This window comes from Periophthalmus magnuspinnatus, chromosome 6 (assembly GCF_009829125.3).
Source record: "Periophthalmus magnuspinnatus isolate fPerMag1 chromosome 6, fPerMag1.2.pri, whole genome shotgun sequence".
NCBI lineage: Eukaryota > Metazoa > Chordata > Actinopteri > Gobiiformes > Gobiidae > Periophthalmus > Periophthalmus magnuspinnatus.
Window position 1 is genome coordinate 97,713 of NC_047131.1, and position 112,084 is coordinate 209,796.

Genomic DNA, 112,084 nt, shown 5'->3' on the forward strand with positions numbered 1-112,084 from the left:
GATGTTTTGTACTGTGATGCTTTGATACTGTAATGTTTTGTGATGTTTTGTACTCTGATGTCTTATATGTGATGTTTTGTACTCTGATGTTTTGTGATGTCTCGTACTATGACGTTTTGTACTGTGATGGTTCCTGGTTCCAGTGATGTACTGTGTTTTGTTTGGTTTTTATGTGATTTTTCATACTGTTATGTTATGTACTGCCATATTTTGTGTAGATTCGTATTGTGATGTTTCCTACAGTGATGCTTTGTATGTGATATTTCGTACTGTGATGTTTCTAATTGTTATTTTTCTATGAAATGTTTTGTACTGTAATATTTTGGAATGTTTTGTACAGTGATGTTTTGTACCATTATATTTATTGGTGTTTCGTACTGTAATGTTTTGTACGTGATGTTTTGTGATGATTTATTCTGTGATGTTTTGTGATAGTTCATACTGTGATGTTTTGTATGTGATTTGTCGTACTCTTTTGTGTTCTATGTGATGTTTTGTACTGTGATGTTTTGTACATGATGTTTTGTACTGTGATGTTTTGTATGTGATGTTTTGTGATGTTTCATACTGTGGTGTTTCTTACTGTGATGTTTTGTACTGTGATGTTTCATACTGTAATGTTTTGTGATGTTTTGTACTGTAATGTTTTGTATGTGATGTTTTGTACTGTGATGTTTACAATACAAAACATCACCAGGAGGAGGCCCCGGGGAAGACCCAGGACACTATGTCTCTCAGCTGGCCTAGGAATGCATCGGGATCCTCCCGGAAGAGCTGGAGGAAGTGTGTGTGAAGTGGAAAGTCTGGGCCTCCCTGCTGAAACTGCTGCCTCCACGACCCAGCCCCGGATAAAGCGAAAGAAAATGGATGGATGGATGTTTTGTGATTTTTCCTACTGTGATGTTTTGTATGTGATGTTTCTTATTGTTATTTTTTTCTATGTGATGTTTTCTACTGTAATGTTTTTAATGCAATATTTTGTGATGTTTTGTACTGTGATGTTTTTTATGTATTGTTTTGTACTATGATGTTTTGTATGTGATCTTTCATAATGTGATGTTTTGATCTGTAATGTTTTGTACAGTGATGTTTCATCTTGTGATGTTTGTGATATTTTGTACTGAAACATTTTGTGATGTGTCGTACTGTGATGTTTTGAACTGTGATGTTTTACTATGTGATGTTTCACACTTTTTAATATTACTTCTTGCATAGCTCATAAGAGGCCCACATTACAACATCTTCTGAAGTGGTTGGAATTTAGCCGTCAGAAGTCTTAAATTAAAAAGTATCTGGAATCATTCCAGAGCATTTAAACGTTTCTTCGTTATCAATGGTGCACATATGGCATTAGTGCATATACAGTGGGGCAAAAAAGTATTTAGTCAGTGACCAATTGTGCAAGTTCTCCCACTTAAAAAGATGAAAAAGGCCTGTACTTTTCATCATAGGTACACATCAACTATGAGAGAAAAAATTAGAAAAAAACAAAAACAGAAGATTGTCTGATTTTTTAAGAATGTATTTGCAAATTATGGCGGAAAATAAGTATTTGGTTAATAATAAAAGTTCTGGCAAATTACAGAGGTCAGACGGTTTCTGTAAGTCTTCACAAGTTCAGACACTGTTGCTGGTAGTTTGGCCCTTTCCCCCATGTAGATCTCCTCTAGTGCAGTTATGTTTTGGAGTTGTCGCTGGGCAACATTGACTTTTAACTCCCTCTAAAGATTTTCTATGGTATTGAAATCTGGAGGCTGGCTAGGCCACTCCAGGACCTTGAAATGCTTCTTACGAAGCCACTCCTTTGTTGCCCGAGTGGTGTGTTTGGGATCATTGTCATGCTGAAAGACCCAGCCATATTTCATCTTCAATGCCCTTACTTGAAGATGAGGTTTTCACTCAAAATCTCACGATACATGGCCCCATTCATTCTTTCCTTTACACAAATCAGTTATCCTGGTCCCACCCCCATGTTTCACAGTATGTATGGTGCTCTTTGGATGAAACTTCATTTTTTCTCCTCCAAAGATGACAAGGTGAGTTTTAACCAAAAAGTTCTATTTTGGTTTTACTTGACCATATGAAATTCTCCCAATCCTCTTCTGGATCACCCAAATGCTCTCTAGCAAACTTCAGACTGGCATGGACATGTACTGGCATAAGCACGTCTAGTACGTCAGGTACGTCTGGTACTGCAGGATTTGAGTCTCTGGCAGCGTAGTGTACTACTGATGGTAGCCTTTGTTACTTTGGTCCCAGCTTTCTGCAGGTCAGTCACCAGGTCCCTCCGTGTGGGTTTTGGGATTTTTGGTCACCATTATTGTGATAATTTTGACCCCATGAGGTGAAATCTTGCATGGAGCCCCAGATTGAGGGAGATTAGAGATCAATAGTCTTGTATGTCTTCCATTTTCTAATAATTGCTCCCACAGTTGATTTCTTCACACCAAGCTGCTTACCTATTGCAGATTCAGTCTTCCCAGCAGGTCTACACTTTTGTTTCTGGTGTCCTTTGACAGCTCTTTGGTCTTGGCCATCGTGGAGTTTGGAGTCTGACTGTTTGAGGTTGTGGACAGGTGTCTTTTATACTGATAACAAGTTCAAAAAGGTGCCATTAATACAGGCAACAAGTGGACGACAGAGGACCATCTTAAACAAAACGTTACAGGTCTGTGAGAGCCAGAAACCTTGCTTGTTTGTAGGTGACTAAATACTTATTTTACCAAGGAATTTACCAATTAATTCATTAAAAATGCTACAATGTGATTTCCTGGATTCTTTCCCCCTATTCTGTTTCTCATAGTTGATGTGTACCTGTGATGAAAATTAGAGGCCTCTCCCATCTTTTTAAATGGGAGAACTTGCACAATTGGTGACTGACTATAAACCTTTTTGCCCCATTGTAAATTGCTAACAGTCCATTATACGATGGCGCCATAAACGACACAAGCCAAAGGATGTAGCAAAGGTTAAAACAAGCTAAAATTAGAACTGGAGTAGCCTCCATGTGCAGGGGAGGGTCAGGAATAGCTGCAATGATTTCTTTAAAGGGGCATTATGTAACATTTACGCCACCTGTTGGTCTCTCTATAGATGTTACACCTTTCCCTATAATGCTCCAAAGTGTGTCATTAAATAGTCCTGCATTCAATCAATGGTTTATTTATTGCTCAAAACAATCTCTTAAAAAACATCCATTCTTCCTGTGACCTGGCTCACCTCTCCGCAGACCTGAGATGGAACTTGGCCTTGTAGTGTCTCACTGTCAGAAAACACTGTCAGAAAACACCAGAGATAGTTTTACAGCTTGACACTGTGGAAGTTTGATGTAAAGCACAAGACAAGACACTGAGCAAGTTCACACTAAAAACATGAAGCTCTGACAGCAGCAGTTACAGAGTGAGGAGCCACCGTTTTTCAATAGAAAGTGAATTTGAACCCCTCCCGAACCGCCACCTTAACGTGGTGGAGGGGTTTGAGCACCCGAATGATCCTGGGAGCTATGTTGTCGGGGGCTTCATGCCCCTGGTAGGGTCACCCATGGCAAACAGGTCCTCGGAGACGGGTCTGACTAAGAGCGGTTCAGAAGCCCTTCATGAAGAAAAATACAACAAGGCAGTTTACGTCGCCCGGACTGGCGTTACCGGGGCCCCACCCTGGAGCCAGGCCTGGGGTGGGTGCTCGGCAGCGAGCGCCTGGTGGCCGGGCCTTTCCCCACGGGGCCCGGTCGGGCCCAGCCCGAAGAAACGACGTGGGGCCGTCCTCCCGTGGACCCACCACCTGCGGGAGGAGCCATGAGGGGCGGGTGCGGAGAGATCCGGGTAGCAGTCGAAGGCGGGGACCTCGACGACCGGATCTCCGGACATGGAGACTAGCTCTGGGGACATGGAATGTCACCTCGCTGGGGGGGAAGGAGCCTGAGCTTGTGCGGGAGGTTGAGCGTTACCGGCTAGATATAGTCGGCCTCACCTCCACGCACAGCTTGGGCTCTGGAACCCATCTTCTTGAGAGGGGTTGGACTCTCCATTTCTCTGGCGTTGCCCGCGGGTGAGCGGCGGCGAGCTGGTGTGGGCTTGCTCATTGCCCCACAGCTCAGCCACTGCGTGTTGGGGTTCACTCCGGTGAACGAGAGGGTCGCGTCCCTGCGCCTTCGGGTCGGGGACAGGTCTCTCACTGTTGTGTCGGCCTACGGGCCAAACAGCAGTGCAGAGTACCCGGCCTTCTTGGAGTCCCTGGGAGGGGTACTAGACAGTGCACCAACCGGGGACTCCGTTGTTCTCCTGGGGGACTTCAACGCCCATGTGGGTAACGACAGTGACACTTGGAGGGGCGTGATTGGGAGGAACGGCCTCCCCGATCTGAACCCGAGCGGTGTTTTGTTATTGGACTTCTGTGCTAGTCACAGCTTGTCCATAACAAACACCATGTTCGAGCACAAGGGTGTCCATCGGTGCACATGGCACCAGGACACTCTAGGTCGGAGGTCGATGATCGACTTTGTTGTCGTGTCATCTGACCTCCGACCGCGTGTCTTGGACACTCGGGTGAAGAGAGGGGCTGAGCTGTCAACTGATCACCACCTGGTGGTGAGTTGGATCCGCTGGCGGAGGAGGAAGCCGGACAGACCTGGCAGGCCCCAAGCGTATTGTGAGGGTCTGCTGGGAACGTCTGGCGGGAGCCCTCTGTCAGGGGGGTCTTCACTCCCGCCTCCGGGAGAGCTTCTCCCTGATCCCGGGGGAGGTTGGAGACATGGACTCCGAGTGGGCCATGTTCTCCACCTCTATTGTTGATGCGGCTGCTCGTAGCTGTGGTCGTAAGGTCTGTGGTGCTTGTCGCGGCGGCAATCCCCGAACCCGGTGGTGGACACCGGAAGTAAGGGATGCCGTCAAGCTGAAGAAGGAGTCCTATCGAGCCTTGTTGGCTCGTGGGACTCCTGAGGCAGCTGATGAGTACCGGCAGGCCAAGCGTGCCGCGGCTCGGGCAGTCACAGAGGCAAAAACTCGGGGTTGGGGAGGAGGTTCGGGAGGCCATGGAGGAGGACTATCGGACGGCCTCAAAGAGATTCTGGCAAACCGTCCGACGCCTCAGGAGGGGAAAGCAGTGCTTCACCAACACTGTTTACAGTGCGGGTGGAGAGCTGCTGACCTCGACTGGGGATGTTGTCGGGCGGTGGAAGGAATACTTTGAGGATCTCCTCAATCCCACTGTCACGTCTTCCGAGGAGGAAGCAGAAACTGGGGGACCCAGAGGCGGACTCGTCCATCACCCTGGCTGAAGTCACTGAGGTGGTTGGCAAGCTCCTCGGTGGCAAGGCTCCGGGGGTGGATGAGATCCGTCATGAGTACCTCAAGTCTCTGGATGTTGTGGGACTGTCTTGGCTGACACGTCTCTGCAACATCGCGTGGCGGTCGGGGACAGTACCTGTGGAATGGCAGACCGGGGTGGTGGTCCCTCTGTATAAAAAGGGGGACCGGAGTGTGTGTTCCAATTACAGGGGAATCACACTCCTCAGCCTTCCCGGTAAGGTCTATTCCAGGGTGCTGGAGAGGAGAATCCGACCGATAGTCGAACCTCGGATTCAGGAAGAGCAGTGTGGTTTTCGTCCTGGTCGTGGAACACTGGACCAGCTCTATACTCTCCATCGGGTCCTCGAGGGCTCATGGGAGTATGCCCAACCAGTCCACATGTGTTTTGTGGATCTGGAGAAGGCATTCGACCGTGTCCCTCGTGGTGTCCTTTGGGGGGTGCTCTGGGAGTATGGGGTCCGGGGCTCTTTGCTAAGGGCTGTCCGGTCCCTGTATGACCGGAGCAGGAGCTGTGTTCGCATTGCCGGCAGTAAGTCAGACCTGTTCCCAGTGCATGTTGGACTCCGCCAGGGCTGCCCTTTGTCACGGTTCTGTTCATTATATTTATGGACAGAATTTCTAGGCGCAGTCAGGGGGCCGGAGGGGGCCTGGTTTGGGAACCACAGGATTTCATCTCTGCTGTTTGCAGATGATGTTGTCCTGATGCTTCTTCGAGCCAGGACCTGCAGCAGGCACTGGGGCGGTTTGCAGCCGAGTGTGAAGCGGCTGGGATGAGAATCAGCTCCTCCAAATCCGAGGCATGGTTCTCGACCGGAAAAGGTGGTTTGCTCTCTCCGGGTGGGTGGTGAGTCTCTGCCCCAAGTGGAGGAGTTCAAGTATCTCGGGGTCTTGTTCACGAGTGAGGGAAGGATGGAGCGTGAGATTGACAGGCGGATCGGTGCAGCGTCTGCAGTGATGCGGTCGCTGTATCGGTCCGTTGTGGTAAAGAAGGAGCTGAGCCGGAAGGCGAAGCTCTCGATTTACCGGTCAATCTACGTTCCTACCCTCACCTATGGTCATGAGCTTTGGGTAATGACCGAAAGGACAAGATCGCGGATACAAGCGGCTGAAATGGGCTTCCTCCGCAGAGTGGCCGGGCGCACCCTTAGGGATAGGGTGAGGAGCTCGGTCACACGGGAGGAGCTCGGAGTAGAGCCGCTGCTCCTACACGTTGAGAGGAACCAGCTGAGGTGGCTCGGGCATCTGCTCAGGATGCCTCCTGGACGCCTCCCTAGGGAGGTGTTCTGGGCATGTCCCACCGGGAGGAGGCCCCGGGGAAGACCCAGGACCACGCTGGAGGGACTATGTCTCTCGGCTGGCCTGGGAACGCCTTGGGGTCCCACCGGAGGAGCTGGAGGACGTGTCCGGGGTGAGGGAAGTCTGGGAGTCCCTGCTTAGACTGCTGCCCCCGCGACCCGGCCCCGGATAAGCGGAAGAAAATGGATGGATGGATGGATGGATGGAATTTGAAGCCAGTGTCGATGAAGCTGGAAGTGCACCCATGCTCACTTCCTATTTGGAATGTGGCGGCTATCAGGTTAGCTGTGTCCATGTCTATGGGCACAACAAAGAACGTGGGGACCAGACTGATATCAATCTGTATTAAAAAAAATTGCAAAGATCAGTCTAGATTTATGAAGCCAAACCTGGAACTGAGAAGAAAAATAATAATACTGGAATTTCCCCACTGTGGGACTAGTAAAGGCATATCTTATCTTATCTTAATCCAGCAGTTATTAAGCTGTAGTAAGAAGCAGCTGAAAATTGATGACTGAAATGGAAAAATGTATGTGCTGTAAGAAAGAAAGATGAAAACAGCTTCTTAAGAACATCTGACTCATGTGACCTTGAATCATGTGACCCTGAGTCAAGTGATCCTGACTTGCGTTAACCAAGAAGTCCCCACTGTTGACAGAAAGCCATTGTTCTGTGTAACTGCTGCAGAAAGATGCGTGGATACTGAGTGCTGCGTAATTTGATCACAACTGATATTTTACAGAGACATCACTCTGGGGGTGCTCTACAGGAATGTTCAGCAGTTACCACGGTGAGACAACGCACACATTTGCAAACACTGACAAATATGTTTTAAGATTGTCTGAAAACTCAAGAAAAATATCCTAAAGTGAAAAGAGCACATGTTCAGGACACATGCCTGTGATCAACCCGAGCGTTCATGGTTCTGATTAGGAGTTTGATTTTACCCAAAAAGGTGAGAGTGTGAATGTAATGTTATTTAAAGGGACTTGTTTAACAGCGCAAATCAGCTCACCTATTGTAATTCAGATAAGTCAGTTCTTTATGGTCAGACTTTGTTAAAACAAAACTCAGACGCTGCTGAATCCTACAAGTATCACTGAGATACTAAGAAAATAAAACTGGAGAAGGAAGTGCGTACATTACAGTGGGTGTGTACATCACAGTGGGCATAGTGGGGGTAGAATGGCAAAATGGCATCTTGAAAATAAGAGATTAAAGATTACTCAAACATGACTCACTCCAAATACAACTTCAGAGGCTCAATGAGAAGAAACAACAAGAGCTTGAACAGTTTGAACAGGTCTGATTTAAGTAAATAATCATAAAGAATGGACAGGTGTAATATGAGCCATGTTTTTGGAAACTTACTGAAATCACAACAGACGCTGATAAAACAGCTGACTAACATAATATCTAACATAAATATTTAAACTGTAACAGAGAGAGCAACATGCTGACCAAACAGAGCCTGAGTTGCTGACTGTGGCTGATCACAGCACTGTCATAAAGAACCCAACCAACAAGGGGCGTGTGGAGAGAGGCGGGTTATTGACGTTGGAAGATTGAGACCACAGATCAATGACAGGAGAGAACACAGAGATGAAGACTGAGAGGATGAGGAGTTTGAAAGTTCTGTTGCTCACGGAATATCTGATTTAAAATCAGATCGGTCATTTTGGTACAAATGAAAAAAAAAACAAAAAAAAAGGAAACTGGAATAGTCAATCTCTACTGAACTAAAGGCAAAAGGAGCTGTTAACTTGAAAACTACCACTTCAAGACATCACAAGGTGGAACAGAGCATGTTGTGCTTTGGAGATGTAGACAGACTAATAATAAAGTGTTACTCAAACATGTGTGAATGAAACAAAACACAACTCCAGGTCTGTTTTGAGGAGGGAAACACATTATAACATGACTTAAAGCTCTAAGGAGTCCATTTTGTGTGCTATAGGACCTTTAAATCCCAAATTTTGTCCTGTTTTGCTGTGGTCATAAACTGGTAGTTCCACATGTGGAAAATTTCAGGTTTCTGGTAAGTAGCAGTTCTGTTTATTTGCCCTCGTCTCCTGGGACGCAAAGTAGGTCACACACAAATTAATCTGCCAACAGCCTAAAGACACTGCTGATAGAGGGAAACGAGCACTGACCCCCTCCTTCCCACCCTCTATCTCTCTCTCACCTTTTCACTCTTCCTCCCTCTGTCTCACCCTCTCTCTCCCTTCCTCCTTCTCTACCACTTCATTCCTCCCTCTCTCACTCCCTCCCCCACACAGGCACCCTCCCTTCATCCTTGCTTCCATCTCTTCATCTCTCTCCCTCCCTCTCTGTCTCCCTCCCCCACACAGACACACTCCCTTTGTCCTTGTCCCCCTCCTTCTCTCTCTCTCCTTTCCTCCCTCTCTCCCTCCTTCTCTCTCCCTCCCTCTCTCTCTCCTTTACCCTGTTCTCTCTCTCTCCCTTCCTCTCTCCCTCCCTCTCTGTCTCCTTTACCCTCTTCTCCCTCCTTCGTTCTTGTAGAGCACACGTTGGTATAATGGTCCAGTCAGTGTAACCACAAACATGAGTCGTCTGAGGACACACCATGTTCTCATCCAAACACTGCTTCCAGTTCTTATATTTTATCAATAAACACCAGGACAGAAAGTACAGCAGAAATAACACACAAACAAAACATAAACACAACATAAACACAACACTAATGAGTGAATAAAAATGAATATAAATCATAAAAGTTTCATTAAATCAGACCTGTTCTTCAAACTGTTCTGTTCAGATCTTTAACCATGTTCTAGTCTTTTCTTCTCATTGTATTCGGAGTGATTCATGATTCATGTTTATCTCTTATTTTCAAGACGTATTTTGCCGATCTACCTCCGTTTCCACCTCCACCGGTACACACCCACTGTGACATACACGCCCACTGTGACGTACATGCCCATTGTGACGTACATGCCCCCTGTGACTTCCTTCTCCAGTTTTATTTTCTTAATCGGTGAAACTAGGATTCGGCAGCGTTGCGTAGTCATTACAAATGAAAAAACCTCTGCCGCTGTCACAGTCTTTATGTGGGAGAAGCATTTGCAGAGCTGTCGGAGCATGGACCTGTATAAGCGTGCAACATCAGTACTGCCCTCTGGCTCCTGTTCTGTGACACATGGATTAGTCGTACGGGGTGGTGAACCAGGAATTCAAGCTAGCTCAGCACTTGGAACATGCCATCCGACCCCAACCCACGGCGGTCAGACGGATGCCTTTGCCTAATATGTGGTTCTGTTTTACCCTGAGGTCACTAAGTTCACAGAGTCACAGATGACAGAGGAGATGGGATTTCTTCACTATTGGAGAGAAGGAGCTGGTTCGTTCGGGGGCCAGCAGGTCCTCTCAAAGTAAAAGGAGAATTATTATTATTTTATTTTTTTTTACTTTTTTTTTTTTTTTATTTTAGGACCCAGTGACACAGTGCTATAAGCTTTTCATTTGTCTAAAAAAAACACACAACACACAATCAGGCAAGACTTTGGACACGCCACCCTCTTATTCAAGGTGTCTGATTTATCTGTTATTAAAGTTCATATCTTGATTTACCAACACAATAGGATCATGTAGAACGGGTTAATATGAACATTTTAAGACGTAAAATACGAGCAGCAGTTACAGAAAGAGGAGCCACAGTTTTTAAATGGAAAGTTAACTGGAACCAGAGTTAGTGCAGCCGGAAGCAGGAAGTGGGCCCATGATCACTTCCTATTTGGTGGCCAGCAGGTTAGCTATGTCAATTTTAGCAGGGTAGCTATGTATATTTATATATACAGTCTATGTACAGAAAAGAAAAAAAAATTTGATAAGATCCACCTCTGTTCACATATAGAAGAGGCAGAAATCTAAGAGATGCCTTGGTACATTCAGACTTCTCTCATGGCAGAAATACACCAAACGCGCAAACTCTTATTGCCCCTCTTCCTAATGGTAATTATAGGTGTGGCAGTTGCGCACAGTGCCATAATACCATCAAGACCTCTCATTTCTGCCATCCTTGTACTGGAAAGAAGTTTCCCATCAAGAGTGTCATCACGACATAGTGAGACTTCCGGGCGGGTTACAGACATGGCGGCAAGCTAGGGAGAGTGCTCCCCGACTAAAGTTTAAAAAAAACCCTTGAGGACCGTTTTTTCTGATTTTACTAAACCAAATGTTGAATAGCACCAAAGGGGACATTACTATGACAAGAGGGAGATCAAAGAGGACTGAACATAACACAGGAGAAGACGTCGAAGAAGTTGCGAAGCCAGATAAGCTAGCAGCTGCAACGCTAACAGCGGAAACCATGTTAGCGGCCAAGGGACACATACTTGATAATATGTCAGATCTACAAACCATACTCAGTGAAATAAACTATTTTCGGCGTGAACACGCAGAAACATTCAAGGAGCTGAAAGATGACATCAAAAAGACAAACACTCGCATCGGAGAAGCAGAGGAACGCAAAATGGAGTCGGAGGAGCGTATTCAAAATATAGAGGACGCAACTCAGGAGCTGTTTAAAATACAGAAGCAGTTCATGGACAGGCTGACAGACCAAGAGGGACGCTCCAGAAGGGATAATATCAGAATTCACGGTGTGAAGGAAGGGTCAGAAGATGGAGCCCAGTCAATGATTTCCTTTATGGAGTCCCTCCTAAAAGAGAACCTGGGCTTTGAGCCATTACGTGAACTCAACATCGAAAGAGCCCACCGCGCGAGGGTCGCGAGACCACCTGAAGACGCCCCACCAAGATCGATAGTGGTAAAGCTGTTAAGTTACAGAAGCAAAGAAGCGATCATTACGGCAGCGTGGCAGAAACGGGGCTTCATGTATGAGGGGAGGAGAGTAATCATTGATCATGATTATGCACCGGAGATTTTGAGGCAGCGGAAAGAATATACGGAGGCAAAGAAAGTGCTCAAAGAAAGGAAACGCCATTTCCAGCAAGGCTCCGGGTGTTCTATGATGAGGGGACACAGACGTATGGCACAGCGGCGGAGGCGACCAAGGATATGGCAGCGAGGGGCTACCAGGTGACTGTGGTGACACCGGTGGAGGACGTGTTTGAGAGGATGAAGCGTTTAACGTGGCGAGTGGAGGACAACAGGTGGATGCAAGACAGAGGTTTAAACAAAAACTGGACGCTTTTAGGAGATCACCAACGGCCCTGGTAGAGTGAATGTTCTTATTGGCTCAAAACAAAGTGAATCAAGGTGAGATGTAAAATACATACATTGTTTTATTCATTATAAATCTCCATTGGTAAGATATAGTCGGGAGTTATTTTCTCTGACCTGTAAATAAATGTAAGTGGAATTTTATTTTTTTTACATCATGGGGGCCCTCTGGTGGTTTAGATCCAGAGGCTATTCCCCCGAGCCTTTGAAGGGCTCCTTTAGGGTCAAGGAAAAGACCTCATGGATGGAAGTTACTTTATTTTTGATTTATGCTTCAAAGCAAAGTTATGTTGAAGTTGATTTGGTTATGTTCTTTGTTCAGTGTTGTGGTTGTAGCATGGGGAATAACTGCAAATACACACATTTAAAATATGGCTTTACAGAAAAACCTGGTTAAAATCTCTTCATACAATGTGAATGGAATCCTCAACCCAATTAAAAGAAGTAAAATTCTAAGCAAGATGAAAAAGGAGGGGGTGGGAGTAGCTTTTCTACAGGAAACCCACTTGACAGAAAAAGAGCATGACAAATTAAAGAGAAGTGGATACTCTCAGGTATATGCTGCATCGTATAAATCAGGCCACAGGAGGGGGTTGCGATCCTGATATCTGGTAAGATCCCATTTAAAAAAATATCAGTGATAAGTGATAAAGAGGGACGATATGTAATGGTTAAAGGGAGATTAGAGGGGATATCAATTTGTTTTTTGAATATATATGCACATCCGGGGTCAGAATGGACATTCTACAGACATCTGTTTGATTTGATGACATCTGAGGGGGAGGATATATTGATTGTGGGAGGAGACCTAAACCAGAGGTTTGACCCACAACTAGATACGTCAACAGGAGGTCCACCAAAAAATGGAATAGCGAAGAAAATGAAGGACATGATGGAGGAAATGGGTATCATGGATGTTTGGAGAGAGTTACATCCCATGACTCGGGACTTTACATTTTACTCCTCTCTGCACAATACTTACTCAAGAATTGATTACCTCCTGATGTACAGCAAAGATAGATATAGAGTGGCAAGTTGTGAGATTGGGGTGATGGATCTGTCCGATCATTGTCCTGTATATATGAATCTGACTCTGTCACCTGAGAGAAAGAAGACACTCTGGAGGCTTAACCCCAATGTATTGAGGGGAGTACTAAAAGAGGAAATAAAAATTGACATTCAAAGATATTTGGACGAAAATGACAATGGGGAGGTGTCCCCATCGGTGCTATGGGATGCGTGCAAGGCAGTGTTAAGAGGGAAAATAATTGCCAAATCGGCATACTTGAAAAAACAAAGGCAAAAAAAACTCGAAGTATTGCAGTCAGAATAAAAAAAAAATAGAAAAAGAGCACAAACAAAATCTTACTGATGATCTGTACCAAGAATTACGGAAGAAGAAAGCGGAGATAAATGAGATCCTTTCTGAAGAAATACAGAAAAAAATGATGTTTACGAAACAAAGATATTATGAAATTGGAGGGAAATCAACAAAGTTACTAGCTTACAAGTTAAAAAAAGAAGAGGCAAAAAAAAGTATTTATGGGATGAGAGACCCGCAGACTAAAGAAGTAAAGTATAAAACTGAGGACATCCTAAGGTGTTTTGAATTATATTATACACATTTATATGCAAAATCAACAGTCGATAATATAATTGAAATTGACACATTCTTAGACAAATTGAGGTTACCAAAAGTGACCGATGAACAGAATCGATGTCTAGTCTCTGAGATTACGGAGAGAGAGATTGATTCTGCAATTTCAAAACTAAAGACGAACAAGTCCCCCGGTGCAGATGGGTATACCTCAGAGTGGTACAAAACCTTCAAAGAGCTATTAATTCCAATTCTACAAAAAACTTTTAACTGGGTACTACAGAAAGGAGAGATACCATATTCATGGCGAGAAGCAATAATATCAGTGATCCCAAAGGAAGGCAAGGATGAATTGGAGTGTTCCAACTATAGACCCATTAGTGTTCTCAATCAGGACTACAGATTATTTACTGTGATTTTGGCTAGGCGTTTGGAAAAGATTTTGCCTGGGATTATCCAGTTAGATCAGACAGGTTTTATAAAAGAAAGACAGACCCAAGATAATATCAGACGGACATTACACATAATGCAGCATATAACGGAAAGACAAACGGAAGCAGTTATTATGGGGATGGACGCCGAGAAAGCATTTGATTCAGTCAGTTGGGACTTTTTGTATCGGGTGTTGCAGAGGTTCAACTTCCATGAAACAATAATTAAGACAATACAAGCATTGTATGTTGCTCCAACTGCCAGAATTAGAGGCCTATCAGATAATATTGTACTAAAAAGAGGATGCAGACAGGGGTGCTCAGTAAGCCCACTTCTGTTTGCATTGTTTCTTGAACCCCTTAGTCTATCAATAAAACAAAATAAGAATATTCAGGGTATAGCTATGAAGGGTGGGATGCAAAACATTGCACTATTCGCAGATGATGTTTTGATATATGTGTCCAACCCCGATACTTCTTTAACAGCACTCATGTCAGAATTTAAAGTTTTTGAACAACTATCTGGCTACAAAATAAATGTACAAAAAACACAAGTCCTTACTTTTAACTACAACCCAGCGGACAATATTAAAAACTTATATGAAATTGATTGGGATCGGAAAGCAATAAAATATCTGGGTGTAAATTTGACAAAAGATTTGACTCAATTAATAACGGCAAATTATGACCCATTGATATCCAAAATAAAGGAAGATATAGAGAGGTGGAACTTAATTCCATATATGTCGATTGCATCGAGGGTGGAAGTAATCAAAATTAATATTCTCCCTCGTCTATTGTACTTGTTCCAGAATCTACCAGTGGAAATCCTGAATAGGGAATTCATAGAATGGGACAAATTTATTTCAAGATATATCTGGCAGGGGTGCAGGCCAAGAATCAAATATAGAACACTACAGTTGCCCAAAGGCAAGGGTGGGTTAGCTTTACCATGTTTAAGGAGTTATTATCAAGCAGCACAATTAAAAGTTTTGTTGAATTTATGTAACCCCTCATATTCTGCTAAGTGGAAGGAAATAGAAAACAGTAGAGTGCGAGGGATCCCAATCCAGGCATTAATTGGGGATGATACATTGTATAAACAATTAAGTGGGGAATTAAATCCATGGCTTAAAATCTCTCTGAAGGTATGGTTTGAAATTGTTGCAAAGAATAACCTGAAAATGTCATGTAAGCTGCTAAGATGGGTTGGATACGACACAGAGTTTATCCCCAATAGAAGTGACGGGCACTTTAAAATTTGGGAAGGTCCACGCATGTGGTGGGAAGTTTTGGAAAATAAAAAATGCAAAAGCTTTCAAATGATCAAAGAACAATTTGGTTTGGCAAACCAAGATTTCTATAGATTCTTACAGTTAAGACACTATTTAGAACATGACATTAAAAATAAAAACTATGTAGTTGATGTAGAAGTGACTAACTTGTTTATGCTTGCATACATGTCCAAATTAAATAAAAAACAGATTGCAAAGATATATATAGGGTTAGAAAGCTTAAAAAATGAAGACACACAATATATAAAAAGGAAATGGGAAGTTGAAGCACATATACATATGACAGAGGAGGAATGGAATGAGATTAATCAACATATATGGAAAACAACATCATCTTTGATGTGGAGAGAGCATGCCTGGAAAAATGTAGTAAGATTTTTTAGAGCTCCGGCTCAGATAAAGTATAGAGAGACAAGCTGTTGGAGAAAGTGCGGTGAAGAGGTGGCAAATCATGTACATATTTTTTGGGCATGTCCTTCGTTAAAGAATTACTGGTCAGATTTAAAGAAATGTATAGATAAAATACTCAATACTGATCTTCCTTACACTTTTGAAGTGTTCTATTTGGGCAAACTTGAGGCGAATTTGAAAAATAATTTAAATATTAAATTGTTTAGGATCCTGTTGGTCGCGGGGGAAAAAGGTATTACAAGGAAATGGTTAAGGGCAGAGGTACCAAAAATGGAAGACTGGGTTGATGTGATGCATGATGTTTATGTTATGGAGAAATTGACGTATACTTTAAGATTAGAAACAGAGACATTTGAAAATGAGTGGAAAGACTGGTTGGATTTTGTAAAACCACTAAGATCGGACTTTATTTAAAAAAAAAAAAAATAAAAAAAAAGCCGTTGTTCCCTGTTGTTCTGGTTCTGCTACTCAAATGTGTTAAATAAAATTAAAAAAAAAAATAAAAAAAATAAAAAAAGAGTGTCATCACGTGTGCGTCAACCCACGTGGTGTACCTGTTGCGTTGTCCGTGCGGTCTTGCGTATGTGGGAAAAACCACACGAAAACTAAAAACCCGCATCAGTGAACACAAAAGCGCGATAAGACGCCAAGATGCGGACTCTCCTGTAGCTGTCCATTTTAACCTGTTAAAACATGATGTGTCTTCTCTTCGCTTCTGCGGGATTGAACAGGTGCCTGCTCCGCAGAGGGGTGGAGACCATGACCGCGCGTTAAAGAGACGCAAAGCCTATTGGATTTTTACTTTACAAACTCTTAGTCCTAAGGGCTTAAATGATGAACTGTTGTTTAATGTAATGTTGTGATGTGGATATGTAGAACAGTTTTTTGCCCTCTCTCTGAGTTATGAGGGAGATGTAATGGAATCTTTTGGAGGGGTCAGTTATGTCATTTATGTCAATTATGCTGTTTTTTACGAAAATCCAAAGTATATAGTATATATCTGCTATTTTTTCTGATTGGTAATAATCATTATATTTTTCTGGTTATTATCCATGTATTTTAATTCACAAAAAACGTTTGTAAAGGAAATTATGCACAATCTTGCGGGTTTTTTTTGGCTTCTGATTGTGAATACATGTGTCTTACGACCATTGGTTGATTAAACTATAGGGGGCGGTCCCTTGATTTATATAAGGGGAGCGGAAGGGGCTGTCCTCATACCTGAAGAAGGTCAGAGCGACCGAAACGTTGTATGGAATAAAATTGCATTAAGAGTGAGACTGTGCGGGAGTTTTTCTTTAATTTTTAGACAAGTGCTTCACCTCCTACGCACCTGTCGCCCAGTCGGGTGTGCGGAGTTTACACAGAAACGAGCTCTGTTGTTTATCCACCACCACAACATCTGGTTGGTTCACCATTCTGTCAGTCTGTATCTGGAAGTCCCACAGGATCTTGCCTTGATTATTCTCCACTACCTTTGGAGGTGTTTCCCACCTTGATCTTGCGGTTTCCAGTACATACACAGTAGTATGTACTGGAAACCCCAAGATGTTTCTGTACACTATACCCGCCACTTATTGTTATGGACCATGGAGTGGTTATGCCACTCCATGTATACTTTCCCTGCCAGCATCTTATACCCTACAGTTATGTGCTGGATTGTCTCAGGGGCCTCTTTGCACAGCCTACATCTTGGGTCTTGTCTGGTGTGGTAGATCTGGGCCTCTATCACTTTGATGCTCAAGGCTTGCTCCTGTGCAGCCAGGATCAGTGCCATTGTGCTGTCCTTCAGTCCAGCTTTCTCTAGCCATTGGTAGGATTTCTTGATATCAGCCTCTTCAGTTATGTTCCGGTGGTACATCCCGTGCAGGGGCTTGTTCTTCCATGATGGTTCCTCCAGCACCTCTTCCTCTGCGCTCCACTGTCTGAGACATTCGCTGAGCACGTCATCTGTTGGGACCTTGTTCTTGATGTACTTATGGATCTTGGATGTTTCATCCTGGACTGTGGCTCTCACACCCACTTGTCCTCGACCTCCTTCCTTACGACTCGCGTACAGTCTCGGGGTGCTGGATTTGGGATGGAACCTGCCATGCATGGTCAGGAGCTTTCGGGTCTTAACATCTGTGGTCTATATCTCCTCCTTTGGCCAGCTTATGATTCCTGCTGGGTATCTGATTACTGGCAGGGCGTAGCTGTTTATTGCCTGGGTCTTGTTCTTGCCATTGAGCTGACTCATTAGGACTTGCCTTACTTGTCGGAGGTATTTGGCCGTGGCTGCTTTCTTTGTTTCCTCTTCAAGGTTGCCATTTGCTTGTAGGATACCAAGGTACTTGTAACTGTCCTCAATGTCTGCTATTGTCCCTTCTGGGAGGGAGACCCCTTCTGTGTCACCATCCAGCTACACTTCTCAAGCCCGAATGACATTCCAATGTCTGTGCTGTAGATCCTGGTGGTGTGGATCAGTGAGTCGATGTCTCGCTCATTCTTGACACAGCTTGATGTCGTCCATGTAGAGGAGGTGACTAGAGTCGGTATCCATAACCAGTGTTGCTGATGATTTGGCTGAGGGGATTCAGACATATGCAGAACAGAAGTGGGGACAGTGCGTCTCCTTGGTATATCCCACATTTGATGGTCACTTGTGCAAGTGGCTTGCCATTGACCTCAAGGGTTGTTTTCCACAACCTCATCAAGTTTGCAATGAAGGCTCTTAGAGTCCTGTTGAAGTTGTACAACCCCAGGCATTCAGTGTTCCATGTGTGTGGCATTGAGTCGTAGGCTTTCTTGTAATCAATCCAGGCTTTGTAGATTCTGCAGTCTCGGGCGACTGTCCGGTCTACCAGGAGCTGGTGTTTGGCTCCCCTGGTATCTTTGCCAATGCCCTTCTGCGCTGTGCTCATGTATTGGTCCATGTGCCCACTTATCTTACCTGACATGAGCTTCCATGTTGTGGAGAGACAGGTTATTGGCCGATAGTTGGATGGGGCTGTATCCTTCTGTTCAGGAAGGTTGTTGTGGACTTCTCTCAGAGCCACCAGCCACTGTGCATTGCTGTTTCCATGGTGGGTATCGTTTCTCATGGCTCCCACTCATTCGGGCCATTATCCTATCTTTCAGGTCAGGGCTTCGTACCCAATCTCCAATTGGGGAGTTAATGTTAATGATGACACCACCTGCGGAGGGTGAGGAGGATTTATATATATATATATATATATATATATATATATATATATATATATATATATATATATATATATATATATATATATATATATTCTATCCAGTGTTGCATTAATTTTTCACCAAGATCTTGCACTGATGATGGTAGAGTCTGACCGCTGCGCAAAGATTCTCCAGCACCATTCTCCAGCAGCCACCAATACATGTGTGAAAATGATGGCCGTGTCTGAATTCGCCAAAATGGCCTTAGAATCACCATTGGAAGTGTGCGTCGAAGGGCAGATATGAAATATCCGACGCGGCAAGGGCTGTCCCATTTCAATGCACCCTACTGAATGCGCCCGACAAACCTGCCCTGCCCTTTCCACCGTTTCCATGGAGATCGGACGTAACCGAAGTGTGCATCCATGCACACTTCACGCACTGCTATATCCCATCATGCACCGCGACTACACAAAAAAGAGAAGAAAATGGAGTCCGCTGCGCAATACACATTCAAATGTTCGTACTGGTTTAAATAATCTACAACAGTGCGACATGAAACTGTTAAATCTGAATAAAGATAAGTACAGGCCGTGTGTTTGATGATTAAAAAGGAGTTACATGAAATAAAGGAATGTGTAGCTATTGTTAGGCAATAAGAAGACATTATTATCATTAGAAATTATTATTGCAATAAGAATAATGTAAGAATGTTCGTTTCTATTGTAAGCGTCAAAGACCAAGAGACTGAAACATAAAGTCAGAAGAGTTTAATGAGTTCCACACAGGTAATGTGAACAATGAAGCAACAGACTCTCAGGAAATGATAGAAGAGAGTCCTGAGACGTGCACAAAATCTTCATGAGTTCCAGTACATTCCATAGGTCTGTGCCCCCTGGTGGCACGTTTTATTTACCTTCGTGTTAGTAAATCAAGATACTAGTTTGATGTAGCACTGCACTGCTAGAAAATACCTTACAATCATAAGATGAAAATAACTGGCACAGCATAGAAGGGAAACAGTGCCCTCTACTGTTATTAAAGTAGAGGGCACGATTAAAGTAGAGGGCACGATTCGGTATTTTGGCCACTGGTCAAAATACCGAATCGTTAAACTGCAATATCCCACTTTATGTACCGCTAATCAGTGTTCTCTGGTTTATAGACTATGAATCAAAAAATTATATTGTTACCTCTATCTCTGTTATTACGTTTTCACAAGGTATATTTTGTTAAAGTTGTGAAGTAGCTACAATTGAGAAAAAAATCACCTTGAACGTTATATTTGCCTATTGATATTCAATCTAAACAGAAAGAAACGGCTGTGACGACGACATCTTGACTTTTCTTCTATTAAATAATAAATAATAAAAAAATAACGTACGTAATGTACGTATCATACGCTCAAAGACAGCGGTGGAAGTGCAGTCCGTGGTGTGGGCCTGTCCCACTTCAGCAAGATGGCGGCTACACTGAGGAGGACACATTCTCGTCCGGAACCTTCAAACTATACTTTGAGGAGTACTTTGAAGGGTACCTTCAAAAGGTGCATTTGGCGAATTGAGACACGGCCCATGTCTCATGATTCCTGAACCACTCTTTCACAATTTGAGCTCGATGAATCCTGGCATTGTCATCTTGCAATATGCCCATACCATCAGGGAAGAAAAAAATCCCTTGATGGAATAACCTGGTCATTCAGTATATTCAGGTAGTCAGCTGACCTCATTCTTGGAGCACATACTGTTGCTGAACCTGACCAACTGGAGGAGCCTTTTACCTATTTTCTTAGTTAAATCCAGGTGGTGACTTTTTTTTTTTTTTTTGGCCAGGCAGTGTAAAAAAAAAAAAAAAAATATATAAATATATATATATATATATATATATATATATATATATATATTATATATATAAATATGGACATAGGTAACCTGCTAGCCGCTGCTTTCCAAATAGGAGGTAAGCATGGGCGTGCATCTGACTCCATCGACTGTGCCCCCTCTCTCTCATCATTTTGGTATTCGTATTAACCTGGTCTACATGATCCTGTTTTTGTTTTTTTTTATTTCACTATTGTGTCTGTAAATCAAGATGTGAACATTAATAACGGACAAATAAGCCACCTTCTTTTCCCAAGGTTGCTCCCGCTAGCGTTAGCAACAGGTTTAATTGATAGCGTTGGTAAGTGCCCACTCCCTTGTAAACCAGTGCTACAGGTGGGAAGGGGCATTACCTTGAACAGCCTCGCTCCAGATTGGCTCTTTGGTTGCTATGATACTCGTGGTCAGAATTCCAAATACAGAAGTTGACTCCACATTGGCACTTACAACTGCTAGCCTCGGGGCATTACCTTGAACAGCCTCGCTCCAGATTGGCTCTTTGGTTGCTATGATACTCGTGGTCAGAATTCCAAACACAGAAGTTGACTCCACATTGGCACTTACAACTGCTAGCCTCGATGAGCTTCATTTCGAGCCGTCATACTCACTCAGTCCACTTTTTACAGTGTATGTAATGTTCCTAGCTTTACATACATAGAGTTTAGTGTAGATAAGAGAAGTTAACCCATTTGCAAACAGTCAATTGGGTGGAAATTCTGTATTACAAAACTCGCTGGCCCATCTGTGATTGGCTCAGCTCTGGAGGAAAACAGGACTGAATGGAGTGATACACAACAGACAAGTCTTAATACAATTGCAGGGCTGTGTGCTTCACTAACACAACACCACTGTCCCAGTAAACACCCCCTCACTGCTTATCCCTGTGTCTGATGTAAAAATACGCTGTGTTTTGCAGAAATTTCAGCCCCAGGTCAGGATTAGTTACTGCTAGTTATGCAATACACTTCTGGTCACTGTTACGTGTACATCAGGCTGACAGCAGCTTATTAGTCAAGCCTGGAGTCATCAGAGAAATGTGAGTTCCTGATTAGAGATCAAGAGATATGGGTTTGTTCATGGCTGATATGATCAATTGTTTAGAATCCAGAGAAACCAATGGCTGAAAATGGCTGATGTCACAGCCTGTATAAAGTGAACTAAGTGAGTGAAGCTCATCAAGTCTAGCAGTTAGCGGTTCCTTGATGTAAGGAGCTTTGAGCTTTAAAGGTGGAAAAATGCTGTATAAAAATGTGACCATTTACTGTTCATAAGACCAACAACAGCCGATAAGCTACAAACATAACAGCTACAGAACATATATAAATAATATCTCTTTACATCTGATGCATTCAACTCACTATGCATCAAGAAAACTAATGATTGGCTCCTGGAGATTAGCAACATGTTTGCAGATAAGAGATTAGTATCTCTCATTTGTGCTCTTTGTGTCCTGTACTGATGTTCCCTGGCTCTGCAGGGAGGAAAGCCTGTCATTTAGTGGTGCTCATGGGCCAAGTATGAGTCACTCCAACCTCCCATTCCACTCTGCTCTCCACCCACTCCCCACCGCCCATTAGAATTGGACCTCCGCCTACACCATAGACTGTATATACTAATGGACATAGCTAACCTGCTAGCCGCTGCACTGCAAACAGAAAGTGATCATGGGCACACTTTCAGCTCCATTGACTCTGGCTCCAATTCACTTTCTACTGAAAAACTGTGGCCCCTCTCTCTGTAAATCCTGCTGTCAGACTCGTCATTTTGGTCTTGAAATGGTCATATTAACCCGCTTTACATGATCCCGTCATCATTTATTTCACTATTGTGTCTGTAAATTAAGATATGAACATTAATATCAGACAAATCAGGTGTTTTCTTTCCCAGTGTTTGCTCCTGCTAGGAAGGGGCATTACTTTCAACAGCCTCACTCCTGATTGGCTCTTTGGTTGCTATGATGCTCACTCCTATAATTTCTAGCCTCAATGAGCTTCATTTGGAGCCTATATTCCAACCTCCCACTCCACTCAAGCATCTATGTTCCACCTGCTCCCCAACTCCATGAGAGTCTACACGCTTTACCACCCACTGAGGACCGTTGGCATTGAGTCGCTCTGGTCTGGATATCTGCTGGCTGAGTCCCAGAATGCAACAGCGACAGCACATGGTGGACTTGGACTGTGACAGCCATAAGGTCCTGCTCCATCGTGTTTGCATTCATCCCCAAAGCTCTAGAGGATGGTTTAGTGTGAGTCCAGATCACTGCGGGAAACGTAAACAAAGACAAGCAGAAGACTTGAATCTGGAGTCAATACTTGAAAAGAGGAGCTTTTGTGATGTCATCAGAATCTCAGACAGAGGTTTACTCATATGCAAAATAAAGCAACAAGCAAGTGTAACTTCTTAAATGTAATATATAAATATAAATGTAATAGATATGCATAATAGTAATGCAGACGGCAATAGTAATTATTTGGCAACACGTAAACAAATTGCTTGGTTGTCAATCTAACAAAAATAACAAGACAATGGAACTACACGTAAATAACTCAAGTTTTAAAGAACCTATTTTCTTTAGATACTCATTTAAACACTTTTTCATAACCTCTGTAAAAGAGATCACTTAACACTTCTCCCCATCTGCTTGTGCTAAAAATATCAGTGACCCTGATCAGTCTATGTTCAGGATCACTGACATTTTAGACCATGAAGTTGCCAAAGTAATTACAGGCTTAAAGAAAGTCAAAAGTATTTGATGCAATTGGTCTAAATACATTTTTTTTGGAAGAATTTAAGGATCCTCTTGGACGACCAATCACCCATCTTCTCAATATGTCCTTCCAACATTCGGTTGTTCCAACTGATTGGAAAGTAGCTGTGGTAGCACCAGTTTTTAAATCAAGTGCTAAAACAGATAAGGCTAATTTTCACTGTTCATTTAGAAAATACCAAGCCATCACTACATCCACTACAGTTTGGCTTTCGTACCCATCACTCCACAGACACTGCACTGTGTGTGTTAACAGAAAACATAAAGAGCTTACTTGATAAGAGTCCCTATGCTGGGGCTGTCTTCTTAGACTTGAAGAAAGCCTTTGACTCCGTAAACCATCAGATCTTACTGTCCAGGTTGACATCCCCAGTCAAGTTCTTCAGTGGTTTACATCGTATCTGTCCCACAGGAAACAGTATTTGGTAGTTGATGAGGTAAATTCATTGTGTTAGGATAACTCCAAATACCTTGGAGTTATCCTAGATCCAACATTGTCCTTTAAAAGTCACGTAAAAAAAAGTGTCCCAGGTAATTCAGTTCAGTAATCAGAATTTTTGTCACATCCGGAATAACTAAAACGTGAGCTCTTCTAAAATTTACTCTATGATAATCTCTTATATAGACTATTTAACTACTTGGTCTCTTGCCTGCATCACAACACAAAACCATCTATAAAAGAGGCCTACAAGTACTTGATAAAAACCCATTTCCTGCCAGCACTGTCACATTCTGAAAAAGCATAGACTATTGGACTTTAACAACATGGTCAACTTTAAAAGAGCTTGATTTATAAGGTCCTACACTCCCTCGCACCACCACCATTTAAAGGAGTATATTAAATATAAAGACAATTTAGCCACAACCACCGAGCTACCACCAGAGGTGATTTGTGACCACCCACAGATCCACCACCTGAGTCATCACCAGAGCTGATCTGTTACCCCCACAAACCCACCATATGAACCACCACTAGAGGTGACCTGTGACCCCCCACAGACCCACCATACGAGCCACCAACAGAGGTGACCTGTGACCCCCCCACAGACCCACCACCCGAGCCACCACCAGAGGTGGCTTGTGACTCCCACAGATCCACCACCCGAGCCACCACCAGAGGTGACCTGTTACCCTCCCCACAGACCCACCACATGAGCCACCACGAGTGGTGGCCCATGAACCCCCACGGACCCACCACATGAGCCACAACCAGAGGCGACCTGTGACCCCCCACAGATGGAACACCTTTGGTCAGAATGTATTATCTGTCCATGGAATAGTCTGCCGGTAACCCTGAGAGAATGCCCCATGTATATTTCATTTAAAGCTCAAATGAAAAACTGGTTATGGTCAAAGCAAACATGCATCATCTATAGTGGCAATGTGATTTTATTTTTTTCTGTAGAAACATATGAAGGAGGTGGGTTTAAAATGTAATTGTCTTGAATGGGTGGTGTAGTTTAATTTACACACAGAGCAGCTCACCTGTAATAGTAGCCCGGTTTTGTCCGGAGTGGGATGTATTCAGGAAATGACCCAAAAGACAAGCTCTGATAGTGTAATGATATTTATTACAAATACAGAGTATATGCCAATTACAGACAGAGTCTGGGTATTCTCTGAGCCAATGTGAGAAAGACCACGAACAAAGAAACTCACCCATATTTATAGTCCACAGAACTATAAAACTGTAGGACAGCCCCTTAACCTATGTTGTTTGTTCAGGCGTTAGGTCCCAAGATTCAGCAATTCCCGTATCTTGCACCCATACCTGCTAGTATGACTTTATGACCTTTGTCCCCTCTGTGTCTTAACCCTTAAAAACCAGACAGGAAGGAACACATGGGCCTGGTAACAGATGGCAGGCCAGATACCACAGTGGACAAACTGACTGAAATAATGTGGACTGCGAAATGAATTAAATGTGCAATATTTTGTATGGTGCAATAATGGGAACTGTGCAATGAATGGAATGTGCAATATTTTGGATCATGCAATAATGGGAGCTGTGCAATGAGTGGAATGTGCATGCATTGTTCCAATGCATGACAGACATATTTATCTTGATATTTTTCTCACTGAAACAATATTTCACAATCTGTTAGAAATGTTTCATGTCTTGGTTGAGCTGCAAAAATGTGCCAAAAAAAAAGACAAGTTATTTGGAGCCAGATTACAGTTTTGATTTCATCACAATCCATATGCTTTTAGCTGGTTCATACTGCATTTTAGAGGAAGCATAAAAATATATTTAAAACTATTCACTTCTTCATGAAGGTCACACTTTACTGTAATTGGTTAAATCCAGCTGTCAATCACCCAGAGCCTTTGGGAGGTTGATCCATTAATTTATTTTGCCTCCTGTTATATGGCTCCCTAAATCCTGACAGATCAACAGAAAGTAAAAGAAAAGATATGTTTTTGTTATCATTTATAATTTTGAGTTAGTTTAAAAACACAATGCAGCACTTCCTGTATTACCACATGACATCACAAGGTGAAAGAGTTTCAGAGAACTCAAAATATGAAATATGCAGGTTTTGTGTGTTACACATGTGTGAATGAAACAAAAGACAACTCCAGGTATGTTTTTGATGAGGAAAAAACATTATGACAGTTCAGAGTGTGATACGGGCCCTTTAATAAACATATTTTCAAATGAGTATTTATAGAACAGACATGACCAACACAGACGATCTGTTTACTGCAGTTCTCGAATGCTCTACTTTCAGGATTTGTGAAATCGCTCGTTTTGAGATGGAGGTCACATGACTCTGAGTGACAGGAGCAGAGGGCATTTGTAGTATGTGTGAGGATAAGTTTTGACACTGTGAGGAAGAAGAGGGACAGATGGAGCCGAGCCGAAGAGGAGGTGTGAGACTCGTGACTCAAAGCTCCGTCTGCTGCTGCTCCTTTAAACAGACCACAACATACTGTCCTCTGTGTGTGCACCTATAGACACAAGACATACAGGTCTGCAGAGGGAGAGATGTTTATCAAACCAGTCCTACTGTGCTTGTGTCCCTATGGTTCTCATCTCTGACCCCTATGGATCATTATGTTATAATTTACACATTTTAAATCACAATATTCATCTAAAAGGACTTAATAAAAGAAACAAATCAGCTGACTTCCGTGTTAGAAAACTGCAGTGCCCAATGGGAGCTGATGTTGTCGTAAATGTCATCACAACAAGCTGTTGGCTCCCCCTATGGATAGTTGCACATCACACTAGAGCAGCGCATTTTTTTTCATTTGTACCAAAATGACTACCCAATGCTTCCAAATCTTATGAGTATCACCAATCAAGAAAATAAAACTGGAGAAGGAAGTGCGTACGTCACAGTGTGCGTGTACGTCACAGTGGGTGTGAACGTCACAATGGGCGTGTACGTCACAGCGTGCGTGTACGTCACAGTGGGTGTGTACGTCACAGTGGAGGTGGAGGTGAAAACAGGGGTACATTGACAAAATGGTGTCTTGAAAATAAGAGATTAACGAAACTAACAATTTCAGGCCATGAAATGAACCAAATTAATCTAATGAAAGTGTATAGAGTTTAAAAACACACTTCCTGTGTGACATCACATGACATCACAAGGTGGAACAGAGTGGTTTCAGTTTGAGAGAAGGACTCGGCCTAAATATGCAAGGTTTGTGTGTTAAACCTGTGAATGAAACAAAACACAACTCCAGGTCTGTTTGTGATGAGGAAACAATATTTGAACAATTCTATATTTGGAATTCAGATTGCGAGTATCATAGCAACCAAGGAGGCAATCTGGAGCGAAGCTCTTGAAGGTAACATCCCTGCACCTCTGGTTTAGTAGGAAGCAGGTGCTAAGTAACGATATCAATCAAACTTGTTGCTAATACTAGAGGGAGCAACCCCGGGGAAAGAAGGCGCCTGATTTGTCTGTTATTAATGTTCATATCTTGATTTACAGACATAATAGTGAAATTTTAAAAAAATATGAAGAGCAGGTTAATGCGAACATTTTAAGACAAAAATGACGAGAGATGGGTGACAGGTTTTCAGTAGAAGTGAATTGGAGCCAGAGTCGAGCGTGCCCATGATCACTTCCTATGTGGAATGGGCAGCTGGCAGGTTAGCTATGTCCATTTATATAAACAATCTACACTTTGGACACGTGTCTGCTCATGGAGAAAAAGTGCAGAAAAAATGTCCCCCCGAACAGCCTCACTCACTCAGGACCCAGTGACAGGAAGAGCCTTGAGCGTCGGCCATATAAGGCAAACAGGAAGTTGTTTGAAGTTTCAGATTTTCCTCAGATGCCCCGACACACAGGTTGGGACAGGCTTTGTGCTCTATGCATTATTCAGGGTTTATCGACTTTCAGACACCTGATACATGGGTCCCCACACTGTATCTTGAGACTGCATATAGGCTAAAACACACCTGCCTGTGGAAATGTTATTACTTTGGGTAGAATGGCCATATGGCATTAAATTTGTACATCTCCATTCAGACAAGGAGGTAGGTACTGGTCGGATCTGTGGAAAGGCGATCATTTTGAGCAGTAAAAAGACTGATAGATATGTTTAATGTCATACTGTTGAACATTCCAGGCATAGCAGACACGGGGTCCTCATCACAAGCAGACCTGGAGTTGTGTTTTGTTTCATTCACACATGTTTAACACACAAACCCTGCATATTTAGGCTGAGTTTTTCTCACACTGAAAACATTCTGTTTCACCTTGAGATATCATGTGGTGATACAGGAAATGCTCCACTGTGTTTTAAACTCCATAAAAAACACCTTCAAATCATTTGGATGATTTCAGTCCTGGAATTGCCAATGGCTACTGTGGACTGTGGACCTCACATGACCCTCATTATATAGTTCCTTCCTTGCTCTGTCTCATTGGCCTATCTGCCTTCAGTGAGCCTGCATCCTGTTGTTAGTGGCTTCAATTTCACTCCTGGGAACGACATTGTGAACTGTGTCCTTAACTACCATGCCATTCTCCACACCATTCTACAAGCCATTCTAGAGCCATGTAACTGTAAACTACAACTGCTGTTTAACCCTTTGTTAATCACAACTGCTAAAGATTAATGAGGCTCAATATGTTAACCTATCCTAGTTTTTTGGAATAAAGACTTAATATGTTTTTGTTGTTTTTTTAAAGCACACTATGTAAGAGAGGTCATCGCTTTGCCTGGATTGTTGTACATCATTTATACAACTTATTAGGCGTGTTCTATCAAAATGACGACTGGATTCGGTCAATTCAAATCTCAAAAGTTTATTTCCCTGACAGTTACAATCTAATACAGCACTTGGGGTCATATGATCTATCCCTTGAATGTGCAGCAGGCGGTCTGTCTGCCTTTCCCTGGCCCCAAAGAATAAAAATGTAACATGCAACATGAATATGCAAATATTATGTTGAGCAGTTCCGGCCTCGTTCACCTCTCTGGGCTGCACCGGTCTGTTTTTCGGCCTTGAGTCTACTCCAGCAGCCTTATCTCTGTAAAGGAGTGTCTACACAACCCCAACAGTTTCCCATAATTCATATCACACAATGTTGCCTTTAAAGAGAGACTGTTATAATGAGTGAATAGTTAGTGCTTGTTAAACAACCTTCAAAAGGATACAGCATTCAAAGAATATATGCATTCAGTATAAAAATGGTGCTTACATGACAATATTCAAAAGATATATGAATTCAGTATAAAAAGCTATATATGTATATTTAATGCACCTAAAAAGCTTTGTTACTTAGCATAGCCTTCAAACTACAAGGGATTTTATTGCTAAAAATATACATTGGAAAACTGGTGACATGACAACAGATTGATTTAATAATGCCATATCCTGGAACATTGTAATCATATTTACATTGAGAAGATGTGAATAAAAATGTAAAAATGTAACTGTGGCGTTGGGAGTGTGTTCAGTTTTCAAAGGATCATTGGCTCCATATATACATCGCTATGGTTCACATCAGGTCTCAGTCCCTCACTGTGAAGCAGATGTAACTACACACACACCCACACACACACATATACATACACACACGCACATACGCCACAGCCTGCCTCCATTTAACATTCCAGAGCACTATACGATGGGAGTGGAAAATCTCTCCCTGTTATAAACTCAATTGTGTAACGCTCCAGAGCTTTATGTGAGTCCAAAAACAGCTCTTACAGTCAGAGGTCATAAACTGGATTTTTACTATTCCATATATTTAATGTGGCAGAAATCGTTAGAGTTCATCACTGGCTCATTTTGGTCTCCTCTTCAGAGCAGCATCAGCAGCATAACCACCAACACATTTACATCAGGCCATAAAAATAACTGCCCTTAAAGGTCCTGTATTACCCAAATCTCTTGTGAGCTTTAAGCCATGTTCTAATGGTGTTACCTCCTAAAAACATAATTAGAGTTGTGTTTTGTTTCATTCACATATGTTTGAGTAACACTTTATTATTAGCCTGTCTATATCTCCAAAGCTCAAAAGGCTCTGTTCCACTTGTGATGTCATAAAGCGGTAGTTTTCTCCTTTTATTTTTAGTTCCGTAGAGAGTGGCAAATTCTTATTAAAACATTTTGCAAAATCTTGTTTTAAATTTGCTGACTACCTGAATATACTGAATGACCAGATTATTCCATCAATGATTTTTTTTCTTCCCTGATGGCACGGGCATGTTCCAAGATGACAAGGCCAAGATTCATCGGGCTCAAATTGTGAAAGAGTTGTTCAAGGAGCATGAGACATTTTCACACATGGATTGTCCCTCACACAGTCCAGATTGAGAATCTTTGGGATGTGCTGGAGAAGGCTTTGTACAGTGGTCAGACTCTACCATCATCAGTGCAAGATCTTGGTGAAACATTTATGAATAAATCTTGTGACATTGCTGAAGCTTATCAAAACAATGCCACAGCGAATGCATGCCGTGATCAAAGCTATATATATATATATATATATATATATATATATATATATATATATATATATATATATATATATATATATATATATATATATATATATATATATATATTCCAACGAAATATTAGTGTCTGACTTTTTTTTTTTTTTTGAGGGCAGGCAGTGTAGTTAGCATGTAGCTGGTTAGCACATAGCTTGTTAGACTCCATGATACCTTTGAAATCTTAATATTTGAATGTTTTAAATAGGTCAGTGGGCAGTCACTGTTGTGCTCCATACTTACAGTGTAATGTGCAACTGGGTCTAAAAAAAAAACCTCTAGATATTCTGACATGTTAAGAAAACTCATGGAAAAGGCATTTTTACTGCAAAAATACAAAACTGAAGAACACTGTATAAATGTATTTATTAAATGTATTTATGGGACAACGACGACAGACTGACTCAATATCTCACTTGTTGTCTAGAACTGAAATGGGGAAAAAAGCTTTTGGTTATTTTGCTTCCCAAAAATAGAATCCATTTGAAGAACATGTAAAACTGGACAGATTGGTGCCACTAATGCGCTTTAAAGGTCCTGTATTACACAAGATTGACTCTTGTACCTTTAAGCCATGTTCTAATGCTGTTACCTCCTCAAAAACATACCTGGAGTTGTGTTTTGTTTGTTTCTTTTTACCTTTGGTTCAATAGAGATTGGCAAATCCAGGGCTTAAATTATCCAAATGATTCCAGTGAAGGTGTATGGAGTTTAAAAAAACAGTGGAGCACTTCCTGTATTACCACATGACATCACAAGAGTGTTTTCTGTACGAGAGAAGAACTCGGCCTAAATTTGCAGGATTTGTGTGTTAAACATGCATGAATTTTACTTTTCTGAATATCTTTATAAGGATGTTGAGCTATATCTATAAGTATAAAACACATAGACTGGTATACACCCATGGACCACTATGGAACCTACCTGGACTATTGAGGGATTACACAGATATAAGGCCACAAAGTATTACCGTTTAATGTGGACAATCACAGTATATTGTCTAAAAAAAGAGTGTTTTTATTATCATCATGGAATCGGAATCAGTATCGCGTATTGAGTCATTTTAGTATTGTGACATCACTAGTATTAACCATAGACTGTATGTATAAATGGACATAGCTAACCTGCTAGCTGCCACATTTCAAACAGGAAGTGATCAGGGGCACATTTCGGGTTTCATTGACTCTGGCAACAATTCACTTTGTATGTAAAAACTGTGTCCCCTCTCACTGTAACTGCTGCTGTCAGACTCGCCATTTTGGTCTTAAAATGTTTGTATTAACCCTCTCTACATGATCCTGGGTTTTTTATTTCACCATTGTGTCTGTAAATCAAGATATGAACATTAGAAGATATAACAGACAAATTAGGTGCCTTCTTTCCAGAGGTCGCTCCTGCTAATGTTAGCAACAGGTTTGATTGACAAAGTTGTTCAGCGCCTGCTCCCTGCTAGACCAGTGGTGCAGCTGGATGGGGCGTTACCTTCAACAGCCTCACTCCAGATTGGCTCTTTGGCTGCTATTTAGAATTCCAAATATGGAACTGGGCTCCAAATTAGCCCCTATAACTGCTAGCCTCGATGAACTTCATTTGGAGCCGAATGCTGTGGGTGACGTCACACTCACTTGGCCCACTTTTTTATACAGTTTATGATATCAACATAAACAGAGAAATTTTTTGCAGGTTCTGTTTATAAATGTTGTATTTCCTATTGTCTGGGATAATGGGAACAAGATAACGGGAAAAGGATGGGATTATAGTGACTATAGTGACAGCTTTAACCTTGTCTATACGCCTGCCTCACACACAGAGCTATACATTTCACATGGTGGACACCAGATCTGGCCTTACCTCAGACAACTTTCTGTTCTCTCCATTGTTTTGTGTAGGTGAGGTCAGGCTGTAGTAACCACACAAATGACCATACAAAAGTGGAGTCTTTCCTGTGGTTGGGTCAGGCGTGGCCAGGGTCACACATTCCCTCCTCTGTTTACATCAGAGGGTTCATATCAGTCCAGGTCTCAGCCAATCACATCTTACGAAAACCTACAGCTAATTACTGACAGAAGGAAAAAAACAACCAGGTCCAATGCAAACATGACTATAAAGGGTCTGTATTACCTTATTCCTCTATTTTCTGATCTGTGTTCTAATATTGTTTCCTCATCACAAAAAGAGCTGGAGTTGGGTTTTGTTTCATTCACAAACCCCGCATATTTAGGTTGAGTTCTTCTCTCGAAAAGAAAACACTCTGTTCCATCTTGTGATGTCATGTGGTAATACAGGAAGCGCTCCACTGTTTTTTAAAATTCAATACACCTTCACTAGAATCATCTGGATGATTGCAGCCCTCGACCTCTACTGAGCTAAAGGCAAAATGACATCACAAAGTGGAACAGAGTGTTTTCAGTTTGAGAGAATAATAATAATAATTAAAACTGCAAGCAGTGATAAAGGCCCTCGCCACCCCTTGCGACCGCAGGGTACACACCACCGCGGAGATCCTGCCTTTCGTTCCCACTTACATCACCCCTCCCCCCAAAATCAGCGTCTTAGTAATACTACTCCATTCATTCCAATGAGACCATTTATCACATTGTCATGCCCGCACGGTTGGAAATAGAGGTATGTCTTCATTGGCTTTTTTGTTCAGTATGATGATGAGGAATATGTGTACCAAATTTCAATGGTCTATGACACAGTAATTATTTTTCATCCCTGTTAAACAAAACCCATGTATTTCAATGGGAAATGTCAGACATTGGCCATGGCAACACCTTTGAAAATAGAGGTATGTTCTCATTGGCTTTTTTTTCAGTATGGCAAGAGGGATGTCAATGCCAAATTTCAAATGTTTGTGAGAAATTAATTTGTTTGTGTACCATAAATAAGTTCAAGGGGGCGCTGTGGAGTAATGTAAAGTTTGACATATGTAAATTGCATATCTATGCACTCAGATCCAGATTTACGTATAAACAAACGTATATTAATTCCGGGAAATAGGACACTGCATGTTTGAGTTACGGGTCATTTAAAACTTCAAAAAACGTCTTTTTTCTTTGCAGGCTGGCCACACCCACATTTTATGACTTAAAAACATTCAGGAGAGTTGCTTATAATCCCACATGGGTTTAGTTCATTTTGACCAATTTGCAAGTTTCTTGAATGAAAATCCGAGGCGCAAAAAATTCAAATGTGAGAGGTAAAATTTTGAAAAAATGGGGTTCCACCCACAATGGCCGACTTCCTGTAGGGTTTAGGGTGGGGTCATAATATAATTTTTTACTTGTCTTGTTGTGTTCTATTTTTGTACCAAATTTCTATTGAGTCATTTTGAAACATAATTTTTTTTGCACATGAAATACAACATTTTTTGCCAGTCTTGAATTTTAGGCCATAGTTTGATGAGTGTAGAGCATCTATTTATTCTACAACAAAGTCCAGTACTCTGAACCCCATTCATTTCAATGACACATTTATTATGTTACCACGGTAACATGGTTGCAAATAGAGGTATGTTCTCATTGGCTTTTTTGATCAGTATGTCAACGGGGATGTATGTGCCAATTTTCAAATGTCTATGTCAAACTTTGTTTTTAAAAAATGCATTGGGGTTGTAGGGGGCGCTACCGAGTCATTTGTCAATATTTTTCAGTAGGAATATCAAAAACCTAAATTTTTCGCCAGTCTTGAATTTTAGATCCAATAAAATTGACTTTTCGTTAATGTTCAGGGGGTCAAAAGTGGCTTCAAAGTGGCATGTATAATAATAATAATGGAAAAAAAAATTCCACCCATTATTTTTTTCCTAGACCATAATAGCTACAGTCATGGGACTTTCTCCCATTGTGCCCCATCACAAATAAGGCCCCTGGGAATTTTTTCACAAGTCCACGACAAATCTATTGTATTCTATGAGTTTTTGAAAATGGAAATTGAAGAGGGCACTAGAGAGCCATTTTTTGAGAGAGCACATTGATTTGCACATCATTGTGTTCAGGTCACAAATGTGCATAAATGCTGTATTAGCTTTTTTCCCAACAAAAAATGTCTGAAAGAGAATTTTTTGTGTGAAATATTCAAAATATTGTGATTTTGTTGAAAATTCACCCTGACCACACCCAAAGTCATATTCAAAATGTAATTGATAATCATTAATCACACATGAGTTTAGTGGGATTTGGTTAAATTTGAAGTGTTTGTGATGAAAACTGTGCGAGGAGATGTCCTGAATGTGAGGGTGTGCACTTTTGTCATTCCCGGCTTTGATCCAATATGGCCGACTTCCTGTACATTTTAGGGCGGGGCAATAATATCATTTTTGTCATGTCTCGACATGTTCTATTTTTTTATATGAGTTTCGGATTTTTACGTTGACTTTTTTCTGAGTCCGTCTCCCATTGGCCCCATGAAAATCAAAGTTTGAGGTGGCACTACCGAGTCGTCTTTCGTTATTTTGTCTCAGGGTCTTTTGTGAAAATTAGAGCTTGTCGAGTTCTAATTTTTGACACCACTCACTGCCATGTCGGGGCGTGTTTACTACTTGATTTTTGCCATTTTCCGTGCTCCGGACGCGGTTTTAATGAGTCCCTCACTGGGACGTTGTCCCAGGCTCGGGCCTAATTATGTAGCATTTTGAGCTTTGGAAATGTAGACAGACTAATAATAAAGTATTCCCCAAACATGTGTGAATGAAACGAAACACAACTCCAGGTCTGTTTTTGAGGAGGTAACGGCATTAGAACATGACTTACAGCTCACAGCGTGATATAGAACCTTTAACACATGGATGAGGTATGTGTTGCCTTCTACTGGCAAAAATGGGAAGTGCACAGATGTTATGGATTTTCAGCGCTACAATTAGAAACTCGACGCTAACGTGTAGATGAATGACGTCATCAAAAAAATACGGAGGTGACAATGGACCTTTTGAAATAGGGTTACTCAAATCTCAAAATCCAAATTTGTATTTTATGATAACTAAACAAAAAATGTGACTAAAGTCTAGTTTTGTTTTTGTTTTTTTTGTTTGTTTTCTTTCTCCAATAATGTACAAGACAGTATTTTAATATTTAAATAAGGTTATTTCATTTGCTTTATTAATATTGAAAATTGGTTTAATATGTAATAAACATGAAAAAGCTGTTTACATTTGATAACATTTTGAATACTTTTATTAAACTAGTAGAAAATCATCTTCATTAGTCAAAAGCATCTTCATCAGTCACACAGACACTGGAAAAAGAACCAACGCTTTGTACAAAATAATAAATAGTTTCATCCAAACACTAAAACAGCAATATATATTTGTAAATGTGTGAATATGTGTGTATGTGTGTGTATATATATGTGTGTATGTGTATACGTGTTTATGTGTTTATATACCATAAAGAGCTGACTTATCTGAACTGCAAGAGGTGAGCTGATTCATGCTGTTAAACAAGTCCCTCTCAAATAACAAAACAGTCACAAGCTAGCTAGCAATTGCATTAGCCAACAGTTTTTCAGTGAGCCACTCTCACCTTTTTCTGTAAAATCAAACTCCTAAACAGAACGATGAACGCTTGGGTTGATCACAGGCACACAATGTGCTCTTTAAATCACTTGTATATATTTTTTTTAGTTTTCAGATAATCTTAAAACTTTTTTGACAGTGTTTGCTAATGTGTGCATTGTGTCACCATGGTAACTGATAAACATTCTGCCATAGACATTCCTGTAGAACACCCCCAGCATGACCTCACAGCAAAGTATCAATAGTTGGAATCACAGTCCATTGCTGTCTTCAGGAGAACAGCAGGACCTTCTGCAGAGTCCTCCGGATGTCCTCCCTGTCTGCGGGTTTACTGTCTGGGATCATACACCCGCTCCTCTCCGCTCTCAGCCTCAGTGCGGGCCGGCTCTGCCTCACTCGTTGCAGTGCACTCTGGGAGATGTTTCTGCAGAAGTCCACCCTGACCTCCTGCAGGCTGGTCCCGTAGGTCAGCAGACCCTCCAGAGCAGCATCTGTAATCCTCACACAATTCTCCAGATGAAGGCAGCGCAGTTTGGGACAGCTCTTGAGCACACACAGGACGTCTTGGTCAGAGATGTGGGCACAGCCCGACAGGCTCAGCTCAAGGAGGTGAGGACACCTGCAGGCGAGAGGGAGAACTGTCAGAGGAATATATGCTCCAGGGTTGTGACAAACACTACAACCACAACCAGAACAGACAGAAGCTGTGAAAGTGTGACAGGTTTGGATGATTGGATGAAGTCTTATTTGAACACTTCAGCTTGATGATGACATTCACAAAATGAGATTCCACAGCTGCATTGTGGGTCAGGAGTAAAATGGATGTTTCCTTCCATCCATCTATTTTCTTCCACTTATCCGGGCTGGGTCGCGGGAGCAGCAGTCTAAGCAGGGACTCCTAGACTTCTCTCACCCCAGACATGTCTTCCAGCTCGTTCCCAAGGCGTTCCCAGGCCAGAGACATAGTCCCTCCAGCGTGTCCTGGGTCTTCGCTGGGGCCTCCTCCCAGAGAGAGTTGAGAGTGAGAGTGAGTTGGAAGTTTGCCCAACCAGTCCACATTGTGCTTTGTGCATCTGGAGAAGACATTTGACTGTGTCCCTAGCGGTGTCCTTCGGGGGGTACACTGTGCAGCAGCGGCTGATGGGTTGTGGGGGCCGACCACACCTACTCCATGTCACAGGGGACTGCTTATTTAGTTAAAACTAGTCGACATTTTCTAAACTTAAGTTAAGTTCATTGTAAAACTGGCCCATATTTGGTGCTAATTTAAAGGGCCCAAACTACCTTAACACTACTCTCTGATCTCTGTTCTAATTTTGTTTCCTCATCACAAACAGACCTGGAGTTGTGTTTGTTTTTTTTTAAATAACTTGAAAACTACCACTTCATGACATCACAGGGTGGAACAGAGCATTTTGAGCTTTGGACATGTAGACAGACTTTTGAGGAGGTATTAGCATTAGAACATGGCGTAAAGTTCACCAGAGTCCATTTTTTGTAATATAGGCCCTTTAGTCTTCCTGCTTTTGTTTTGCAGGCTGTTGAGTCTGTGTTCCTAAATGTCCTCAAAGTCACACGAGCCAAGGCACAGTCAGTTCCAAAGCTGTGTGTTCCTGTACTTTCCAGCACATAGTGAAGTTGTTTAATATACCTGAGTGAGCCTCTGACCTCAGGATAATCAGCCTCACATTACCTCTTTAATGATGCATACAGAGAGCTCCCCTTACGTTACACTACAGCAGTTGGATCCAGTGTCTGCATTTGTCAGGACTGAACTAGAACACAACACCATCTGATCAGAGTGTATAAAGAAGTGGACTAAGTGAGTGTGACATCACCCACAGCGTTTGGTTCCAAATGAAGCTCATCGAGTCTAGCAGTTGTAGCGGCCAATTCAGTATCATAGCAACAAAAGAGCTAATCCGGAGGCTCTTGAGGGTAACGCCCCTTCTCACTCACATCATTCGTTTAGTAGGGAGAAGGCATTAGCAACACTGTCAATCAAACCTGTTGCTAAAGCTAGTAGGAGCGATCTCGGGGAAAGAAGGCTGTTCATATTTTGATTCATGAACAAAATAGCACCAGGAGTATGACAGTAGGTGTGATGCTAACTGTAGACAATGCTCTGTCTGAAGCTCTGTTACTGGAGTTAGACTTTAATCTAAGCTTTGTTGTAACCATAGGCTGCATATGTAAATGGACATAGCTAATCTGCTAGCCGGCGTGTTCCAAATAGGAGGTGATCATCAGTGCACTTCCAGCTCCATCGACTATGGCTCCAATTCACTTTACATTGAAAAACTGTCCCCTCTCTCTGTAACGGCTGCTCAGACTCGTCATTTTGGTCTTAAAATGTTCATATTAACCCACTCTACGTGATCCTGGGTTTTTTATCTCACTATTATACTTCAATAGCTTTGCTCCGGATTGGCTCTTTGGCTGCTATAATACTCACGGTCAGAATTCCAGAAATGGAACTTTGCCCCAAATTGCTATAACTGCTAGCCTTTATGAGCTTCATTTGACCAGAGCCGAATGCTGTGGGTTACGTCACACTCAGTCAATTCACTTCTTTATACAGTGGTTTTAACACAGTCTGACCATAAAGAGCTGACTTACATCAGGTGAGCTGATTTGTGCTGTTAAACAAGTCCCTCTTAAATAACATTACAGTCACAAGCTAGCTAGCATTAGCCAGCAGTTTTTCAGTAAGTCACTTTCACCTTTTTGTGTAAAACTCCTAAACAGGACCATGAACGCTCTGATTGATTGCAGGCTCTTGAAAATGTACTGTTTTTTCTTGACTTCTTCCTATTATGACAGTGTTTGCTAATGCTAATGTGTGCATTGTGTCTCCATGGAAGCCTGAGTTCTGAGAGCATAGGTCAGATCCCATGTGGAGCTAACAGAAAGGCCACTGTCCTCTGCAGGGGTCAGTGAGCATCACTGTCGTCTGCAGAGGTCAGCGAGCATCAAACACTCTATAACTGCATTAGTGAGCCGCATTACTCCCCTTAGAACTGACATTGTTACTGTGGTGAAACACTGTTAGCTTCATGAGAGCTAGCGAGTGTAATAGTCTGTGAGTTAAACTGAGGAGATGTTGCCAGTTATCAGGACTTTTTTCAATATTACATCATGATGACTGCTCCTATTGATCCTTTGTAGCTGCTGTCGGCAACATATCCTGGGAGTGTGATGCTAACTGGAGGCTCTACTCTACTGCTGAACATTACGCTATAGACATACATGTCCAACCAGGAAGTGCAATCGTAAACCTCTCCAATATACTCATACTTTGCAGTGACATCACACTGGGGGTGTTCTACATGTATGCCTATTGCTGGAATGTTCAGCAGTTACTATGTTAACACATTAGCATTAGCAAACACAGACAAAAAAGTTTAAAAATTGTCTGAAAACTCAAGAAAAAATACAAAAGTGATTTAAAGAGCACTTATCCAGGAGCCTGTGATCAATCCAAGCATTCATGGTCCTGTTTAGGAGCTTGATTTAACACAAAAAAGTGAGAGTGACTACCTGAAAAACTGTTGGCTAATGCTAGTGCTAGCTAGCTTGTGACTGTAATGTTGTTTGAGAGGGACTTGTTTAACAGCACAAATCAGCTCCCCTGCTGTAGTTTAGATAAATCAGCTCTTTCTGGTCAGATTGTGTTAAATTAAAATTCAGATTAAGTCTAACTTGAGTCACAGAGCTTCAGACAGAGCAGTGCTTACAGTTAGCATCACATCCCAAGGGAATGTTGATGACATCAGCTGCAAAGTATCAATTCAACAAACTTGTCCTATGAGATAAAAGTGAACTTACATTTGATAGACTCTCTGGAGAAAGTCCCTGACCAGTCCGTCGTGTTGGCTGCACATGTCCTTCTGGAAGGAGCTCTTGAGCCAGTCCTCAATGTTGCAAACCTGCTGGACCCTGATGGAGAACCAGCTGATGGTCAGAAACCTCAGCGACGGGCTTAGGATGAAGTCACCTCTTCTGAGCTGAGTTGGAGAGCTGAACTGGAGCCGAGTCCACAGACACGGCTCTTCAAACACCTTCTTAAGCCTCAGACAGGTTCGGGACAGGCGGCTTCGGCTCTCTTTGTCCAGAAAGGAGAAGAGGTGCACGAGGCAGTGCTGGTTGAGTTCAGTGAGGAGCATCGTGAGCCATGTGGGAGCTACAATGAGTCAGAGCTGGTGTTGTGTGGCATGGACACATGATTCCTCCTCAGACCTGCTCATATAAGGACACGCTCCAGCACTATTTCAGGAAGACAACTGTTGTCTGTCAGAGCCTCGGCCTCGGCATCTGTCAGACCTCAGCAGCAGCAGGCAGATGTCCTCAGGTGTTGTGCCTGTTATGTGTAAGACTTATCTCTGTGATAACACTTTGTCAAGAATTTCTACCACTAGACTGTATACAGAAGTTATTACAGTCTAGTGGTAGGAAGAACATTATTATTTTTGAAGAACATTAAGTAACCCACAGATTTTTTTTCTTTTTTTTTTTGGCTCTGCAGTTAATCTAATTAACTCAATTAATTAATGTTTTTAATAATTAAGATTCAGAAAATTGCAAAATGGTAAAATAGAGGATTATTAAAGTTTAGGTCTGACTTTCTCACTTGTAAAGTAGCTTCTTGTGCAGTTGGGACTGTAGTTAAGCTAGTGATGGGTCCAGCAACACTGACACGCCAGCGCATGTGTCGAACTTTTTTAGCGAAGCCCCGTATCGATGCGGGTATCACTTTAAGAAAAAGTCACGTGATATATAAATAAATAAATATATATATATATATATATATATATATATATATATATATATATATATATATATATATATATATATATATATATATATATATATATATATATATATATATATATATATTTATTTAATTTTTTTTTTTTTTTTTTAAACACGGCAATGTGACTCTCAGTATAAATTATTTATTTCATTTTATGCAGGTTAAATGCCGCATCTGTTCGACAGAGCTATCATATATCAATAAAAGCACCTCCTCAATGCTTAGGCATTACAGAGCAAAGCAAGAAAATTAGGAGGTGCCAAATACACCGAGAATGAACACAGGTATACAGACATTGAACAGCTTCTTCATGGTTGCTGAATTTTATTATAAAGGACTGCCAAACCCCTCAGCATTGTGGAGAGTGAGGGGTTCAGGGAGCTGATTCACCTCCTTGACCCATCCATTTTGCCAACCAGAAAGGTTTGTCTAGAAAATGTAGCTGATGTTACTCATCATGTAATATTTAACTGAAGTACAGTACTTAACAAATTTATTAGACCTGATTCAAGGTTTATGCCACAGCAACCATAGGTAAACAGCACTTGTGATCACCGAAATATTTTTTTTTGTTTCTGAAAAAGTTGATCCATTAGTATGTGCCTATCACTAAACTGACATGACATTTTTAATGCTAAAATATAACTAGTGTTCTAGTGTTTTTATATATATATATATATATATATATATATATATATATATATATATATATATATATATATATATATATATATATATATATATATATATATATATAATTCTGAATAGAGAGAGAACTTCATAATGCTGGATGTCTGTCAATGACAGGTGGTCTAATAACGTTGTTAAGCACTGTATATTGATTTGATTTTGTTTCATTTTCAGACTGTCAAAGAAATGGTGCACAAAAAACATGCAGAGGAACTTGAACGAGTGAATATGGAAGTACAGTACAGTACAAGCTGTGGCAGTGAGTATACCAGCTGACATGTGGACCTCTTTGAACATGGAAGCTTACTTGGCTTTTACCTGTCACTACATTAATGATAATATGAAGTTGTGTACATCTGTGTTGGGGGTGAAACACTTTCCACAAAGTCACACTGCAGACAATTTGGCCCAATTTTAAAGGGGCGTAATGGATGACTGGGCCATAACAAATAAGGTAAGGTGTCTTGTGACCGATGTAGCACCAAATATGATTGCAGCAACAAGAACTCTCCAAATTCGGCATTCAATTTGCATTGCACACAAACTAAATTCAATATCCCTAAGTAATCCCTGAACTTTCATCCATCAGACACAAATCTTGACAAATCGTATAATTTTTCAGATCCAGCACCACAGCCAAAGAAAAGCTTGCTCAAGTGCAGCAACAGATGGGACGGCCTGCCGTGAAACTTATCCGTGAGGTACCAACATGTTGGAACAGCACATATCAGATGCTGTCACGGCTACATGATGAGAAAGAACCAGCGTGGGTTCTTGCTTCTCTTCAAACACACTTAACTCCACTTATGGCTGATGAGTATAATAATAATAATAATAATACATTTTATTTATAGGGCGCCTTTCTGGGCACTCAAGGTCACCTTAAAATACAATATAATATACAATTTACAGACAGTTAAAATCAACATTTATGAACATACAGTTAAAAGCATTCAGATAAAAACAAACATTGAAAAGGACAGGGCAGTTGTGGATTATAAAGAATATGAAGAATATGCCAGTCTGTGGGTTTTAAGTTTGGATTTGAATCTTAAGGGAAGCACTTCTTGTGCTGGCCCCTTTCCATCAGGCTACAGTGGAGTAGTCTGAGGAGAGAAGAGTTTCAGGAACAAAGGTCATCCCTATGATGAAAATGCTATATTGTGCACTTGAGTGCAACTCTTTACATTTATACACACAAGCAGCCACACATCTCCATGACCAACTTAGGCGTCGTGTCACAGACAATGCTTCTAATCTGGAGACATTAAGATTTAAAACACCCGGATTTCATAGTTCCTCTAAGTGTAATGAGGCAGTTAATTGACTGAAAATGGAGTGTACTGCAGTAATTGCCCGCAAAACATCTGAGCCACAGCCTGGACCTTCATCAGAGCAGTCACCCACTTCAGGCATGTTGTTCATTGTTATCAGCTTATATGTGCATTTATTTTGTTGCTAGTATGTACTAATGTGAAGTAGATGACAAAAACTAAAATTTCAGTGTATTTTTTATTATTTCAGATAACCTGTGGCAGCAGTTTGATGATGAAGCTGGCAGACAGTTTACCAACGCAACAGCTGACTCCATTATTGAGGTCCAGTGCTACTCAAGATCGGAGGATCCATTAAAATATTGGGGAAACCAAAGAAAAAACATATCCAAACCTATTCCAGCTATCACTGCAATATTTATTTTGAAATAACATTTAAAAAAAAAAAACAAAAAAAAAACAAAACGCAATTGACTGAATGCAACAACACTTTAATTAAAAAAATAAAATAAAATAAAAAAAAACTCCCTGAGTGAATGACATTTAAATTGGTAAATTACATTCACAACACTTTCACTTTAATTTCACATAAGATATGAAATAATACAGGAAATACAATAACTTAAATAATATTCTGTATACAAGTATGAATAGGTCATTGAATCAGTGTGTCTTGCCTAAACTGTATATTATTCAGTGTAAAGTAATGAAGTAAAGTAGTAAAGTACTGTACATAAGTAGAATGTTCAAACACTTACTCAGCAAATAATTCTATTGATACTTTGCAGTGACGTCACACTGGAGGTGTTCTACGTGTATCTCTATGGTGGAATGTTCAGCATTTACCATGGTTACACGATGCACATATTAGCAAACACTGACAAAAAAGTTTTAAAATAGTCTGAAAACTCTAAATCACTTTTTCAAGTTTTCTTAAGAGCACATTATGAGGAGCCTGTGATCAGTCCAAGCGTTCATGGTCCTGTTTAGGAGTTTGATTTTACACAAAAAGGTGAAAGTGCTAACTAATGGCTAATGTTAATGCTAGCTAGCTCGCTCCTGTCTGTAGTGTTATTTGAGAAGGAGTTGTTTAACAGCACAAATCAGCGTTGTAGTTCAGATAAGTCAGTTCTTTCTGGTTAGATTGTGTTAAAAAAAAAAAGAAGCTCAGATTAAAGTCTAAGTTGCGTAACAGAGCTTCAGACAGAGGAGTGCCTCACTTAGCATCACTCCATCAGGGAATGCTGATGACATCAGCTACAGAGTATGAATATACCTTCGATTAAATTGTGCATTTAAAAAAAATTCTACTTATGTTTGATTATTTTAAAGTTTCGCTGTTCTTCCTTGAGTCCAGACTGTTCCTCCCTTGTCTCTGGTCTTTATCTCATCGTCATGGTGACAGGCGTAAAACGAGCCCATGTGCTTTTGTGTCTGAGGGCTCGTATCTGTCACAGCTTTGAACGAGTTCTCCAGGCTCCGGCTTCTCGAGGAGCCGCTGATAAGAAACGTGTAGAAGGACCCAAAACCCGAGGGCTGCGCTGCCCGTGAGCTCGGGCTCTGGCTCTGGGGCTGTTACAGAACGAGCCGACCTCCTTCAGAATTGTGAAATAGGTCGATGCACATGTGAGACGGCGTCACGACCTCAGAGAGTTACGCCGTGATGGGAAGTAACTGAACACATGAGAATATATACTCAGAACAGTCATTTGAGTGACTGATTTCTCAAAGGATTCAACGGAATACAGGGCGGCGTTTGAGGACGCATTTTCAAAGTATTTTTCCATCACTGGTTCTGTAGTGTTTTAACAAGAGCAGGAACACACTGAACTATGAGTCAGCGGTAGTTAGGAAGGCAGAGTCCCAGGGTTCAGCACATTCAGAGTTGTCTCCCTTTATTAAAAACACTGAGGATTATTACATTACATGTCAGCTCTATCATTGTGTCCTGCAAGAGCCTGGCACACATAGTGGGGCTATATGTGTATAACTAAGTATAGGCGACACTGGTAGAGTCACAGTGCCAGCTGTACTTAATAAATCCCTTTAAGGACTGAGTTTACTATGGGCCAGTATAGGTCACCTAGACTTTTAGATTTTTCTTAGCCATAAAAATCATATTAAAGGAAGTATCAGAATTTACTGCATTTTTCCACACATCTACTTCTATTTTTCACTTTCATCTGTATTTTTTCTTTTACGCATCGAATAAATGACTGGGAAAATCCCCGCAGCACCCGCGCTCTCATTCGTCACCTTCGCGGAGCAACAGAGGCAGATTACCGTAACTCACGGAAAAATATTTAAATAGCCCCGTGCCTCCGCTTTGAGACGCTGTTTGACTTTACATGAGAGCACGACTGGTTGCGGAGTTACGCTGCTGAAAAGTCCGCATCCGCGCGCTATCGCCGGCGATAGGATCCGACGCTATAGGGTTTTAAAGGTCCTTCATTACACAAAACTAACTCTTGGGAGCTTTAAGCTAAGTTGTAATGCTGTCACCTCCTCAAAAACATACCTGGGACTGAGTCTTCCTTCCTAACTGCTGCTGACTCATAGTTCAGTGTGTTCCTGCTCTTGTTAAAACACTATAGAACAAGTGATGGAGAAATACTTTGAATTTAGTTACAGAATACTGAATACTGTATTAAGTTGTATTTTGTACTGCATTCTGAATACTTGGAATACTTTTACCTCAAGTTTCATTTGTTTCATTTCACTTCTCTGCTGAGAAGGTGATTGGCTGCAGCCTTCCATCTATACAGGACCTGTACGTCTCCAGGACTCGGGGGGAGCAGGCCGTATAGCAGCTGACACTTCTCACCCTGGACATGGACTATTTGAGCCACTTCCCTCTGGCAGGAGGCTACGGTCCATTGGGACCAGAACCTCTCGCCATAAGAACAGTTTCTTCCCCTCTGCTGTTTGTCTCATGAACACTTTATAATATCTGCACTAAACTGGACACTTTATAACACCGGTCACTTTAATAAGCCACTTTGCACTGTTGTTCTGATGCTGCTGTTGTACATATTTTCTCCCTTTAAGTATTTCGTTTGATTTTTTAAAGCATATCTTTTTAACTTTGTGCATGCCCTTATTTGTATTTGTATTTATTCAGTGTTTATGTTGCACTTTTTCACCGTATCAAGTTCCTAGTTTGTGAACTGTGTTCACAGACTATGGCAATAAAAGTCTTCTGATTCTGATTTAAAGTCCTATATTACACAAAATTGACTCTTGAAACTTTAAGCCATGTTCTAATGCTGTTCCCTCCTCAAAAACATACCTGGAGTTGTATTTTGTTTCATTCACACATGTTTAAGTAACACTTTATTAGTCTAGATTATCTTGTTTTTCCACAGTATGGCATTATGAGGTGACCCTATTACTGCAAGAACATGTTTATCAAGGTATTATTCAAAGGATTCAATTTCAGATAAGATAACCTTTATATGTCACTACAGATAGATGTGTTTAATGCCATATTGTGAAACATTCCAAGCAAACATCTCCATGGTGACCCCTATTAGACGCCCCCAACTAGAAAAGTTACATAGATACACCAATTCCCTCCTAGCACAAACAAAGTCTCTAAGATAAATACTGAGCCCCAAAATGTACCGTTGAATCCACACATACAATGTAGTGTGAGCTTGTTCCAGCAGGGGGCGGTAGAGTAGAAAGCGTCTCTTGTCCCTGGGGCAAAGAGGGGCCTCACAGGTGGTGTCAGGCCCAGGGATGGCAGCTGTTGGTGGGCATACAGGAGTGTCTGTTTAGGCCTCTGTGGAGCTGAGCAGATGGAACATCCTGCATGGCTGTGCTAAGGTTACTGTGGGGGGAGAGAGGGAGAGGAGAGGGGGTGAGGAGAAGAGAGGGAGAGAGGAGGGGAGGAGAGGAGAGGGAGAGAGGAGGGGAGGAGAGGAGAGGGAGAGAGGAGGGGAGGAGAGGAGAGGAGAGGGAGAGACCAATATAGACAAAACAACAGAAAAAGGCTAATTTCCAAGTCAACCTGGTCCAAGACATTAGTGCAGCTTCTGAACAACTATAGTCATGGGACAACACGGAAATGTGGTATCACTATCAAAGACGCAGCGATACCGACAACATACCAACATCAAACGGGTCAAATATCAGTTCAATCAATCTCATTTTAATTTCTAAACTGGTGTAATAAGACAATTCACACTTTACTTTAAATGATCAGAAAATACAAAATACATTTGGGTCCGTTTCTGCTCTGGTTAAAGCTAAAGTATCAACATCGATATTAGAACAGAAAAACCCAGATCAGTGCAGCCCTGGTCATGATTATCAGGACAAAATAATTGAGATTAACGATTATATCAAGATAATGATTAAAGCTGAGTAGTTTAAAAATGTTCTGGATTTAATATTAATTATATTAATTAATATTAATATTTTGAACAGGTTTTAAACAGCTGTTATAGTTTTAGTTTCATTTACACATGTTTAACACACAAACCCTGCAGATTTAGGATGAGTTCTTCTCTGAAACTAAAAACACTGTTCCACCTTGTGATGTCATGTGGTAATACAGGAAGTGCTCCACTATGTTGTTAAAACTCCAAACACCTTCAATAGAATCATTTGCATCATTTCAGCCCAGGAATTGCCAATCTCTACTGAACTAAAGGTAAAGGAGCTGTTAACTTGAAAACCACCACTTCATGCTCTGTTTCACCTTGTGATGACAAGGTGGAACAGAGCATTTGGAGCTTTGGAGATGTAGACAGACTAATAATAAAGTGTTATTTAAGTATGTGCGAATGAAACAAAACACAACTCCAGGTATGTTGAGGAGGAAACAGCATTAGAACATCGTTCACAAGTTTTGTGTCATTTCGGACCTTTAAGGAGGACTACAGTGTGAGACAAAAACAGTTGGGAACCACTGCAGTCCTGTTTTGAAGCTTGTTGTGATATTGATTGTTAGTTTGCATGTTTCTTCAAATCTCATCAAAAACAATAAACTCATTTATCCAAGGGGAACTTTAATTAAAATTCAGCGTTATTTTATTCCAATAAGGCCTGGGGGCAACATCCCAGAGTTACGGCTTAATTTTAAACAATATACTTCATAATCTAGTTCGGAAATGAACAATAATGAAAAAGAATTAAAATCCAGTGCTTTTTCTAAAATACAGAATAATGTAAAAAAAAAACTATGTCCTGTGAGGGTGTCATACAGAGTGCAGTGAGGGGCTCATATTTTCTGGGGGATGTTCCCCCGTGACAGCTGTGGTGTTAAGCGTGTCTCCCTGAGCTTTGACAGACTGCCCCGAGACAGGTGTGGCTTCAGCTGGTGTGGGTTTGAGAGAGTGCTCAGAGCCGCCTTCCCCCTCCTCTGTAGACACGCCTCTTCCCGGTAGTCTTGTCCACTCGTAAAACAGGATGTATGCCTTGGCTTTGGTCACTGCCTCCTCATTGGTCAGAGTCACAGTGCCATCGTTGAAGTGGTACCAATGACCCTTGTGACAGCCATATGCCGTGTAATGCCCCGAGCCGACTCTGTGGACAGACACATGCATCAAACGGTCAACAAACATCACCCAAGGGCAGTGCAACAGCACAGTGTAATGGCTCCATCTAGAGGTGACATAATGACTCACTCTCCAATAATGCAATATAGCTTTAAATCAGTCCAACTGTGTTTGTGTGTCTCTACAGTTATAATCTCTGACACCTGTGGATCATTATGTTATAATTTACACATTTTAAATTACAATATTCATCCAACATGACTTAATAAAAGAAAGAAGAAGTCTGTTGACGTCTGCTATAGAAATATGCGGTGCCCAGTGGGAGCTGACGTCACCGTAAACATCATCACAACAAAGTGCTGCATGAATATTACTTAATAATTAATCCAATTTGAAGAACAGGTCTGATTTAAATCACAAGGCATTTTACTTCAGCTGAAAAGTTACATAAAGCAGCATTGTTCATTATAGTATCCACTCACCCAGACCCATGATGCACTGAGACTGCTGCCAGGTCATAGAAACAGCTGTCGGGCTCTGTGGCCTCTGGCTGAAACACAAACATGAGCTGTATGTTCAGAGATCATATTTTCACATAACAAAGGCATAAGGCAGAACCTCCCCTTCCCTCCTATGAGAACTATCTTCAAATGGATGTGTGTTTTATCTGGTTTTAATGATCTTGTTAAACCCTAAGAGGGATTTTTGGCTGTACAAACATAAACTGAACTGAATCTTTTCAGGGCTCACCTCCAGCAGGTATTGTCTCAGGTCCAGATTCCTCAGAGGAAACTTCACATAAGTGTCAACCTTATTCCTCATGAAGGTTGTCCAGTGGAACCGCTTCAGATGCAAACACAGAACCTACAACACAATGTCATCTTAATAATAATTACTACTACTACTACTACTACAGTTTGGTCAAATATACTTTGGGCAGCTTCTTGATCCAGAACTTCTTAGTTGATTTCTGGCGTTTCTTACACCTGAGGCAATAGTACAGTTCAGTCTCATCAAGTTCCTCTAAATCAGTGAAGCTCTGTAAACAGTCTGACATAAAGACAAAAATCACATTAAAGGACCTATATAACACAAAATGGACTCTTGTCCCCTCCTCAAAAACAAATCTGGAGTAGTGTTTTGTTTCACACGTTTGTCTACATCTCCAAAGCTCAAAATGGCTTGTTCCACCTTATAATGTCATGAAATGGTACTTTTGTAGTTTACACCTTCACTAGAATCTCTACTGAACTAAAGGTAATAGGAGCTGTTTAGAGTTTAAAACACAGTGGAGCACTTCCTGTATTACCACATGACATCACAAGGTGGAACAGAGTGTTTTCAGTTTGAGAGAAGAACTCACCGTAAATATGCAGGGTTTGAGTGTGTGAATGAAAGAAAACACTCCAGATGTATACTCTCTGTGTACCCCCTGTGTACTCCTGTTCCTGTGAATTCCAGTGTATTCGCTGTGTACTTCAAATGTACTCCATTGTACTCTCTATGTAGGCCTGTGTACTCCCTGTGCACTCGGTCCATGTGGAGTCCATGTGGAGTCCATGTGGAGTCCATGTGGACTCCATGTGGAGTCCATGTGGAGTCCATGTGGAGTCCATGTGGACTCCATGTGGAGTCCATGTGGACTCCATGTGGACTCCATGTGGACTCCATGTGGACTCCATGTGGACTCCATGTGGACTCCATGTGGACTCCATGTGGACTCCATGAGGACAAAGTGTATACTCTTGTGTATTCCCTGTGTACTACTTTGTACTCCAATTCTACACCTGTGTATCACTGTGTATTCCCTGTGTACTCCTCTTTATTCCCTATGTACTACATTTGTAGTCCTGTGGACTCCTGTGTACTCACTTTGTACTCCTCTGTACTCCTCTGTACTCCTCTGTACTCCTCTGTACTCCTCTGTACTCCTCTGTACTCCTCTGTACTCCTCTGTACTCCTCTGTACTTATAGTGTACTCCCTGTATATTACATGTGTACTTGCTGTGTACTCCCTTTGTATTCTTGTGTATTCCCTGTGTACTTGATGTGTACTCCTGTGTACTTCTTGTGTACTACCTGAGTACACCCTGTGTACTCCGTGTGAACTCCTGTATACTTCGTGGATACTCCCTGTGCACTCCTGTGTACTCACCGTGTACTCCTGTTCCTGTGAATTCCTGTGTACTCCCTGTGTACTCCATGTGTATTTTAGAGTACTCTTGTTTACTTTTGGGTACTCCATTGTACGTGTGCACTGTGCACACGGTGTATACTCCTGTGTAATCCTTTGTACTCCCTGTCTATTCCTGTGTACTCCCTGTGTATTCCCTGTATATTCCTGTGTACTCACTTTGTACTCCTGTGTACTGCCTCTGTACTCCCCATTAACTCTCTTTGTACTCCTGTGTACTCCCCCTTTACTTCCCGATAACTCTTTGTACTCCTGTGTACTTCCTGTGTACTTCTGTTTACTTCCTGTGTATTACATGTGTACTCCCTGTGTACTCCGTGTTCTCCTGTATACTCCCTGTGTAATCCCTGTTTACACCTGTGTACCGCTGTGTACTCCCTGTGAACTTCCTATGTACTCAATGTGTACTCCGGTATACTCCCTGTCTACTTTCTGTCTCCTCCTGTGTACTCCTTGTGTAACCTCTGTGTCTCCTGTACTCCCTATGTTCTCCTGTATATTCCCTGTGTACGCACTGTGTACTCCTGTCTACTCCCTGTGTATTTTCTACTTTGATACACCCTGTATACACCCTGTGAACACCCTGTGAACTCCCTGTGTACTGCCTGTGTACTGCCCGTGTACTGCCCGTGTACTGCCTGTGTACTGCCTGTGTACTGCCCGTGTACTGCCCGTGTACTGCCCGTGTACTCCTGTTTACTCGCTGTGTACTCCCTCTGTGTTCCTGTGTACTCACTGTGCACTCCCGTGTAATCCATATGTACACGCTGTGTACTCCATGTGTACTCCTGTGTATTCCCTATGTAATCTCTGTGCACTCCCTGTATAGTCCATGTTTACTCTTGTGAACTCCTGTTAACTACTGTGTGCTCAATGTGTATTCCCAGGGAGTTTGTGATGAGGAAACAAAATCAGAACAGAGATCAGAAAGCAGAAAGCCTCCCTGAACCGCCAACCTTAACGTGGTGGAGGAGTTTGAGCACCCGAATGATCCTGGGAGCTATGTTGTCACGGGCTCCATGTCCCTGATGGGGTCATCCATGGCAAACAGGTCCGGGGGGGTGGGTCAGACTGACAGTGGTTCAGAAGCCCTTTCTGATGAGTGTACAATCAAGGTTCGCTACATTGCCCGGACCGGCGTCACCAGGACCCCATCCTGGAGCCAAGCCTGGGTGCTTGAGAGCGAGCGCCTGGTGGCTGGGCCTTTCCCCACGGGGCCTGGCTGGGTTCGAAGGAGCGATGTGGGGCCGTCCTCACATGGACCCAACTCTTTGAGAGGGGCTGGACCCTCCATTTCTCTGGGGTTGCTTGCGGGATGCGGCGGCGAGCTGTTGTGGGCTTGCTCACTGCCTCACAGCTCAGCCGCCACGTGTTGGAGTTCACCCTGGTGAACGAGAGGGTCCCTGTGCCTTCGGGTTGGGGGCAGGTCTCCCACTGTTGTGTCGACCTATGGGCCGAACAGTAGTGCAGAGTACCCGGCCTTCTTGGAGTCCCTGGAAGGGGTGTTAGATAGTCCACCGACCGTGGACTCCGTTGTTCTCTTGGCTGACTTCAATGCCCATGTGGGTAACGACAGTGACACCTGGAGGGACATGGTCGGGAAGAGCGGCCTTCCTGATCTGAACCCAAGCGGTACTTTTTATTGGACTTCTGTGCTAGCCACAGTTTGTCCATAACGAACACCACGTTCGAGCACAAGGGTGTTCATCGGTGCACATGGCACCAGGACCCCCTAGGTCAAAGGTTGATGATTGACTTTGTTGTCGTGTCATCTCTGGCCATGTGTCTTGGACACTCGGGTGAAGAGAGGGGCAGAGCTGTCAACCGATCACCACCTGGTAGTGAGTTGGATCTGCTGGCAGAAGAGGAAGCCGGATAGACCTGGTAGGTTCTACCTGATCCCGGGAAAGGCTGGGGACATGGACGCCGAGTGGTGATGTTGTGGGGCTGTCTTGGCTGACATGTCTCTCCAACATCGCGTGGCGGTCGGGGACAGTACCGATGGACTAGCAAACAGGTTGGTGGTCCCTCTGTACAAAAAGGGAGACCAAAGGGTGTGTTCCAATTATAGGGGAATCACACTCCTAAGCCTTCCTGGTAAAGTCTACTCCAGGGTACTGGAGAGGAGAATCCGACCAATAGTCGAACCTCGGATTCAGGAGGAGCAGCTGGACCAGCTCTATACTCTCCATCGGGTCCTCGAAGGTTCATGGGAGTTTATCCTAGCAGTCCACATGTGTTTTATGGATCTGGAGAAGGCATTGGACCGTGTCCCTTGTGGTGTCCTTTGGGGGGTGTTCCGGGAGTATGGGGTCCGGGGTCCTTTGAACGAAGCAGGAGCCACCGGTTCTGTTCATTATATTTATGGACAGAATTTCTAGGTGCAGCCAGGGGTCGGAGGGGGTCTAGTTTGGGGACCACAGGAGCTCATCTCTGCTGTTTGCAGATGATGTTGCCCTGATGGCCTCATCAAGAAGGAAGGAGCTGAGTCGAAAGGCAAAGCTCTCGATTTACCCGTCAGTCTACGTTCCTACCCTCACCTATGGTCATGAGCTCTGGGTAATGACCGAAAGGTTGAGATCGTGGATACAAGTGGCCGAAATGGGTTTGTAGAGTGGCTGGGCGCACCCTTAGGGATAGGGTGAGGAGTCCCAGGACATGCTGGAGGGACTATGTCTCTCGGTTGGCCTGGGAACGGCTTGGGATCCCATCGGAGGAGCTGGAGGACGGGTCTGGGGTGAGGGAAGTCTGGGAGTCCCTGCTTAGACTGCTGCCCTGGCAACCCGGCCCCGGATAAGTGGAAGAAAATGGATGGATCACAAAGCAGTGCATTATTGAGTACTGACCATACAGAGTACAGGGGGGTCCAGGCTCTTGGTCCTTACTCTTCTTCTGCCTGAACTGATGGGGGATGTCTAGAGACAGATCTGAAACAGAGGAACATGGACAGAAGCACCACAACTCTGTTTAGATTGCGAGATTTAAGCAAAAGCTGAGATGACCCTATGAATCCACACTAGCTCACATGTTCAGATCTCATTTTAATATTTACAGTGGGTATGGAAAGTAATCAGACCCCCTTAAATTGTTTTAATTTTTGTTATATTGCAGTCATTTGCTAAAATCATTTAAGTTAATTATTTTCTAATTAATATACACACAGCACCCCATATTGACAGAGAAACACAAAATTGTTGAAATTTTTGCAAAAACTGAAATATCACACAGCCATAACTATTCAGACCCTTTGCTCAGTATTTAGTAGAAGCACCCTTTTGAGCCAATACAGCCATGAGTCTTTTTGGGAATGATACAAGTTTTTCATGCCTGGATTTTGGGATCCTCTGCCATTCCTCCTTCCAGTTCTGTCGGGTTGGATGGTGAACGTTGGTGGACAGCCACTTTCAAGTCTCTCCAGAGATGCTCAATTGGGTTTAAGTCAGGGCTTTGGCTGGCCATTCAAGAACAGTCACGGAGTTGTCCTGAAGCCACTCCCTTCGTTATTTTAGCTGTGTGTTTAGGGTCTTGTTGGAAGTTGAACCTTTAGCCCAGTCTGAGCACTCTGGAGAAGGTTTTTGTCCAGGATATCCCCTTGGCCACATTCATCTTTCCTTCGATTGCAACCAGTCATCCTGTCCCTGCAGCTGAAAAACACCCCCACAGCATGATGCTGCCATCACCATGCTTCATTGTTGGGACTGTATTGGAGAGGTCATGAGCAGTGCCTGGTGTTCTCTACACATACCGCTTAGAATTAAGGCCAAAAAGTTCTATCTTGGTCTCATCAGACCAGAGAATCTTATCGCTCATTATCTTGGAGTCCTTCAGGTGTTTGTTTTTGGGTTTTTTTAGCAAACTCCATGTGGGCTTTTATGTGTCTTGCACTGAGGAGAGGCTTCCATTGGGCCACTCTGCCATAACGCCCCAACTGGTGGAGGGCTGCAGAGATGGTTGACTTTCTAGAACTTTCTCCCATCTCCCGACTGCATCTCTGGAGCTCAGCCACAGTGATCTTTGGGTTCTTCTTTACCTTGCTCACCAGGGCTCTTCTTCCCTGACTGCTGTTTAGCCGGACAGCTGTAGGAAAGGTTCTGGTCGTCCTAAAACGTCTTCCTTCACTGTGCTCTTAGGAACTTAAGTGCAGCAGAAATTTTTTTGGAACCTTGGCCAGAGTTGTGCCTTGCCACAATTCTGTCTCTGAGGTCTTCAGGCAGTTCCTCTGACCTCATGATTCTCATTTGCTCTGACATGCCCTCTGAGCTGTAAGGTGTGGCAATAAAGGTGTAGAACCATCTCAAGGATGATCAGAAGAAATGGACAGTGCCCGAGTTAAATATATGAGGGTAACAGCAAAGGGACTAATTATTTATGGCCGTGTGATATTTGAGGGTTTTTTAAAATAATCATGTTTCTCTGTCAATATGGGGTCATGTGTACATTAGTGAGGGAAAAAAAATGATTTTAGCAAATGGCTGCAATATAACAAAGAGAAAAATTTAAGGGGGTCTCTATACTTTCCATACCCACTGTAAAATAGGGAAAATTAAACATTAAAGGAATGATTTTCTTACCAAGAAATGGGTCAAACTTGCGAGATTCTGTCCCACAAATCAAACAGTTGACTTCATTCTGAAGAACGCCCCCAAAGAGACTCGTGACGACACTGACATTGCCATTTCTGAAACAGCAACACACAGACATGCACCCACCCGCACACGCACACACACATCTTGTATTTGATAATATTCCATGTATGCTTAATCGATACTTTGCAGTGACATCACACTGGGGGTGTTCTACACATATTTCTATGGTGGAATGTTCAGCAGTTACCTTGGTGACACAATGCACACATTAGCAAACTGTCAAAACATTTTTAGGATGGTCTGAAAAAAAATACAAAAGTGATTTAAAGAGCATGTTTTCAAGAGCCTGTGATCAATCCGAGCGTTCATGGTCCTGTTTAGGAGTTTGATTTTACACAAGAAGCTGAGAGTGACTAACTAAAAAACTGTTGTTTAATGCTAGCTAGCTTGTGACTGTAATGTTATTTGAGAGGCAATTGTTTAACAGCACGAATCAGCTCACCTGTTGTAGTTCAGATAAGTCAGCTCTTTCTGGTCAGATTGTGTTAAACTAAAGCTCAGATTAAAGTCTAACTTTAGTAACAGAACTTCAGACAGAGCAGTGCCTTAGTTAGCGTCACACCCCCAGAGAATGTTGATGACATTAGCTGCACAGTATCTGTATTCCATGTGTGTGCTTTATTTAACCCAGCTCTTACACACAGCCTTTGTCCTGTGGGGCCTCGTCCTCAGACTGATGAACATCTCCATTGTGTCTCTGCAGCTCTCTGTGGAGTGGCTCTCTGTGGAGTGGCTCTCTGTGGAGCAGCTCTCTGTGGAGCAGGTCCAGGAGGTATCGCATAAACTCGTGTGCGTCCTGCTGCTGATAGCCCCTACACACAAACACCATTAAACATTGGACTCTGGTAGTGACTGCCCATTGGCCTCATTATATCACTTCTGTTGTGTTAAATGAGAGGAGCAGTGTTACCTGAAGCTTGGCATGAGCTTCCAGATAGTGTAGAACAAAGAGTCTGGACTGTATGCCGTCTGGTTTCCCTGCCACAGCGAGCAAAGGGTTTTTCTGACCTCCTCCACCAAAGATCTGCGATACAAGAGAGTTTAGCGTTTTGTTTATGGTGATATGAGCAATGTTAGACCTTAAACAGCCCATGATACGCTGTTTTCTGATCTCTGTTCTAATGTTTCCTCATCATAAACATACAGTGCTGTGAAAAAGTAGCTGCCCTCTTGCCAATTTCTTACTTTTTCTGCACCTTTGTCATGCTTATCCATTTCAGATCAAGCAAACCTAAATATCAGACAAAGATAACTCACAAGTAAAAACTAAATGCAGTTTTAAGTGCTGATTTTATTTATTAAGAGAAATAAGCCATCTGTACCTACATGGCCCATATGAAAAAGTAATTGCCCCCTAAACCTAATAACTAGTTGAACCACCCTTAGCAGCAACAACTGCAGTCAAGCATTTGCAATAAATGGCAATGAGTCTTTCACATAGCTGTGGAGGAATTTTGTGGCCGACTCTTCTTTGCAGAATTGTTTTAAATCAGCCACATTGGAGGGTTTCCGAGAATGAACAGTCTTTTTAAGATCATGCCAGAGCATCTCTACTGGGCTCAGGTCTGGACTTTGACTAGGCCACTCGAAAACCCTCATTTTGTTTTTTTTAAAGCCATTCAGAAGTGGACTTGCTGGTGTGCTTTGGATCATTGTCCTGCTGCAGAACCAAAGTGCGCTTCAGCTTGAGGTCACAAACTGATGGCCAAACATTCTCCTTCAGGATTTGTTAGTAGAGAGCAAATTTCTTGGTTCCTTCAATCACAGCAAGTCGTCCAGGTCCTAAAAGTCCCGAGGCAAGGCAAGTTTATTTGTATAGCACAATTCATAGAGTACGAAGTGCTCTACAGAATAAGAAAGACATTAAAATCACACCAATCAAAACATAAATAATCACATATAATCTTCATAAAATTAACATTAAAACAGAAGGGTGAAGAATAAAAATCTTTCAGTCATATGCACAGTTAAACTGAACCGTTTTGAGCTGGATTTAAACATTGTCAAAGTAGAGGCCGGTCTCACATCTTCAGGAAGATTGTCCCAGGTTTTAACTGCATAAAACTGAAACACTGATTCCCCATGGTTAGTCCTGACTCTGGGCACCAGCGGGATGCCGGTCCCTGAAGTCTTCAGAGTGCGAAATGGTTCATATGGCACTAACAAGTCAGGGATGTACTTAGATGCTAGGCCACAGAGAGACTTGTACACAAGCAGAATTGCTTTAAAGTCTATTGTCTGGGCACAGGACGCATGTGTGAAGTACTTCCTGGTTCTAGTCAGGACCTGAGCAGCAGCATTCTGGATGTACTGCAGCTGTCTTAAGGCTCATTAGTAGAGGCCATTGATCGACCGTTACAGTAGTCTAACCTACTGGAGACAAATGCAGAAATATGTCTGGTTTTGACAGTATACCTTTAATTTTTGCAATATTTTTAGATGGTAAAAAGCTGCATATGTTATCGATTTGATGTGGCTGTTAAAGTTCAAGTCTGAGTCCATTATAGCCCCTAGATTTCTATCCTGATTTGAAGGTTTTAGAAAGAGAGAGACTGGAGGTGACTGCTAACACTTTCCCTTTGTTTCTGTGTGCCAAAGACTAAGCTGTTGGTAAACAACTTTTTCAAGGACTTTGCCTAAAAATGTCAGTTTTGAGATTGCTTGGTAATTGTTCAATATTGTGGCATGAAGACTGCTCTTCTTCAGGAGAGGCTTGATAAACGCAGTTTGCAAAGCTCTTGGGAATGTTCCAGATTGAAGTGACATGTTAACTATGCAAGGGAGTGGAGAAAGCAAACTGTTGAGCACAGACTTTAGAAATTTAGGGGGTAACATATCAAGGCAGTATGTAGATGAACTCAGACTGGTGACTGGTCTCTTGAACAGTTTTGTCAGTTACCGGTGCAAAGTGAGTCAGCTCTAAGTGTCTAGGTGGCTGCATGGGTGTTATTTGCGTGGATTTTTAACTCATGTTAACTCAATTTTAACACATTGCAGTTAGATGTGGAAATTAGTTCAAAAGGCAGCGGAGCTGGAGGGTTTGTTTCATGGTGCAAACAGGACAAGAGAGTTGTTACTGCATTTATGTCTGAAAAATTGTACAGGTACAACCGCAGTTTATGTAGAATATCTTTTCTCTATAAATCTCATAATGAACCTGGAGCTTTGACTTGCGCCATTCCAGCCTCCAACACTCCCTTTCCTGTGCCCAGTCATCATTCCTCCAGGGCGCTTTCTGCTTAACCTTCATCGGGGCAATGGTAACCAGAACATTCAAAACACTTGAAGTCACAGGGTTCAACAAATCATCAACATTAGGACATGAGGCATTTTGTGTATCATTTCCATAAACTGTGCACCTGTGTTATCATTTATGTGTCTCCTTTGAACAACTGCAGGACCAGCTGCCGGTTTGGGAATAACAGACAGGGTCAAAGAAGGCACAGAAATTATCAGACAATTGACATTTGAAATATTTACTCCTTTTGTAATGAGCTGGTCCAGAGTGTGCCCACTGTTGTGGGTGGACTCGCTGCCATGCTGAGTCAGACCAAAGGTTTCAAGCACAGGACACATGTACATTAAAATCACCTGTAATTACTTAACCATCAGCATCTGTGCATATGACTGAAAGCATCTCAGTAAAATCATCAATAAAACTTTGTCATAAGTTTTATTGATGATGATCTACTCAGTCATAAAACATATGACTGAGTAGAGTATGGAGGGTGGTTGTTTTAACTCCATTTTAAAGGAAACTCAAAAGATGAAAACATCCCAAATGACAACCTGTGAGTAACTAAATCATCTCTAAAAAATGCACACACACATCCACCCTTTTTGTTAACTCATGTTTCAGATTGAAATTTGAAGTTGGGTAGAGTTGATTCCACCAGATGTGCATTACCTGTGTTTTTGTCAAGCCATGTTTCAGTTAACCCTTTAAGGACTGAGAACATTATAGACCAGTATAGCTCGCCTAGACTATTCTTTTTAGCCATAAAAATCATGTTAAAGGAAATATCAGCATGTACTGCATTTTTTTCACACAACTCCCGTATTTTATGTATCCATCTGTATTTTTCCTTTGACACATTGAATAACTGACTGGGAAAACCTCCATGGTACCTGCGCTCTGATTTGTCATCTTCGAGGGACAATGTAAGCAGATTACCGTAATGACAGTAAAATATTTAAAGAGCCCCATGCCTCTGCTTTGAGATGCCACTTGAATTTACATGATAGCACAATTGGTTATGGTAATGGAAAGTCCGCAACCGCGCTCTATTGGAGACAATAGCACCCGCCACTATAGGGTAAAAAACATAAAATCCAAATTAAAAGAAGAGATAAAATCGTTATCATTGTTACATAAAGATCTGATATTGAGCACAGCAAGTTTCAGATTACTTTCAGTAGGACTGGATGTTATCTTCTTACACAGAACATGAACTAAATTTCTCTGATGGGACAGTTTAACTGTCCTGTTAATCAGTCAACATGGTGTAACTGTAGATATAGCTCCATCACAGGGCCTCTGTCTGATATTACCTTTATCATGACCGTATGTCCTGAGACAGCGGAGGCCCTGTGTGTCCTAGCTCTTGGTGATAACAGCTCTGGGGGAGGGCAGGGAAGGGCGAGCCGAGGGGACCAGGTGAGGGCCGAGGAGGCGGAGCAGGGGGGAGTGTGGGTGAGGGACGAGGAGGAGGAGCAAGGGAGAGTTTGGGTGAAAGACGAGGGTACAGGGAAGAGTTCAGCATAGTTGATGCCAGAACTCTTGATCGCGCTATATTCGGTGTGAGGGGAGCCATTTTAATTCCTGATCTGATGAGGCTTTCTAGATGGTTGGAAAGGGCCATGGGTGAAGGTGGGGAGGAAAAGGAGAGTGAAGAGTCCCTAGAGGGAGTAGATGTAGCAAAGGGGACCCAAGGCTGGTCTGTCCTGCCCATAGGTGATGAGGGTGCTGCTGGGACTGAAACTTCTGTTGGGGCTGTCAGACAGGTTCAAGGCCTGTGATGAAGGCCCTGGGGGAAGTGACGCTGGAGATGAATCCTTCACTTGGAAAGGTGGTGGTGCTGCTGATGTGTTCTTGGGGGTAATTGGTGGAGCTGCTGAATCCTTCGCTGGGGAAGGTGGTTGTGGTAGTTGTGGTGCTGCTGGTGATGCTGACACATTGGCTCGGTCTCTGGCTGGCACAGCAGGAATGCTTCTCTTATTCCTCTTTTCTCTCACTGGTCCAGGCCAGTGCCTCAGAGCATGGAGGAGGTTATCTGTCAGCACTGTCACTCCACCTCTTCTCAGAAGTGGGCCATTTCCCTTGAACAGGTCCTCTCATTTTCAGAATAGATCAAAGTTCTCAATGTAGCGCAATCCTCTGGCCACACATGCACTGAACAGCCATGTGTTCAGCTGAAACAGCCGGGTAAATTTGTTCATCTTCCTTCTGTCTATGTTGGAAAGAGGTCCACTGATGAATGCCTTAGCCTTCACTTTATCAAGCTCCTCGAATAATTTAATGAAATCCCTTTTCAAGATTTTAATCTGTTCCATTCTGGTGTCAACTGCACCAGCACGCACAATCAGCTGTTTAACTCCTCGGTATGTTGACAAAACTTTTGGCAGGAGTCTTGTAATATCAGAAGCCATAACACTACCACCACCATGTTTCACTGTTGGCATGATGTTCTTTTTTATCAAAGGCTCTGTTCATTTTACACCAGATGTAACGGGATGCACTCCTTCCAAAAAGTTCAATCAGTGCACAGAATATTTTCCCAAAAGCTTCGGGGATGTTTTTTGGCAAAAGTTCCTTTGTCACCTCTTGGATCAGTCATGGCTGTGTTCTTGGGATCGTTTTTGTAGGCTGGCCACTGTCCCTGGAGTTGGGTTTTGTTTCATTCACACATGTTTAACACACAAACCCTGTATCTCTCAAACTGAAAACACACAGTTCCATGTTTTAAACACCTTCACTAGAATAGTTTGGATGATTTCAGCCCTGAGATTGCCCATCTCTACTGAATTAAAAGTAAAAGGAGCTGATAACTTGAAAATTACCACTTCATGGCAACACAAGGTGGAACAGAGCATTTTGAGATTTGGAGACAGACTAATAAAGTGTTACTCAAACATGTGTGAATGAAACAAAACACAACTCCAAATATGTTTTTGAGGAGGTAACAACATTATAACATGGACTAAAGCTCACAGGAGTCAGTTTTGTGTAATATGCTTTTAAACTGTGGTTGATTAGTACAGTATGAGGAGGAGCTTACACAGTGGAGTCCCCCTGGCTGCGGGTGTAGTACATCCTTCCTGCTGCTTTACCGCTGAGCTGAGCGGCTGGTGGCAGAGCCTTGAAGAAACAACTGAACTGTTTGATATTACTGTTGGACAAATGAAAAACAAAACTATAAATGTACAACAAAATATGACATTTAAAAAAGGCTAAAAAGGATCAAGTTTGAAATAATCAGACAAAACATGCCTCAATCAGCTCCCTGTACAATACGCTGAATACTATTGACACTTTGTAGCTGATGATTTGTGCTGTTAAACAAGTCCCTCTCAAATAACATTAGTCACAAGATAGCTAGCATTAGCCAACAGTTTTTCAGTTAGTCACTCTCACCTTTGCGTAAAATCAAACTCCTAAACAGGACCGTGAACGCACGGCTTGATCACAGGCTCAATTGCCTCTGTCCTGACCTCTCCAAATTAAAATGAAAAAACATTATTGAACCCCCAGTAGTATATACATAAGTTTGGAGTCTTTGTAAAGATAACACCTATTAGTTTTATCCACAGGTATCAGAATCACTGAAAGTATGTCTGGTAAGCATTTATACACTTTGGAACACACATAAAAAATATATATTTTTCTCATCCTCGCCTTAATTTTTTTGGAAAAAATTATTTTTAGAAAGCTGCAGTTGGTAGCTCGGGACCAAAATACACTGCGGCTCGACTGAAAATATTGTTGACCTCTCACATTTCAAATTTGAGGACAATATCTATAAAAATGAGATTTTTACACTACTGTTATCATTAGCAAATCCAAGCATTTTATGGAGGGACTTTTGATGTATCCAAATTTATCCAAACCTCTCCAAATGGAGACATTTGGAAAAAATGCAATAACTTTTGAATATTTCAACCCACAGACATCCATGAGGGCTCTACCGAAAGCTTGCACTTGGAGGAATCTTTATCTGCACACCCAGCTGCTCTATCACTTATGTACATTTATATAGCATATCAAAATACAATATAAATTTGTATACAAAATATAGTCAAAACAAGTGGTATGGGTCAAAATATATATATATATTTACAAACTCTACACACTCCACACACAAACTCAAAACACCTTGCACATGATTATGGCTTCTCCCTGCTGTGTTCTGATATCTCCTGCCTCTGCCAGCTCCAAGACAAGAGTTTGTCTAAAAGGCCTTTTGTGGCATATAGGGATTTTACCGCTTGTTTTGTGCAAAACCTGGTAATAGCTAACGAGCGCATCTGATAGGTCAACATCACCCATGTGCCTAAGTAAAAACACAAACACATTAGTAAAAAGAAAGTACAAAACTGAGAGGGGTTGAAGTAATATTATATCATATACATACCCATAAACATCATATAAAAACAGTAAATAACGTACAATGATGCAGGATTTGCGCACAGGGTGGAAATGCGTCTTGTCAGCTTTTCCCGGAGGCACACCGCAACAAAAGTCCAGTAGGCTCAAGTAGATCCATAAACCAGGTTCTTTATTTCGGCAGAGGCATCATTCAAACTGATTCAACACCATCTCTCCTAATTTTACATCTCCAGAGTGGGCTCTATATACTAGTAGTACACGTCACATTCTCTTAATGATTAGCTTGGAATATACAGACATGTACATGTTATCTGGGTTCAATGAAGACACAGTGTGCAAAATATATTCTCATCTGATCTTTCTTGGGAAACTTGCATGTGTTGGAACAAAATGCATAGCATAAAAACATACAGGTCAAAGTATAATATATCATATATATTAATCTCACAGTCTCTACACTGTACTCTACCTGTGTACAGTAAAGCATGCCAAACTATACATCCTCTTGTTCAGCTGCTTATTGGCTGTTAGCAAAGCATCAGTAATGCGTAACGCATAGTAATTGCTTGATACTACAACGGTGAGAGCGAACATAAACATTCTGCGATCTGGGCTTTAGTGATCTGCAAAACCAATGATAGTCAAATTAGGTGTCAATCAGAAGATACCATTTTGGTTTATCATTGGGCAGCAGAGTTATCACCGTCTGAACTACCGTAAATTTCGGATTATAAGCTGCTACTTTTTTCCACGCTTTGAACCCTGCAGCAGTGCGGCTTATTTATGGATTTTTTACTGGATAACGGCCCCTGGGGGGCGCTCTCTAGCTGTGAACGTAAAAGTGAGACAGACGTGGGGAAAGATTCTGCTCTGAAGAATTCACTAGTTTTGATTTTGAACGATCATTTTGCGCATCATGAAATGGATATGATGCAGTTTTTAAGATAAAGAAGGAAATAGAACAGGGGTCGGCAACCTGTAACACGCAAAGAGCCATTTGGACCCACTTTCCACATAAAATAAAACACTGGGAGCCGCAAATACTTTTTGACATCTAAAATGAAGATAACACTGTGTATAATAATAATATAACGGAATAATGTAGGTTTTATTTTCACGTACAAGCCTTCTACACGTGGCAGATAAATACGGCAAAAATAACTTAAGTGCATAAAAAAAATACAACTCACCAACCCGCTGCATCAGTGTGGCTCATTTTCACTCGCTTGTGGCTCTACTTTTGTGCGTCGTGTCTGATGTGTTATATGTGATATGTCATCGCGGAGACAAGAGCAGATAATATACTTGCTACTACATCAAATAGATTTCTGTGGCGATTTCCAGCAGGATTTTCATGATACTTCTACGGACGAGCTTATTAGTGTGTCATTAGGGACGGGCGAAAGTTGCTCCTGACCCCTGTGTGCACAGCGTCTGAAAATCAGGGCTCTTTACGCAGGACTGTGAGCTGTGTTTGTGAGACGTGAGATGTGAGCGGAGTTTGTTTTGAACATTGTTCCGCGAGTGTGACGCTTATTTTGAGCAACGAAAAATAAGAAAATATAATTTTATTTTAATAATCTTCCAATTTAAACTACAACAAAAAAGAGCTAACACAAATAAAATACACTTCAATTAAATACTTAAAATTTATTTTCCCAAGCCACGCAGAGCCGCAGTATAAAGGCTGAAAGAGGCGCATGCGGCTCCGGAGCCGCGTGTTGCCGACCCCTGAAATAGAGCCACTGCACGTAAGCTCGGCATCAATGAATTCAACTTGGTCAATGTAAAAAGACGACAAAAGTTTTCAGAGGAAATAAAAGCAGATTTTCCGTGTTGGTGCAGCTTTATTTTCTAAACCTGCAGATGTGTTCATCCCGTGTTGATGTCGTGTTGGTGCCAATTTTCAGGCACAGTTTTAAAAAAAAGCGTGTCCATGAACCGTCTTTCTGTGTAAATATCTCATGTTACAATATGAAAACCTGCGGCTTATATTCAGGTGCGGCTTATATATGTACAAAATTGATTTTCTCTTCAAATTTAGCTGGTGCGGCTTATATTCAGGTGCGCTCTGTAGTCCGAAATTTACGGTATATTCAGCCACATAACAAACAAAGTCTAATCCGCAACTCTCCACAGGAACATGCCACAGCACGGCTCACGCATGCGCGCAGTTGAGATGCTAATGTGTGCACATCTTACATTTTTAACTACAATAATGCAAACTGCAAACAGTAGACAAATGAAGTCTAATTCATACAGCTAAACACGAGTGAATGGTTCAAATGCGCGCTATGTACACAGAAGGAATACTAACGATTACACACGATATATTTTACATATAATTATGTCAATAGCAGAATAAACCCCACTTACCGATGGAGAACAGCATTCAACCCGTCAAAAAATAAGGTCCTCTACTCCTGAGTCCACCGTGCAATCTTCACTCTTCACGCACTACTCCGGGCCAGAGATGCCTCTAGTATAACTTGTACAAACATCCACATTGTCCTCGATCGCGTACTTCCTTTGTTTTGTCCGTTTCGACATGTTTAGAATGCAAAACAACTGTGCGTAAAATGCACATACATTGCGCTCTAAGGGCCATCGATTCACTTACTTTCTTTACGCACTCAGTCACAGTTTAATGTAATTGGTTCATTCTACATGGGGGAGAGTGGGGCATAAACTTTCAGTCATCTGTATCACTGATTCACTGTCAGGGGTTCCAGTAACCCACAACCCCCACCTTATTGGCCAAACCGTGTTGTTCAGAAGATAACACATTTGTTTAGCATGTCTGAAGTTTATTATGCCTGAAATTGACAAAAGAAATGGAAGAAATTACAGCGCAGATTTCCCGTTTGGAATACTTTACTCCAGCAGATTAGACATGGAGGATCTAATTTATTCTGTGGACATAATTTCTTAACTGGATTATATTCACATGGGAATGTGTTGATGTTTGACAGAAACAGAGCCCTCAAAAGGTAAGTGAAGTCCAAATCCAAATTTTTGGCTTTTATGTAAAAACAGCTTTCCTGCCAGCACTGTGGTGATTGCAGGTGAAAATGGTTTGCATATTCAGAAAGACAAGCGCCGTAGCTTTCACTTGATGTATTGATCGTTTGTGTGGGTGACGCAGAAGTATATGTACATTGCTGTAAAGTTGTAAAGTAGGGACGGGTTGTCGGAATGTTAAGTGGTTAAAATACTTTTGTATTTTTCTTATGTTTTTAGACGATTAAAACTTTTTTGGCTGTTTGCGTGCATGCGTACATTGTGTCACCATGGCAACTACTGAACATTCCGCTGTGATGTCACTGCAAAATTTACAGTGGAGCAAAAAAGTATTTAGTCAGCCACCAATTGTACAAGTTCTCCCACTTAAAAAGATGAGAGGCCTGTAATTTTCATCATAGGTACACTTCAACTATGAGAGACACAATGGGGGGAAAGAATCCAGGAAATCACATTGTAGGATTTTTAATGAATTAATTGGTAAATTCCTTGGTAAAACATGTATTTGGTCACCTACAAACAAGCAAGATTTCTGGCTCTCACAGACCTGTAACCTTTTCTTTAAGAGGCTCCTATGTCCTCCACTCGTTACCTGTATTCATGGCACCTGTTTCAATTCGTTATCAGCATAAAAGACACCTGTCCACAACCTCAAACAGTCAGACTCCAAACTCCACTATGGCCAAGACCAAAGAGGAGAGATTCAGTCAGGCTGGGAAGACTGAATCTGCAATAGGTAAGCAGCTTGATGTGAAGAAATCAACTGTGGGAGCAATTATTAGAAAATGGAAGACATAAGACTACTGATAATCTCTCTGAATCTGGGGCTCCACGCAAGATCTCACCCCGTGGGGTCAAAATGTTCACAAGGTGAGCAAAAATCCCAGAACCACAGGGGGGGACTTAGTGAATGACCTGCAGAGAGCTGGGACCAAAATAACAAAGGCTACCATCAGTAACACACTACGCCGCCAGGGACTCAAATCCTGCAGTGCCAGACGTGTCCCCCTGCTTAAGACAGTACATGTCCATGCCCATTAAGTTTGCTAGAGAGCATTTGGATGATCTAGAAGAGGACTGGGAGAATGTCATATGGTCAGATGAAAGCAAAATAGAACTTTTTAGTAAAAACTCAATTTCGTGGGTGTCGAGTTGCAGCCAAAGAACACCACACCTACTGTGAAGTATGGGGGTGGAAACATCATGCTTTGGGGCTGTTTTTCTGCAAAGGGACCAGGATGACTGATCCGTGTAAAGGAAAGAATGAATAGGGGCATGTATCATGAGATTTTGAGTGAAAACCTCCTTCCATCAGCAAGAGTATTAAAGATGAAACATGGCTGGGTCTTTCAGCATGACAATGATCCCAAACACACCACCCGGGCAACAAAGGAATGACTTCATAAGAAGCATTTCAAGGTCCTGGAGTGGCCTAGCCAGTCACCAGACCTCAACCCCACAGAAAATCTTTGGAGGGAGTTCCCCAGCAACAGCCTCAAAACATCACTGCTCTAGAGGAGATCTGCATGGAGGAATGGGCCAAACTCCCAGCAACAGCGTGTGATAACCTTGTAAAAATGTTGTAAAACGTTTGATCTCTGTCATTGTCAACAAAGGGTATATAACAAAGTATTGAGATGAACTTTTGTTAGTGACCAAACACTTATTTTCCACCATAATTTGCAAATACATTTTTTAAAAATCAGACTGATTTTCTGGATTTTTTTTAAATTTCTCATTCTGTCTCTTATAGTTGAAGTGTACCTATGATGAAAATAACAGGCATCTGTCATATTTTAAAGTGGGAGAACTTGCACAATTGGTGGCTGACTAAATAATTTTTGGCCCCACTGTAATTTCATTAACCCAGGTCTTGTCTCATTCTGAAAGTAAAGCAAATCCAAAACCTCTTCACTTTTTCTTTCTCAAAAGCAGTAGCTCGATCTGAGTGCCTATGTAATCCGTGCATGTGCCCAGACTATCCTAACAAAGGAGTTTGAGGCCCTCGTGCCCCTCTAGAACTGGCACTGAGAACAGATCAGTGTTGCAAAGACAGAATAAACTGAGATTTTCGTTAGTGATGAACAACCACCGAACATTTTACAGCAAAATCAACTTCACTGAAACACACAGTTAAACAAAAAAAAAAAAAAAAGGCAAAGTGGCCAAATGTGCAAGAAATTACAGAATAATTACATATAATATAGCATAGAGGTTGGCAGTATAGCGATTGAAAGGGTGTATTCAAAAATGATTTAATATAGATAAGTATATTTATGTACAATTTCCAGTTTAGGACAAAGATATGAAAAAATGATTGCTATATTGTTTCAAATTAAAAACTGTAAATCAAAACACACTCAAACTGTTATAACTCCCTCATCGTTTTATACCTGATCTACTGTGGGGAAATATGTGGGAATAATTATAAAACAAATATTAATTCCATATTCTTAGTTTTAAAAAAAGCTATTAGAATAATAAACTACACAGATAACAATTTATATTTCAGATATTTCAGATGTCCAGAATGATTTTCTTACTCAAAGCATTTTATTTCACCTACACTTTCACTCGTTTGGTTGCATGAATTTGTTCTTCTGTCTTTCCTTGCTTTTGTCATAATTGCATTCACGTAACAATTTAATAATAGTTATTTTTTAACTGTTTGAGATCAACTTTACTGTATCATGACTTATAAAGCCCTGAGCGATAACAGTATGTGTTCTTACCTGAGAGACTGAAGGACAGCATTCATGAAGCATGTGTTCCCAAGATTCCTCAAACCCGTTGCTGCCAAAGTCCCATCCTGACAAACACAGAGACTGAGCAAAATCACACCAGCTGCTGGGGGACTGCAGTGAAATAAACTAGTAAAATATAAAGCATTTCTTTTGCCTTAAAATGTTAAAGTAATGTTAATGTAAATTCAATACTCAGGATCGAACGATGTCCAAACCTCTCTACAGTATTTTTCTCATGATCAATATTTTGTGGAGAAGAACAACATTGTGAACATGCTACTTTTTTGTCATAAACCAAATAATTAAGATTTAACAGTTCATAACAGTTATTCATCATGTAGATTGGACTGAGACAGAGCAAAGGATTATGGGATATGTAGTTCTCTCCGTTTTTGAGCCATTGTTGTGTCATAAGAATGATTTTAAGCAAAGAAGCTTGTAAATCCATATGTATGGTGTCAGCCCACGATATTATTGTGAAACTGTTGACGATATGACATCACGATGTTTGTTATATCCTGTCCAATACTTCTCAAATATTCTAATAATTAATCTGTAAATAAACATTAACAGACTTACATTTGTTTTCAGTATTTTGCTATTGGGACCAGAACTTTCTTCAAGTTTACGTTTTCTCTCACCTAAAACACTAAAAAAAAGATTCATCACCATGTCTTATTATTATTATAATTGCAGTTTTGTCCAATAAAGTCACACTTACTTTTCTAAATTCTGTAAATGTTCTCTGACCTTCTGCACTTGTCCCAGAGCTGTGTCATTGACAACAAACTCATCACATCTGTAACTATGAAGAAATCTATTGAATTACACAAACGTTGTATAAAGAGTTGCCTGGCCAAAAAAAAAATCTTGCCACCAAAAAAAAGGTCGACACACTAATATTTCGTTGGAAAAAAATTCATTGATGGAATAACCTGGTCATTCAGTATATTCAGGTGTCAGCTGACCTCATTCTATGAGCACATACTGTTGCTGAACCTAGACCTGACCAAATGCCGCAACCCCAACCTATTTGCTTTGTTAAATCCAGGTGGCAACTTTTTTTTTGGCCAGGCAGTGTATTTAAACTATATTAAAAACAGTAAACTCTTACCAGAAGATGCTGTAGTTGCTGCAGTTCATACAAACACAGTGCTGGCCTTTCTCCTCCAGTTTCTCGCCGTCGTTGTGACTGGAGCTGGAACTGTCCTCATAGTGTTTCACTGCATGTGCGTTCACGTATCTGCGCACACGCATGCATACGCACAGATGCACACACAGACATACATTTTTTAAATAATCACGATTTTTTAAAATCAAGAAATGAGGATTAGTAGTGATGGGTACTACAACACTGACGCACCGGTGCATGTACCGAGCTCACAGAGTGAAGCCCCGTACCGATGTGCGTGTCGCTTTAAGAAAAAGTCACGTGACTGATACTGCTGCTGTTTCGCTTGTCTCTGATGCACCAAACTGTGTTTAAAAGGTACTGCATCTGTCAACGGGATGAATCACTGTGAAAGAAGAAAATTACCCTTCCAAAGATTAAAAAAAGACCTTCCCCTTCTACATCAACAAAATGGAGCCCGAGAGAAAAAGAAAACATTCCACTGTGTGGAATCATTTTGATCTTTAACAGCAAATAAGGTAACCGTAGTAATGGGTAGATGAGGCCTCGTGAAGCGTTTCGGCATATTCCCCAAGCTGTATTGATACTGTGGTGGTACAATGTTGCTGTGTTGCTCTATATTGACACCTGTTGGATCTTAAGGTGTACATCATTGCAGACAACTTAGTTGAGACTCGCAAGACACACTGAATCAATGACCTAGTCATACTTGTATACAGAATATTATTTAAGTCATTGTATTGCCTATGGTATTATTTTATATTCCTGCTTCCTGCTTCTGAAGAGTGCAGACGCAAACCTTGCTTGCTCCTGCTGCTTCCTCCTTACTTTGCTTTTTTAATCATTTTACCTCTTCCATTGCTGGGAGATGTGTTTAGTTATGATTTTCTCTTAAGTGAACCAAGATTTTTAAACCATTTTTACATTTTTAACAAAATTTTTGACGAGCCACCAACATGTCCGGAGGAAGAAACAAAAAAAATTCTTTCTGCGAACGCTGTCAGAACTATCAACAACAAATTATTGAGCTACAAGCATGGATATTTGTTTTAGAATCTGAAAAAGGACTTCACCGAACCCTCCCTGCGACTTCCAGCGGTAAGCAGCCTACAGTTACTTTCAGAGAAGAAAGTGAAAAAACTGCTACTTTCAACTTAAACCTGAGTGATACGGTGTCTTTTCCAAAATTTTGTAAAGACAAGAATTTCAAGCCAACGCGACAAGTGATAAGAGACAATGCTAATATAGTTACATCACCCAAAATACAGCTTACAAACAGATTTTTACCACTGTCACAGACTGATGTTGATGTTAATATACAAACGGAAAATGGATTTTTGTCGCAAAACAAGAGCAATGAAGATGGCAAAAGAGCGGCGGCAGACAGGCGGTCTGTGCCAAACGTCAAGGTCAGAGATACGCTGCTGCTAGGAGACGGTGCTATCAGAGATGTGACTCACAGAGGAATCCAAACTTGCTCATACCCCAGTCACACTGTCTCTGAGATTACAAAACTCCTCCCAAAAGTTTTGTCAACATACCAAGGAGCTAAACAGCTGATTGTGCATGAGGGTGCAGTTGACACCAGAATGAATCAGACTGAAATCTTGAAAAAGCATTTCATTGAATTATTTGAGGAGCTTGATAAAGTGGAGGTTAAGACTTTCATCTGTGGACCTCTTCCTACCATAGACAGAAGGAAGATGAACAAATTTACCCGGCTGCTTCAGCTGAACACATGGCTGTTCAACGAATGTGCAGCCAGAGGACTGCACTACATTGAGAACTTTGATCTATTCTGGAAACGAGAGGACCTGTTCAAGGGAAATGACCCGCACCTGAGCAGAGGTGGAGTGAGAGCATTGACGGATAACCTCCTACACACTCTGAGAAACCGGCCTGGACAGGGTCCTGGGCCAGTGAGAGAAAATAGGAATGAGAGAAGCATCCTTCCTGCGCCAGCCAGAGACCGAGCCAATGTGTCAGCACCACCAGCAGCACCACAACTACAACCACCACCTCCCCCAGCGAAGGACTCACGACCAGCAGCACAACCATCTCCCCCAGCGAAGGATTCAAAAGTGAAGGATGCATCTCCTGCGTCACTTCCCTCAGGGCCCACATCACAGGCCTTGAACCTGTCTGTGACAGCCCCAGCAGAGGTTTCAGTCGCAGCAGCACCCACATCACCTCCCCTGCCCACAGACCAGCCCTGGGTCCCCTTTGCGACATCTACTCCCTCTAGGGACTCCTCACTCTCCTTTTCCTCCCCACCTTCACCTATGGCCCTTCCCGACCATCTAGAAAGTCTCATCAGATCAGGAATTAAGATGGCTCCCCTCACACCTAATATAGAGCGATCGAGAGTTCTGGCATCAACTATGCTGAACTCTTCCCTGTACCCACCTATCCCCCCTCGTCTTTCACCCAAACTCCCCCCTGCTCCTCCTCCTCGGCCCTCACCTAGTCCCTCACCCTCACCCAAACTCCCCCCTGCTCTCTCACCTGGTCCCTCACCCAAACTCCCCCCTCCTTGCCCTTCCCTGCCTTCCCCCAGAGCTGTTATCAACAAGAGTTATGACACACAGGGCCTCTGCTGTCTCAGGACATACAGTCATGATAAAAATAATATCATGCTGAGGCCCTGTGATGGAGCTATATCTACAGTTACAACATGTAGACTGATTAACAGAAGGACAGTTAAACTGTCCAGTCAGAGACATTTAGTTTACATTCCCTGTAAGACGATAACATCCAGTCCTACTGAAACTAATCTGAAACTTGCTGTGTCAGATCTTTATGTAACAAGTCCTTTTTAATTAATGATTTTATTTCTTCTTTTAGTCTTGACTTTAAGTTTATGACCGAGACATGGCTTGACAAAAACACAGGTAATGCAGTTCTAGTGGAATCAACTCCACCCAACTTCAAATTTGAATCTGAAACACGAGTAAACAAAACGAGTGGAGGTGTGTGTGCATTTTTTATAGATAATTTAGTTACTCACAGATTGTCATTTGGGGTGTTTTCATCTTTTGAGTATGTTTCACTCAAAATGGAGCTAAAGCAATCCCCCTCCATACTCTACTTAGTCATATACAAACCTCCCCAGCACTGTCTGAGTTTTATTGATGATTTTACTGAGATGCTTTCAGTCGTATGCACAGACTTTGATGGTTTAGTCATTACAGGTGATTTTAATGTACATGTGTTTGACAGAAACACTAGAGCTCAGTTCTGTCCTTGAAACCTTTGGTCTGACTCAGCATGTCAGCGAGCCCACCCACAACAGAGGACACACTCTGGACCTGCTCATTACAAAAGGAGTAAATATTTCAAATGTCAATGTGGTGGATGTTGCTCTGTCTGATCATTTCTGTGTCTTCTTTGACCCTGTCTGTTATTCCCAAACCAGCGGCTGGTCCTGCAGTTGTTCGAAGGAGACACATAAATGATAACACAGGTGCATTGTTCATGGAAAATGATTCACTTTGAAAATGCCTCATGTTCTAATGTTGATGATATGTTGAACTCTGTAACTTCGAGTGTTTTGAATGTTCTGGACACCATTGCCCCAATGAAGGTTAAAATGGTTAAAGATAAGCAGAAAGCGCCATGGAGGAATGATGACTTGGTCAGGGTACAGAAAAGGGAGTGCCGGAGGGCCGAGCGGGAATGGCGCAAGTCAAAGCTCCAGATTCATTATGAGATTTACAGAGTAAAGATGTATATGTACAACCACAAATTATGTAGAACAAGGCAAAGGTATTTTTCTGACATTATTGGAAGTCGTAGTTTTCACATCTAAGTGCAATGAGTTTGCAGTGTTCTTTAATGACAAGGTTCAGGGCATTAAAAATGCCATAAATTCCACAACGCAAATAACAACCCAGCACCCACCTAGACACTTAGAGCTGACTCACTTTGCACCTGTAACTGACAAAACTGTCCAAGAGATCGTCACCAGTCTGAGTTCATCTACATGCTGCCTCGATGTGTTACCCACTATATTTCTAAAGTCTGTGCTCAACAGTTTGCTATCACCACTCACTCACATAGTTAATATGTCACTTCAATCTGGAACATTCCCAAGCGCTTTGAAAACTGCGGTTATCAAGCCTCTCCTAAAGAAGAGCAGTCTTGATGCGACAATATTGAACAATAATCGACCGATCTCAAATCTGCCGTTTTTAGGCAAAGTCCTCGAAAAAGTTGTTTACCAACAACTTATTAAATTCCTCAAAATTAACAACTCCTTTGATGTTTTCCAATCAGGTTTTAGACCCCACCACAGCACTGAGACTGCTCTTATCAAGGTGACAAATGACATCCGCCTGAACACTGATGCAGGCAAAGTCTCAGGTCGTATTCACACTAGCACTGGTTAGTACACTTTAATCGAACTTCTTTTGGCCACAAAGTCCGGTTCGTTTGGTCAGGTGTGAATGCGCAATCGAACTCTGATACGGTCCAAAAAAGCGAACTCTGGTCCGCCAAAAAACCTAGGTCTCGGTCCGGTTGAAGTGAACTCTGGTACGGTTCGAATGCATATGTGAACGCCAAGCGGACCACAGGCCGCTCCAAAGACAGGAAGCGGATTACATGCAGAGCATTCTGGGTAAATAAAACCAAAACAAACATGGGTGCAAAGCTAGTGGAGCGGAGAAATGGCTCGTGGTCAGACGTGGAGTGAAGAGGAGGTAAAAACCCTCATAGAAATATGGTCTGACGAAAATATATGTCAGTTACAGTTCCCTGCGGAAAAGAAGTTGCGTTGTATTGACCAATAGACGAGCGGCGTTTCTTCTTCATGGTTTTTTGTCTCGTTTCCTTCCATGGTTTTTGGTTCAGCGCTAGCACATGTGAAGGATTAGACAAGCTTCTCAAAAGGTTTGGTTCGTTTGACAAAAAGCAGTGTGAAAGCAAACCGCTCCAGTTGAAAATGTTAACAATGTTTCAATTTTGGTCCCGAATCGAACCGAGTCTACTGGACTATTAGGTGTGAAAATGACCTCAGTCTTGATCCTGTTAGATCTGAGTGCTGCCTTTGACACTGTGGATCATGGGATCCTCTTACAGAGACTAGGGGACTGGGTGGGCATCTCTGGTACTGCACTAAACTGGTTCAAGTCCTATTTAGAAAACAGGGAGTACTTTGTTGAAATTGGAAAATGTATATCAGATAAAATGTCCCTGACCTGTGGGGTACCCCAGGGTTCAATCCTGGGACCCCTGCAATTCAATCTCTACATGCTGCCGTTAGGCCACTTAATACGCAGCAATAATGTGTCTTACCACAACTATGCAGATGACACTCAGATCTATATCTCACTGGCAGCAGGTGAATATGGACCAGTGGATTCACTCTGCCACTGCATCAAGCAGATCAGTGTGTGGATGCAAAACAACTTTCTTCTGCTAAACTTAGAGAAGACTGAAGTCATCATCTTTGACCCACAGAAATATAGAGAAAGTGTCAGCAGTCACCTCCAGTCTCTCTCTCTAAAACCTTCAAATCAGGCTAGAAATCTAGGGGTAATAATGGACTCAGACTTGAACTTTAACAGCCACATCAAATCAATAACATCTGCAGCTTTTTACCACCTAAAAAACATAGCAAAAATCAAAGGTTTACTGTAAAAACCAGACTTAGAGAGACTTATCCATGCATTTGTCTCCAATAGGTTAGACTACTGTTACGGCTTGCTCACTGGCCTCTCTAAACGAGCCTTAACACAGCTGCAGTACATCCAGAACGCTGCTGCTCGGGTCCTGACTAGAACCAGGAAGTACGAGCACATAAGTCCTGTGCTCAGGTCTCTGCACTGGCTTCCTGTAGCTCAAAGAATAGACTTTAAAGCAGCTCTGCTTGTGTATAAGTCTCTCCATGTCCTAGGCCCAAAGTATATCTCCGACATGTTAGTGCCATATGAACCATCTCGCAATTTGAGGACTTCAGGGACCGGCCTCCTGCTGGTGCCAAGAGTCAGGACTAAACATAGGGAATCAGCTTTTCAGTTTTATGCAGCTAAAACTTGGAACAGTCTTCCTGAAGATGTGAAACAGGCCTCTACTTTGACAATATTTAAATCCAGGCTCAAAACAGTTCTGTTTAGCTGTGCATACGACTGAAAGGTTTTTATTCTGCACTCTTCTCCTTTAATGGTAATTTTATGATGACAAAAAAAAACATTGACTGATGGACTTTTATTAGACATAGTAAAGTGACAGGAAAGTATTTGAGAAGTGACAGGAAAGTTTTTTGTAAAGTAATGGGAAAGTTCTTAAACTGAGCAAGACAGTGTTTAAAAAGTGCGAGAGAGTTTTTAAAGGGTGCAAACGAGTGGGTGAGAGAGTTGCAGATTGGGTGATTATTTATGTTTTGATTTGTGTGATTTTAATGTCTTTCTTATTCTGTAAAGCACTTTGAATTACCTTGTGTACGAATTGTGCTATACAAATAAACTTGCCTTGCCTTTATATCTTATGTGAAAATTAAAGTGAAAGTGTTGTGAATGTTATTTACCAATTTAAATGTAATTTCTGCGGCTTTTGAAAATACTCGCTCACAGGGCACAGATGAAGTTGGAGTACATGAAAATTGCAAAGATTGCTAGACTAGCTAGACTCTAGCTAGTCTAGCAATCTTTTTTTCCAAACATCAAGCATCTAGCTGCTAGATGCTTGATGTTCAAAAATAATAAAATAATGAGGCAGATACTCACCTTCCACAGTGGACTTGCAGACAGGTTAGACAGATCCATGAGTTTTGGTCAGATCTGCACACTGTAAGATATATGACTTAGTAAAGACAGACCGCAGTATTGTGCGCAGTATGTAACACGGAGGTGCTCCCTGTTCGTCTCCTCACCTCCACAGCTCCAGGAGGACGGGCTGCCCGGGGGTAAGGGGTACGACTTAAGCCTTGAGTCCACGGAGCAGCTCAGATGAGGACACTCCATCAGTTACACTTTACAAATGGACCAAACTGAACTGGGCTAACACAACAAGGAAACGTGGGTTCACCTGAGATAGCTCATCGAAGCTAGCAGCGCCAGTCCACACAACGGCGCGCTTTTACACTTTTTCACACGTCCAAAATATTACTGCTAAATAAACGTGACTTTATAAAAATATCTGTTGCGATAGAGCACGTTAATTTACATGAAAATCAGGACTCTATTGTTTTGGAAAAATAACTACAAACCTTTGCCTACGTCATTAAAGGAAGTGACGTTGCGGATCGTGCGGCGTGTTGGAGGGAAAAAATTTAAATACATTATTCACATTTATCAAATTTCACACAAAACTTATTCAACTAATAATTAATAATATTTTAGAAGTTGGCCAGTCTTACAAATATTTTATGTTTTCTTTATTAAACGTGAATAATTAGTTTCATGTGCACACCTTATCTTTGCCTTTTACTAAGCCAATTAGCAGTTATTATTGCTCATAAAAAGGCCCACTAAACTATAAATGATGAAGCTTTAAAACTATCATACACATTATAGAGCTTTAATTTGAGACATTTAGGCCAATCCTTAATGAAAGCTTCAGTCTATAAAATACTTTTTCTTAGCCTGGTTCATTTCACCCACTAATGTAAACATTAGTAATTCTAACCTTTGCATTGCCTGTGTGCCTTAGGGCAAGGCACTTCTTCACCCACCTTGCTTCTTTGATTGTGTGCCTGTGACTGGTAGTGTAGAGAATATATGCAGTTTGTTAAACAAGTTCATGTATCTTTATTAAACAACATTATTATTATGCAGTTTGAATGATCCCTGATCTGGCAAAACAAAACAATAGAATGAGCTGAAAAAATATCCAATAGCTTCAACTCAAAATAGTTTCAGTTACATGTCACTGTTCACGAGGCCTAATTGTATTGTGCATTGTTCCATTTAACAACAAAGATCTTTAGTCTTCAGTCAAGTTTTCACAGATTAAAACATTTGTACAGATTCAAAATACATAACAGCTGAGTGAAAATCTGTTTATGATCACAGTCACATGATCTGCATCAACATGATCAGATAGAGCACTAGAGTGACCAGGGCGAGGCTGGTGGTCAGTGATGGGAAGTAACTAAATACATGTACTGAAAATACATACAATAATATTCATTTGGAGTAACTCTATCCTGGTATGGTTACCTTTCCATTTGGTAACTGTACCAGAGAACAGTTACTTAACTAAATTAAAATGAATACATGGGGGGATTTCATCTACAATTTTGGCTTTGAACTGGTCAGAATCAGTGAGAGAAATAGAGAACACAGCTCTTACAGTGTGTGTGTGTGGGGGGGGGGGGGGGGGGGGGTGCGCGCGTGTGTGTGTGTGAGTGTGTGCATGTATGTGATTTGTATTCTAAGTATTCAGAACACAGTACTCTGATTGGACCATGTACCAGAATACAAAATACATTTCAATTTGGGTATTCAGTATTCTGTAAATATATATATATATTCAAAGTATTCTTGAATCGCTGCCATGTAATCATTGGAGTGCCATATCTAATGCTCTATCCCATCTGTCTGTGGTCACATGATCATTGTCACATGACCCTTCACGACACCTCTGTTGGGGCTTCCTGCAGAGGGACCTCCTGCTGTTGTCTTTTCCCTGCTCCTCCCTTTTTTGCTTCCTTTTTCCTGGAATGAACAAAAATAGGTTGAGTTTCCTGCTCCGTAACACTTCTGAGAGCAAATGGTGTTACTCACTTTGATAGGACAGTTAAAACCACGACGGTTATGATGATACCACTAACAATAACAGCCAGCAGCACTCCACAAATGATCGCTACAACGAAAATATGAAAACAGTATGATCATTATAAAGTTATAATTAACAAAGGAGCTACTAGTAGGGGGTGCAAGGTGGCAAAATAGAGGCATTTCATTATTTTCTTGGAGCCAGATCACAAGTTCAGTTTTATCACGATTCATGTACTGGATGTTGTAATTTTCTGTGGCCATTTTGTTATTTGTATTTTCATTACAGACTCAATATGGTCATTCATTTCCAGTTTCCCTGAATACATATGGTGTATAGGCTCTACCTTATAGACTACATATATAAATGGACATAGCTAAACTGGTAACATGGGCGCACTTCTGGCTCCATCGAATCCATTTCACTTTACATTGAAAACTGTCCCCTCTCTCTGTAACTGCTGCTGTCAGACTCATCATTTTGGTCTTGTTCGTATTAACCCACTCTACATGATCCTGGGATTATTATTTCACTATTGTGTCTGTAAATCAAGATATGAACATTAATAACAGACAAATCAGGCACCTTCTTTCCCCCAGGGCACTCCTGCAACAGGTTAGCAACAGGTTTGATGGACAGCGTTGCAAGCGCCTGCTTCCTGCTAAACCAGCGGTGCGGGTGGGAAGGGGCATTACCTTCATCAGCCTTGCTTTGCATTGGCTCTTTGGTTGCTATGATACCCCGTGGTTGGAATTTCAAATATGGAACTCTACTCCAAATTGGCCCCTATAACTGCTAGCCTTGATGAGCTTCATTTGAAGTGGGTGATGTCATACTCACTTAGTTCACTTCTTTGTACAAGCTATGCTGAAAACCCACCTCTTCTCCCTGGCATTTAATGCTAGAACATGATATATTGGTGTTTTCTTGTTCTTTTCCTATGTATTGTGTTATCTATATATCTTTTTTTTTTACTTTTATGTGAAGCACTTCACTTTGGTTAGCTCAAGTTGTTTTAAATGTGCTATAGAAATACACTTTATCTGAATGTGAGGCTTGTAGAGGTAAACCCTTTAATCTACAGTTAAATGAGATGCTGTTTGTTTGTTTGATGCTCACCAACTGGAGTGTCCCATTCAATGTCCTCCTCCGCTTCTCTGTCGTCTAAAAACACACACAACTTTTGTCATGACTGTATCCATTGAACAAAGGAGAAATCAACAGCAGTACATACAGTTTGTACAGTATATACTGTATGCCAAAAAGGTGCAATGTCTCAAAACTTTTGAATGCATAAATGTTGATTTGTTCATTCGTAAATATACATATTTATTATTTATTATTACACTTACAAATATTGTTTTACAGGTAAAAATTACTAATTTTACAAGTACTAAAAAATTACACTTTCATGGGGTTTGAGACATTTGTTATGCTGAGTTTGTCTCAAAACGATTTGTAAGGGCAATGGCTGATTTGAACCTGAAGACAGCAGTGGGCGTGGCTAGAGGCACCGGGGTCACTGTGGCAATGGCTAAACTGACTGATGAGCTAACCTGAATTGAGACAGTATGTCACCTTTATGATGTGCATTATTAGCCTATTAAATAAGTTGTATACTAAGGTAAAGTTTTTCACAAAATGAGATGTTAGCATTAGTTACCACCTGCCAGCGGACTTTTCCCTGACTTTTTCCTGCTAATAAGGCTAGTGTGGCATTACGAGTGTTTACAAATATTAGATCCAAATTTTTTAGCAACAATGCCACTCCAGTTAAGCTGGAGAAAGGATTCCTAAAGGTACTTTTTAGAGAACAGAGCAGGCTACATATAATATAGCATTGGATTTAATTAACCATGTGAAGACATAACATCCATTTAAGTTAACTTGGAAACTACCACTTTGTGACATCACAAGGTGGAACAGAGCATTTTGAGCTTTGGAGATATAGACACATGATAAAGTGTTACTCAAACATGTGTGAATAAAAAAAAAAAAACACAACTCCAGGTATGTTTTTGAGGTGGTAACAGCATTATAACAGCTCACAGGAGTCAGTTTGTGTAATGTAGGACCTTTAAAATACAATATTATATATAAGTCTCTTTGGAACAGGAGAGTGCTCAAAACATCACTGGAGCCATTTTACAAACCCAAAACACCAGATCACATAAAACAAAAAGATGATGACAAAGATGAATCATCTCCCACAAACTATTCATCAAAAACATGACATCACTTTTAGCCGAAAACAGACAACAGTAAAATAATGTTTGTTTTCATATAGCCTCCTCACTCCTCATAACCTCACTGTCATTGTCATTGCTTCCTGTCCAGTTTTAGCTCTATGAGATTTTTACCGAGTCATGATAAAATGAATATATTTAAAAATCACGCAGTGGACAGGGGGGAGAGGTTAGGGGGTTAGGGTCAGACAGTGGACAAGGATCAGAGGTTAGGGGGTTAGAGTCCGACAGAGGACAGGGAGCTGTGGGTGGATGTGACAGCATGTTAAACACTACACAAATAAAATTAATACTTCACCAGAGACACTTCTGAGTTTAGAAAGAGACATCCTTATGTCTCAATGCTAACACTAATGCAGATTTTGAGGCATAATAAGTATTTGTCATGATGCATCTAGTATCTGTCTCCCTGTGTGCCTTCCCCTCCCTCTCCTGTCTGAGCCTGGAGCTGGACGGAGTTCCCAGCTCCTCCCGCGCGCACCTGAAGCGCATCAGTGTAATTACATCCACTGGCTGCGGAGCATATGAGGAGCTGGGACTAGACACTCGGGGCGAGACTGTTGTAGCTCCGCTGGACACCGTTTTCCATCCAGGGACCTCCTTGTGTCATCTGCCCCTCGTCTGGACCGTCGCAGCTCCACTGGACACTGTTCTCCATCCAAGGACCTCTTCGAGTCCGCTGCCCCTTGTCAGGACTGTTGCAGCTCCACTGGACACTGTTCTCCGTCCAGGGACCTCGTTGTGTCATCCGCCCGTTTCCTGGACCGTTGTTGCCCCACTGGACAGTCTACCGGCCCGCACCAGTGACATTTTTCCCGCCGTCCGGCTCCCCTCCGCCCACCCGTATCAATTTTTTGGGCCACCAGGAGGTGGCCCTTAGGGGGGGGTACTGTTATGATCCTGCATTTCCTGTCCTCCTGTGTTCTCTCCCCCTCCCCAACCTGTCTGCCCGGAGCTGGGCGGAGTTCCTGACTCCTCCCGCACGCACCTGGAGTGCATCAGCGCAATTACATGCACCTGCTGCCGAGTATATGAGGGCTCGGTAGAAGACACTCGGGGCCAGGTCGTCTGTTCGTCTTCCCCAGGACCGTCTTGGACCAGAGTCTCGGCCAGACTGTCCGCGTGTCAATATTCCTGCTCTTGCGCGTTCCCACTCCTGCCTCTATGCTCCAGCTCCGGTACAGTCGACCCTCTGCTTGCCTCCTGCCCTGTCTTGGCCTCCGGCTTGCTTCCCATCTCCTGCTCTGGCTCCCGCTCTCTGGATCACTCCTGCTCAGTCTTCCCTGGTCCTGTCCCTGGTCTCGTTGTGCTCCGGTCCTGGCAGCCTCCGCTCCCGCTCCGATCCTGGGTTTCCTGCTCCTGCCCCGCCCTGTCCTATGCCCGTCTGGCCTGCCTCCCGCTACCTACATCCCGTGTGTGATATATGAACTGTCTTTTGCACTATTGTAAATAAACACCGTAAATCTGCCCCGAGTCTGCACTCTTTGGTCCGCTACACCCACCGTTACGACAGTATTAAAACAATGCCACAAACCAAAGTATTCTACATATAATATATATTATTTATATATTGTTTATTTTATGTTTTCCCATTTAAATAAAAGCGAGTCAGCTTTGCGACACAATGAGCTAGCTAGCATGCTACAGTGCACAGAGCTTATTGGTTGCGTGTATTCCACTGAAAAACTTAGAAGAACATGCATCCTCACTATGGGTGGCCTTGAATCTCCACAAACCTGACCCTAATTTGGCCTACAATAGACAACCCACTTTTGCTTGTTTCCATTGAAATGCTGTTAATTTGGCTATAATGTTCCATAGTATTGCAACAAATTATCAGTCTCCATGGAGAATGTGGCGGCGTATGGCTTTAACTTTTTATTTCCACCTCCAGACAGTTACATATTGTATCTTTAAACTATGATTTCTTACTTCTGTTTGAGTGATATTTGAGTAGGCCTCGCTGTTACTTGAGTATAATATCTATTTAACTAACTTTACCAAACCAGTGCCCATAGCTCACCGTGGATGCCGTTGCAGGTGGCATTGCAGACGTTGATGTCGGTGAAGCGGTTTCCGTTTCCAAAACAGCCGGTATAGTGGAACTTCCTGCAGCGGTCGTTCACAGAGTCATAGTAATACCTGAGGAGAGTCGAAGTGCAGGTCCCTTTGGCCTTTGGAAAGTGGCAGGCTTTGGTCACTGTCCAAGAAAACAACACAAGTGGCCATTTTGTTGTTTGTATTTTCATTATAGACTCATTAGTAACTATGGGCATTCATTTCCAGTTTTCCTGTGTACATATGTTGTGTAGGCTCTATCTGTATATATAAATGAGGGAAGGGGCCAGGGGAGGGGAGAGGTGAACAGGTTTCTAAAGCCCTTGTATTGCATTACATAAGTCCTTGGACACTTACAGTCAATGGGGTAGATGTTCTCAGCATTGGCAGAGCAGTTTCGGATGCACTCTTTCTCATTGGGGAAGCGGTTGGCATTCCCTCCTTGGCCATTGTACAGGAACGGCATGCACAGGTCCTTCTCAGGGTCATAGTGCACCGCAAAGGAGAAGGTGGTGCCTGTGCCTTCATCTTTGGGCAGGAGACAGAAACCTGAAACACAAATATTCGACTTCTTTACATAATGAACTGGCACTATTCTTTTGCCCACACTGTTCATACTGTTCATACTGTATTTCAATCACAGACTGTATAAAGTGGACTAAGTGAGTATGACTACCCACAGCATTCAGCTCCAGTCAAATGAAGCTCATCGAGGCTACCAGTTATAGCAGACAATTTGGAGCCCAGTTCCATATTAGGAATTCTGACCGTGAGTATCATAGCAACCAACGAGCCAATCTGGAGCAAGGCTGTTGAAGGTAATGCCCCTTCCCACCCGCAATGCTGGTTTAGACGGGAGCAGGTCCTTAGCAACGCTACCAATCAACCCTGTTACTAATGCTAGCAGGAGCGACCTCGGGGAAAGAAGGTGCCTGATTTGTCTGTCAATTTTCATATCTTAATTTAGAGCCATAACAGTGAAATAAAACCCCAGGATCATGTAGAGTGGGTAAATACGAACATTTAAGACCAAAATGACGAGTCTGACAGCAGCAGTTACAGAGAGAGGGGACACAGTGTTTACATAAAAAGTGGATTGGAAACAGATTCACGGCCATGCTCACCTTCTATTTGAAAAGAGGTGGCTACCAGGTTAGCTATGTCCATATATACATATAGTCTATGTTGGCAATAAAACCTATTCTGATTCTTAAAGTTTTCCATTTGCGTTTAAGAAGCTTAAGTGTGCCTCCAACTGCCACTGTCTGCCTCTCATTCAAACTATATAAATGCACTCTCACTCCCCTCTGTCTTCCTATTTTTTCAGCTAAACCTGCCACAACTGTCTTCTACCTCATCTGCCACCATCACAGCAGCAAATCGCCAGCCTCCTCAAACTCTCCATCTCACGTCACCATCATGTCCTATTCTCTCTTGTTTTAAGGTTCATACAGGTCAGTTACATTCAATGCTTCTCAGAGTAGTTTTCTGCCTCTATATTTTCACTTCAGTTATATATTTTTCAGTGTAGCCGTGTTATTCCTTATTGGCCGAGTCCACAAGGGGCAAAATCATCATTAACAATAGTTGTGTTTCCATCTCTTTGTTTTTAATGTGCATTTTGAAGATTGATAAGGAACAAGAGGTGAAAACTCCAGATATCACATTTAAAACCCTTTTAATTTAAAGGGTGCATATAACTCTATTCTCTAATCTGTTCTAATGTTGTTTCCTCATCACAAACAGACCTGGAGTTGTGTTTTGCTTCATTCACACATGTTTAACACATAAACCCTGCATATTTAGGTCAAGTTCTTCTCTCAAATTGAAAACACTCCGTTCCACCTTGTGATGTTATGTGGTAATACAGAACGTGCGCCACTGTGTTTTTAAACTCCATACACCTTCACTACAATAATTTGGATGATTTAAGCCCTGGAATTAACTACAGCTTGATAACATCAGAAGGTGGAACAGAGCATTTTGATGTTTGGAGATGTGGACAGGCTAGTAGTAAAGTGTTACTCAAACATGTGTGAATGAAACAAAACACAACTCCAGGTCAGTTTTTGAAGAGCTGGGACAGGGGCATGTTTACCACTGTGTTACATCATCTTTCCTTTTTCCTAATTGTTGAAGCTTTGCCGGAGGACTCCTTTCCCATTCTTGCTGAATGTACAACTTAATTTGCTCAGTAGTCCAGGGTCTCCGTTGTCATATGTTGTGCTTCATAATGCAGCGCACATTTTCAATGAGAGACAGGTCTGGACTGCAGGCAGGCTCGTCTAGTACCTGCACTAACAATCCGGATGGTCTTTTTCCTCTTTGGCCTGCAGGACACGACGTCCATGATTTCCTAAAATAATTTGAAATGTGGACTCGTCAGAGCACAGCGCACTTTTCAGCTTTGTGTCAGTCCATCTCAAGTGAGCTCGGGCCCTTTTGCTCCTTTTATACCTCATCATGATACTTACCTGTTTCCAATTAACCTGTTCACCTGAGGAATGTTCCAAACAGGTGTATTTTAAGCATTCTTCAGCTTTCCCATTCTTTGGTTGCCCCTGTCCCAGCTTTATTGGAATGTGTTGCAGGCATCAAATTGAAAATGAGTGAATATTTGATAAAAACAATAAAGTTTATCAGTTTAAACATTAAATATCATGTCTTTGTAGTTTATTCAGTTCAATATAGGTTGAAAAGGATTTGCAAATCATTGTTTTCTGTTTTTATTTTTTTTTTTAAGTTTTACACAGCGTCCAAGCTTCATTGGAATTGGGGTTGTAACAGCATTAGAACATGGATTACACTTACTCTTATCTGAGTAGTATTTTTCCCAAATACTGTTTTATGTGTAGTTTTTTTTAACCACTGTGTATTTTTTTATTTTAATATTATTTTGAAGTAACAAATATTTTACTTTTATTTGTATTTTATTTTAGCCTAATTTACCCACTTCCTGTGAGTGCCTCCAGATGTGTATGTGTGTGTATGTGTGTATATGTATGTGTATGTTTGTGTGTAGGGGTGTGTGTGTATGTGTACGTGTATATATGTATATGTGTGTGTGTGCGAGCTCTGAGATCAGGTGTCTGATATTTAACTGTTTCAGTTCCACTCCTTGTTTTTATGGCAGTGATAAACCATAGTTTACATCCCTGTGTCCTTCCGCCCTTTCACACACAAGTCCTCGCAAAGCCTCACTTCCCTCGTCATTAACTTAAACACTTAAACACTGGAGATGACAAAGGAAAGAAACGCAGACAAAAACTAAAATACTGTGTGCTATTAAACCTGTTAGAGTTCAACATATGAGCCCCACACATTCACGTTTAAACTCAAAACAGCAAGTGTATGCAAAGTGTGTAAATGTATGCGTATGCATGTAAGTATATATGTGTATGAATGTGTATGTAAAGTACAATGCTTTTAAAACACTGAATTCCATATATCCGGTTACGGCCAAAGCCTTGTGCAGCTGCTGTGTTTCCACTTCCTAAAGATGCAACATTTTGAGAACTTTTTCACATTGAAAACATATAACATTTTATTTTAAATTGTTAAACACTACACCAACTCTCCTGGGTTCCCCTCGTTGTGAAACCTGGGGACAGGTGGCGGTTTTGAGACGTGGTGTGATGAGGTCATATACGCTCAGATGTGCCCAGACACAGTCCTGTCTGTGGCTTACACTAAAGCCAAAAGGTAAATTCACAAATGTATTTAACTTTGTTCATTTTAGCCCTCCCCATCTGTCCATCATAGACCAGGAGTATCCCATTGTCCTGTTAAATTGGCCCACATGACCAAAGGTAGATCTTGTTGCAAATTTTGAACTTTTCTGCATTTATAATTTAAATAACAAACTGTTCGATGTGATACAGATTTAAAATAAAATTTCTAAGCCTTTTTAAAACAGTGATGGCTCAGTCAAAACTACGACAAATACAACAATTCACTTCCCTGTATCTGTGGCCCTTTGTCCCGTCACCTACAGAGTACTGATGTCTGAAACCAGCACATTTAAAACAGGCCTGATTATTATTCAACTGAAGATGTTTAAAGAATAAACGTTTTACCTGGAATGAGGAGTCCAGACTGAAGCAGAGTCAGAGCAGTGGTTAAAAACAGCACGAGCTTCATGTTACACGACGTCTTTGTCCAGAGACGCAGAGACAGAGGACACACAGGAGAAGGATGTGATCTTTGGACCCGCTAATGGGCGCTGCACCCAGTCGAAACTAAATCGGTGTTTATGGCCCTGAAGTGCCTGAAGCTCCTGAGTGATAAGAGGGAAGTCTGCTCCAACACAGAGACCAGGCCATGGGTCGGCTTTGCTCAACAGAATTTGCATTGTGTTTGGTCATAGTCTTTTTAAAGGACCCATATTACCTTAAATGGCCCATATTACACTGTTTTCTGATCTCTGTTCTAATGTTGCTTCCTAATCACAAACAAACCTGGAGTTGTGTTTTGTTTCATTCACACGTTTAATGCACAAACACTGCATATTTTTTTACCTATCTACTTACTTTAAAACTACCGCTTCATAACATCACAAGGTGGAACAGAGTATTTTCATTTTGAGAGAAACTCAGCCTAAATATGCAGGCTTTGTGTGTTAAACATGTGAATGAAACAAAACACAACTCCAGGTCTGTTTGTGATTAGGAAACAGCATTAGAACAGAGATCAGAGAATAATGTAATACGGGCCCTTCAAGGTAATATGGGCCCTTTAAGAATAGATTTTGAAAAACTCACTCTTGTTGGGATTGCCTCTTCATAGATATGCCTCTCCACAGATGTGACGTGTAACTGCTTTTCTCCATAGAGGGAGTGTACCTTTAGATGTGTCAAGAAAACACATTTTGAAGAGACATATTACTGAAGTAAATCTACACGATAACCGATAATATTAAAGGAACAGCAGGTCTCTCAGAGCAGCAGCTGTATCCTGTTCTGTAGGAGCTCAGAGAAGAAACAGGATTTGGAATGAAACATTTCTTTGTTTATGTTTTTAGAGCGGTCGGATTAACTTTCAATCGAACTCCCTATGTGCATACACAGTTGTTGTGTCCATGGGCAAGACACTTCACACTCTCGCCTCGCCCCCAGGTGCTGCTGATGCATGGTGCTATATTTTATAAAAGTGCAATAACGTCATCATCAAAATCTTGATGATGACGTTTTAAAAACAGGTTCAAACTGACATCATTTTAGTTCAAAAATGCTCCTCCACTTTGGACTCTGGGCAAATGTGACAAATGTGTTTCTTAGAGTTTTTCTGAATCATTTGTGGAGCTGTTGTTTTCACCACAATCATGAGTTAATCCAAACAGACTCAGAATCATGATCTTTAAGGAGAGAAAGGTTCAGTTCATCTGAGTCTGATCCAGAGTCTGAAGCAGCGTCCCGTGTGGCCTCATTGCTCTCTGCTTGTATACTGGGGATTGTCTTTTATTATTTTTATTTGTATTTATTTATTTATTTATTTATTTTGTATTTATTTATTTCACACTTAACACATAACAATAAAAAGGACATGGTTTATAAAAAGTAAGTGCAGGACGAGGCAAACACCCAAAAAGGCTCATGTTAAAGCCTCCTCTGTGAAAACATCAAACTGAACATTACAGTCGTGTTTCACTTTAAAATTGACAGTTATTCTTGTTTTAGACTCAGAGACAAACTGAATATTTTGCAGAGTTGTGACATTTATATTTGTTCTTAAACATTTTAGATTCAGTGTTTTGAGTTTTTACAGGAGAAAACATCATTACATCATAGACCCACGAATACTGCTCTGAAGGCTGGGACGTCATCTGCATAACCTCTGCACCTATAAAAGCCAAAAGTAAAATCTGTCAACTGGACAAAATGTTGTAGGAGTGGAGACGTTTGGCTCATCCAAGCCAAGGCAGTGTCCAGAGGTAATCTGACCAGAATTGAAGAAGCGGCTTAGACGAGCAGCCAAACCTCTTCACTCCTACAATGTTTTTTCCAGTTGACATATTTTACTTTTGTCTTTTACTATGGATCAGACCTGGACTGAGTGATTACACACACATCTCTACACCTGCAGCAGTTATTAGGCCCATTCTAATGTAATTCCACAAAAAGAACAACAGGGAGTGCTACAGTGAAAGCGCAGAAATGAGAGTTGAGGATGTAAAGTTAGAGTAATATTCCAGCCCCGTCCTTATTAAACAAAAGGAAAGTTTAAATCTACTTTTTTGTCAGTTTAAGTTGATTTAGGCCACGCGCTTTACGTTCACCTCAGGTCAACGTTACCACGTCAGTCTCTTTAGTATAAATAAACAGAATTAACCCAACTGATAAATTAAATGTGTTAAATCTTACGTTTTAAAATAGAGTTTGATGATTAACTTAAAATAAGCAGCACACACAGACCTGCGGCACAGGTCCAGCCTGTGGCCCGCGCGTGTCCGTGAGTCCAGATGCCCTCCCGCCCTCAGGATACACGGGGGCTGTTGAAATGCGGTCACTCACTGGTCACTGCTCACTGGTCGCTGCCCTGACCGTGCCACCGGAGGCACGTTTGCCCTTGTGTTTTTCACGTCATTCTGGGAGCACGGTGACTCATGGATATAAAAGCGAGTCCCAGGCCGCTGCGCGCACACCGGGGCTCGCGGGACTTACCGAAGACATGTCACTGCGGCGCGGGCTCACGTGCGTGCTGCTGCTGCGCGCCGCCGCTCTGCTCCACGGTAACGCGCTCCGCTTATCAGCGCAAAAGAAGCAAAGATGCGAGTTTTTAATCAGCGTCAGACTGTGTGAATTTAAACGTGTTTTTCACTGATGATGATGATGATGATGATGATGATAATGTACACCTGTTTTTCTTTGTTTTAGCTGCGAAGTGGAGGTACTCTGGTGAGTAAATACATATAATGATCAGAGGTGGAAGAAGGACTCAGCTTTGTTACTTGAGTAAAAGTGCAGATACTGGAGCAAAAAAGTTAAATATAAAAAAATCTACTCTATAAGTATTAAAGTATCTGTTTTAAATTTACTGAAGGAGTGCTTCACATATATTTTGAGTTTTATAAAGCTTCAAATGTGGTGATTTTGATAAAGATTTGAGCTGAATATTGTTCAACAGAAAAAACTGAATCGATCATTTTTTGTTTGCTTGTTTATTTTTATTTTTTTATTTTTTATTTTTTGCAAATTATGAACGTGTTAAAAATAAACCCTCAGTCTTTTCAGCAGGTCCACACAATAATAAAAAAATACTTTTACTTTTCAGTCCAGTTTAAAAATGTAGTGGAGTAGAAAGTACAGATACTGCTCTCAAACGAACTGAAGGAAAAGTAAAAGTATACACTGTAAAATGTGCTCAACTAAAGTACAGATACCTGTAATGTGTTCTTAAGTACAGTACTTTACTTCACCTGTGATGACCTTCCTCTGTCTCACTGTGACACTGATGTGTGAATGTGATTTTATTACAGGTTTATATGAAAAAAATTGAGAAATGGAGAAGCCAAAAGAGATTTGAAAACAGAACACGACTGACTCGCCATGTTACAAAACCATGTGTGCACAGCATCAGAGAAATTCAAAGTGTTTATTTTTGTAATAATGTTGTAATTGTCTTAAACGGGCAGAGCCTCAGGTCTCTGTGTGACTCTGTGCACACATTCAACCAAGACAGTTGTATTCTGGTATTTACTCTGATTTTACCAAATAAAATCCGAGATTCCTGCACAAAGAGGAGCCTAAACTACAGTGTGAATGAATCAATTAGATGCATGTTTTTACAGATGTAGAAGGCATGAAATACAAAAATGGGCCTATAGAGTTGAAGTATGTAGGACGTCTGTGGTCACATGGGCCTGAGCAAAAAGGCACAAATCTGATGATTTGTCTCATTTATGTTTATTTATTAGTGGATTTATTTTAGTTCAGTCAGTGTCAGAGCTGCACGAGACCAAAGCACTTCACCAAGAATTACAAATATTTAGTTTGTTATTGTATTAAACTTTTCTAACCTGCATGGCCCGAAGTCCTGTCACTAAAATCTGACTATGAAACCAGTGGAACTATTGCTCCTTGTTGAACCTCACCTCTCCTTCCCCTGTAGGTCCGGAGGGGGAGCAGGACTGGTCCGGACAGTTCCCATACTGTGGAGGCGTGTTCCAGTCTCCCATTCACATCACCTCGGACCTGCTCCGGTTTGACCCATCGCTGGGCGCCGTTGCTCTGCACAACTACCACCTGCCACCCCATGAGCAGCTCACTCTGGGCAACAATGGGCACTCGGGTGAGTGTGCCGCCTGTGACATCACAATGGGGGTTATGGTAAAATGTTCAGCAATTACCATAGTGACACAATGCAATATATATATATATATATATATATATATATATATATATATATATATATATTTTTTTTTTTTTTTTTTTTTTTTTCAGACTTGTTTTTTTTTTGTATTTACTAATGTGTGCATTGTCTCTTCATGGTAACAGCTGAACATTCCACCATAGACATAGATGTAAAACACTCCCCAGCGTGACATCACTGCAAGGTATCAGTTAACAGCTTGAAAGCTCAGTGCTGATCAGCTCTGTGGAACTAGTGACACAAGATCGGTACTTTTATTTAAAATCTGCATGAAACTTTATAAACCACCAAGTTATTCAAATATTTTGCAGAATCTTGTGTCTTAAATTTGTTTTTTGGATTTAAAACAAAAACTTTATGGATATTAGTTAAGCACATAGCTGGTTAGCGTCAATGTTGCCTTTGAACTCTTAATATTTGAATATTTGGAAAAGTCTATGATAAAAATGTCCTTCCAGGAACCGGAGTGGTCAGTGTGCAGTGCACAGTTCCACAGATCAAAGCGGACATGACCATTAGAATGAGCTGACATAAACATGAAGGGATGCTTTTCAAAGTTGAGGTTTTAATTACGGGTCAACTTTCAGAAAATGAGCATTGTGCGTCCCGCCCGTTGACCACACCCTAAACACACTCTTATTACCTTGGCCTCGCCGTGACCCAAACGCTCGCGCTAGTCTGGATAATCTGACCAAAGATTAGTCAACACTTTAGAGGCAAGCAAACGTCTATGGGCGGGCGATAATAAGTGACTGTAGAAGACTTTTGAAGAGAAAACTGGTGCTTATGTGAGCGCGTACTTATGTGAGCGCATGCAGTGGGGACGTCAGCGCTGCTCCTGCTGACACTCACTGCTTCACTCTGATGTGCCGCCCTTATAGCGTTTTGGCGCCTCTTTGAAAATTATGTTGTGTATGCTCTATAGTTATAATCTTTGGCACCTGTGGATCATTATGTTATAATAAACTCCAGCCCCACTGCACGCGCTCATAGCGACCTATTCTGCAAACTTTTCTTTACAGATCTTTAACCAGGTCTTGTATTTGGAGTGATTCATGTTTATCCATCCATCCATCCATCCATTTTCTTCCGCTTATCCGGGGCCGGGTCGGGGGGGCAGCAGTCTAAGCACGGACTCCCAAACTTCCCTCACCCCAGACACGTCCTCCAGCTCCTCTGGTGGAATCCCAAGGCATTCCCAGGCTAGCCGAGAGACATAGTCCCTCCAGCGTGTCCTGGGTCTTCCCCAGGGCTCCTCTCAACGTGTAGGAGCAGTGGCTCTACTCCGAGCTCCTCCCGTGTGACTGAGCTCCTCACCCTATCCCTAAGGATGCGCCCAGCCACTCTGCGGAGGAAACCCATTTCGGCCGCTTGTATCCGCGACCTTGTCCTTTGGGTCATTACACAGAGCTCATGACCATAGGTGAGGGTAGGAACGTAGATTGACCGGTAAATCGAGAGCTTTGCCTGCTCAGCTCCTTCTTCACCACAACGGACCAATACAGTGACCGCATCACTGCAGACGCTGCACCGATCCGCCTGTCAATCTCACGCTCCATCCTTCCCTCACTCGTGAACAAGACCCCGAGATACTTGAACTCCTCCACCCACTCACCACCCACCCGGAGAGGGCAAACCACATTTTTCCGGTCAAGAACCATGGTCTCGGATTTGGTGGAGCTGATTCTCATCCCAGCCACTTCACACTCGGCTGCAAACCGCCCCAGTGCCTGCTGCAGGTCCTAGCTCGATAAAGCCATCAGGACAACATCATCCGCAAACAGCAGAGATGAAATCCTGTGGTTCCCGAACCAGACCCCTCCGGCCCCTGGCTGCGCCTAGAAATTCTGTCCATAAATATAATGAACAGAACCGGTGACAAAGGGCAGCCCTGGCGGAGTCCAACATGCACCGGGAACAGGTCTGACTTACTGCCGGCAATGCGAACACAGCTCCTGCTCCGGTCATACAGGGACCGGACAACCCTTAGCAAAGGGCCCCGGACCCCATACTCCCGGAGCACCCCCCAAAGGACACCACGAGGGACACGGTCGAATGCCTTCTCCAGATCCACAAAACACATGTGGACTGGTTGGGCATACTCCCATGAGCCCTCGAGGACCCGATGGAGAGTATAGAGCTGGTCCAGTGTTCCACGACCAGGACGAAAACCACACTGCTCCTCCTGAATCCGAGGTTCGACTATCGGTCGGATTCTCCTCTCCAGTACCCTGGAATAGACCTTACAGGGAAGGCTGAGGAGTGTGATTCCCCTGTAATTGGAACACACCCTCCGGTCCCCCTTCTTATACAGAGGGACCACCACCCCAGTCTGCCATTCCAGTGGTACTGTCCCCAACCACCACGCGATGTTGCAGAGACGTGTCAGCCAAGACAGTCCCACAACATCCAGAGACTTGAGGTACTCAGGACAGATCTCGTCCACCCCCGGAGCCTTGCCACCGAGGAGCTTGCTAACCACCTCGGTGACTTCAGCCAGGGTGATGGACGAGTCCACCTCCGGGTCCCCAGTCTCTGCTTCCTCCTCGGAAGACATGACAGTGGGATTGAGGAGATCCTCAAATTATTCCTTCCACCGCCTGACAACATCCCCAGTCGAGGTCAGCAGCTCTCCACCTGCACTGTAAACAGTGTTGGTGAAGCACTGCTTCCCCCTCCTGAGGCGTCTGACGGTTTGCCAGAATTTCTTTGAGGCCGTCCGAGAGTACTCCTCCATGGCCTCCCCGAACTCCTTCCAACCCCGAGTTTTTGCCTCTGAAACCGCACGAGCCGCGGCACACTTGGCCCGCCTTTACTCATCGGCTGCCTCGGGAGTCCCACGAGCCAACAAGGCTCGATAGGACTCCTTCTTCAGCTTGACGCCATCCCTTACTTCCGGTGTGCACCACCGGGTTCGGGGATTGCCGCCGCGACAAGCACCGCAGACGTTACGACCACAGCTACGAGCGGCCGCATTGACAATAGAGGTGGAGAACATGGCCCACTCGGAGTCCATGTCTCCAACCTCCCCCGGGATCAGGGAGAAGTTCTCCCGGAGGTGTGAGTTGAAGACCCCTCTGACAGAAGGCTCTGCCAGGCATTCCCAACAGACCCTTACAATACGCTTGGGTATGCCAGGTCTGTCCGGCTTCCTCCTCCGCCAGCAGATCCAACTCACCATCAGGTGGTGATCAGTTGACAGCTCAGCCCCTCTCTTCACCCAAGTGTCCAAGACACGCGGTCGGAGGTCAGTTGACACGACAAGAAAGTCGATCATCGACCTCTGACTTAGAGTGTCCTGGTGCCACGTGCACCGATGGACACCCTTGTGCTCGAACATGGTGTTCGTTATGGACAAACTGTGACTAACACAGAAGTCCAATAACAAAACACCACTCGAGTTCAGATCAGGGAGGCCGTTCCTCCCAATCACGCCCCTCCAGGTGTCACTGTCGTTACCCACATGGGCGTTGAAGTCCCCCAGGAGAACAACGGAGTCCCCAGTCGGTACACTGTCTAGTACCCCTCCCAGGGACTCCAAGAAGGCCGGGTACTCTGCACTGCTGTTTGGCCCGTAGGCCGACACAACAGTGAGAGACCTGTCCCCGACCCGAAGGTGCAGGGACGCGACCCTCTCGTTCACCGGAGTGAACCCCAACACGAAGCGGCTGAGCTGTGGGGCAATGAGCAAGCCCACACCAGCTCGCCGCCTCTCCCCGCGGGCAACGCCAGAGAAATGGAGAGTCCAGCCCCTCTCAAGAAGTTGGGTTCCAGAGCCCAAACTGTGCGTGGAGGCGAGGCCGACTATATCTAGTCGGTAACGCTCAACCTCCCGCACAAGCTCAGGCTCCTTCCCCCCCAGTGAGGTGACATTCCATGTCCCCAGAGCCAGTCTCCATGTCCAGAGATCCGGTCGTCGAGGCCCCCGCCTTCGACTGCTGCCCAGATCTTCATGCACTGGCCCCTTACGGATCCTCTTGCTGGTGGTGAGTCCACATGAGGACGGCCCCATGTCACTCCTTCGGGCTGAGCCCGGCCGGGCCCCGTGGGGAAAGGCCCGGCCACCAGGCGCTCGCTGTCGAGCACCCACCCCAGGCCTGGCTCCAGGGTGGGGCCCCCGTAACGCCGGTCCGGGCGACGTAGCTTGCCTTGATTTAATTTTCTTCATAAGGGGCTTCTGAACCGCTCTTCGTCTGACCCGTCCCCCTGGACCTGTTTGCCATGGGTGACCCTACCAGGGACATGAAGCCCCCGACAACATAGCTCCCAGGATCATTCGGGCACTCAAACTCCTCCACCACATTAAGGTGGCGGTTCAGGGAGGGGATTCATGTTTAAGTAATCTTTAATCTTTAGTCATTTTGGTACCACAAACATAACTTAAACAATACAGACTTTTTATCATAGCCATTTACTAAACTACAAAAATAATCCCAAATTCTTCCTCCAAAGTCTGAACTCTGCTTCAAACCACTGCTTTTCCAGAGGATCAGCATTGACCCCTCAGTTAAAAGACACATTGATGAATATAAATGACTAAATCTTGAGCTAATTTAAAACTTGATTACTTGCGTAGCCCTATGTGAACAGTATTTCTATTCATAATTTGTACTTTTTTACATATGAAGCTAAACTCGTCTTTCTTTCCACAGTACAAATATCACTCCCTTCTCGCATGTACATATCCAGCCTGCCTGACAGATACACGGCGGCTCAGCTTCACTTCCACTGGGGCTCGGCCACTCGACCAATGGGATCGGAACACATGGTCAACAATAAACAGTATGCAGGAGAAGTAAGTAAACTCTATGTATATAATGTTCCCTCTCTATATATATAACTATATGTGTATAACTCTCTGTATTTATATAACTCTCTCTATACATGTATATAACTATCTATATGTATATAACTCTCTCTATATGTATATAACTCTTTATATGTGTATAACACTCTATATGTACAACCCCAATTCCAATGAAGTTGGGACGCTGTGTAAAACTTAAAAAGTACAGAATACAATGATTTGCAAGTCCTTTTCAACCTTTTTTAAATGTATTTATTTAGAAAAGGGACAGTGCATATTAATGAACATAAGATACATATGTAAATATGCCAGATTTTAGCCACAGGCTAGTTTCCATCTGTTGTCCCTGGACAGGTTGATAGTCACATTTAACATAAAATACCACATACACAATATTGAACTGAATAAACTACAAAGACATGATATTCAATTTGATGTCTGAAACACATTCCAATAAAGCTGGGACAGGGGCATGTTTACCACCTTTCCTTTTAGCAACAATCAATAAGCATTTGCAAACTGAGGACACCAATTGTTGAAGCTTTGCAGGAGGAATCCTTTCCCATTCTTGCTGAATGTACAACTTCAGTTGCTCCATGGTCGTATTTTGTGCTTCATAATGTGCCACACATTTTCAATGGGAGATAGGTCTGGATTGCAGGCAGGTCAGTCTAGTACCCTCACTCTTTTACTATGAAGCCATGCTGTTGTAACAACTGCAGAATGTGGCTTGGCATTGTCTTGCTGAAAGAAGCAGACCCCTATAGCATCACAGATGCTGGCTTTTTAACTTTGCGTTGATAACAATCCAGATGGTCCTTTTCTTTGGCTCGCAGGACGCAGGACATCTATGATTTCCTTAGACCAGGGGTCACCAACCTTTTTTAACCTGAGAGCTACTTTATGGGCACTGAGTCATGCGTAGGGCTACCAGTTTGAGACGCTCTTCTGAAATAACACATTTTCTCAGTTTGCCTTTAGTTATACATTATTAATAATGATAAATGATAATCATCTATGTGAACACACTGATCATGTTGGAAGACACTGATCATATTAATGTTTTCTCAAAATAATTATCAACAATGAGCAAGGAGGGAAACAGATATCAGTATACAGCACTTTAACTTTACTAATCTTAGTAATTGTTAAATTTCCAGATGACACTTACATCACTACATCTCATAGGAAAAGTGTCCCATTTTCACTATCCATTGACAAACCTTTTTAACAAAACATATATAATACACATTGCACCATGTTTCATAAAGTTATCAATTATGTAATGTTAAAGAAAAATAAGGTTACATATTTTTAAATAAATCTCCATTGCGTTGTTTGACTTTTTCACCGGTGTCGTGAAAAAAAGCCTGTTGTTTACCCAAAGCTGCGTTTAGCTCTGGGCTTGTTCTGCCCATAGTGTGCGTCCCCGTGGGGGAGCGCTCGTCTCCGTGGGGAGTGCGCGTCCCCGTGGGTAGTTAGTGTGGAGTTTTATGAGAGGTAGTGAAGTGTCCCTCCACATTGTGCCACTTTGACGTCACCACAATCGCTCCGCAGATGAGATATGCGCAGGTTTCTTTTACAGTCTTAAATCGTTGTGAAAGTGATCTCTTTATTTTCTACCATGTTTTGGAGTAAGAAACTGCTTTCAGCGCATCCTCACAGCGCTCGCGAGCGGAGCACTGGTTTTGTCACGCGCACAATACTGACCTTTGAAGTGAGTAGGTCAAAGTTCACCTTAACTTATCTAAACTTCACGTATAATGAACATATGTTTAAGATATTGTCAATTTTTAAATCTATATAAACGCAAGGGTGATAAAAAAAAAAAAAGCAACAGAATAAGATTAAATTTTAGATGCAGCTCATTAGTGAGTTGTGCTGTTTTTAGAACCGGTCTGCGGGCGACTCATCTGGGGCTTGGGGGCGACATGGCGCCCGCGGGCATAGGGTTGGTGACCCCTGCCTTAGACGTTAATCTGTGCTTTATTTTAGCACAATGAGTGGCACTATGAGTGAATCGTTTTACTGTAGACAGGAAACAGCTGATGCAACGACTTTTAGATTGTGGTGTGCAGTCTCTTCACTGCCATATTCCACTGCAGTCTTTGGCACTAGGAGATTTAAAATTTCATCCATTTCTCCTTGTGTCTGTGGTCTGCACTTTTTGTCATACGTTTAAAAAATGTTTAAAGTCATGTTTCCACACTAGGCCTTTTGAATCATAGAGTTTTATGTCCCACAATCACACCTGCACAAGAGACAGGAGACAACATGAGATGAGGACAATGGGAGACGAGGACAAGGGGAGACGACAGGAGGCGAGGACAACAAGAGATGGGGACGATGGGAGATGACGGAAGACGACAGGAGATGAGGATGACAGGAGACGAGGACAATGGGTGATGACAGGAGACGAGAACAACAGGAGATGAGGACGACGGGAGACGAGGACGATGGGAGACAAGGATGACAGGAGATGAGGATGACAGGAGATGAGGACGACGGGAGACGACAAGAGACGATAGGAGACAAGGACAACGGGAGACCACAGGAGACGAGGACTACGGAAGACGGCAGGAGACGAGGACGACAGGAGATGACAGGAGACGAGGACAACATGAGATGAGAATGACGGGAGATGAGGACAGTGGGAGACAAGGAGGACAGGAAACAAGGATGACAGGAGATGAGGACAATGGGAGACGACAGGAGGATGACAGGAGAGATAACAGGAGACGTTGGAAGATGAGGACGAAGGGTGACGAGGACGACAGGAGATGACAGGAGATGAGGACGAAAGGAGACGGGGACGACAAGAGATGACAGGAGAATGACGGCAGACGACATGAGATGAGGACGACGGGGATGATGGGAGACAACAGGAGACGAGGACGACAGGAGATGAGGACAACGGGAGACGAGGACAACAGGAGATGACAGGAAACAACAGGAGGTGAGAACAACGGGAGATGAGGATGAGAGGAGACCAGGACAGTGGGAGACAAGGACGACGGGAGATGACAGGAAGTGAAAGGAGGCGAGGACAATGGGAGACGAGGATAGCGGGAGACAAGGACGACAGGAGACGACAGGAAATGACAGGAGGCAAGGACAACGGGAGACGAGGATGATGGGAGACGGCAGGAGACGAGGACGACGGAAGACAAGGATGACGGCAGACGAGGATGACAGGAGATGACAGAAGACAACAAGAGACGAGGACAACAGGAGACGACAAGAGACGACAGGAGACGAGGACTACAGGAGACAACAGGAGACGAGGATGACAGGAGACAAGGACAACATTAGATGACAGGACAGGAGGTGAGGACGACAGGAGACGAGGATGACAGGAGTCGAGAGGAGATGAGGACGACAGGAGACGATGGAAGACGAGGACAACAGGAGACAACAGGAGATGAGGACGACAGAAGATGAGGACGACAGGAGATGAGGACGAAAGACAAGGATGATGGGAGACAAGAGGAGATGAGGACGACAGGAGACGAGAATGACATGAGATGACAGGAGACGACAGGAGACAAGGCCAACCTTGCTTTGGCCTACCTCCTTCAATCGGGCCACAGTCTCAAATGTGCCATAGCTGGGCCGGTTCGTTTGCACTAAACGTACAGTTCCTTAGGGGCACCTGTGCTTGGGCATGGTTCATTTGGGCCACTGTGAACCTCAGGATGTTTCAGTCTCAAGCACCTCAGACTGCCTATGGGACTCATACTAGTGTGTGGCTGGTTTCAGTTACTACAATTTCTTGTTCAAATTCAAATGTAAGATGTTTTAATTAATTATTCCAAAACCACGGTGTTGGAAAAGCAGATTTTCCAGCTGTATGCTGCACTTAACTTTCACATAACTGTGAAAAAGATCAAATCTCTACCTCTGTTTGAGTGTAGCTCTGACTCCAGACAGTCTGGGACTCACTTCACAGACCTCCCTTCTCATTGTTTAGTCAAACACAAACACAGATAGTGACCGAAATAAGGGCCCATAAAACAGAGTGTGAGATTACATTACAAAAATAATCAGATGTTTATAGTGTGTATCAGAGGAGCTTTTTAAACTGGCAGTTGTTTTATTTGAGACAATGAGACGAGTGTTTTTGGGAGCTGTGGTTTGGGGATTAAATGAGGATGTCATTACACACTGGTCTCAGAGGAGTGGCTCTGCTGGCACCGCACTGTAAGCACCTTTCACTCTCAGTTTGTTCATTTGTTTGCTGTCTCATCCTAGATACTCAAATTAAAGGCCCTCATGACATTATTCTCTGGTATCTGTTCTAATGTTGTTTCCTCATCACAAACAGACCTGGAGTTGTGTTTTGTTTCATTCACATGTTTAACACACAAACCCTGCATATTTAGGCTGAGTTCCTTTCTCAAACTGAAAACACTCTTTTCCAATACAGGAAGTGCTTTCTACATCTTGGTCACATTTTTATACAAGATTTTTCCACCTTCAAGGCTCAAAGCTCTTTACATCAAGGAAGCACTCCGCCATCACAAGGTGGAACAGAGCATTTCGAGCTTTGGTGATGTAGACAGACTAATAATAAAGGGCTACTCAAACATGTGTGAATGAAATGGTGAAGACTCAGGACCCGCTGGAGGGACTGTCTCTCGGGTGGCCTGGGAATGCTTTGGAGTCCCTTCGGAGGAGCTGGAGGAAGTGTCTGGGGTGAGGGAAGTCTGGGAGTCCGCGCTTACACTGCTGCCTTGGAAAAACAGAACAAAATGGATGGATGAGTGTGAATGAAACAAAACACAACTCCAGGTATGTTTTTGAGGAGGACAGGGCAGAGTCGATTTTGTGAAATACAGGACCTTTAAACTCCATAAAGCTGTAATTGCTGAAAGACCTGTCTTTACGTGGAATGGCAGCACGGTGGCTGAGTGGCAACACTCATGCCTCACAGCAAGAGGGTTTGGTTCGATCCCCGGGTCGCCCAGGCCTTTCTGTGTGGAGTTTTTCATGTTTCTCCCCGTGTCTGGATGGGTTTCCTCCGGGTACTCCGGTTTCCCCCATCAACCAAAACATGAATACCCTTCAACTGTTGTTGTGATTTTGGGCGTTACAAAAATAAATGAATTGAGTTGAATTGGAATGAGGCTCACTCCGTTTCCCTGGTGCACATGTAGCAGCCATATCAGAGGCAGCTGTGGTCTTACCTGCATCTCTATGGACACACAGACACACACCTCTATGGTGTACCCGGAGGACCAAACCACACTTCTTAATAATATGTTTTTCTCGTGCTTTTGGATGATGGGAAGTGGCCTCTCGTACTGAGTGCTATACAAATCACTACATATGTCAAACAGTCATATCAAGTCAGACTGAAGCCAAAAGAAACCAAAGCAGAACAGAAACTTATGAAAATGAAGATATTCAGACAGTTTTAAATCAAACCTGTTTTACAAACTGTTCTGTTCAGATCTTTAACCATGTTTTAGTCATTTCTTCTCACTGAGCCTCTAAAGTTGTATTTGGAGTGATTCATGTTTGAGGAATCTTTAATCTCTTATTTTCAAGATCCCATTTTGCCGATCTACCCCTGTTTTCACCTCCATTGGTACACACCCACTGTGATGTGCACGCCTATGAGTAGTCATCTTGGTACAAATGAAAAAAAAAGTGCTGCTCTAGTGTGATGTGGAGCTATCCATAGGAGGCGCTGACAGCATTCTGCGCTTTGTTGTGATGATGTTTATGGCAACATTAGCTCCCATTGGGCACTGCAGTTTTCTAACGTGAAAGTCAGCGGACTTGTTTCTTTAATTAAGTCGTTTTAGATGAATATTGTGATTTAAAATGTGCACAAAATGACTAAGACTGAGACTTAAATGAGACTAAAATGAACCACAGACGTGTCACATGTCATCATCTCCTCAGGCCATTTCAGTTATTTTTATTTTTATTCATTTTTTAATTTAAGTTCATTCACAAAAGATATATTAGATTTTTTTTTTTTTTTTACTTCAGAACAGTTTTTAGCAATACGGCAACCCCTAGTGTTGCAAGTAAGTAAGTCCTACTACACTCCAGAGCTGTAGTGTAGTCAACAATTGTACTGAAGCAAGAGTACTGTTACTTCAAAGTAATATTACCTAAGTAGAAGTACAAAGTAGGTCCAAGAAATGACTCAAGTAAGAGTCAAAAAAGTATTGGGAAAATTATTACTCATGTAAGAGTAACTAAAGTAGTAACATAACATCTGATTTATAATTAATGTAAGTGAATGTAATTTGGAAGGACAAAACATTAAATAATGCACAAAGTCCGGTAAAATGATAAAACATAAAAATTATGAAACATAAAAATGATCAGATCTGAAGGCGCCGTGACGGAAACACAGGTTAAACTCATTTCATTGGCAACATGACAAAGTTTTGGTCATTTTTAGACTTATTCAAAGTGGGAAGAGGAACCTGGGCTTTATTCGAGTAAGAGTACTGTTACTTCAATAAGTAGGAGTAAAATTATGAGATGTACTCAGTAAACCTGATCTGCTAAAGCCTGAGGTTAGTCTGATGACACATTTCTTTTTTCCAGATGCATGTGGTCCACTTTAACTCAGAGAAGTATCCAAACATGTCTGTGGCTGTGGACAAGTCGGATGGATTGGCCGTGCTCGGAGTCTTCATCGAGGTGAGACACAAGAGCTCAGGGTGTTTCCTGAAGATTATACTGCTGTATAATGTATCTGTATGTTAATCTATACTGTATATATCTGTATGTTAGTCTGTACTGTATATATCTGTATGTTAGTCTGTACTGTATATAACTGTATGTTAGTCTATCCTGTATATATCTGTATGTTATATACTGTATATATGTATTGTATATGTTATATACTATATATATCTGTATGTGTAGCCTGGGCATAGACTGTACACATGTCTGTGTGTTATCTGTATAATGACTGCTGACTCTATATATCAGCAGCAGTTGCAGAGAGAGGGGCCACAGTTTGTCAGTCTAAAGTGAATTGCAGAGTCGACGGAGCTTGAAGTGTGCCATTGATCACTTCCCATTCAGAACGCGGCTGCTAGCGCGTTAACTATGTCCATTTACATACAAAGTATATGGTTAAACTGTATTATAATCTTGGCGCATGTTTCTTTTGCAGATTGGTGGATATAATGCAGCTTATGATCAGTTCCTGAAATTCCTCAATGGCATTAAATACAGAGGTGAGGTCACATGGTCTGTGTCTTTGGCTTGAAACATGCTGCGGAAAACTGAGCTGTTTAAATCCGGGCTCAAAGCTTTAGAGTTGCAATAACAGGCTTTGTTTATCTTAATCTGTGATCCTGTGTTGTTTCTTTGTATGATGTAACGATGTGCTGAGCTTTGCCCTCTGTCAGCTGTTTAATGGGATTGTACTGGTGAAATGGAGTTTTTAAAAGTTCACTTTATATCAAGGATGTCGAGGTTATTCGGTCAATCGATAATTGTGATTAATCAGGTCACAATATGATCGTAAAGAGCTGAAATATAAAATATAACGATCATGAGGGACACTCACTCCATTTAAAAATATATTTGCAATTTCCACTACCAATCTGATTTTCTGATGTATACTGTAGAGCAGTGGTTCTTAACATGGGTTCGATCGAACCCTAGGGGTTCGGTGAGTCAGTTTCAGGGGTTCGGTGGAGATTAAGACACGCACCCAATATGATTCGTGGACTGCGAGCGTCTCCAGACGCTGGCCGTGTCCCAATTCAACAAATGCACCCTTCAATATGCCTATCGAAGTACCCGCCCGACTTAATTTAATGGCACAATGGGCATTTAAGGGCATTTAAGCGCACATTTAAGGGCATTTAAGCGCACTTGAATTGAGACACAGCTAGAGTGATGCCCCGGCATTGACTGGGAGGATCCCGGCGACAACTGCACTCTGATTGGACATCTTTGAGGGACCACGGAAGCACATTACCGAAATTAGGTGATGGGTGTGTGTTAAAATGTTAAAAATAATAAATTGCATAAATACAATAAGTTCATTATTGGAATACATAAGATAAAAAATGTAAATCATTTCAGTGTGGTAGTATTAAAAAAGGTCATGTCTTTGTGAAAAGGTATGTATGTAATTTGTTGTGAGTTCATGCATTGTATTGGTTTTATTCTTTGAACACAGTGATGTTAATGCATGGTTCATTTTGTGCACCAGTAAAACATACATATGTCTTGAGTTTGAAAAAAAAAAACATATTTTATTTTTTCAATAAAGCAAGGGTTTGGTGAATGTGCATATGAAAGTGGTGGGGTTCAGTACCTCCAACAAGGTTAAGAACCACTGCTGTAGAGTAAATACTGTGTATCTCTTTAAATCACTATAACTTTACTTAGCATCAAGAATGTTTCATAAAGATGTCTGCATACGAAGGGAGTGGTGGTATGTTAGAATGTCTATGTTTATTTATGTGTCAGTAATCATGAAAATTTGTTACATGATGATGTTTTTCTCATGATGATTATAACATCTACTTTATATTATTTTTAATAATTGTGTTTTCTGTTCTTAAGGTCAGAAAGTTCAAGTCCCCGGTTTCAACATCAGAGATCTGTTCCCTGCACGTCTGGATGAATATTACCGCTACGACGGCTCTCTAACCACACCCCCCTGTTACCCCAGTGTTCTGTGGACATTATTCAGGAGTCCTGTGACCATATCGCGCTCTCAGGTGAATAAGGCAACACAAATGGTTCATCAAAGGGCCTATATTACACAAACTGACTCTTGTGAGGTTTAATCCATGTTCTAATGCTGTTGCCTCTTCAAAAACAAAGCTGGAGTTGTTTTTTGTTTCATTCACACATGTTTGAGTAACACTTTATTATTAATTGGTCTACATCTCCAAAGCTCAAAATGCTCGGTTCCACCTTGTGATGTCATGAAGTGGTAGTGTTCAAGTTAACAGCTCCTTTTACCTTTGGTTCAGTACAGATAGGCAATTCCAGGGCTGAAATCATTCAAATGATTCTAGTGAAGGTGTATGGAGTTTAAAAACACAGTGGAGCACTTCCTGTGTTACCACATGACATCACAAGGTGGAACAGTGTTTTCTGTTTGAGAGAAGAACTCAGCCTAAATATGCAGGGTCTGTGTGTTAAACATGTGTGAATGAAACACAACACAACTCCAGGTCTGTCTGTGATGAGAAAATAATATTAGAACACAAATCAGACAGTAGCGTGATACAGCCGCTTTAAAACTGTAACTATTTGTTTTGGTTCCAGTTCTTGTCCCTGGCCACAGCTCTGTTCTCGTCTCTCGCTCAGGAGTCGACCTCTGAAACTCTAAACAAGAACTTCCGCAGACTACAGTCAGCCGACAGTCGTGTGGTGCTCGCGTCTTTTAAAGAGCGTGAGTGTAGCCGCGCCTTGGGTCAAACCGTGTCCTCTGCTCTGTTTAAAATAGTCAAATCGCCGGTTTGGAGCTGCTCTTGTGCATGGCTGTCACCCCTCACCTGCCTGTAGTATAGCTCTGTCCTTTTCATTATCACTCACTGCAGTTTGACCATAATCATACTGATTATGTCATACGTGTGTTTTATCATCTGTGCCGTCTGTTACTGCCATAGACTGTATATATAAATGGACATAGCTAACCTGCTAGCCGTGCTCCAAATAAGGAAGACTGTGTCCCCTTTCTCTGTAACCGCTGATGTCAGACTCGTCATTTTGGTCTTAAATGTTTGTATTAACCCATTCTACATGATCCTGGGGTTTTTGTTTCACTATTGTGTCTGTAAATCAACATTTACATAACAGACAAATCAGGCACCTTCTTCCTCCGAGGTCGATCCCGCTAGCGTGAGCAAAAGGTTTGATTGACAGCACTGCTAAACCAACGGTGGGAAGAGGCATTAACTTCAACAGCCTCGCTCCAGATTGGCTCTTTGGTTGCTATGATACTCGTGGTCGGAAATCCAAATATGGAACTCAGCTCCAAATTGGCCCCTATAACTGCTAACCTTGATGAGTTTCATTTCACACTCAGTAAGTCCACTTCTTTGTACAGTCTGTGGTCACTGCACTGGGGGCTGTGTCACCTGCATGTTTCACTGTGGCTTTAATACTGGCACTTTTCTCTGGACCTGCTCCATGAAATGACGCTGGGTCTTTGAGGGCCGCTCTGACACTTGTGGATCACATCAAACTGTTTAACTGCTGTGTTTAATGCAGGCCGAGGACCACATGCCCCCACTGTCACCCCTCGCTTCATGAGGAAGCACTTAGTGCATCAGCTGTTGGAGGGGGACCTGGCTGACCTGGCAGACGAGGGGCTGTACCAGCTACTGCCCAGCGTGGCCAAGCTTCCAGACGGCAACATGAAAGATCTGCATGTCCAGAGAGGACCTAAAGCCAAGAAGCAGATGACAAGTCCTCCTCAGAGGAAGAGCCTCTCTGTGTTGGATCAAACAGCTCTGTGCTTTGTGTCTCAGGAGGAGAAGGTGATGCGTCAGTTGCACCAGGCTCACGCTGACCATCGACTCGTCCAGACTCTAGAAGACCAGGTGTTCCCAGAGCTGAACCTCCGCAGTTACCTGGACTGTAGGTCTGATCTGGCTCTTCCAACTATCAGACACATTCTGAGCGGCCGGCCCACAGATGAGGCCTGGGAGCTGGACCAGTCTCTAACCAAAGCCCTGTCCGGTCAGAGGAAGAGATCCCCTGCTGCCAAGAAGAAGAAGCCTGTAACCAACAGCAGCAAACACGGTCCCCCCACAAGAGCCCCCAGAAAACCTCCCAGCCACGGGCACACACACCCTAGCCACGGCCTCACACACCCCTGGCTCCTGCCCATGGAGTGGGAGGACTGAGATCAGCCCATAACTTTTTCTTTTCAACCAAACAACACTTTATATTTAGCCCAAAGCTGCTTCGTTCTCTGCTCAGGAATAAATACTTATACTCTCTTAAGTCTGACTAATCTAAGTGCACTTAAAGTCCCGCTGCTGCATAAACTGAACTGAAGGAGCAGACGATAGGAACAGTCTCTGCCAGCCTCAGGTTTCCTCCAGCTCACTAATTACTTAGATATGACTGTACTTTGCTACAGCTTATGAAATTTACAAAGCGTTCCTGTTCTAAACACAGCTGAATAAAACACTCTCAAATACTTCTCGGCTTTGATGTGTTTCATTGTAGAAACATTTTAGAAATTTTAGAGTAAAGCCCCAGGCCTCAGGAGGCCTCAGAGGGCTTCAGTGTAAATGCTGATCTGTGATGTTTCCTCACTGTTTCTCTGCTTCTCTGTCTCAGACGGAGCGTTTTGGATGGAACCAGGTGAGTGATATTATTCTGTTTACACTGACTCCACCTTCACATATTGATTGTTTAAGCAGCCATTTTCTTTGATGAAAATTTGAAAATGTATGCTAACATGGCTAAAACAAAGTAACTTAAAGTCTCAGTTTATAATTCTGTAAAGAAAAGACACGGCGAAACGAGGTACGAGATCAGGCCGATGAGAAAGAGACAAATTTGGCCTCAAAGTTTTTTATTTATTTAATTTAATATTTTTGTTTTCCTAATGTAAACACTTGGAGATCTCTTTCTTCATGTGTGCATAATCTTTTGGCAATTTTGTCTGGAGCTCTTGTCCCATCCCGAGGAAACACACTTAACACATGACACATAATGGTCTTGTCCATCTATATATGTCTCACTTCCACCTCCTCCTTTTCAATATTTTTCTGATTTTAACTTGTGTCTGTGTGTCCCTCAGTCGTCCAGGTCTGATCCACAGCAAAATAAAAAATCCAATCTGTAAATGGACAAAAGTTTTAGAGTGAAGATATTTGGCTGCTCATCCAAGATGCTTCTTCAGTTCTGGTCAGTTTACTGATGGACACTGCCTTATATCTGTCAGAAGGGAGGAGCTAACTACACTGAAGCTAACACACCTGTTTGTTTACAGTTTCTGTTTGTTGGCTAGGTCTAGGTCTAAGTTAAAGAGGCAATTTTTGATAGCAAAGACAGTCCATCTTTAAACAGGAACAGGGCCTTAAGTGTAAGGGGCCTGAATGATAATGCAAAATATGTTTCAGGTACAGACTCAGGTGTAGCTCATAAGACCTAGCCAACAAACAGAAACTGTAAGCAAAAAGGTCTGTTAGCTTCAGTATAGTTAGTTCCTCCCTTCAGACAGATATAAGGCGGTGTCCAGCAGTAATCTGACCAGAACTGAAGTGTCTTGGATAAGTGGCCAAACATCTTCACTCTAAAACTTTTTGTCCAGTTACAGTTTTTGCTTTTGCGATGATTTTAACTTGTATTTTGTCTTTTATAAAAATTAAACTCAGATTTTAATCAACCAGTAATAATTTCCAGTTGAAACAGTAAAACACCAGTGTATATTAATCACATAGTCTGATCACATTTCATATTTAATCCAGTTTTAGTGACGTTTTAAACAACATGTCCCTGCAGGTCTGTATATCCCTGTGCTGGTGTGTGCAACTCTGGGACCGGCTCTTTTAGCTTTAAGCGCGTGCCTCATAAAAAGGAAACGGTGAGTCTTTTATTACCAAGAAAAGACACATTGATTCTTAGGTTTAGGAAGTTTTATTTGGACAGAGCGGGGTTCAGTATCATGAACATACAGACAGGACATGACAAAAGATAAGGAAAAACATGTAAGACTGAACAATATAGAGTCATTCAGGCTCCACACATCTGCACCATAGACTATATACATAAATGATAGCCAACCTGCTAGCCGTCACATTCCAACTAGGAAAATATGAAAATTTATAACAGACAAATCAGGTGCCTTTACCCGAGATCACTCCCGCCAGCGTTAGCAACAAGTTCCTTCTAAACCAGTGGTGCAAGCAGTAAGGGGCATTACCTTAATCAGCCTCTCTCCAGATTGGCTCTTTGGTTGCTATGATACTCAACTGTCGGAATTCCAAAGATGGAACTCTGCTCCAAATTGACACTGATAACTGCTAGCCTCGATGAGCTTCATTTGGGGCCTAACACTGTGGGTGACGTCATACTCCCTTCAGTCCATTTCTTTGCACAGTATTTGTTCCAAACACCTTTAATCTCATGCTGAAGTCCAGACCCTGCTGTATCTGTCACACACTTGTCACAGCTCGTCCACCTAAACCCTGTTATTTTTCTTATTATAGTTTCGATCAAATAAATACATTGATAAATATTTGAATATTTATTTTAATCTGATCTAACCTGAAGTGAACCACAAGTCTGCTTGAGTTGAAAATAGAATCTTTTGTTGAACCCACAACAGTGGCGTGAATCTGGGCCTCTATGAATCTGGGCCTCAGTGTAACACTGTGGTTTTCTATAAAAACTGGGCCTTTTCTGGGGCTGCGCTCTGCACCATGAGTCACTGCATTTTCTGAGAAGTATTTAAGACTAACGAGAGTTTTAGAGAGTTTGGAGAAGGTAGAACCCAGAAGTGTGGGCGGCGCTTCAACCCAGCGCTGCCTAAACATAGAGACAAACATGGAACAATATGGACCATGTTGTATACACTCATATACCACAACAGGCTGGTTAAATGGTCTCCCTTAGCTTTATGTGTGACTCGAGATGGTTGCTAGTTTGATAAGCAGAGCTCACTCACAGTAAGAAGGCATGTTTTTTTTTTTAAGTAAGAAAGCATGTTTTGCTGCAGGCCTTGATTTTTTTTTTTGGACAGTTCACAAATAAAATTTGATAAAAATCTGTTTTTCAGAACAGCATAGCAGATGTCCTGATGTGCAGGACACTGGACCAGAGTCACATTATGAGAGAGACTATAGTGGAGCCAGCACCAGTTTCAAAAATGTGTTATAGTTTTCTTTTACCATAAACATTTTTCTAATTAACTTAACCTCACTGCATTTGCACTTTTCAGCTTCACTGCTGTCGTCTGGCAGATATTTGTGCTGATTAAAAGTGTTTTATTTCTGCCTTTTCCACTGGAACCTGTAGTGCTGTAAGTCAGATAAATATGATGTGCCTATTCACACTACAAAAAATCAGCTTCAGGTCAGTTTTATTTCCACATATAGAAGAGGCCTGGGACACACTCGAAACAATCAGATTTGGGCTGTTCACACATGAAAAGATCTGATTCAAACTGCAGTGCGAATGTGGCCTGAGTTTAAAGCCATATTGTGAAGGAGAACAGTATCTAGAAACAAGCAGGCTGTGGACCTCAAAAGGTTACACACTGCTCCTTTCAGTGTATATATGCTTATGTAAACATTTTTTTCTAGATCTTGAGCCAAAAGGACCAAGAGGAAAAGTCTGCACTATGTCAGTGGAGAGAGAGTGCAGAATGATACCACAGTGTGACCCGCACAGATCAGCCTCCACAGAGCCGCCTCCCGCCTCCGCAGTGTCTCCACAGAGGAGCCTCCACACAGCAGCCTCCACAGAGCAGCCTCCAGTGCAGCTTGCTCTTGCTTTCTGCACTTTATAATATTGATACTTTGCAGTGACATCACACTGGGTGTGTTCTACATTTGTATCTCTATGGTGGAATGTTCAGCAGTTACCATGGTGACACAATGCACACATTAGCAAACACTACCAAAAAAGATTTAAGATAATCTAAAAGCTCAAGAAAAATACAAACTGTATTTAAAGAACACATGTTCAAGAGCCTGTGATCAATCTAAGCGTTCATGGTCCTGTTTAGGAGTTTGATTTTCAACAAAAAAGTGAGAGTGACTAACTGAAAAACTGTTGGCTAATGCTAATGCTAGCTAGCTTGTGACTATAATGTTATTTGAGAGGGATTTGTTTAACAGCACAAATCAGCTCACCTGTTGTAGTTCAGATAAATCAGCTCTTTATGGTCAGATTGTGTTAAAGTATATCTCAGATTAAAGTCAAACAGAGCTTCAGACAGGGTAGCGCTTTTAGTTAGCTTCACACCCCCAGTGAACGTTGATGACAACAGCTGCAAAGTATCAATAGAGACACGTCCCTGTAGTGAGCAGAGATGGGTTAAGTCACAGTTTCAACCATCACAGATAAATGCTGTTGTTGTGTCCTTGGGCAAGACACTTAGCCCACCTCACCCCCAGTGTCTTTGTACACTGGTGTATGAATGTGTGTGTAAGTGTGTGTTTGTGTGAGTGTGTGTGAATCTGTGTGAGTGAATGTGTGTGTGAGCGGGTGTGTGAATGTGTGTATGAATGTGTGTGTGGATGTAAAGTGTTTTGAGCCTTGAAGGTGGAAAAGTGTTTTGCAGTGTATAGTGGGAAAAGCTGATCACTTCAGCTGCTTGGCTCTGGACACCAGCCGTTAGCTTGGACTGGACCGTGGCCTGATGTCCTATCCTCAGTCCAAACACTGACCGGTCCAAACCTCTGACCAGGCCGCAGACTGCTCTCGGCCTGTACTTAGCTCTGTGGACGTGTTCATCAAAGGCCGCGTGCTTCCTCCACAAACACTGACTGCATCCTGGAAGAGACGGGCAAAATAAGGGCTTTGTACTGCTGGAGGGCTGACGTGGGTCGAGATCACATGACCTCCTCCAACCACTGCAACCTCTGACCTGAGCATCACATGATCTAATGTTGTTCCCTCATCACAAACAGGCCTGGAGTTGTGTCTTGTTTCATTCACACATGTTTAACACACAAACCCTGCATATTTAGACTGAGTTTTTCTTCTCTCAAACAGAAAACACATGATGACATCACAATTTCACCTTGTGATGTCATCATGTGGTAATACAGGAAGTGCTCTACTGTGTTTTTAAACTCCATACACCTTAACTAGAATCATTTGTAACATTTCAGCCCTGGATTTGCCAATCTTTACTGAGCTAAAGCTAAAAGGAGCTGTTAAAACTACCACTTCATGACATCACAAGGTGAAATCGAGCATTTTGAACTTTGGAGATCTAGACAGTGTTACTCTAACATGTGTGAATGAAACAAAACACAGCTCCAAGTCTGTTTTTGAGATAGTAATGTCATCTGTATAACCTTTATATGTCACACAGACAGGGGCAGGTGTTATAATATTATTAATATTTTAAGTTCTTGGGTCAAGTTCAACATTTCTGAGTTCACTTTTAGATGTTTTCTATGAGAGTACAATGTGATAAGGGCAAACACTGGCTCTTGCTCCTTGTCTGAGTACAACATCATTTGAAAAGCACTGTATTGTTACAATAATAATAATAATAATGCATTTTATTTATAAGCGCCTTTCAAAACACCCAAGGACACTGAACAAGATAAAAATTAGATAAAAACATACAAATACAATAAAACATGACAAAAACTGATTGATAAAAGTTGTGTGATTGGTTACAAGCGGTAGGAAAGTCTGAACAGGTGAGTTTTGAGTCTGGATTTGAAGAGTGGAAGAGTAAGTTGCGGAGATCAGGAGGGGAGAGAGTTCCAAAGCT

At 42.2% G+C, this 112,084-nt stretch overlaps 4 protein-coding genes across 5 annotated transcripts; 1 reads left to right on the forward strand and 3 right to left on the reverse strand.

Moving 5' to 3' along the window:
* Positions 1-36,075: 36,075 nt before the first annotated feature.
* Positions 36,076-40,012, reverse strand: fbxl22 (F-box and leucine-rich repeat protein 22). The gene is made up of 2 exons (XM_033968430.2): positions 39,669-40,012; positions 36,076-36,459 (listed from the first exon to the last, which is right to left on the reverse strand). Exons 1-2 carry the CDS (start codon positions 40,004-40,006, stop codon positions 36,111-36,113), a joined length of 687 nt encoding a protein of 228 aa, XP_033824321.1. The 5' UTR covers positions 40,007-40,012; the 3' UTR covers positions 36,076-36,110.
* A 7,163-nt stretch (positions 40,013-47,175) lies between these two features.
* Positions 47,176-76,641, reverse strand: usp3 (ubiquitin specific peptidase 3). 2 transcript variants are annotated; one of them, XM_055222404.1, is made up of 15 exons: positions 76,337-76,641; positions 76,191-76,251; positions 69,448-69,576; positions 69,055-69,138; positions 68,913-68,982; positions 68,322-68,398; positions 61,241-61,351; positions 55,873-55,986; positions 55,601-55,774; positions 54,888-54,994; positions 53,163-53,243; positions 49,053-49,171; positions 48,872-48,985; positions 48,604-48,671; positions 47,176-48,149 (listed from the first exon to the last, which is right to left on the reverse strand). In XM_055222404.1, exons 1-15 carry the CDS (start codon positions 76,425-76,427, stop codon positions 47,822-47,824), a joined length of 1,728 nt encoding a protein of 575 aa, XP_055078379.1. In that variant the 5' UTR covers positions 76,428-76,641; the 3' UTR covers positions 47,176-47,821. The 2 variants fall into 2 exon arrangements, with proteins under 2 accessions (XP_055078379.1, XP_055078380.1); XM_055222405.1 differs by lacking the exon at positions 61,241-61,351 and having other exon boundaries at positions 47,632-48,149; positions 76,337-76,628.
* A 556-nt stretch (positions 76,642-77,197) lies between these two features.
* On the reverse strand, positions 77,198-86,710 carry si:dkeyp-73b11.8 (BPTI/Kunitz domain-containing protein). Its single transcript, XM_033968233.2, has 6 exons — positions 86,564-86,710; positions 82,845-83,036; positions 82,453-82,629; positions 79,303-79,347; positions 78,192-78,270; positions 77,198-78,122 (listed from the first exon to the last, which is right to left on the reverse strand). Exons 1-6 carry the CDS (start codon positions 86,625-86,627, stop codon positions 78,038-78,040), a joined length of 642 nt encoding a protein of 213 aa, XP_033824124.1. The 5' UTR covers positions 86,628-86,710; the 3' UTR covers positions 77,198-78,037.
* Positions 86,711-88,982: 2,272 nt separating this feature from the next.
* On the forward strand, positions 88,983-106,517 carry ca12 (carbonic anhydrase XII). Its single transcript, XM_033968250.1, has 9 exons — positions 88,983-89,214; positions 89,360-89,380; positions 90,594-90,773; positions 95,507-95,649; positions 102,232-102,327; positions 102,809-102,872; positions 104,218-104,375; positions 104,932-105,058; positions 105,880-106,517. The coding sequence occupies exons 1-9, from the start codon at positions 88,983-88,985 to the stop codon at positions 106,515-106,517; spliced, it is 1,659 nt and encodes a 552-aa protein (XP_033824141.1).
* The last annotated feature ends 5,567 nt before the right edge of the window (positions 106,518-112,084 follow it).

What these genes read in the sequence shown, in the direction of transcription:
- fbxl22 (XM_033968430.2), bottom strand. Translation starts at nt 40,006, where the DNA reads ATGCTCCTCACTGAACTCAACCAGCACTGCCTCGTGCACCTCTTCTCC. An exon ending in CTCCAGAGAGTCTATCAAAT is followed by an intron (nt 36,460 to 39,668) that starts GTAAGTTCACTT and finishes TCTCGCCTGCAG; the next exon opens with GTGTCCTCACCTCCTTGAGC.
- usp3 (XM_055222404.1), bottom strand. Translation starts at nt 76,427, where the DNA reads ATGGAGTGTCCTCATCTGAGCTGCTCCGTGGACTCAAGGCTTAAGTCG. An exon ending in GCAAAATACTGAAAACAAAT is followed by an intron (nt 68,399 to 68,912) that starts GTAAGTCTGTTA and finishes TGTGTTTGTCAG; the next exon opens with GATGGGACTTTGGCAGCAAC. An exon ending in GCTGTCCTTCAGTCTCTCAG is followed by an intron (nt 61,352 to 68,321) that starts GTAAGAACACAT and finishes TTTGTCCAACAG; the next exon opens with TAATATCAAACAGTTCAGTT.
- si:dkeyp-73b11.8 (XM_033968233.2), bottom strand. Translation starts at nt 86,627, where the DNA reads ATGAAGCTCGTGCTGTTTTTAACCACTGCTCTGACTCTGCTTCAGTCT. An exon ending in GTCTGGACTCCTCATTCCAG is followed by an intron (nt 83,037 to 86,563) that starts GTAAAACGTTTA and finishes TTTGTGTTTCAG; the next exon opens with GTTTCTGTCTCCTGCCCAAA. An exon ending in GAACATCTACCCCATTGACT is followed by an intron (nt 82,630 to 82,844) that starts GTAAGTGTCCAA and finishes TTTCTTGGACAG; the next exon opens with TGACCAAAGCCTGCCACTTT.
- ca12 (XM_033968250.1), top strand. Translation starts at nt 88,983, where the DNA reads ATGCGGTCACTCACTGGTCACTGCTCACTGGTCGCTGCCCTGACCGTG. An exon ending in TGCTCGGAGTCTTCATCGAG is followed by an intron (nt 102,328 to 102,808) that starts GTGAGACACAAG and finishes TTTCTTTTGCAG; the next exon opens with ATTGGTGGATATAATGCAGC. An exon ending in TGACCATATCGCGCTCTCAG is followed by an intron (nt 104,376 to 104,931) that starts GTGAATAAGGCA and finishes TTTTGGTTCCAG; the next exon opens with TTCTTGTCCCTGGCCACAGC.